The sequence below is a fragment of the Vigna umbellata genome, chromosome 1 (genome assembly GCF_029865625.1).
Source record: "Vigna umbellata cultivar VRB3 chromosome 1, Vumbellata_1.0, whole genome shotgun sequence".
Taxonomy (NCBI): domain Eukaryota; kingdom Viridiplantae; phylum Streptophyta; class Magnoliopsida; order Fabales; family Fabaceae; genus Vigna; species Vigna umbellata.
The window spans coordinates 107,753,656-107,864,381 of NC_142165.1; the positions used below are offsets into that span (position 1 = coordinate 107,753,656).

The window sequence follows — 110,726 nt, forward strand, 5'->3', positions numbered from 1 at the left end:
GATCTAACATGTTTCGGCCACGTGGAGCCAATGACATCTACTCATGTTTCTTTTTTTCCTCAGCGACAACGCCTGCCCACAACCATGAACAAGATTAACTAATTAATTATCTCACTAAATTTATTTTTTATTTTTTCTGTTTAATATAAATAGGACAAATGCATAGTCTCCACCACACAATGTCTTCACTATCTTCTATCACTTTTCTTACCACCACTTATGCAATCTGCACTGACATAAGCACGTTTAAAAAATCCTTCATTTACCCTTGTTTAATCTAATATTGTATAATTTACAACATTGTTTAATAGATTTTGTATTAATTTATGATAATAATTTTGTTTATATTGTGGGTGCTGGGACTGTTTTCTATTTTCTCAAAGAATAATAATATTAGAATATTGGTTACTAAAAAAGTAATTTTCAAATGTTAATAGTTAATAATGTTACAGTTTTTATATTTGGGTAATTTTATGGCATGTTTGGCGGGTACACAGATAATAAGCCAACCCACCCTTTCTCTTACCAATGAGAAGAGTCTCCCAAAGGGAAAAAAATCAAAATAAATAAGAAAAGAAGCTTAGAAACTGAAAGAGAGAGAAAATAGAGAGAGAAAGAGAGCAACTAATACTGTGGAAGAAACATAGAGGCAGTGTATGAGTGAGTGACTGAGAGAGAAAGAGAGAGAAAATCCAAACCAGTTTCTCACTCTTTTGATCGGAACCTCTCATTCCTGCCTTCAGGTTGAGACCCTTTTTTCTTCTCTTTGGTCCGTACAATGGAGCGGTACGGCCGGGCCAGCGAAGGGTCGCAGTCTGATCCGTCGCCGGAATGGACCGTGGCCGGCGCCGACGCCGGCATCGAAGGTGACTCTATCTACATTATCTGTTATTCCTTTCACGATTCTCGATTTGCGCTGAATAATGCAGAGTGTGGTAATAATGGAAGTAGGTTTGATCTTGATTTCGCTAATAATGCAGAGTCCTCGTGGCAACACGGATTGGCAGCTGCCGAATCGTACCCTCTGCGACCCGATGAGGCTGATTGTATCTATTATCTGAGGACGGGATTTTGCGGTTACGGCACACGGTGTCGTTTCAACCATCCCCGTGACCGTGCTGCGGTAATAAATAAATCTGCTTCTTCTTTTTCTTTCTAGTTTCTCAGGGTTTCTGGTTCGTTGCTTACTCCTGTGTAAGTGTGTGTCTCCAATTTCGCCTTTGATCTTGGCTTTGTGCAGTTCGGTTTGTTGAATTTTACTTGTGTTGTGGGTTAATCGAACTCGGTTGGGCGAGATTTAGATGTCTGCATTGGACACTGTGATCGAATGATGTTTCCTAAGTTGAAAATACTTCTGCATGTTTTGTTGCTTAGGTCATTGGAGCTGCGGCGAGGACTGGAGGGGAGTTTCCGGAGCGCGTGGGGCAGCCTGTGTGCCAGGTTTTTTAATATGGCTTTCATTCATAGATTCTTTGCTGCACCTGTATTAAATGGTTACATTTGATTGGTGATACTGTAAATGCAATCACTTTATGTTTTACAAAATGACGTGTTCTGGTGTTTCTTATAATAAATGTCGAGGTTTGGGTGAAAATTGAGATTGACTTCTATTTTTGTTCTGGTTGTCTTCAATGCTGGTGGCCTTCCTTATGTGTTGGTTGTATTGCATATGCTCGTGGTTGAACTGCAGTACTATATGAGGACGGGATCATGCAAGTTTGGTGCATCCTGCAAGTACCACCATCCTAGGCAGGCGGCAGGCAATGCTACCCCTGTGCCACTAAATTATTATGGATATCCGTTGCGAGTGGTCTGTATCGGTCTATGTTTATTGCGTAATATTATGTGATCTTTGTGAATGTTGGGATCATATTTTCTTAATGAGGATGGAAGTTTGATTCAAACTATTTTTCATGATTAATAACAGGGTGAGAAAGAGTGTTCCTATTATGTGAAAACTGGACAGTGCAAATTTGGTGCAACTTGTAAATTCCACCATCCCCAACCTGCAGGTGTCCAAGTTATTGCACCATCACCGGTTCCCGCAGTTTCACATCTGCCTGTTCCGGTACCTTCACCGGTATATCCAACTGTACAGCCCCAATCTGGTCCTTCGCAACAACAATATGGTGTACTTGTTGCAAGGCCTCCTATGCTGCCTGGCTCAGTAGTTCAGGGTCCGTATGGGCCTATGGTGGTGTCTCCTGCCATGGTCCCTTTTTCAGGCTGGGGTCCTTATCAGGTAGGTCCACTATGCGCTGCTTACTCAAGTTATGTGCACATTTACTAAATCTCTTAAGCACTTGGTGCAGGCTCCTGCAACAACCCCTGTAATGCCATCTAGCTCTGCGTCTAATGTTGGTTCAACACAGCTTTATGGGATAACCCCACTACCTTCGTCGGCAGCTACTTTTACTGGACCTTATCAGCCTTCTGGTCCCTCAGTTGGTCCTTCAGGTGCTATTCAGAAGGAGCATCCATTTCCAGAAAGACCTGATCAACCAGAATGTCATTATTACATGAAAACAGGGGAGTGCAAATTTGGTCCATCTTGCAGATATCATCATCCACCAGACAAGGGAGCACCTAAAGCAAATGTAATCCTTAGTCCTGTGGGTCTTCCTTTGCGTCCGGTAATTTCAAGTTCTTTGTTCTTTGGTGCTTTATACTGGGTTGTCATAAAAATGGGATCACAGTAGGAACCGTTTTTTCGTTCTTATTTTATGCTAGCTCTTTTTTAGGACACCTTTCTATTTTAATGTATTATGCATATTATGCATTCATGTTGGACTACACATTCTGCTGATATTTAGAATCGCATTAATGTTGGACTACACATTATGCATTCATGTTGGACTACACATTATACATTCATGTTGGACTACTCTGTACAACATCCATTACAAGTGTGCTTCTGGATCCTTCTTTAGGTTTAGGTTTTGTTAAATTGTAGTGTATCGCCGTAATACACTTATATCTGTATGTTAACTCCTTTTTCAATTCTCGTTCTAGGGATATGATCTTTGACTGGCCAAGGAATATTTTCTTATACAAACTCTTGAATGATTGAAACTTTTGTTCTCATCTTTAAAATTGTATGTACTAAAACATAACACTTATAATTGAGATAATGTAATACTTCTCTGATTAGTCTCTCTTGATGAGTTACTTGTCCTTGAAGAATGGACGAACCAAAAGCCTACTGACACCTAGCGCTAAAATTTTATTTCATCAAAAGAGAGTGGGCAGGGAAGCAAGGATCAATAACCAGATAATCCCTAGTCTCATATTAATATATATGCCAAAATTATTTCTTATTAATAGGTTCGATTATTTTGTTTATAGTTTTATTGAATTTTAAATATAGTCCTTGTACTTAAAATTTCAGAATAGATTATTGGTTTTCCGCTAGTTGCCAGCATTTAGACTCTGTTTGTGGATCTTTTCGGTCATGTGCAAGCCATTTTGCCGTTACAACTTATACAGGTTTCAGGGACACCAAGTACAAAATTTTATAATTAGGAGGGATTCAATTAAAAACTAAAAAAGTTTTTGGAACTTATAATGTATTAGAACTCAATGAACATTATCATTTTACACCTTTTTTTTTTTACTTAGTTTAAATATAGAATCAAGTTCTTTTCAGTTACATGTTCGACATGGTGTTTCTAAATGCAGAATAATTTATTAAACCTTATACACCGCCATGACATCAATGTTTTCATTGTGTGATTTATATGTCACGTGCTATTTCTTACTTATTTTGATTCTTATTGGATGTTTATTATATACATTCTCTGAAGCTATTTTTCGGTCTATTGGAGTATTCCGTGTTATTTTCTTGGTTTGTATGCTTGAAATTTATCTATATTATGAAATGTGTTTCTAATATTAAGTTGTGATTCAAGAACCATAAGAGTATTGTGTGGGCTTTGGCTTTGTGTGGAATTGGTTGACGTTGTTTGTATTTTCCTTTAACCTTTGTCGATGCCACAAATTTCTGGTTATGTGCTCTGTTATCTGTGGTTCTCCTCCTTAGAGCTATGTTCTCATGCTAGCTTGAGGTGTTCCAACCTTATTTCTATTGGTAATTTCATATTTCATTCTTGTGATTTTGGATTAGGGGCGATCTCTATTTTCCATGCACAAAACAGATGTTGATGTTTGATGGCATGCTTCCTCGTGTTATTTTACGAGAACATATTCCGGTCTTCGTAGGCTAGACGTTAATGATCTTTTTGGCTATTATTTTTCAGTCCGAAGTGCTGTGGCATTTTATTTTGTTTTCTGGACCGGTTGAAGAATATACAAGTATTTGTTTGTACTCATTATGAATTTATTTGTTTAAAGGACTGTTGATGCAATGATAAATCTGCCTATTCTGTTTTAATTTTAAATTGTCTGACTTTCCTGAATTCTTAATTGTTAATTGTTCGACTTTGTGTTTGATAATCAGGGGGCACCGCCTTGCACTCATTATACACAGCGTGGAGTTTGCAAATTTGGTTCTGCATGCAAATTTGATCATCCTATGGGATCACTTAGCTACAGTCCATCTGCCTCTTCCCTGGCTGACATGCCAGTTGCACCCTATCCTGTGGGTTCCTCAATCGGTACTCTTGCTCCGTCATCTTCATCCTCAGAGTTGCGGCCTGAACTTGGTGCAGGAGTCAGTAAGGAGTCTGTTTCGTCCAGAATGTCTTCAATGAGCACATCAACCGGATCAGTTGGTTTGACCTTGTCAAGCGTTGGACCCATTTCTCATTCAAGCACTCAACCATCTGCTCAGAGTTCCAGTTCTTCAGCAACTACCAGTGCTACCACAAGTAGCACTGTCTCTCACACCTCAAGCTAAGCAATGTGAATGAATTCCTCATTATCACTCCTTTTTATCTCAATTTTTCAACCGGCCATCATCACTCAAGGAGGTTCTCAAAATAGGTTTTATTTTTCAATTAATCCAGTTCCACATTCAGGTCTAGCACACACTTTCCCACCAATTGTCTGTGTCCATATAATCTTTCTGTGGCCATCCTTTTTATCTTGAATAAACCATGGCCAACCTTGAGAGTTTTAGCAACCCATACACGCACCTTGCTTTTGGATAACTTCAAAAGTATCTGCAACTCCATCATGCACATGTCCATTCACATCTCCAATTTTAGTAGTTTCTGGTGCTTATTTATGCTTCAATCTTTTTTGATGAGAAAAATTCTGCTCGGAGTTTCATTGACCATGTGTAATCCCTCTTCACATGAACCCCTTTTGCATTTGGGAATATATCCAAATCCTTTCCTGGAAGGTCCTGTTTGCCACCGTTCCCAAGTTATCCAAGGTTTGACGTGAAGAGTAGTAATCAGGAGACTACAATGAGGCTTCACATTGCTATCTTTTATGAATTTAGATACACGGTGATGTTGTGACAAGTAAAATGCTTGACTTGGTACTTAAGTTTATTACAGAATACATATATGAAGAAAGACATTTAAATTAACACATTTCAAAGTCCAATAATCTTTTTTTCACTGTCATTTTACCTGGTCGAGCTTTCCTGGGGGATCAGGTATCTTTCTGGCGGATTTCCTTTTGATCACCCCTCCCCCATTAGATTCGGATATGTTTATTGTAAGATGATTGTAGTTATCAATAGAATACACTTTAGTCGAGCTAACGAGCGCAGCGCAGCGTGGCACTTGACAGAACAACGCAGTTCAGAGTCCGATATAAGGTACACGTGTTCTTATTTCTTGGCCGCTTCAAAGTTGAAGGACAGGTGTACTGCACCTTCCCTGACCAACCGAACCGCCGTAACATTGAAAAAAACCTCAATTAATCAAATATGAAACTGGTCTCTTCAGAGTTTATTATCCTGTCTAAAGGGTGTTTTTTTGGGTGGTTCTGTTGGTAAAAGCTAGGTCAGCCTTTGAACTAGAATTAATGTCGTCCAATTATTTGTTTTAGAAAACTATGTTGTTTTTCCAATTTTTTAATCAAACTTGGTTTTTCCTTATTCTATTACGAAGGTATCTACTTGTACTCAGTATCTCTGTAATTGGATGGCAGGATTTTTATCAACGATACTGGACAACTAACAAGATGAAAAAAATTAATCAGATGGGAGTAGTTTTGATGGGGACTTCAAAGTATTTCTAATGGTCCCCTTTAGGGTTCTTATTAACAAAATATTATACGTATTCTGGGTTCTTCGAACATGAGTCCATTAAAATTGAGAAAACATATATTAAATAAACTTTTTAACTTTACAGAAAAATGTTTTCATTTTTTTATTAAATGTATTAAATAATGTTTTCATTAGTAAAAAAGTATTCGAAAAGAAAATAATGAAAAATACTGAGTGGGATAAGTATTTTTAATATGAGGACCAAATTGTCATAGCTCAATTGAAGCTCAATATTGAAGCCTTTTTCTTTCCTCAGTATCGAGTCATCCTTGTGTAGTTGTGCTTCCATTCTATTTTTCATTATGTTAAATGGTGCCTTTTTGGTATTATATTATGCACACAAAAATTCCATCCTTCTCTCTTTCTTATGGATTCAATTTGTGTTGTTTTTATAGATGTAATGATAAATATAAATGTACATTGACCCGTATTTTGTTTAAGTTTGTTTTTCTTGTATTTCTAAAGTTTTTTGTCATAGTATCAAAGCTTCCACAAGTGTTTTGAACTTCAAGAAGAGGTTTAACATAGTCAACAGGTAGTTTACAAGTTCAAATCAATGTGGGAGGAACTTGATCAGTTATCTCCATATTCATGTTGAATTAAGAGGTATCATCGACATGATCTCGTAATTCTCATTTTCGAAGGGTTTGATTTTTCTTTGTAGTTTGTTCTCAAATCCTACTCATGGATCTTCATGTTCAACTAAGAAGTATTATCAACGTGATTTAACAATTCGCCTCTTCAAAAGGCTTGATGTATGCTTATATGTTGTAATATATTTATAAAGGTAGTTGCCACTTACTTAAATACATGTATAAAATAATATTTAAACTTGAATTGATAATTATGATATGAAGGTTTAACACAACAAGAAAAATATATATTTTGTTAAGATGTGAAGGAAATCTTGTCAAAACGTAAAAGAAGATGTAAATATAAGAGATACAAACATAAGTTATAATTTACTATGAATGAAACAATAAAAATGTAAATATTAATTTAAATTATCCAACGAAGAAGAATAGATTGTGAAGGTAATATGTAACAATTATAATATTAATACGTGATTCATACACTTGTAAGAACCTAGGAAATATGGTAATAGAGTATAGAGAAGTATTAAAATAAAGAAAATGAGTTTTTTGGTGTTAAAATACATCAACAGTGTAAATAGGAATTTTTAAACACTCAGTTCATTATCTTAAAACTGTCTATTTCTCTAGAACCATTTTCTCTACTCTTCCTCTCTCTTTTCTCTAGATTTCTTCCATCTCACTCCAATTGTTCAACAATTAGATTGTGCTTAAACAATCCTAGTGTCAAGAGCTTCCATTACACCGATCAATTTCTTGTTTTAGAGCCGGTAAGTTGTCTCTCTTTGATTCTTGAAATTTCTACAATTTCTGGTGCATGCAAACACTGTTCGGTTTTCATGTGTTCATCGACTCTTCATCTTGGTTTTGATTTTTGTTTCTGGTTCGGTGGTTGGTTTCCTTTCACTGATCCAAAGTCTGTAGGCTGTCTTAGGATCACTGGTGGTTTAACAGAACTGTGAAGAAGTTGAAAATTTGTGAAGTTGCTTTGAGGTAAGGGAAGCTAGTTAATCTAATTATTTGGTTGATAATGTATGAAAATGATGTTTGATGGCTTTGCATGTGTGTGAAACTGAATGATTGTGTGTTCGGTATTATTATTGAAGACTATTAAGTGTTGTATTCATGTTGATTGTGATTCTGCATAATTCTGGTTCAGTGGCCGAGTGATATTGGGAGGAAGTGTGGTAGTAAAGATGGATAAATTGTGTTCGGTGTGAGTTTGGTCTGTATAATATAAATTGGGAGGATTAGAAGTTGGGAAGAATGAAGGAAATTGGTAAAGAGTAGTGTTGATCATAATTCTGCAGTCATTCTGCAGAATTATGCAGTTCGCTGAGGGTCCTTCGTTGACCGTTCGACTTTCTTCTTGTGTTTAACTAAGTTCTGCTTAGGTGGGACTTCAATTAATGATCGATCGGTCTTGTACTGGTAGTTGATTTAAAAGGCGTTCGGTCTAGTATTTGTATTGGTATTCGTTCTTAACTATGTTCGACCTCTCATGGATCTTACCTTTTAATGACCTTTCGGTTACTTTAGTGATCGGTCCTACCTGAGTATTTTGTCTAAGTCCAGAGTGTTAGGTCTTAGTGGGGTGTGTGGCCTCTTAGTAGCGATCGGTCTTAGTGGGGTGTGTGGCTTCTTAGTAGCGATCAGTCTTAGTGAGGTGTGTGGCCTCTTAGTAGCGATCGGTCTTGGTGGGGTGTGTGGTCTCTTAATATTATTAAGTCTTATACTAGTGCTAGGTCTTGTACTAGTGCTCGGTCTCATAAGAGTAATCGGTCTTATATTAGTATTCGGTATCAACTCTAAGCGTTCGGCCTAAGCTATAGGTGCTTGACCCTCTCTTCAGCTGTACCTAGTATTGAATGATCGGTCTCCAACATTCACAAGGTATTCGGTCTTATATTTATTCCAGTGTGCTATTTTAACTAATTGTTCTAATTGCTTTGATGACTTATGTAAGCATTATTATAATGGTGTAAAAATGAAAGTATGGTATGATAATTGTAATATGGATGTGAAAGAGGATTCCAAGGAGGAATGTCTCAGTGATTTGGTATCAAGGCGGTGGTAAAGTATGAATATGGATAGCGAAATCCACGACGTTCATCCTGATATTCTAATGATTACCAAGTCTCAAGTAGATATGAGTAAATCATGTCGTGAAAATAACAGGAGATTCTAGTCTATAGGGTATCACATGTAAGTTATAACGAACTAACTCCGGATGACAGATGAGGGTGTACACAAAATATTATAACTCGTAACACAGGTGAGTATAATTTGCTTTACCATATTAATCCCCTTGCTACTTTTCTTTTTAAATTTTATTGTTAGTGCAACGTGTTAGTACATTTATATATTAGAAAGACAAATAAAAAGAATTAATATATTTACATCATTATAAATAATAGTGGAAACTTATTTCGTAAAGTTAATGATTTAACTTTAAATACTATGATATATTTAAATAATGTATGAAAGAAATAATTATTTTTTAAATACAAACGTGAAACCTTATCTACTTTGTCATCTCCACACAAAAATACGCAATAGTTTATAATATAGTGTGTTATTGAAAGATATGATTGTTTTATAATTTATTTAATTAAAATGAACCTGCAATTACTTTTAATATTTAAACATTTTTCCATAATGGTAAAATATAATTTAAAATAAAATATAAATATAAATTCTATATAAAAAATGGGTACTTCTTTAATATATTGTTATAAATCACTTAATATCAATGATCTACAGTTCAGCATCAAATTTTGTAATTTTTTTTCCATAAAACTAATTTATATCAATCCAAGTTAAATTTTTTGATAAAGTATATGGGTTTTTTTAAAAAAGTATAAGCTAAAAAGTTAATAAAAAATGTCATCATACTATACCTTACTGTAGTGTTATTTAAAATATAAATAAATATCTGTTACTAAGTATTATATGTTTCTATGTTTTCTAAAAAATATACATGATTATTATCAAAATATCATGTTTTAAAATTTGACTAACATGAAAATTGCATATGATCAATAAAACTAATGATTTAGGTTCTTTTTATGTGGTTATTAAAAAACATCTAAAGAAAGTTGCCCCATTGCATAGATAATGTTTAGAGGTGTACATGTTTGCTGTGGTATTTCAAGTAGAGAACGTGAAACTCAACCCAAACACATTACTTTTGGATAAATGTATGCAAAATAAATTTCGGGATTAAAAATAAATTTAATTTATAAAACTTCTTTTACACAACTTTTTAAGATTTGTGTTTTTTGATTTATATATAAATAAATTTCTGCTCATGAAGAACAGTATACTTTTAGTTTTTTAGAGAAATTGATCCTAATAAAATGTCTACAATTTATTTGGTAAGTATTTTGTTATAATTTGATCGAAAAAGAAAATGGAAGTGATAAGATTTATTTGGGATCCTGGGTGTCCTGCTTGCCATGTTCCCATACCTAACGATGATATTGGTTAATAAAGCAGAGAAGTTTGATTTATGGTTTGAAAGTTAAACCTGTTTTAGAAGGTGATGAAAGAAAAGAGAAAAAGGAAGAGGAAAAGAAGGAAAAACAACTCATTATCTAATCAATCAATAGTCAGAAAAAGGGAATGTACTGCAAGCAATAGATTAGAATCGCGGGTTATTGGCTTCACAATATGTCTTTCTGTGAAGCTATATATGCTGTTTGATGGATATGCTTGTGCCATCACCACCTTTATTGTACGCAAAAGTTTAGGCAACTAGCCCAAAAGAAGGATAAAATCATGCCATCAATATGCATCAATATAAATAATCACTTTTCTTGTACTTTTCTTCTTTACATTCTTTTTCTCAAACTTTATTTTGAATCGTTGCTCCCCTTTCATTTTGAATGACAAGCTTGCTATTGCTATTGCTATTGCTATTACATTAACATGTCGAAAGAAAAATCTGCCATTTATAAGAGGAAAGGGTTTGCATTGATTTGAAAGTGAGAGGTGGTAGTGGAGCTCAAAAGCCAAAGAGCTCAATCACTCACCCCGTCATCATCATCATGTGTGCAATTTAGTAATTACATTAGAAGAAGGAAAAAGGGTTGCTAGACCCAAGTTACAAGGAAAATTAAAAAGAAAAACGTACAAGTGCATGCAATGCAAGTACAGAAGAGGCTAACTAAGACACTCCTTGATAAATGCACCTCAGTCTGAGACTCAGAAGAGTGGGTATCCCAAGTCTACGTCCCCAAAGGGTGGAAGTGATGGAGAACAGGTAGTAGAAGAAGCACACTCATTCATTACTCCATAGCTTGGACTTGGACTCTGATCATCACTCATCGGGTACAATGCATCCATGCACCCATTTTCCACCCTTAATGGGTTCTTAAATATGGCTGAAAGTTCACTGCAGTTCCAATCCCATGACTGTTGATCATCCCATGATCCTTGACTCATGACTTCACTTGGATAACAAAACTCTGAAAAGTTAGAGGCCATTCCTGCCATTTCTTGAGAGTAGTAGTACTGTTCATGATGATTAGTACTCTCACTGGAATTTGTGTTAGCCTTTTGATCGCTCACATTGCTCTTTCTGGAGTTTGAACTGTTTGTTTTGGAGGAAGCAGGTCTGAAACAGTTATCAGGAACTATGCATTCAAGGTAGCCTGAGTTGGAATCACTGGAAAAGAAGAAACTATCATCCTGATCAGCAGACCCATACGTGGTTTCAATTTCAACAAAGGCGTCATTGTTCAATGGGGAGGGGTTTCCAGTGTTTGAAGTGTGGACAACCTTGGGGAGGCTATTCTGGTTGTTTGGCTGTTTGGTGTGAGTGGTGTTAGAGAGGAACTGTGAAGGTGGGAGGAGAGGTTGAAGTTGAAGTTGGACTTGAACATCGGCAGGAGAAAGTATAGTGTGGAAGTTGATGTTGTCGGAGTAAACAAAGTTGGTTCTTGCCTGGTTTCCTTTCATGGAGAGAGCAGCTCTGTCATAAGCAAGAGCTGCTTCCTGAGCAGTGTCGAAAGTGCCAAGCCAATGCCTTTCTTTGGTTGTGGGGTCTCTGATTTCAGCAGCATATCGACCCCAAGGACGCCTCCTGACCCCGAGGAACCTTCCTGGCTCAGCTTGCTTCCTTCTGCCTCTTCTCTCACCAGAAGGAGATGTGTTGCGTTGGAGAAGAGAGAGACACATTTGAGTTTGGTTGGGATCATATCCTTTGAAGGGTGTATCTGAGGTTCTAGAGGTTGACATGGGTAGGGAAATGGCAAAGAAAATTTGGGGTGAAATGAGGTGAGGAAATGTGAGTGGGCTAGGGGGAGTTAAATAGTGTGCCAAATGAAGAGAGGACAGAAGAGAATGGGGACTAGGACTTAGGAGCAGTGCAGTGCAGTGCAGTGAAGGTTATGTTATGTTATGTTATGTTATGATATGATCTGATGAATGGTGAAGTCTTTTAAAGACTGTGACTTGATCATGGAAGGAAGAAAAAAGGACATTTTGCAGATGTCATTCTTTGGAGACCATCCTCCCCTTTCCACCTACTTTTTAAAGTCTTTCTTTTTCTTATTTCTATTAAACCTCTACTTCTCCATCCCATTTAGTTAAGACTCTCAACTAAACAGTGAAAATAAAGATTCCCTTCACTTGTCAAGTACCTTAAATGGGGCTCTACACACTGCACTTTTGAGATCTTATTTCTTTGCAACAGTCACTTTCTTTCTAGTTCCAACGACAGCATAAAATGTGTTTTCTGTTTCTTAGCAATAACAAGCACAGACACATACAGTGAGTTTGAAAAAATACACAATTTACATTGGAGTTGAATAATGTAAAAGTTAGTGAGGTAATTATTACATCAGGGCCATGCAAGCTATTGGGATTTGATAAGAATTGACAAAAATTAAATCTCTATTCATATCAGTTCACGTGTAAAGGCCCAGCTAATCAACTAACTACCTGGAATTGACCTGCTAAGCTCTATTGTGCTATTTCCAACACAGGGAAAAAGATAATGAAAAAAGAGGCATGTTTAAGCACCAAAAAGTAAAGCTTTCCCAGTAAATTACTATTTTTACTTTTTAATTTCAGTACAGAGAGATCTAACATAAAACCTCTCTCTCAGTTTTTGCTCTAGACTTGATAGATATTGACCTATAAGGTTACGTTTTTGAGATAATACATAAGCTGCTGTTTTTAGAGAACTTTCCTGGGTGATTGAATGATTGGTGTAAATGAAATCTGAAATTTTATTATGGTGGAATCAGTCCCTGACAAAAACCAGAAAGGGAAAAACAACTGCGTGGTTTTGTCTACGTACACACTCCTTGAGAGTCTCAAACATTTGAATTTGGAGGTACTAATCTTAGCATGACATTCACTAGCTGCATGTATTATTATGCACATGTGAATCCGCGTTTTATGCAAAATAACCAACCAATTACATCGGAGGTTCTTGTTTGCTTCATGATTTTCAAAGGGAGCAGTTAAAATCATCTCTAACTACACACAAAATTATCAAACAATTTTATATTGTCTGAGCCTTCCCTGTCTTGTGTCATGGAAACAACCCCACACTCGATTACAAAATTAAAAAGTTCCCTTTTCAATGGCCCACAAGACAAACTCTTAACTTTGTTTGTTCTATATTTATATATGCACATCATGTTTCACATCCAAATAGTAGATTTTCCCATTTTCTTTTTGGCAGTTCAACTGTACAATTTCTAATTCCAGTACAAGAGTTTATTTGGGCCAAACTGATCATAGCTGTTGACCATGGTCTTAGCTTAGTGCCCTGTTATGATTATGTGACTCAGTCAGGTAAGCTAAACCTCTTAGATAAAACTGTAGATCAGTTCTTTTATTACTGAACTAGAATTTGGAAATCCGAGGGTTTTGGATGGGGAATTAATTACAACTTCACTTAACTTACACTGTTCAGTTTTCACATCCTTGAACAACATTCCAGAAGATTTCGGTTTATTATGAAACTGCATTATTATGCTTGTATTTTGACCTTTTTCAGGGATACTTACAACTGTGTATTACACAGATCATAACAATTTTTGGTGGTAGTCGTGTTTATGCTGAGATGAACTTAACTTATGAATCTACACTGCAGAGTTTTAAGGCTAGTGGAGGAAATGACTAATGGCATAAAATTGAAAAAGATAACAAAAAAAATGCCTTTTTGTTAATCACCTTTACTATCTCTGATCTCCAAAAGCCAATATTAAAAGGGTGTAGTCAAAAGGGTAATGAAAAGTTTAAAGGAGATTAGCAAGTTGGGTTGGATTAAACAGCCCCCACAAAGCTAAAGCTAGTGGGCACATTTTTATTAGTTCACAGTTCCTACCAGGAAAATGTAATTTAGTACTGCCTTAAATAAGTCTGCAATCACATGCCTATAAGCATTGGAAATAGCACAATGCTAATCATACAAACGGGTCAAGCCGTTTTGTTGTTCTCAGCACATTATTTCCTAGTGCCAATTCTCTTTTTTGACTATCATCTTACTGGTTAAGAAATCCAAAACAAAAGCATTTCATTGAAAAAACATCACTAATATATCTCTGCAATGATTTTCAATGCAGTTTCTAATATGAACTTCAACTGAAAAATCCCGTTTAAAATTTCTTAACCAGTAGGATACTGATTAACAGTGCCAAAAAAATTTGCAACCATGTAGGCTCATAAAAAGATAGAGATGTCACACGGACTCAACAAACATTTGTTTAAGATTGATTAGTCGTTTGTGTTTGTTAATTGATTGGGGTTTGAATCCAATAAGCTTGACTCATCCACTAAAGATTCCAAGAGGCAGAAAGATAGTATGTTAGCTCCATTTGGGCCCCAGAGAGAAAGAGCAAAATATTAGCATGGTATCATAGTGCTCTCGTGCATCAAGACCACTTAATGACTACTAATATGAAAGAAAATAACACACACCAATAGAAAATTCAGAAAATGGACATGGAGTTTTCTCTTGTCTTAGTTTTTTTCACGAGGAAGAGTGCTATAAGCCAAGTGAATAATATCTGATAAAAAGGAAAGAAAAAAAAGCCTCATTGGAAAAGTATACATAGATTATTACAGTGGTGGGTAATTAAGGAAAGAAGTTGATTTGAAGAGAGGAAGAAGAATGAAATGCAATGGAAGATTTTGGAAGTTACCATTAAGAAAGAAAAAAGGTTAGTCAATGGGTGTCTCAAAAGATGTGACTTTGAAGTTGGGTTGGCAAAGGGTACATATTGACAAGGTGCTTTAGACATCCCTAAAATAGATGTTTTTCTTCCATAATGACCAAACAAGACCGCAAAGAAAGGTAGCTCTGATTGTTTATTATGCCTTGTTTTTTATTTTGTCTGAGATGGTTTTTAGCACGTAACTTTTTATGGTCAGAATGGAATTGTGCACATTCTCCAAAAGTGGCACACACTTTTTTGCTAATGTTAAAGGTCGTCCGGGATTTAGGGAAAAAGATAAACATGTTTTTTAGGACTTGGATTTTGACGGAAGAAGAAACTAAGTAATGATGTTTAATTAAGTGACAAGTGTTCTTGGAAGCACTTTTGGTTCAAAGCTGTCCCATGTTAGCTTTTGATGCTTCGGCTTCTTTCTGCTCAAAAACAACCACACTCGTGTCCTTCCACAAACTAATGTTTTTTTCGAATTTTAAACCCTCTTCTTTCGCAACCTTGCCATCCAATTATGCATTATTGTTGCTTTAGTCAAAGTGACATGATAACATGCAAGCCTCTCACGTGATTGGAGACAACAATCATACTTTTCAAATCAAAACTTAGGTTTAAAGTAATCAAATTCTACGTTACACCCTTCGGTAAGCTCACATAACAACTTTTAAGTGATAAGTTATAACGAGGTTAATATTATTGAAAATTCTATATCACTGTAGATAAGATCAATTTATAATATATAAGTGAAATAAAATCCAGTTTTATAGATTGAATTAAACTTAAAATTCACCTATTTATTTTTTAAAAAATAATAAAATTATGAGTAATAAACTTGTTTAACGTTGTAGTAAGTATAAGGACGTGCATATATTATTGTTTCTGTTGAAGAATAGAGACAAAGTGTATGATTGGTTGTATTAAATATTTTGATATTGGTCTTAGCCCTTCGGAATAGCACAAAGTTTAAGCATATAATGAGAAAGGGAAAACCTATGAAGATGAAGCCCCTTTTTCTTCTCTCTGTTTAATCATTTTCTTAATGAAAAGATAAAAATTACAAGTGTTATTATAGTGTTTCTTTTTCTAATTAGAATGAAAAATTGAAAACCTTTTAATTAAAAAATATAAATACAAATATTGCCACTATATAATGGTACGTAGGAGTCTCTTAATACGTTTTTTTAAACATCGTGTTTTATACTTTTTAATTCTTTAAAAATATCTGTGGGGGATTGGTTAGCTGCGTTTGTCATTGTTTATTAGGGTCTACCAAAGTCACATGCCTTCATAAACCAATTAGTGTCTTTATTAATGATACTTATTTCAGTTGTATAAATTTATTTGTGTGGCCCTCACAAGTTACATCACCTCTTTTTACTTTATATAACTCCAATAATTTTCTTTTGTGTTTTTCCTTATTAGGTGATATAGAAAATAAGAGTAAATATACAGAAAGAGAAAAAAGAGAAAAAATAAGGGAAAAATGAAATTTTAAATCAAATATAAAACATTAAAACGATGAAAAGTGAGATTAATATTTTTATCGTTAACAATTTAATTTTATTTATTATTTAATATTTAAATTATTAATTGTAGTAAACAAAAATATAAATATTAATAAAAGATTTATGACACTAACATATATATATATATATATATATATATATATATATATATATATATATATATATATATATATATATATATATTATTAAAATGTTATGATAGTAATTAATTTGAACTTATTTCTTATTATATATGTGTAGAAAAACATGAGATATTTTTCTTTTTCAATTTTCGCATTTTCCTCACATAACAGAAGATGATAGCTTTTTTCTCCGCTTTTCAACTTCTTTATTTCGATAATTTATATTTTTATTTCGCATTTATAGAAAATAATCTTTATTATATTTCGCATTTATAGAAAATAATCTTTATTATATTTCGCATTTATATTCCACAACTTCCTTAAAACAAAGTCTTAGCTACGAAGTATACTTAACCCTTTCGATAGTTAATTTAAAGTGAGATGTAAATTCGAAAATAAATTAACCAAATATATATTTTTGTCTTTTTTTTTCTTCTCCACGCCTATAATTTCTTCATGCATTCCTAAACTTAAAAAAAAAACTATTTTTGAAAAAGTGACTTTTAGATTACTTGTTTCATAAAATTTTCTTAAATAAGTTTTTTAGAATAAGATTTTTTTAAATATAATTTTCATATTACATGAAATATATCATAGAATAAGTTTTTTAGAATAGAATTTTAAACTTATATATAATACCTTTTGAAACGAGCTTTCCAAAATAAGTTTTGTAAAACAAGGTTTTGGAACACATTAAAGTATATTTTGAAATAAGTTTTTTTTCTCTCTCTTCTTTCTCCATCTTACTCTTTAGTGTGGCGATGGTGGAAGTAATTACGACAATGGTAGTCATAGCAACTGTGTGATGTAAAGAAAAACAGGTATTTTAGTCTATGGGGGTGCAGAAAGCAATAGCCGAACTCTAAAGCAAGTGGACTGTTTGCTGATTGGGAGCCCATTGAGGGAAACACACTTTAACCAAATTTATGGGAGTATTGCTCTCGTCACCACCAAATGTTCCTTCCACTACTCCCATATTCAATTTAGACTTGCTATAAAACGGAGGTCAATATCGGTTTCACCTACAACGGTTGTTGACATCCTTAAACGGATGTTGACATCCGTTTACATATTTTAACTTTTTTAATATTTTAGTTTATTGTTTTTATTTTAGATTTTATTTTAATAATATTTTTTATTTACATAATATATTATAAAAAATAAAAAATTAGATATTTCATAAATTAATTTAAAATACAATAAACTAATAAACTAAAAACTAAAAACTAAAAAAATAAATAAAGAAAGCCTTAACGGATGGCACATCAGTTTAAGTAATTATATAAGAAATATTTAAATAATTAATTAAATAATAATACATAAATTAAATTAATGATAATTATTTTATTAAATAAAATTAATTTATATATAATTACGTAATAAATAAATTTATTTTATTTAATTAAATAATAATTATTAATTTAATTAAATTATAAAAGTTTTTAATTAATTATAATCAACCTATGTGCCACATTTTTAGTTTATTTAAATATTATATTTTAATTAATTTATAGATTATCGTAATATATTACGTAAGTTAATTTAATTTTGTTTATATAAATAATTATTATTAATACAATAAATTAATTAATTAAAAACTAAAAAAAGATAAATCTTAAACGGATGTGATTGAAGAAAAGAAGTGGGTGTGTAGGATTTTTTAAAATATAAAGGTTAGTTTTAAAATTTAAAAAAAAAAATGTGGTGGTACAGAAAGCTGAGGTGGTGTAGGGAGGTGCTGTGTCATCTAATCAAATTTTAATAAGATTATTGTTCTTTAAACCCCCTTTTCTTTATTATTATACCTCACTTTTTATGACTCCGTGAAATTTCCAGAATTACCCTCTCTCTGAACTAATTTCAAGATTTGTGTACCCTATTTTTGAAGTTACAACTGTGGATGTGACTTCAATCTCGCAATTTCCTCCTCCACGTCCATGCCTTCTTTATGCACTCCATATTTACTAAAATTCCTTCACTTTCTTTCAATCTTCTCTAAATGTGTTCAACCACATTCATTAGATCTTTGTACGAATCCTATCAGCGGTATTTAATACGTCGGCCATTGCATTTTATTTCTGATCAGTTGAAAAAGTATTGTGGAAAATTATAAATTTCAATATTCTCTGTGCTTTATTATAAATATGACATTGACAATTTTATACATCTTTATTTCTCACCAATGACAATTATTCTTCTATTCGTCATATCATAAATAAATGCAAAGGTATCATCTTTTAAGCTAATTCTATTCTTGTCTCCTTTGTTTCCGTAACTTGTGAGAATGCAAACATCATTCATATTACTTTTCCAAATTTATTTTATGTTTTCCAAATTTATTTAATTCTAAATATGTGAAAAATAAATATCTTATGTCAATTCAAAATGTATTATTATTTATCTTTATTTAGTATACATTAGTAGTATTGTATTTTAGAACATCTCTCTCTATATATAAAATTAAAAAATTATAAAAACATACACTTAAAAAATTAAATGTAGAATTTGAGAGATATTGGTACATGTAACATGAACATATATATTTTTTCCTTCTTCATAGCATTCTCAGACCCAAATTTATCGAATTTTTTTTTATCTAAGAAAAATTGAATTCTTCCACTTAACTAAATTTGATTCATTTGCTTATTTTCATCACGTAAGTTTTTTTTTCATATTTATTCTAAACAAGTTTATTTAAGTTTTTTATTTATTATTTTCTTATTGAACTAATTTATTAAATAATTTAAGCATCGCGCTATGTTGTTATTATTTTTATCGATAAGTTTTTTATATTTCTTTTTGTCGGTAGAAATGAAATGGAATTACTGGTTTACCAGGTTGATGAGAAATTTTGTGAATTCAGTGATGTGATTGTTTTACTTAAAACTATTTTTGTATTTTCATATGATTATTCCTGCATGCAATTTGCCCATATAAAATACTTAAAAAAAATGTAACACTGAAATTTAAATTTGTAACTGTATATTTTTTAAAAAAAATTTTAATTGTAGATTAATTTTCTCCTAATCTGAAAATGAAAGTAAAAAGTAGAAGAATTAGTTTGGTTAGGGATGAAAAGAAGAGGAAGATGAAAAGTGTGTGTGTGAGTGAGATGATTATGTTATGGTGAATTCAAAAGCTGAATCTGAAAGAGAACAAACTTCACTGAGTTTCGTTCAGATCCTTTCTCTAACGAATTAGTTATTTACGAGTTACGACTTCACTTCGCTATGTACAGCGGCTCCAGCGACGGCGAAACCCATGACGCCCCTCATCGAAAAATTCCTCCGGCGTCCTCCATGCTATGGGTCCGCAATCTTCGCCGTTTCATCGGATCCGGCGCCGGTCTCGGATCCGAAGCCTTGATGGGTCAGTATTCGCCCCATTTCTTGGTTACATTTCGTTATTGTTGATGAATTGTGTCGGCGTCGTCAGGATCAGGAATCCGTTAATTGAGTACCGTTTTTTTTTTTCAAACCCTAATGATTGCTCAATGTATTCCCCCTTTCGCAGAACTTGAAACGAAGAGAATTCTGCTCGACATTTTTAAAGAAAAGCAGAAGAAAAGCGCCGAAGCTGGTACAATTCCAAGTTTCTACAAGCAGGCACGTGAAATAAAGCATCGCTTCATCATATTCATTTTTCTTGTATATTTTATGCACGAATTGCCTGCACTAAGTACACTTATTACATTCTTATACTTTATTACCGATGGTGGATTCATGAAGACATCGCTGTGCTTTGTTTTTTTAAGGATGGGCACCTTTACGGTTGCCTTTTCATTTTTTCTCACAGTATTTCCGTATGAATATGTTTGTATAGTCACAAAAATAACAACATGTAGATTGACTAGTTTATGGAACGAGTTCAAATCGATAAGATAACTGTCATTTACTAGTGCCCTGATGTTTAGAACAGACAGAACACACCCTTGTGTGTTGTGTTGCATCCCTTTATGGGTCATTTTGTTTATCATTACAGGTTATATAGGATGGTTTGTGGATTTTTGAACTTTAGATTTGGATTTCTTTGGCATTCATGTGATCCAAACATTGATACGCTCTCATCTTCATTCAGAAACCTGAAGATGGATCAATCAGTCATAGAGTCCAGAGATTGGCAAAGTATCGGTTTCTGAGGGTATCATGTTCTGTCTTACCACTTTCTTGGTCATACTTGCTTAAACAGTTGGTTTATTCTTAATTTTTGACATTCCCAGTGTGTGTTGCACAGAAACAATCGGATCTTTTGCTGAATGCTGATGATTTGGATGCTATGTGGGTGTGCTTAAGAGAGAATTGTGTGATTGATGATGCTACTGGTGCAGAAAAGGTTTGACATTTTCACATTTTTGTTTTGCTTCTCCATATTTCCCAACTTTACGGCATATTAAACCAGATTCGCCTTATAATAAATCTTTTAAATCTACCACAAAACCCTTAATGGAATTTTGTTGGCACAATCGTATATGTTTCAGTGATGAGTTAAATTTGCTCTACTTCCAAAGATGCCTATTTGTCTATCTAAATTATTTCTTTTCCTGTTAAATGGGTGATATAAGTTGCTTTTATTCACCTAATTTATAATTTAGCCAAGATTTTATCCTTGATAATCTCAAAGTTACTGTAACGTTGTTTATATGGATATTCTTTAGCTTTATACGCTATTTTCATAGCAATCCTAATGCAGACTTCAATTCGTTTCTTATAGATGAACTATGAAGACTTTTGCCACATTGCTTCTGTATGTACAGAACAAATAGGTCCTAAATGCCGAAGATTTTTCAGTCCTTCAAACTTTATGAAGTTTGAGAAAGATGAACTGGGAAGAATTGCTATTCTACCTTTTTACCTTTATGTGATGCGAACGGTATGTCACCTGCCAATGTGCTATTTCAGTGGCATTGCTGTTTAATTCTTCTGAATACTTCAGCATAAATGCCGCTATATTATTGTTTCTTCATTAAAACTTTTTGTGTTGTTTGCATGTACCTGAACATGATGAATTTATCTAATGTTTGTGAAAGCTACTGAGTACTGGTTATGGTTATGCAGGTTTCACTTACACAGGCAAGAATTGACATGAGTGAGCTTGATGAGGATTCTGATGGTTTTCTTCAGCCACATGTATGAATTCTTATTGCTCTTAGGCTTTCGATCATTTTAAATTGAACCATAAATTCACTATTTCATTTATTCATTTTTTACTTTTATGTATATGAAGCTTGAAAGCAAATTGTATTTGAACAATTTCTTACATTCTTATTATGTTAACCTTCATGATTATTATTGTTATTATTTACTTTGCTCTTCAGGAAATGGAGGCCTATATCCGAGGTCTGATACCCAACTTGGCGCAGTTACGTGACATGCCAGCTGCCTTTGTTCAGATGTATTGTCGTATTGCCGCACACAAATTCTTCTTCTTTTGTGATCCTCATAGACGAGGTTTGCATGGCTGAAATCTTTTTGTTTTTAAGTTTAGATGTTGCTTCATAGTTGTATTCCCTCTGTTTTGAATTTCGGTATTGATACAAAAGACATTCTTTTTAGAATATAGAATAATAAATAGAAATATATTGAGGCAAATCCGGAGGGGCAAAACTCATAGCAGCTTTCAGTATGCTCTTTAAATAAGAGAAGAAAAAGACTGAAATTGGAGTACTGAATATAAAAAGTAGATCTCGTCAATGTTTTCGTTTTGGTTTGCAAATTGTTACAACTTTCAATCTTATCATTTTCAATATTCATCTTGTAATCAATTATCCAGATACGGAGATGCTGTTTAGCAATTGTCGTTGAAGTGAACCGTTGACCCCAGAAAGCTATCAATAAATCATTAAACTCATTTACACGGAGAAACTCCCAATATTTAAACCTATTGTTTGAGATTCATAGAGCATCTAATCTGCATTTAATCAACACCTTGCTTGTCATATCTAGCACTCAAGCTAGCATATGTTGCCATTCTCCATCCGAGTTTTTCTATTTTCAGAATCTGACGTGTGGTACTACTGATGACAAAATGACACACCTTGATGAAACATAATCTTCCCAAATATGTTCCCACTGAATGTCCAGTCTCTATACAGGGTTTTATCAAATAAAAGCAGTTGATGCTTATATTCTAACCTCAACTCAATTGCCACTAAAGTTGATTGCCATGTTATAAACTTTTGGACCATAAAACATGTTGAACTAGCGTTGGCTGGTTTATTGAGGAATCTAGTTAATAACTAATATTGGTGCTGTCATCTTGTCTGTTGCCTGTTTCTTATTTGTTTGTTATTCCGGAGACAACGTTGAATTTTACATCTTAGTTTCTTGAATACCACTAAAAATTACTGCTCATTCAAGCACCTAAAGGATATAATTTGATCAGTTTCTTTCATGAATGTTCAGTTAGATACTATGTTGCAAATAATTTACTACTAATAAGGCATTGAGCACAGGGTGGGGTGCATTAACGTACCTTGTTCATGTTATAATGTAGAAATGAAAAATTGTTCCAATTGGTGGTTTTGGTTTACAAGTTAAGTAGTTAGGGTCAGTAAATAATTAGTTAGCGCTCAATAAAATGTTGATTTAGTCATATCTTAATTATATTTATCTTTTAAGTGCTTCTGCTCAACCATTTTTGCTTGTTTGAATTTCAGCTAATGCAGATTACTTTTATCCAGTATTATTGAAGTTTTTTTTTCTTGTACAGGAAAAGCTTGCATCAAGAAAGTGTTGCTTAGTAACTGTCTCCAGGAACTCATGGAGCTTCACCAGGTAGGTTGTTTAAAATGTTCTCTTAATATCTTTGGAACTAAACGTCTCTACCTCTCTGCTGGTTGATATTGTCATGGGAACTTCTGGTGTTTAAAAGCATTGCCTCACATGATTAATTTACTTTGTTTATAGGAACAGTGAACTGTATTTTGTTCTAACTCTGCATAATCTTGAATAATTACTTTTTGTTATAATGTTGTGTATTTCAGGAAAGTGAAGAAGAAGTCACAGACACAGAGCAAGCCGAAAACTGGTTCTCTTTGACTTCTGCTCAACGCATATGTGGTGTGTTTTTTGTATAGTTTTAGGATTCAGACTCATTTACCCAATTCTTCTGCTCCATTCTTGTCTGTCAATCCATCTTTGCTTGTTTATATACGATTTTCAATGCAACATTCTTATCAAGTTATACCGAGTTTCTTATTAAACTCATACATTGAATGGCCTGAATTTCATTTTTCATGATGAATAGAAATCATGAATACAAGTAGGGTTAAAATTATTTCCTGTTGATTTGTGATTTTGTTCGTTCTGAATTTTTCTGCAGACATGTTTCTTGCTCTTGATAAAGATACAAATGGTACATTAAGCAAGCAAGAGCTGCGAGAGTATGCAGACGGGACTCTGACTGATATTTTTATCGAGAGAGGTAAATTTTACTATGGCAATACCCTTGTCAGATATGGTGTAATTTTTGGCACATATTTACCGTTGGTACTGACAACTATTTACATATTCTGAACTCCAAAATGCTGGTTTCCTCCAATTTCCTATTTATAATAACAATTGTGGTTGATGGCCTTATATGTTCCCTATTGTGCGTGTTTCTAATTTTTAGTGCTGAATTGGAACATAATCTTGGTTTAGTTTAGCAATGTTTAACGTGATTATGTGATTCATAGTTTGATACTCATTTGTAAATGAACTAAAACAAATGCACTTCTTGCAGTATATGATGAACATATTCGTCATGGAAAGAGTGGTGGTGGGAATGCTCGAGAGATGGATTTTGAGAGTTTCCTGGACTTTGTTCTGGCTTTAGAAAACAAAGATACTCCAGAAGGCTTGACATACTTGTTTCGTTGCCTTGATCTTCAAGGGAGGGGTTACCTCACTACAGCTGACATTCACTCCCTTTTCAGGTAAACTGTCATTCCGTTGGTATACCAGTATTTATGAACTATTTTCCTCGTCTTTTTGCTAGTATTCGTTTTCTTTACTATATTTCTTGGGCTTTTTTATTTCCATTTGTGGTGATAATATTAGTTTCTTGCACAATAAGTTAACAAACTTTTTTAAACCAGAAATGATTATTTAATGCTATTATTGGAAGAATAGAAGGGGAGCATCTAGATGGTCAGATGTTGCCTGATACAATCTTCCTATAAAGAAGAGCTGTTTTTTCCTGCTTGCAGTGCTTGAGCAAGTGCTGTAAGTCTCAAATAGACAGTCACATATTAGTTATTAATTGTAAGATGGAACCCACGGAGATCGTTGGCCTCCCTTAACTGGCAATTAGATGTAATACTCATAATCTGACATTGTTATTTCAACTTTTCACTGACTAGCCCTTTTTTTGTGAAAAAAACAGAGATGTACACCATAAATGGATTGAGGGTGGCAACTATGAACTTTGTATTGAAGATGTGAGGGATGAAATCTGGGATATGGTTAAGCCAGTTGATCCTCTCAAGATAACATTGGCAGACCTACTGGCCTGCAAACAGGGTGGAACTGTAGCCAGCATGCTCATAGATGTGCGTGGTTTCTGGGCTCATGACAATAGAGAGAATCTTCTCCAGGAGGAAGAAGAACCTGAAGAAGAATAACTCTGATCAGGGCCTTGCTAACATAAAACTTCTGCCTCGGGTACATTTCAACTTAGGATTCCTCACAATCACAAGATGTAAAACACTGCTCATGTTTGAATTATTAAATGTTGAATTAGTTGTGTTTCTGGACATCTTAACTGTAAAAACATCATAAATTAGTGTGTATGTAGTATAGCCATGGGTTCAAAGTTCGGTCCTAAACTTTAGCCAAATTCTTGTGATGATTTGATATAAAAAGTAATGATATTGCTTTGTTATCTATGATAAAAGATGTCTGATACTATTAAGAGGATTCTTAAAGTAAATTGAAATGTTACATTTCACACCCCACGACAAAAAATTCGTTGTGATTACAATAAATCAAAATTATTTGGGTAAATTTTCTTTTCCTTCAATTGCGCATTCAATTGGAGCATGCATAGGCTTTTTTCTGTTTGTTTGATTAAATTAATCTTCATTGAAAAGTTGTAAACAGGTTATATTAAATTAATCTTTACTGAGAATTTTTAATGGTAAAATTTTTTATTTAACATTGTAAAAGTTTGTAATTGAATTCATAAACAATTTAATCGAGTTTTTATCCACATTTTTGTTAGATCATTACGTCACAAATAGATATTAAATTACAATTAAGGAGATAATTAAACTGAAGTTCTAATTCATGAATTGTTTGAAAATTTTACATGTTGTAATTTAAGAAACATTTATGAGCGCTTAGGTTTGGAAATCTTTACCACATGTAAATTATTACACTTTTAAAATTTAATTAAATTTTGATTAGTGTGTTAAATGTGTGTAATCAACATATTGGTAATATCGCATTTTATATATGATCAATTTGAACAAAAGGTAAATTCCTATGTATTCAGGGTATGCTGCTCTGTATCTGATCTTTCTATCCTTTCATGTTATTGAAGCGAGTAAAGTAAAATAGGTGCCCAAGTGAATACAATTAATAGATGAAGGTACGATAGTTTCTACAAGTCCTGCTTACCAATTGGATAGTGTGGTTGTCAAAAGGATGAAATATTAAGCTGTTTCCTCTTTATCTTTAAGCAGATAATGCAAATGTTTAGCCATGATTTGGTAAAGTCTTCTTCTGTCAAGAGTAGAGCAGACTTCAGCAAGATAAAATTGAAGTACTACCAGGTTCAAAATACTAAGCCAACTTTTACATTGCAAGAAACGACCGCTCAAAGTTCTTTTCTTTCCCACTTTTAGCAGCATCAAGTACACATTCTATTCCTCGTTCCTTTCATGCAGACTAGGTGTTCCTCTGCTGAATACTGACTTAAACATTCAAAAGAAAAAAACCTATCAATAGATGTTAAAGCGTTTTTACCTCAATAAAAATATCAGTCAGAATCCCATCTGCATATTTCGCAGGTTCTGCTTGCTTAACACTACTCATTGCATTTAGAATCGTATATATAAACAAGCAAAGATGGACTTATGGATAAGAATGGACCAGAAGCATTGGATAAATGACTCTGAATCCTAAAACCATACAGAAAACCCACCCACCACATGCGTTCAGCAACTTTCGGCTTGCTCTGTGTCTGACTTCATTTTCCTGAAATACACACCATTATAATAAAAAATAAGTATTCAAGCTTATGAAGAGTTAGAACAAAATACAGTTCACAGTTATTATAAACAAAGCACCGGAAGTTCCATGACAATATCAACACGCAGAGAGGTAGAGAAAAGGATAACATGGTGTTTAGTTCCAAAGACATTAAGAGAACGTTTTAAACAATCTACTTGGTGAATCTCAATGAGTTTCTCGAGACATTACTAAACAACACTTTCTTGATGCAAGCTTTTCCTATATGAAAAACACTACATTTTTTCTGACGTCAACAGTTAACTTCAATGACAATTGCTTAACAGCATCCCATATTTGAATAATTGATTACAAGATGAATATTGAAAATGATAGGATTGAAAGTTGTAACAATTTGCAAACTACCATGAAAAAATGAAGAGGATTATTTTATATATTCCGTATCTGTTTTTTCTGTTATTAAAGAACATACTGAAAGCTGCTGTATGAGTTATGCACAATTGGATTTCCCTCAATATATTATTATTTATTATTCTAAAACTTTAAAAGAATATCTTTTGTACCAATACAGAAATTCAAATAGAGGAAATACAACTAAGAGTCAACATCTAAACTAAAAACTAAAAGATATCACCCATGTAAACCTCGTCTAGGAGGATCAAAGAAGAAGAATAATTTGTGTGCAGCAATACAACTATACATCTGAACAAAGGAAGCCGCCATGTTGTTTCTCAAACTTCATAAAGTTTTAAGGAAAAAAACCGTTGGCCTTTAGGACCTATTTGTTCTGTACATTCAGAAGCAATGTGGCATAAGTTTGGGAAATTTATCTGTTCCGATTTCAAATCGCATGATAGAAACATAAGCTTGTAGTCAATGTCTAAGGAGAATAACTGGTGATACCAATAAAGACTTAAGGGAAGGTTCCGTTGTCGGCCTCAGTAAATGTCATTGTTCCGATCCCAAGTTCGTGGTTAATCACCGTATATTCGAGATGTTATCAGCCACGGATACTGTTTGGTCCTTAAGGCGCCTCAGAGTATTTAAACTCTCTTAATCCTTTGACTCCTAAGCAATATGAGACTATTTAACATGATAAGAACATAAAGGTCTAATGACTTATCATCTCCAATAAAAGACTTAAGAGGCTGAGGGTTTAAGACACGGGAAAGGTTAATAATTAAGAAAATATCAACTGTTGAATCAAGTATAACTAAGAAAGGGGTAAGACAGAACATGATACCCTCAAAAACTGATACTTGCCAATCTCTGGACTCTATAACCGATTGATCCATCTTCATGTTTCTGATGATGATGAGAGTCTATCAATGTTTGGATCACATTAGGGGTCTCACATGAATGCCAAAGAAATCCAAATATAGAGTCCAAAAATCCATAAACTGTCTTATACAATCTGCAATTATAGACAAAATGACCTATAAAGAGATTCAATACGATTCAATATATTAAATCTAAACTAAAGGGTGTTTCTAAAATAATTTAAAATAAATTATATTCCAAAATATCTCTGAAGAAGAAACCCGAGATTATAAATTTAAAAACCAGAACAAACAAAAATGTTCAACAACGTCTATATACAATAAAGAATCTAAAATAGCCTATAGCTAAACACCACAAGCCTGTTCTATCCCACATGAGAGGTGAAGGCAAATTTTCCCCCTAAAACTTAAAAATTCAACACCAACCATGGGCAGTTAGGCATCAAATAACAGCGTGTATCTCAAACCATCAAGTTCACAGCTGTTGCATCCCGGCGCACAACACCTACGGTTTCAACCCTTTACTAACAAAAAAAAGTTGTATATGTTCATAGTTTTAAGGTTTTTTCACCAAAACCAAGGAAATCATTTAATTTTTTATTTTTAACGCAATTTAAATTTGTTACCTATTATACTCTTTCAGTTTTCTTATTTTAAAGTACATTTATGTGTCATTACATTTTGTCTTTCTGTAATCATAAGTAATTTATCTCTCTCCATATTAATTAAATTAAGGGTATAATTGAAAAAAATTATTATCTTAAAATTTAAAAAAATGACAAATAAAAATGAACCAGTTTTTGTCAAAAAAATGATAACTAGAGGACAGTGGGGAATATTAGCCAAATCACAACATTGATAGTCAATAATTGATGACAATTGCACAAAAACAAGCAAGCGTGTCAATTGTTTTACCAGTATGTCATTCAAGTTTCCTGTATGTTGAGTTATAAGTCTAGGCCGAACGCATTCTAGATTGCCAATGAAGGGGAGCAAAAGGTTAAGGGAAGGCTATAGACCATGAGCTTCAAATTCCTCAAACATAATGGATAAATTATGACATTGAGTCAGTAACCAAATCACGTTCCTCGTCACCTCCCGTCACTGCTTCATTGCTACTATTCAATCCCTCAAAGACTGCCAATCATGGAGCAGTTAAGTTGCTTGTCCAACTACATCCAGGTATCCTGATGATTTCCTTTGCTTCCACACCCTTTCTCATCTTCTTGGAATCATCCCATTTTCCAACAGAAGCATATATGCTAGAAAGAAGAGAACAATAACCAGTTGTATCACTCTCCAGTTTAATGCAATGCTGAACAGCTATTTCCCCAAGATCCACATTATTGTGTAATCTGCAAGCAAGAAGCAAAGCTCCCCAAACACCAGCATTGGGTTGCATTGGCATATTTATTATAAGCTTATATGCTTCATCCAAATATCCTGCCCTCCCTAAGAGATCAACCATGACTCCATAATGATCAATTGAAGGCACGAGTCCATAGTTCTTCATGGAGTTAAAGCACTGGTAACCTTTTTCAACCAATCCAGCATGATTATAGGCAGTTAGGAGTCCAGTGTAGGTGACTATATTAGGAATAATACATTCAGCAAGCATCTGTTCAAATAACTTGATTGCATCAGAGGCCTTTCCATTTATTCCACATCCGTATATCATTGCAGAGTATGCAACCAAATCCCTCTTTCTCAGGCCATGGAATAGCTCGTATGCCATGCCAATGCTTCCACACTTTGCGTACAAATCAATTAAAGCAGTAGCCAAATGATCATCCAAAACAATTCCAAAGTCATTCATACGTGACTCAATCCAGGACCAATGTTCCAGATCCCCCAATTGAGAACAAGCTGATATAACACTAGCAAAAGTCATTTTATCTGGATGTATGTAGATGTTGGGTTTAACCATATCATTAAATAGTTCAAGGGCTTCCTTGGGTTTGCTATTTTGAGCATAACAAGATATCATAGCATTATACGAGAGCAAATCTTTGTGATCCATCTGGTCAAAGAGGTTACGAGCAGAATCAACATCCCCACCCTTCGAATATCCAGCAATCATTGTTATCCAAGATACACAGTTTCGCCTGGGCATTGCATCAAAAAGTTCTCTTGCTGACACTATGCTTCCACAATCAATCAAACCAGTGATCATTGCATTCCAAGAGGCCAGGTTTCTCTCTGGCATTATTTGAAACAAAGTACACGCCTGATCCATATTTCCTGCCTTAACATACCCAGATATCATAGAGTTCCAAGATATAACATCTTTCTTGGGAATCTGATAAAAAAAATCTTGGGCCTCATCCAAGTTACCTGCTTTTAGATAGCCAGATAACAAAGAATTCCAAGAAACCACATTTCGCTCAGCCATTTCATCAAACACGTGTGTAGCAGTCACCATGTCACCCATTTTCGAGTACAAATCAAGAAGGGCTGTTTGTACATAAACACAAGTATGAAATCCAAACACATGAACTTGCCCATGAATTGATACACCTCCCAACAAGTTCTGAATCCTAGCACATGACTTGAGTGCGGAGGAGATAGCATGTGAAGTTGGATACAATCTCATCCTACACATTTCAACATACAGAGAAACAGCTTCGGTAAATAGACCCTTTTGAGAGAAGAACCGAATAACACAACCCCACGAGAAGGAATCTGGATTGTGCAAATGGTGAAGCATTGAGTAGGCATAGTGTGCCACAGTTCTATAGTTAGGGACATCCCAAAGAAGCATGTGATGAATTAAAAGGGGTTGAAGAAAAGTAAAACCATTGATCAATATGTGGGCATGAATTTGCTTTGCCTGCTTCACAGTTGAACATTGTTTCATCAAGGTTACCAATTTGGTAACTACCATTTAAGCTTTCTTGGATTTGCTTTAAAGAAGAAACATCGATCACTCAGTCCAAGCACAAACCTTACTGACAGTTGCCAACATTAATAATGTTCAATTAAATTACAAAATATAATTACATATGTTTTATTTCTTTTTTATCTTTTATTGAATCAATCAAATTACAAAACTTTCATAACATTTTATTTTGTTTTATATATTATTCTTAATTTATTATTCTTCAATTTTCATCTTCTTTACTTTTGTGATCAATCATGGCCTGAGTAGTTGTTTTCTTTATTTTCCCATGTGTCAGTTATTTTCAGTGTTAGAAACAGGTGTTAGGGTTAGGGATTCAGTCTTCAAAAACAAATGCAATTGAAAACAATAATGGATTTTGTCTTTACTGCATGTGTGGTGGGTCCAAAATCACAAACACTAACTTGTGATATGGTCTATGCTTCTCATATAAAATTACTAACCTATCAACCTAACAACATCAACTTTTCAAGAGAAATACAAATCCTAGAAATATTATTAAAAAATATAATAATATTACTTATTGTGAATGTAAAATGTTTATATCATGAATAAATTAGAAATCATCATTGTTATGTTTTTGAAGATAATTGTCATAAAATTATTAAATTTATTAAATAGTGGAAAGATGTGTTTTCAATTTTTTATGATAATAAAAGTAAAATATAATTAAAAAAATAAAATTATAAAAAAAGTTAATTAAAAATAAGACTAACATTTATATTAAAATTATGACAATTATATATATATATATATATATATATATATATTTATGTATACGAATTTGTTTTATAATCTTATAGTTATATAATAATTTCCATAAAAGAATGTACAATTATAAATTTGAAGTTTTGTTTGAAAATTATGATTATAGTTATAAGCTAAATATACTTTCAATTTTTACAGGTAGTATTTTAGGATGATAGAAATAAACAATAAATTAAATAATGTAAGATAAAAAAAAATACTAGATTAATTAAGTATTCAACAAAGAGAAAAATACTACTAACTCAAAACTTGGTAAACTATCAATTCTATTTACTCCTTTTGTTAACTAAACTATACATCTAACTACTTGTATTCTTGCTATTCTTTTTATATCCCATATTCTATAAAATTCACAATTTTTTTATAATTTGTATATTTATTTTTTTAACAAACACATCTTACAATTAAACACAGGTTTAATTATTTCAGATATTAAAAAAACATAAACAAAATTAATGAAATTTAAATTTGTTATATTAAAATAAAAATATTTTTATTATAGTAAAAATAAAAGAAACCCTAGAAAGTTAGAATAATTACATATTATTATTGTTATACAGGGAATTGGAGGAACATAAAGAATGAAAAGAATACCAATTATTTGGAAGAATAAAATTGGTGTAGAAATAAAATAATTTTTAGTATATTTTTATTTTCTTACATATATATATATATATATATATATCTTTTAATTTTTTTATGTAATTTTCTTTTACTTTTATTCATTTTCTTCAATTAAATAGTTTTAATTTGCTGTCTCATGAAAGGTAAGTTGTAAAGCATATGCATGCATAATTAATTATTAATAAAGCAGGAAAGTAGCCAGCCAAATCCCTCTTTTGCGGACCTCACACTGACACTGCACTATTTAGCATGCTAACGTGCGCATCCTCTGTCTCTGTCTCTTTCATTGTCATCAATGCTATGTTCTGTCTGCACTCCATCACTCCCAACCCAACTTCTTTCCTTCTCTCTTCTTCCAAACACAACCACAGCACAATCTATTATAAAAAACTGCACTATCTTCTTACCCTTTTCTTTTTCCCCTTTCTCTCTCATTATTGTCAATCTGATTACTATTATTACCCACTTTTTTCTGGGCACAAACACTGGTAAAGCAAAGCAAAGAAACTCTTTCAGAGACTCATATCAAACAATGTGTCTTCCTTTTCTGCCTTTTTAGGGTTACTTGCTCACTCATTCAATCTTCATCCTTCTCTGCTTCACCTTTTCTTCTTCTTTCCTTTCTTTTTCTCTCGTCCTTTTATCATCATGTTTGGCTTCTCTCGTCGTCGCATGAAACTTGGCAGGTACATCAACACTTTCTTTCTTCAGTCACTTGATTTGCTAACCTGAGTTGCATTTTGAGAGTGTGTTTTTGGTGATGTAATAGTGTGACATTTGTGTTGTGGCAGATTGAAGGTGCAGCTTTCTGAGGCCAACCAGGGAACCAGAACTCCTGTCAGGCATCCCAAAAGAAATGGAAACTCCAATGTAAGAATTTTTTTTCCAGCTAACTCAATTTCACTTATATACACTATTTTAGTCATAGTCAATATCGGTGGGGTTTCCAACATATTTTCATCTCCACACAAAATATGAGTTTGGACAGTGGGATGTTTCCTAAGTTTTAAGGTTGTTCCAGGGAGAAGGAGATGCAGGGTCCAGTGGCCATTCTGATGAAGTTGATTGCCTGCCTTCAGCTGAGATAAGTAGTTGTGCATCAGGTAGCTCAGAGAACTGGATGGTGTTATCTATTGCTGGGGATAAGCCCACTCCTAGATCCAATGTCTGTAATCTTACCATTCTTTTACTTCTCATCTTTTCTGGACTGCAAGTTTTATTATTCCACTAGTAGTAGTATACAGGGATTTGGCTCCTCTAAACTAAACAATGGTAAAGTGAGTATCAACTAATGATATTGTAATACATTCATGATTTGTTTTAAATGTGCACCTAAAATCAGTCTTTGATGATAAACATCAAAGACTCACATTACTTACTTTATTCACTTACTCACTGAAGTGAATTGATCATTTTTAAGTAGCTGAATCCTCATATATAGTGGCAGTGAAGGGGAAAGGACTGAACCGTCATTTTCATTGTGAAATATGTGCAGCATGCAGCAGCAGTCATTGGGAATAAGATGGTAGTGGTAGGCGGTGAATCTGGGACTGGCTTGTTGGATGATGTCCAGGTATAAGTGGGAGATTGTGAGCAGAAACATGAACATTATTTACTACTTACTAGCTTGTTTGTTGGCCATCTCAACTGGTGCTATACTTTTTTATTTTCAGGTGCTGAATTTTGATAGATTTTCATGGACGAAGGCATCGTCAAAGCTTTACTTATCACCAAGCAGTCTGCCACTGAAGATTCCAGCATGCAAGGGCCATAGTTTGGTACTTATGTCCTATTAGCAACATATTCTTATCGACCTTGCTTCATTGTGCAAGACATGGGATAACATGTCTCTCAATGTGTGTAAAGGTCATAAAATTGAATTTCTCAAACAAGTTGACAAAGCAAATAAGGGGCCCGCTGAGTGTCCATATACACACTATTCGTCAGCAAATTTTGTCTGCAACAAATGAATGTTCTACTTAATAATGATAATCAATCATATCTAGTTGCATGACCCCTTGGCATGATGAAGCAATTCAAGGAATCATTAATTATACACTATATAGAAAGTCTGGGCCCTCCAACTTACGATGTTCATAGAAAGAGAAATTTGGGAGAAGATTTTAGAATGGAAAAGACAGTATTTTCAATTTTAAAAACTAAAGGAAAATCCATCAAGAATATGTTTCACGGTAGTAAGTTGTAGCTTGATGTGGGCACAAGAGAAGTACCATAGCTAGTTGACTACTTCAGTGTACTCTTATACTTGAGCTTTGTATCAATTGTATAAATTACTGTAATAATCGATATGATTTGTGTCTGTTTTCGAGTCTCTTACACTTGATGATAAACTGACAAGGTATCCTGGGGGAAAAAGGCTCTTCTAATTGGAGGGAAAACAGACCCGGGGAGTGACAGAATTTCAGGTTGAATTTCATGTTATCTACCTGTAACGGTTCTTTGCTGTTTAATGTTGTGAAATGATTCTGATTGTAATTATTTGTATTTTTATAGTATGGGCATTTGATACAGAGACAGAGTGCTGGTCACTGATGGAGGCGAAGGGAGACATACCAGTAGGGATATCCCTTTCATAACTGCAAATGCTGCAGTGATATAAATTGCTCTTGGGCATTGTCTTTATTGATATGTTGAACCAAATGCTAGTAGCAGTGATATTATGTTACATATATTGCTCCATCATATTATTAAATCTTGATCATTAGAACGTAAAAAAAAAAAATTGAACCAGATCATAAATTATGATTTCCCAGTGGATGGAAAAGCTTTGTTTTGCAATCAAATTGATATTTTTCACACTCAACAAGCATGTAATGTTCATGTCATATTGCATTTCAATGCTGTTTAGTTACAGTAACAACCTGTAATTGCACATTTACTAGAACTGATGTATCATCATTTTCCTTGAATTAAAATCTATATATGGACTCTGACACTTCGAGTTTGTTCTTGGTAGGTTGCTCGCAGTGGTCACAGTGTTGTTAGAGCGGGCACTGTTTTAATATTGTTTGGTGGTGAGGATGCAAAAAGGAGGAAACTGAATGATCTGCACATGTTCGATCTCAAGTCCTTTACATGGCTTCCACTTCACTACACGTAAGTGATTGAAAGAAAAAGGAACTTTTGAAAGAAAAAAGTTGGACTTAGTTGTGATTATGTAATCATAATAATCACCCAATATTCTGATTTATTTTGCTTTGCAATTATATGAATTGTAGGGGAACAGCGCCTTCTCCCAGATTTAACCATGTAGCTGCTCTTTATGATGATAAAATTCTTTATATATTTGGAGGATCATCAAAGTCCAGGACCTTGAATGATTTATATTCACTTGACTTCGAAACGGTGAGTAAGTTCGGTAGGTCCATATATGTGTCTGTATTCTATACTGAAATACCATGCGGATGAATTCTTCGTCGACCATTTAACCTGATCAAAGTATATATTTCTTCAGATGGCATGGTCACGAGTAAAGATACGAGGTTTTCATCCATCACCAAGAGCTGGTTGCTGTGGTGTCCTATGTGGCACTAAATGGTTTATTACAGGGGGTGGAAGCAGGAAAAAAAGTATGTTTTGCAATGGAAGAAGCATTTGTTCATGATATTAAACCCTACTATTTGTTTGTGTGTTTTGAAGTTCTGCTATCTTATAACTGTAGAGTAATAATTTATACACTGGCCTGAAGTGTTTCATTCTGCTTACCGGGTCATAATTGTTACTCTTGCCTTTCTTGTCTGGTGTCATTTCTGTTGATTGTCTAAACTTTGTCAGCATTTCACTTTATTCTTCAAGCTTGTTGGGCTATTTAACCGGAAACAATATTTTTATATAAACGGTTTTTGTTTATCCATGGGGCAATGAGTTTTGATGTATTAGGGGTATCTGAAAAGCATCTTATTGTGTAGTGAATTCTGACTATAAAGGAAGCATTGCAAGTTTTTACCCTTGGCTCAAGCGACCTAGCTGAAGTTATATGCAATATATTATGTAGCAAGCAAATATTGTTAAAGTAGTTTTAATTATATTTAATATTGCCTTCTATATGCGTTTTACTGCGTCCTGTACATTATTTCACAATCTATAAACTTGCCTTATTCTATTCTTTTTTTTCTTCAATATTCCTTTCTTCCTATTCCAGGACATGGAGAGACTGTAATATTTGATATCGTAAAAAATGAATGGTCTGTTGCAATCACTTCGCCTCCATCTTCTATCTCTACAAACAAGGCATGGCTCTCATTCATCTGCTGTCACATACTGGCCTCACTTTTTTCAACTTTTATTTCTTTTATTATTTAATTAAAAGCTTATTAAATGAATAATACCTAATTAAGTTATTATGATATGCTGATTATATTTCATTGCCAAAGGTTCTTGGGCATTCAAATGAGTCAATATATTTCTCGTTTCATGGTTAGCTTTGATATGGTAACATTTTCTTCATAGAATCAGTTAGTTATACCTCCACGTTGCGAGGTGGTTAAGTGTGAATTCAATATCTATCAAATATTATATTTTCATCGATTGTTCCAGCCAATGACTTTTTGAATTAAATCATTTCATTCCTTTATTAAGAACTACCTTAATAATATAATTATTATTTCTAGATGTCTTATATTTCATATGCACGACCATCCTTTCTTCCTGATAAATTGAACAAGATCTCTATTGAATTACCAGGGTTTCAGCATGGTACTTGTGCAGCACAAAGAAAAGGATTTTCTTGTTGCATTTGGGGGTTCCAAGAAAGAGCCATCAAATCAGGTTTGACAGGAAATATGAAGCTAATATTTGAGTTCATTCTTATTTGAATTTAACATGTTTTTTTTCTTGACTTAACAGGTGGAAGTGTTGATTATGGAAAAGAACGATTCAGCAGTAGGGAGACAATCAGCCCCCAGTAAATGTTCAGCGTCTGTACTACTTGAAAAGCATTCATCATCTGCTAGATTTGCCTCCCAACTTAAAGATTGCTCCCAGCATTTAGTTGACTCAGTTGCTAGACAAAATCTAGCTTCTGCAATTGAACATGGTTCTGGCAGGAGATCTCTGTCAGAATCCCTGGTTGTTGACCCAAATTTCCCCCCCACCAACACCTCCCTCCGTAAACAATTTGATCACGATGAAGAATACAATACTGATCTCAAGATGGACAAGAACTCAGATGGAAGTTCTTTCCCTCGGGTAAAACATTTTTCTTTCATTAGCCTTGTGTTCTAATATATAAAATCTTGGTGGACATCTCGAAAAAATGTTGAACCCACCTTGGGCATTTACCTGAAACATCTAAAGAGCTTTATGCATCTTGTTTCAACATGCATACAAATAATATTAATGTAAATGAGATTTGTTTATATCATGTATTTGGTATGCAGATTATATGATTTTGTGAACCCTCCATTGTCAAAATGTATGTAACACCCAAACACATTTATGTAATAGGGTTCTTTTCGGATTATGTCATGAAATTTGGTTTTGGCCATAACATATGAACTATGCTCTCAGATGTTAAATCGTAATTTAAGCGTTCAGATGTCAGAACTGTCTTTGTGATGTGCAAATTGTAATAAACATTTTATCATTGCAGTTCCATTTTATATTTTCATGAATTGCACAGAACGTTGGTAGTGGTCTGTTTATGGTGTAAGGTTTCCTCTAAGGCCATATCTCTACTGGTATTTTGCCCAATTTTTTCATCTTTAACCCTCCTCACCCTTCACTGCATGTAGATCAAATGTTATTTATTTGAGAGTCCATTGTAAAAATCAGATATTCTAGTGTTAAAACATCTAAACTCATGCTAATTTTAGCAATAATTCCTATTCCTATCCTGGTGCTAATATCTCTGACAAACAAAAATCGAACACGGTGTTTTTATTTGACACATTTCAGGCTGGTGATCACAGAACAAACGAAAATGACCATGGCAAACAGATGAACACTGGTGGAACCAAGACCATTATAGAGGAACAGGCCATGTTATCCGGGATTTCAAACCAACAAAACCTAGTATTTGAAAATGACATGCCGCCAGATAGTGATAATTTGTCATTTTCTGAAAACAATAAATCAGCATCAATGTCTACTTCAAATGTCTATCATTACTATGAAAGTAAAGTGGCTTCCCTGATAAGGAAAAATGGAATTCTGGAAGGACAACTTGCAGCTTCCCTAGCAAGCAAAGAAGCCGCAGAGAAAAGCTTGACGTCTGTTCTTAAAAGTAAGCAGGAAATGGAGAGGAAATTGGCAGATGCACAGAAAGAGATGGAATTGATGAGAGAGAAGCTGGCCAGTCTAGAGTTGGCCCAGGAAGAGGCCAACAACCTATCAAACATTGTGCATTCTGACAATGTACGGCTTGAGCATGATGTGGCCTTCCTTAAGGCTGTATTAGATGATACTCAGAAGGTAGTACATACATGACACATTTGATTGGAGCTTCTGCATATATGTTTATTATTATTATTATTATTATAGACCAATTAAAATTTGCTGTAGGAGCTGCATTCTACAAGAGGAGTCATTGCAGGAGAAAGAGCAAGGGCATTTCAACTACAGGTACATCTTTGGATCGATTAGTTTAAGATAAGGCCTTTTTTTGTCCCAATTAATGTTTCCATTCATCTGTATCTGGTTCGTGTTGCTACAATGTTTATCTTTGTTCCGTGTTGTACAGTATGAAGTTTTTCATCTCAAACAGAGATTGCAAACAATGGAAAACCGAGCATCTACTACACCCAGGAAACCGTTTCATGTCCAGTGATGTGAATGTTCGAAGTAGCTCATTCCACTTTAAAATTTCATGTGTATATATATTCGAACCAGTGAATCACACCATACAAGTGCTGTTTTTTTGCCATTGTTATATCAAGAAGCATCGTGTATGTAAATATATTATTTTAATTTAATAATTCTATCTATATTTGAGGTAAATAATTCCTTGGGTGAAGTTCAATAGAATACATTAATAGTAGTAGTTTTGAAATTACTGTCTGTGAAATAAAGAAAGTAATGGTGGCCAAAGATTTGCTGCACAATGATTCCTAGATATGAAATTAATTGCATGAGGTTGAAGAAAGAGGTGCAATGAGAGAGAAAGAGACATAATGCATAGGGAAGAGACAGAGAGGATGCGCACGTTAGCAGCGTGGATGTCAGTGTCAAGTCATTGTTTGGGTTCCGTATAACAAGGATTTTGGTTGGGAAGTCCTACCCTACCACTACTTTTTTATTTTTCTTCTAATTTTAAAATTATTATCTTTTAAAATCAAATATATTTTACCATTTTAAATTAGACCAAGCTAATCTAATGTGGACCACTTATACCCTTACCCTCACCCTCACCCTCGTAAGACTTTTCACGTGATCAGAAAATCTTAAGGATCACACAACAGACCTAAAACCCAATTAACCTTTGATGCATGAAGACCAAGTTTAATGATTAATGGGTTGATTGATGTTAATTACTCACAAACGAGACCAAGCTCAAATTAATGTGCTAGTATTAAATTTACTTTTAATTGACACATCAAGTTTAAAAGCAATCAATCATCTTTATTTTGTTATTTTAAATATAAAACAAATGAATTAATATTTTTAATATATTAACCATTTGTTCTATACTATTTCTTAATATTTTTAAAATATTAAAAAATAGTATTACAGTATTAATTATTTTCTACATTTTTTTTCATTTTTATTTTTATGATTTCTATTTACTTGGTTGGTCCTTTAATAAAATAAAATTTAGAAAAATATATTTTATTTTTATTTTTAAAAATAATATAATACAAATTGTTTGTATTGCCATATAAAAAATGATCTTCCATATGATTTTTTTTCTTAATCAATTTAAATCATGACAGCCATTCCTAAAAATTATTTTAAAAATTAGTTAATTTTAAAAATAAATAAATAATTACTTTTTTTTAATTTTTAATTTTATATACATTTTAGTCATAATTAAAAGCTTTTATCTAATATATCACTTATTATTAAAGAATAGCTTATATTTAAAATATTAATTTTTTTCTATGCTATTTCTTTCATTCTTGATTTTATCCTCTCCTAATTTTTAATTAGTTGATCTTTTAACACGTTATTAATGATTAAGTTATATTTACAGTTTTAATTCTTTTTTCATATTAGTTTTTAATTTTTAATTTTATCCGTTTATGATTTTTAATTACTTTGTCATATATTAAAATTAAATTTAAAAATATATATTTTAGTTCTAAGTCTTAAAATAATATTATTTAAAAAATAATATATGTTTATTAATAATACAAAGTTTTACATTGTCATATAAAAAATTGTTATGTAATACTTCCATCTATAAAATAAAAACTAAAAATAAATTTATCATTATTATATTAAATATTTTTATTATTAAATATTCTTCATATTTTTATTAAATAAAAATTAAATTAATATTATTTAATAAAAAGATACATTTATAATGAGACAAGTATAACAAAAATCATTAGACAAGTCTAAAAATATTTAATAAATGAGTATAACCATACATTAATTATATGAGTATAACAGAAAATATTATAAGAGATATTTCATTCAATTATTAGACTAGTATAAAAAAATATTAAATGATTTTGTCAATCCATTGTTTAGACAAGTTTAATAATATATTAGATGAAATCTGTTCACAGAGTTACATCATATACATTGTACAAGTTTGTTTCTCAATATGCAACAGGACTTTATTAATGGGCATTAAATGTGTTTGTCCATTCATTGTTTAAACAAGTCTTAACACAATTAAATGAGTCTATAAATACATTGATTGGACGATTGTGTTAATATATTAATTAAACAATTTCAGGAACAAACACTAGACCGGTATATGTTTATACACTTATTAGACAAATCTAGTAGTATACATTAGACAAGTTTGTTTATACATAAATTAGACGTGTTTATTAATACACATTAGACAAGTTTGGTCACTCACTAATTAAACGAGTCTTGTAATACATATTACATGAATTTGAATATACATATCAATAAACATTATATGAGCATGTTTGTATATTGGTTAAACAAGTCTAACAATATATATTAGGTGAATTTATTGATGTAGATTACACGAGCCTAATAATATACATCAAACGGGTCTTTCCATACACTGATTAAAAGAATATAGCAAAAAAAAGTACATGAGATTATCTATACAATAATTAGATAAGTATAATAAAAAATACTAGACAAGTCATTTTATACGTTGATTAGACGAGTATAACAAAAAGTAGACAAGTTTAGGAATATATTGATTAGATAAGCAAAGCAAAGCAAAAAACATTAGAGGAGATTGTCGATGTATTGATTAAATCAGTTTAACAATATACATTAGACGAGTCATTCATATATTTATTAAATTACTCTAGCAATCTACATTAGACAAGTCTTTCAACACATAAATTAGACGAGTCTATTAATAAACATATTATACAAGTATGATCATTTACTTCTTAGATGAGTCATTTTATACACTGATTAAATGAGTATAAGAATACATATTAGACGAGTATGTCCACACGCTGATGAGACACATCTTGTAACGCACATTAGACGAGTTTGTCCACACACTAATTATTACACTAGTCTAACAATATTAGACAAGTCTATTCATACACATATTAGATGGTGATTAGATGAGTCTAACAAGATATATTGAATGAGTTTGTTAATACATTAATTAGACAACTCTAACAGATCACAACTCTATTCATACACTAATTTATATTTTATATTTTTAACTAGTCAACTATAGATATTTCTGCATATCTTTTATAAATTTAGAAAGTATACTCCATTTTTACATATATTTTATCCTTTATATTTTTACAAAGTCTACTATTTATATTTTTATAAGTATATTAACTTTTTAAATCTATAAATTATTTTTAAAATTAATTCTATTCAAACTTTAATTATAAACTTAAAAATATTTATTATTTTTTTCTCGATACGTAATTCTCTTCTAATAAACACACAAACCAACATTAACCCGTAAATAAATACATGTTTAATTCTAGTTTTGTAAATAAAATAACATAACTAAAAGTATCACCCACATGACCTAGTTAATAACATCTCTATCCTTTTTCTGTATACTTGATGATGTTCACGAGGGTATTACAATTTCTTTCATGTTATTTTTCTGAACACAAATGGAGGAAACAGACAGTGTTGCAGGTGTTCCAACAGTCTCCATCATGTCCTCTCTCAAACTGCATTCTTCTCCATGAGGCCATGCTAACTTTTCTCCTACTCAGAAAAAAAAACATCATCATATATAATTATGCTCCACTTTTGTGTTTTTGTCTCTTTGTTCAAGATTTAACTATTTGATGATGTTAGCAAAAGGGAGAGGTCAAATTTACTTGTATTATAATTTGTGCATATGCATGCATGTGTCCCTTTTCAGCTAGGATAATGCTATTACATGCTAACTTTCAAATAATTTCTACACTTTTTTTTTTCTTTCTTCCACATCCATTGTTTTCTCTCTTGTTTTTCCTTTTCCATATCCATTATTATAAAAACTGGAACTCACTCTTTTAGTTTCCAAAATATCATATCTACTCTCCAGTTTTATTTTTCTTATTTCACTAATTACCAATTATTTAAATATTTTCTTAATTTTTTTTCATTATATTAAAAATTTAAGTGAATCTAAATCTTATATTAAATAACAAAATATCATTTTTTTACATATTTTCGTTTAAAAAATCTATTTTTTTTATTATATTAGAAATTTAAATGAAGTTAAATTTTATATTAAATAAAAATTAGAAAATTGAGTATGAGAGAAAACTTATAAATTCATTAATTTTATGTTTTAAATTAAAAATAATATATACTTTTTTTTTATGAGTTTGACTTCGTTGTTGTGTCTTGTCAGCTAATTCCTTCTAGAAAACCCATCACATTGCAAATTTTGTTTCATATGGTTACCAATTTTTCTTTTCTAATAATTAATGTCTCTAATTATAATTTGGCTATACATATCAAAATAATTTGTTTGTGGTTACTCCCAAATGTCAACAACCCTCTTCCATTTTCAACGGGAATAGTTCTTTTGGATAAAAATATTTGTAGATTATATTTGTGTACAATTTCAATTACACATTACTTTAAGCAATGCAATTTTGTTTGTTTTCAATATTCAGCAAGAGTAAGTTGTTAATTATGGGAGAAACTACAACACTACAATTTCAAATTGAATTACTAGCTGAGAATCAAAGAGACTAAGATAGAAAAAGGAACTGAAGTTTAAAAATATAATGAATTTGAAGAAAACAATTAAAATATCAGAATATTTTGTTGTTAAGATTTTTTTTATCAGCAAAAAATTTTAATTAAAACATTTGGGATGCTCCAGACCATATATGTATTAAGAAGTAATACCCAAAGCTCAATATTTTGCATTGCATCCCTATGTATTTAAAAGACTTTACACAATAGCTTAAACACACAAAAATAAATTTAAAATTATTGTTAGATAATCACTTATTGCTACACTTCCAAAGTTACTTCAAAGCATAAATAATTTCGAGTTGTTTGCAGCAATAGAAAGTTTATAGTTTTTCAAACTTTAGAATTTAGAAAACAATGGCTAAAAGTATCTATAAAAAGTTATTTCATCTTTTAATAATAACTTGAACATCACGTACTCTTTCAAGTAATTAAGTGCTGGAAGAAGACGCAGCTTGTAGCCGAATCACACGTCATAAATACTCCACCTTTTACTGGTATAAGATTCTGTTCTCGTTTAATCTTTTATGCAATTATTGTTCTTCAAACAAATACTGTCATATTTCCTTCTTCAACACTGAAAAAATAGCTACCTTAAACGGTTCAAAATACATTCTAAGAGCAATTAATTATCTTTCTCAGGTTAGACTGATATATATGTTATAGTCCGCAACTCCATGTAATTTATAAGAACAATATATATAAATATATATCAAAAAGATAAGATTACATCTAAGCCATCAAAAAAAGGCTAAACCAGAGCTGCATGAGTTAAGTTAGCCTTATTATTACATAGCTGGTGCGATAACTCTATACTAATTAATAATAGCAGATGCATGCATGGATATATAGCTTGTTGATTACATATATATCCTGCCCCTACCTATGTAATGGCATGATTAGATACATATATATATAGTTATATATAATAGCGAAAAGATGTTTATTAGAGTGTGCATGATGACGAGTGATGAGTAGGGTGAAGATCAAATGCATAATATCGTTGATCAAACCCAAAGAGCTCCTGCTTTTTTGAGCATTGGAATCAAGGAGCGATCAAGGTGAAGACTCATGACTTCATTGGCTCCACCAACAAGCTCACCACCAATGAACACAGCAGGCACAGAGGGACTGCAACCTAGCCTTGAAAGAGCTTGCTCAATGTCTCTGCCTCTTGGTATCTCATCAAGCTCGTGAACCAATGGATTCACTCCAAAGTCACAGAAGAGGGTCTTGATGGTGTGGCTCATGCAGCAAGAGCTCTTGCTGAAGATCACCACTGGTCTTTCTGAAACCATCTTGTTCACCCTATCCATTACGAGACAATGCCAAATGGGTTGAAATCTGAAGGGAAAAGAAAGCAAAGGATGTGGTATTGATGAGGTTTTTGATGTGGTTTTTGATGTGAGATTGAGCCAAACGTGGCATTCTTATATAGTGGTTTGAAGGCTTTTAGGTGGTGGTGTGGTGGATTGGCATCGCTAAGCAAAGAAAAAGATAGGGTGACAATGGAGAAAAAGTGGAGAATCATCGATCAGATATTTGGGTCGGTTTCGAAATTTTCTTTGATCATTTGTTGAAAGTGATTGATCCAACTCTTCCTTTTACTACAGACGAATCTCTCTATCCATGCATGCATACGGAAAAACAAGGACGAGTCCTTGGCATGCCTTCAAAAGAAAATTATGCTTATATCACTTCTTTCACAATTCTATTTCTATGTTTCATGCACACAGTTTTTTGATTCTTGGGACATAATCTACAGTTTTCGTGTTTTGTTTTTTCACGATTGCATATATACGTACGACTCCTGTTTCTGGAATTAAGAATAGTATATATATGTTCTGTGCATGGAATTTGTTAATTAATTAATTTTCCAATCATGGTAAAAATCTATTTTTTCTTTTAAGTACTTATTATTTAAGTTTGTGATGCTAATGGTGAAGTTTCTGCCTTATCTATCTTTGAGGCATCTGCTGCGTTGGAAGAAAAGTTGAATTTATCCAATTGGGACCTCTTTTTGTGCTATTTAGATTCGCATCCAATTCTAGAAAGGGAAAGATCATTCAAGCTGTATTGGAGTTATTGGAAAATAAATATTTCTGACATAATATTATTTATGACCTTTTGCTGTTCTTGTTTTTTTTTTTTTTCATTTTATTTGTTTTCAAAATACTTTTTATGATAATTTTTGCGATTATTTTTACACATGTTTTTTGTTGCCATGAACCATTATTAAAACTGTTTCGCCGTAAAGCAATTTATACTGTGATTGTCAAGCCTCTCATATTTTCGGGATTAATTAATATGCAAAATTTATGGGGCAAGTAAAACTATAAATAATATTCAATTTTATCGGAGAACTAGATATAAAATAATAATAATTTTTAAATCGAATCGAATATTTATAATTCAACTAGAAGGCTATGGAGACAGAGATCATTCAAGGATTGAGGTTCTGGGCCATTTATTTATATTAATTAGATAGCTTCAAAATTACATTTGCTTGAATAAGAAGGGATTTTCATAGTGGTTTATTTTGTTTTGTCAGCTATAATTTTCAATCATTGAAATTAGTTCTTCAATAAGAAGGGACTTGCAATGACTTAAATTTTTTAACTGAAGCAATTAATTTTAAAATTAACTTATATAAAACATTTTCATTTTTTTTAAAAAAATACTTTACCATTTGAAGCAAATAATTATCATAAAACTGACAGACATATATATAGTTTTTAAACAATTAATGATGAGTAAACTCTTTGAACTTAACTTTACTTATATTTGTTTAAATATGCATTATTGTAAATTGTTTATCAAGTCATGTTTAAAAACCGGGTGGTAATTGCAAATTTTCAAAATAAATCATAGAAATATAATTATTTTAAAAATAATTTAAAAATAATTATAAAAAATATTTTGCGTATTTGCAAATATTGAAAGTTTCAACTAGAGATAAGGTTAAATTATAATATATAAATGGAATGCAATCCTCGTTTTACATGAGGTCAGGTTTAAAGCTCATTTTTTATTAGCAAATGCGTGTTTGAATACATAATCCATGTTCAATAAATTAAATAATTTCTATTCAACATTATCTTTATCATTTTTTTTACATTCTCGTTAATGCAGAAAATATTTCAGAATAATGTATCGCTTTATTCCTTGCAATAACGTGTCAACTTTCTTTTTCTACGTTTTTAATCTTTTAAAACTTTTATCCCAATTTTTTTTTCTTATTTGAAACATTATGGGAAGATTTTTTTTCTTCTCAGAAAAAAAAAAAATATCACTTACAACTTCATACATGTTGACGTAGTTAGATACAAAATATGATAACGCAGTTAGGTACAATATCCAATTCATTTAAAGTCTATATAAGAAGCATTTTAACATCTTTTTGAACTTTTCAACGATATATTTGGTAAATTAACAAACATAGTCTTAAACTTTACAAATGATAGACAAATAAAATATCGACAGTTAATTAAAAAGGAAACAAGAAATATTAATTTTGCCCAAACACATTCATACAATATTTCCATTGAATGAGAGATGCTAAATCAATGTAGAAACATATATCCTTTTATAACATGTTTTGGAGGATATATATTTCATCAAACATTTGCTCAATTAACTTGTAGAATGATATTAGCAATCAAGAACAAGAAAAGTGATAGTCATATACTTTTTTTTTTTCATGTATAATTTCTCTTACTTTATATATACATCTTTTAGCATTTGAGATTACATTAAAAAATAATAATAATTGAATAATGGTTTGTAGTTGCATACATGCATGGTAATGTTAGAACCACAAAGATTTGAGATGATTGTGAATCACAATTATTGGTGGCAGTGACGTAGATTTACAACGACCTTACAGTATGGGAAAGAAAATTGCAATAAATAAAAGAAATTCTTTTTGCAGCAATTCGATACAGAACTATTTTTGAAGTTTGTTCGTGGTACATAATAAGGACGAAAAATATTCTGGGAAATTTCTAGATAATGCATGCATGCAACATGCTTGGTTGTGACTAAAGGAATCTTGGTGTGGTGCAAGGTGTTAGGGTTTTTCTCTCTTTTACATATACCCTTCTCTGCTTCTCTAATCTAACATGGCGCCACGTTTTCTTTTGATACCAACTTCATCCAACACTAAAAAACAAAATAATATATATATATGTTAGGGGCACGCTTTAGGGTTCCTCCCTACGATTTAAGGTACTTTAGTCTCTCCATATTGCCTCTACTAAGAACCCAAAGGCCATTTCTTCTTGCCCGTAGTTCATTTCACCGTACGTCACCTGAATATGCTCATGTACTTATATATATTATACATTAAAAAGTAAGAGTTAAATTTCAAATACACTTTATACTGCTATGAGTCGAAAAAAGAATAGTTTTCCATCTCTATTTTTAAAAAAAAAAGTCAAAAAACTATTATCTATTCATTTTATCTTTAAAAAACATTATGTAACTTAAGAAATATTATATAATAATATACGTATATATATAATTAAATAGAGATGGACATATACGACGAAAGATATCGAACAGAAAAAAGAAGAAAGAATGTTGACTTTATAGTTGGAAAAGGATTGATAGAGAAAATGTAGTGACACAAAATTGTGATTTTGAGAGTTGAAGTACACAACTGTACATATTGCTATTTTATTAATATAATCGTGCATATAAGATATACATTCTGAACAGAGGAAAAAGAGAAGGATCAAATCAAGAGCCATGTTACAAAAAATAAATAAAAAATGAAAGAGCCATGTTTAAGTGATATAATATATATAAATATATATACCTTTTTGGCTTGGCTATTGCTTTATAAGATACGAGACAAAGAGAATTGAATAGCTTAGCCTCTCGCGAAGCATCGAAAATCCCTCCAAAAAGCACAATCCAAAAGGAAAATTCTCTTGTTTCTCTCTTTTTTTCGCATGCCGAATAAAATAATTCAAAAGTATATATATATATTTACACACAGAAATACTCATATGGGTGATGAACTTTTGCAATTTATAACACTTATTTATTCCATAGTTATAAGAAAAAAATATTCGGAGATTTTAACAAGATTGTCTGACTATGATTCCCACGAGCATTACGATTTGTCTTTGATTGCGGCAGAGCATCTATCTTAATCCACAACAAATGCAATTGCAATGTTTTAACACATGCAAAATTATCTTACGATTTCTTTTTAATCTATAATTAATCTAAAATCTCAAGGTAATAAATTTGTAAATTTGTTTAATTTTAATTTAATGTGAGATTTAAATTTATAATTGGATTCCTAATACGATATTTATGTATTTTTGTTTTGCTTAGATAAAAAAAGTAACATATTTACCATTACAAATGTTATTCAACCTTTAAACCTTAGATTACTGGTAAAGTATATGTTGAGAGAAAAAGAAAAAGCATAGTATAGCTATCCTTTGGAGCAGTCAATTTGGTTTTTATATGCGCATCAAGAAATTGATTTAGTGAGCCACTTGGGAAGAAAAAGGTTGCAGTTTAGGGATGAATAATTGACTTTAAGTATTGCAGAATAATGAAATTAAATTTGGTAACAGTGACATTTTTGCTGTTTGTTAAGAACACGGACTCCACACAAGATCATGTAGTAATAATATATTCTGATTTTGTGAGCGTGGACATGCTGTGCTATGCTAACTGATAAGATAGGGTTTTGATTGCAAACTCTCAGACCAATTGAAATGCTTCAAGAACATAGTTGGTGATCTTTAAAATTGGATGTGATATATGATATGATACTAATATATTATATGATTTCAATTTCATACATCTTATTACCTTTTTCTTCTCTTTTTCCAGTACAACCTTCATGTTTTTCTTCACAGAAACGTGTGTGCTATAATTTCATTCTATTCCCTTGTAACCACAAAAAATTTCCTGGTTTTGCTTTAAATATTTCTGCAAAATAAAACCTCGAGTATTGAATTAACTTTCAAGAGCAAATTTAACTTATCTAAATTTTTTAATAGTACTGTTAAAATGGATCATTCGGTTCAATCCGACCAGACTTATCACGGGTTAGTCACATAGTGAGCCAACCAGTTTATTTATTAGCGAGTCAAAAAAAATAGGACTCAACCCGATCCATCACGAATTAGTGGGTTAAACAGGGAGTGTTAGTCCCTTCACCACCACGCCTCCTTACACTTCTCCAATTTTTTTTTAATTCCAAAAATATCCTTATTTACTTTTACCTTTTACCTTTTTTAACTTTTTCTTAAAATCTTAATTTTTTACTCTCTTATTCACTCAGCCGCACACCACACCCTCATCCCCACACTCTTAGACTTTGTTTGCTTGAATGGATTTGTGGGAGAGTGATTGAGGGGATTTGGAGGTAAATTTTTTTGTTATTTATTTGAGTGGATTTGGAGGTAAGTGAAAGTGAATTTGGAAGTAAAGTTTGTGAGAATTAGTGTAGAATTTGATTTATATGACAAATTAAAAAAAAAATACTTCTAAATTCATTCTCATTTATCTTCAAATTCACTCAAATAAACAACAAAAAAATTTACTTTCAAATCCCCTCAATCAGTCTCCCCCAAATCCATTCAAGTGAACAATTTACTCTTCTCTTTCTCTTTCCCCAATTTCTCATCTTCTTCTTTCTCCAATTTACCATTTTCGTCAAGGTTCTCTTCTCCTTTGCTTGGTTGGTGGTGGGTTCATGCTTTACAGTTTGGTGCTTCCTTTGTTGTTGTCTCCGATCCATTTTAGTAATTTTATATGCACATCTTTTCCGTGTTAAACGAAGAAGAAGAGAAACGCTAAAGGCTGCAACGAATATTGGACATCCATTGATCCTTCAATGGATCTCAATATCCGTGGACGGATCTCGAGACCCGTTGAAGGCTCAACGGATGTCCCATATCCATTGAAACCTTTCAACGTTTTCGGTGTTTTCCTTTGTTAAAGGTCCAACGGATCTCCCATATCCGTTGAGGCCTTAGCGTTTCGTTTTCTTGTTTTTTTTAGGTTACTAATTTAATTTTATTTAGGTTGTTAATTTTTGTACATTTATTTTAATTTAATATTTTCTGTAGTATTATTTATTTATAAATGAAGTGTTTGTAAAAAAAATAAAAGAAAGCATGGAAAGCTGAACGGATTCTTTAATTTTATTTTTTACTTTTTAGTTTATTAATTTATTGATTTGTAAATTAATTTTTAGATACTTTTAAAGTAATTATATTTTAATTATAATTATATTTAAGTAAATTATGTATTTATAAATAAATAAATTTTGTTTTATTTAACGAATTAATTATTATTAATTTAATTAAACTTAATTGATTTTGTTTTTAATTGTTTTATTTGTAAAGTAGGACACTGATAGGGAGAAGGAAAAGAAGAGAAATTTGATTTAGTGAAAGTAGTGGAGTGTGGGGTGCATTCATATATAGGTGGGAACCTGTGAACCATTAATGAAGTGGTTGGAAGTTGGAGAAAGTTAAAATTTTTAACAGCCACATTAAATATTATGAAAGGATAAAAGAGGAATGAGGAGGTGCAGGAGACCCTGTGTGGTGGTGGAGGGAGTAACACTCTTAAACGAGTTGACACTGACTCACTTAATTACAATTTTTCTTTTTAAATAAAAAAATACAATTTTTTTGTAATTCAAATTTAAATAATTTCACTCTAGATGTTAAACTCAATTCAAAATAAAAAGTTAACATAAACTCAAATAAACAAGTTTATAATATTGATAATTTTTGTGTCACTTATCCATTTATAAGATCAGAGTCTTCAATGGATAAATTTATAATATTTTTGTTTTTTGGAAACATCTTTTTCTTTATTCTCATTTACAATACAATAAAAAAATGTTAACTAATAATATTAAAACACAAAATAATAAATAATTAAATTAAACTAGGTGGATTGGTGAGTCAATCTGGCTCACAACGGGTTCAACTCGGGTGAACCGTGTATCAAAAAAAATTAGGGTGTTACTCCCTCCACCCCCACACGTCTCTTCCTCCACCTCCCCAATTTTCTAAAATGCCAATTATATCCTTCTAAAATGACAATTATATCCTCAAAAGTTAAAATTTTTTATTTTTATTATTTTAATATTTTAATTTATTTAAAACTTCTGATTTACTTCCCTCTGCACCTCTTCCTCTCTTCCATTTTCGTTTACCTTTCTCTCTTCCGTTAAGCTTCTTCTCCACCTATAACAAATTCATATTTTAACAAATTCATATTTTAACAAAATTATTACGTTTAAAAACTAACCATATATAACATTTAAAATTATAAATTTAAATATAAATTACTGTAAATAAAATAAACAAATAAAATAAAAACGAAACGTAAAAGGAACACTGCCTCTGGACGGATGACATCCTTCAACGGATGTCAACATCCGTTGAAGGCAAAACGGATGTCGACATCCGTTTTGCCTTCAACGGATGTCGACATCCGTTTTGCCTTAAACGGATGTTGACATCCGTTGAAGGATGTCATCCGTCCATAGGCAGTGTTCCTTTTACGTTTAGGGTTTAGGGTTTAGGGTTTAGGATTATTGGAAGGATTATGACTACGTACCTGGAGAGGAACCACGACAAGGACACTACACCATAAACGCACTGCACCACGTACTGCACCGAGAACAAGAAGAAGATTGTTTGATAATTCTTTTCACGATCACCAAGCTTTGTAGAAAAATATTTTACTCATACAAGAAACTACGTAGGTTATCAGTGAAATATGTTATAAATGAATAAAATTAAAAAACAACAATTTTAAAAATAAAATTTTACTGAGGGGCAAAATAGTAAAGGAAAGGTGGAGGAAGGGGCAAAATAGTAAAGGGGAGGTGGAGGAAGAGATGTGTGGGGGTGGAGGGAGCAACACCCAAAAAATTATTTTTTTCGAACACAACCCAGTCCGAATATGTGGTGGGCTTGGTTGGCCCACAGATTTAAACTCATTTGGACAACACTACTTTTTACTAATACAATATTAGGTTTGGAGAGAACTCTTATTAAAGTAGATTAAAATAAAGTGGGTGTTACTCCTCCACTACCACAATTTGCTTCCTCCACCACCCCATTCCCCTTTTACCCTTTTCTTTATTTTTTCATTCCTATTTTACCCTTATTAAAATTTTAGGGTTAATATTATTTAAAATCTCACGTGGACATTCATTCTCTTTATCCTTCTTCCTTCTTTCTCTTTATTATTTTTCTCAAGTTGTCTCTTACGTTCCACTATCCTTGGGTTGTCTCTCATGTTTCACTTCTTCTTCTCTTTTATAGAATTGTGACGTGAGAGTGTGGTGGATTTTGTGTTTAGTAAGATTGAAAGTGGGGAAAGCAATTCATCTTCAGCTGTGAGTGTGGTGGTGCTTCAAGGTGCTGGTTCAGAAGCGTGAGAGTTTCAGAGACGTGAAGGTGCATAATAAAACCCTAAAATATAAACCATATAATCTTTAAACGGATGTGAGCATCCGTCATCGGATGTGAGCATCCGTCAACGGATGTCAACATCCGTTTAAAGATTACAGTTTATATTTTGCAGTTTTTTTATATTAATTTTGAAGATATTTAAATTATATAATTTATATTTTTTGATATATTATTTATATTTACACCGCCCCCACCGCCGAACCGCTGAAGGAGAAAGAAAACTGATATGGAGGAAAAATGGAAGATGAGAAACGGATATGATCACTAGTACAGATAAAAGAAATGGCACCGGTTATTTTCACTAATAGACACCGGTTCATGAACCGAGGCATATTCAGGCGAGGTAAAAGGTGATACACTTTATGCCTCGGTTAACAGGACCGAGATTGTTCTCTCCCTCTGCTGCCTCGGTTGGAGGCTGAACCGAGGCAGTAGGGTCTTTTTTTTTTTCGTTATAATTTTCCTAGTATTCTGGCAGTGGCAAGCAAACGTTATGCTCAAACAAATTACACACAAACTTGCCCAGAAAACAGAGAACAGAGAACAGAGAACATGCACACAAATAATCTAGTTAATTTTCATTAACAAATTACACACAAACTTGCCCAGAGAATTTACAGTTGCAAATTACACAAATCAGAGAAGAATTTACAGTTGCAAATTACACAAATCAGAGAATTTACAGTTGCAAATTACACAAATCAGAGAATCAAGGAGACAGACAAATAAAAAACAGAGAACTGGATTCAGCAAAACCATGGAGTTCTTCATTTTTCTCCACAACCTTCACCCCTTTTGCAGATCTGAGCACATTAGCCTGCTTAGAAAATGATGGCAAATTAACACAGGAATTTAATTTTGGTGCCTCGGGCAAATTAACACAAGCAAATTAACACATTTACCTTTTGCAGGCAAAACCCTAATCTGACCCTAATCTCAGATTCGCACCACCACCACCACCACTATCACCGCCGCCACCATTGACGCACCACCACCGCATGCTCTTCCCTCCAGAGGCGACGCACTCGCAGGAGAGAGCGAGACCGAGAGAGCGACGGAGCGAGACCGAGAGAGGGGAGGCGAGAGCGAAGGGAGGCGACAGCGAGGGGAGGCGACATCGAAGGGGAGGGAGGCGAGAGCGAGGGGCGAGACCGAGACCGAGACCGAGGGAGGCGAGACCGAGACCGAGGGAGGCGAGACCGAGACTGAGGGAGGCGAGACCGAGGGAGGCGAGACCGAGGGGAGGGAGGCGAGACCGAGGGGAGGGAGGCCAGATCGAGGGAGGCGAGACTGAGAGCGAGGGAGGGCGAGAGGGGAGGGAGGGGAGCGAGGCGAGCGAGGCGCGCGAGGGGTGAAGGGCTAGGTCTTCGCGTGTTTGGGGAAAATCTGGGGAGAAATAAGAGGCTTATATGCCTCGGTCCTTTTGGGCCTGAGGTAGTAGAGGCTTATACGCCTCGGTTCTTCTTATCAACCGGTGCAGTATACTCCTTTTACCTCGGGTTTCTCTTAACCGCGTCAGAAATTGTGTCAGAAACCACTCATTAGGCACCGGTTGCTTTTACAACCGAAGTGGTAACCCTTTTTGGCACCGGTCAAGTCTGAACCGAGGCCTATAAGGTCTCGTTAATTACAAAACTGCCACCGTGTCTGAATAGACAGCGGTTTGGTATAAACCGAGATCTATTGTGCGAGTTTAAAAGCACATTTTGTACTAGTGGATGGAGTTTGGGTGAGAATCTGAGAAGGTTGGAAGGTGGGTGAGAAGGGGTAGAAAGATAGATTTTAGGGTTAAAGTAAATAATTAGGATTAAAAAGTATAAAGGTTATTTTTGTAATTATAAAAGGTTAATTTTGTAATTCAAAAAATATGTAATAGAATTGGGGAGGTGGAGGAAGAAAATGTGGTGGTGGAGGGAGTAACACCCAGATAAAGTGTGTGCTTAATTTCTAAAAAAAATTGATACTTCTTATATATATATATATAATATTAATATTAATTAAAGAAAATAACATACATACTAAATGTGTACATTGAATACTAAAATAACATTTATATCGTATATTAAAGTGTTTGATGTAAATTTTGAAGTTATTTTTTGCACGTAGTTTCTTCTTTCTTGTTTTTCTTTGCGAATTCAGAACTTTTAATTTTTTTTTTTCTGATAACGACTGCGACGACCTTGTTTGCCACTACATTGGTGATCCAAAACTCTTGTTCTTTCGTCTGTGTATTGTGTGGTGCAACGTTTGAGCTCTTTGTTTGATTAAATTGTTCTTTTCAAATTGATAGCATATTTGCATTTCGGGATCTCAATCACGATAATTTATGAATTTTATTGATTGTTGTTGTTTATTTACACACTATATCCCTTTTATTTAGATGTTTAAATTCAATTAAATGTTTGAAATTAAAGTTTAAAATATAGGAATAGTAAAAAATATAGGGAGTAATTGATTATTTTAATTTCCAAGTGACTTAATAAGAGACTTCAACACTTTCTTGACATGAAAATATTCTTAACACTTAGGTGATAAGAAAATCTTTGATCTAAAATTGTTATCAGATGAAGAGACTTCAACACTTTCTTGACATGAAAATATTTGTTTTGAAAATATAATATGATAGTCCTCATGTACCAAATCAGTGAGGAGGATTAGATTCAATTTTGTGTCCATCAGTTGGAAAATTCTTGACATGTCAATTTTTGAGAATTTTTATAATGACACAAATTAGTATTTAGAATATTTTATTGTCTTATTTTTATAATAAGACACTAATTTTTTGGAAAATTTTTATTATTGATGATGATAATAACATGACAAAAGTGGAGAATGATCTCATATGAATTTTTTTTACCATATTATTCAGGCGGAGAAGGAAACCCATGTAACTACGGTGGGACTTTAAAGAATTTGGAATCTATAGTACTAATATCCCATTATAAATTTTTTTATCTTATACATTGGTGGTTGTGAAAGAACTTCCATGTTAAATATTTTAGTCATTCAGCTAAGTCATGTTATATGTTATATATTTACTACATTCATTTAACTTATAATTATTGCGTTGAGTACATGAATAAATTGAGTTTGGAGCAAATCAAATTCAAAATATATAGATTTGTTAAGCCTCAATCCATGTTGAAGTCTGAAAATACAAAAGTTTTAATCAAACAATATTTACAAATATGGGTGAATGACTTTCATAAAAATATTTATATGATTTCATAGATTGAATAATTGATTTTAATGATTATATATGTTACTATGGACTCATAGCCGACTGAATAGTAAAGGTGCAAGAGAGTCTCTAAGTTATTTTGGACTCATGGCCGATGGATGATACTTCCCAGGCAAATGAACTGAGTGAACAAACAGTTAACCAATCGATAAAAATAACCATTAAGGTAATCAATAGTAATAAGTGTCGGGAGTTAATGAAAATAATTGTTATTTATTGACAATTAATAATATTATTTATTGGTGATTAATGAGTCAGACTTAAGAGTAAATTCATTATAATTTATAAATATTTATCTAACAAAGAGAACAAGGAACTTTGGAACCCTGATAACTAATCTTTATTACAAGATTATGATGAAAAGTCACTGAAAGTGTCTTTTACACGCACTCTCGTCGAAGTGTCTTTTACACGCACCCTCGTCGAAGTGTCTTTTACACGCACCATTCTCGGAGCTTGGACAAAGAGAAGAAAGAAGACATTATAACTAAATGATAGAATGAATAATTTGAATGTTTTGGATTAAGATTCTAAATCCTACTGAAACAATGTATATCTTTTAAGTACGGTAATTATTCAATCAAAAATTTCTCAAAGATTATATTATAGTGTGATTTTATCAGCTTCACCAAAAACCCAACAAAAAATAAAACTTTATTATAAAAAATAGTTACATTTTTTAAATACATTAGACAAGTATAATAATTATTCCTAACATACTTCTTTGGTTTAATTAGAATTGTGTGGGTGATGAGTAGGATTAAGATCAATTGCATAGTATTATTGATCAAACCGAAAAAGCTCGTGGGTTCTTGAGCATTGGGATCAAGATGCCACGTTGGGGAAGACTCATCAATTCATTGACTCCACCAACATAGTTACCAGCAACGAACACAGCAGCAAAGAACAAGGTCTTAATAATGGCGTTGCACAGGCAGCAAGAGCTCTTGCCGAAGATCACCGCTGGACTCTCTAAAACCATCTTTTGTGTTGAGTGCAGAAATGTAAAAGAAAGTTTGAGAATGAGCTACCACTTAAACAGAACAACCAAAGATGAGGTTTTTTATGCGAGATTCAGCCAAATATGGCATTCTTATATAGTGGCAATGGAGAAAAGTGGAGAATCATCGATCAGATATTTGGGTCGGTTTCTTTCTTCGTATGGTTTCAAAAGTAATACTTATATCACTTCATTCACAACTATATTTCAATGTTTAATGTTTAATGCACACACCATTTGATTCTTGCCACATAATCAACAGTTTTCGTGTTTTGTTTTACATGATTGCGTACAACGTACGACTCCTGTTTGGGGAATGAGGACCAGTGTATTTATGTAATTGTTGTTAATTTAGAGCCATTAGATTAGTTAATTACTTAATAAAGCTATTTGAATGATTAAATTAATTTCCTAATCATGGTAAGTGTTGCTAATTGTGAAGTTTCTGCCTTATCTCGATCTTTGAGGCATCTGCTCCGTTTATCCAATTGGGACCTCTTTTTTTGCTGTTTTAGATTCGCATCCAATTCCAGAAAGGGAAAGATCACTGGAAATTAAATATTTTTTACATAATATCCATGATCTTCTGCAGTGACAAAATATTGTGATTTTGAGAGTTGAAATACACAACTGTACATATTGCTATTTTATTAAGAAAAAAAAAGGATCAAATCAAAGAGCCATGTTTAAATGATATAATATATATATACCCTTTTGCCTTGGTTATTGCTTTTTAAGATACGAGACACACAGAATTGAATAGCTTAGCCTCTCGCCAAGTATCCAAAAAGCACAATTCAAAAGAAAAATTCTCTTGTTTTTCTCTTTTTTTTCGCATGCCGAATAAAATATATCGAAGAGTATATATGTATATATATTTACATACTCATATGGATGATGAACTTTTGCAATTTATATAACACTTATTTATTCCATAGTTATAAGATAAAATATATTCGAAGATTTAACAAGATTGTCTGACTATGATTCCCACGAGCATTATGATTTGCCTTTGATTGCGGCAGAGCATCTATCTTAATCAACAACCGTATGCAATTGCAATGTTTTATCACATGCAAAATTATATATTATGATTTCTTTTTATTTTAATCTACAATTATAACCTAAAATCTTCATACGATAAATTTGTAAATGGTTTTTTACTATACATGGGTAGCCGACCGTCCTAGAAGAGGACCATCTATACCGACCGATAATTCAATGATTTTGAACAAGGTAAGATGGATGTCGTTAATGACCAATTAATACACTTGTTGACCATATCAGTGAGAAATATACGATATTTATGAGTGGTTAGCAGGTATATTATTAAATATTAATAGTTTGATTGTCGTATCAAATATGAATATACAACATTATTGCTATATCCAATATGAATTAATTAGCTTGAGTGTCATAAGCCCTATAAATATAGGGTTAATGTCCAGGTAAAGACATCTTAATCTATTACAATAAAATATAAACTTCTTTATGAAACATATCTGACTTGAGTGTCTTAACAACTCATCAAAATGGATTGCATTCTCGGAGAGGATTGAAGATCAAAAGAGAACAGAGTAAGAAAGGACGACCGACCTTCGGACCAATTCTATCGAAACAGTTTTATTCAGTTTAATTTAATCAGGGATTTAAATTTATAATTCCTCGTATATTTATATATTTTTGTTTTGTTTAGTTTAGATAATAAAAATAACATTTTAACTATTAATAGAATCCATATATTCCTGACGCTTTTTGAGAGTGGACATGCTCTGCTAAGCTAATCATCCGTTTCAGCTTGACACTAACACTAATTATCTAATTTTTTTAGTGATTAAGTTATTATTTTTTAAATAACATTATAATTAATACTTAAATACACCAAATAACTATAGTTTTTTAAACAACTAAAAGTATTTTACATTACTCATTCACAAACCAGCATGGTTAACTTTGTAAGAAAAAATATCATATTAAAAATTACTTTAAAGATTCAGCCACTGGTCATAGCAATAGTTTGTCCGAATGTGACAAGTAGAAAAAGTAATATATAGTTGAACAATACCGGGTAACCTTCGTACTGTTGGAAATCCAAGTGTAAGTTTTAAATTGAATAAAAAGAAAAAAATAGAATATTATATAAAGATAAAAAACACATTAATTCATTGTTTTAAGGTTTTTAATAATAATGGTGTCAATCTCTTATATAATTTTTGAGTTAATATCTCAATGGTGTGTGTGAATCCCTCTTTGATAGACCCAACACATCAAATCTTCATATAAGAGAAAAACATTTATTCTCTAATTAATTATTAATCAATTTAGATATTTGTTTATTTATTTTAGTCAAAATCTTAATAGATAATGTTTGTGATTAATTTAAAATTTAATTCAAAAATTAATTATAATTTTTTATTCATAATAGAAATTATTTTACATATCAATCATTTTTACATATAAATTAGTATCTCAAAACTAGTTATTATAGCAATTAATTATTTTGTTTTTAAATTTGATTATTATTTAAAAATTAGTGGATGTATAAAAACTTAAAAACTATTAAAAATATATAAAAAAGAGTTATAGAAACCTACAAATATCTCGAATGTATAACTATCAATATGTTTAAAACACTCCAAGCAAGCATGTTATAATACACTACAAGATTAAAAAGATATAACCTTTTATTCAGAGATTCAATTTAAGTAAATAAAATGTTTGTTTTAAATAATTTTAGGTGTGGCAAATTTCAGTTGGAGATTCGGTTCAATAATTTTCTCAAAATTAACTTTTAAAGAAGGTAAACATCAACTAATTAATTTGTGAGATGGTAACTTTTTTTTACTCCATTTAACATTAAAATTATTTAGTTGGAAATTACCAGAGTGACAATTTATTAAAATACACAACACTAGAATCATTTTCATTAAATATTCATGAACAACAAATTTATATTTATTTTTATGTTGAGAATTAAAGTGTGAGTTTAAATTTTATATTGAATAGAGATAAGAAAGTTAAACTAATGAGTAAATTTTTTATGGGTTTGTTTTGGTGATGTTGTGGTGTTATCTCTTTTGTGATTGAGATGAAAGTTGCAATAAAAGAAAAGAAAGAAATATGCACAACAACATAGAGACTTTTATTAGTAAGTAATTATTTGTAGCCAATTGCAAACTATGACCTTTAATAAATTTTCAAATCACACTCCCTTTTCCGTCAATGTATCCTATATATTATTCTCTTAATTTTTTGTTTTTTTATTCAAAAGGTTTGAATTTAAGACTTATATACTTATAGAAATTGAATTATATGTTTTTGCTGGTTAGGATGTATTATTTGAGTTGTATGTTTTTTATTGTTAGTTCAAGTGAAAAATATATTTAAAATACGTGAGATTTAAAACAAAATTGAGTAAATTGCGTAATTTAAGAAAAGAAAGAATGAAGTTGAAGATAGAAGATTGCGTAATTAAAGTCACAATTTGAAGAATGTGACAGAATGGTTAAAGGTAATATTTACAAAAGTTATATAATGCTTTTATTTCTACTTTTCTAATTATAATACATATTTATATTATAGATTTTTTTTTATCAAGAAAGCTTGCCAATGTATAGAACAAGTTACGGACAAAAAGAGTAACATGTGATAGTTGAAAAATATAATATAACTAATCAATAAGCAAGTTATCTCCTCCATCTTACAAATTAAGTTTTAATTAGATTTTGTTTACGTTTTGTTTTAAGTTTTAGATTATCAATTTTAAGTTATGCATCTTACTATTTATTTTTATTTCAGAACTATTTATTATGTATTGGAAATGAATAATTTAAAATATATATTTTATTTCGGAAATTTTTTTTGTATTACAGGATTTTGTTTCCTACCAACACAAAAAATTTAAGTCCGTCGTAACATACTTAAATTTACTGTTTTTTTATTTAAAAATTTACTTAAATTTAAATATGTTAATTATCAACCGAATTAAAATTTAATTCTATCAAATTTAAATCTATTTTAAAACAGGCTTAAAAATCCAAAATAACAGTAAGTCTTTTTTGTAAATTTTGTTTGAAAAATATATTGATCCCTAATACGCACAGAAAAAACTTAATTGCTTGGCAAGTGTATTCTCATTTTTTTAACTTTTAAATAATTTATGAGGTTGATATCTATTGAAAATCATGTTTAAAACGTGATAATAAGATGTCCTTACAACCCAATTTTATAAATTGAATAACATTAAATTTAACTTTTTAATACTTTTAAGTAAATCGTATTATAAATATTAGTAAGAAGTGAAATTCGAGCGTGAGAGTAGAATTAATGGGTGGTCTGATAGTAGTCCGACAACGAGTGGATCCAACCATAGTTCTGATATCATGTTAAAGAAGTGAATTTTAAATGTAACTCAATCTCACAAAATCGGTTTGTATGATAAGATTTGTGTCACACTTATATATTATAATTTGACCTTATATCTAGTTAACGTGAAACTTTTAACAAGTATTATTTTTATGTGTTTGTGAGTAGATGTCCTTACAAGGGAAGGTTCTAGATGTTGTCTTAATGATTATTAGGACGAATTAAACACCACTATAAAGTAAGTAATGGTTAGGCTTATATTTTTGCTTTTGTTTTTTATTTTCACTCATAACCTCTCTTTTTTATATTCTTCTATTTTTATTTTATTCTTTGTTTTCCAATAATTGTAAAGAAAACAGTGAAATAAATTTTACTATTTATTTAAAAATAATATGTTACTATATCTTAAGATATGAATACAAGTGTTAAGAATCGTTTAAGTGTAATCTTAATTACTATTTATTTAAAAATATTAAGAATATTATGTTACCTCTATTCTGCACTCCACCTCTTTCCTTCCTTTAAAAGGCAATTGAAATTATTAGAATTGTATGAATGACGATTAATATATATATATTATTGGATTAATTTACTTCCTTAATTCAAAGTCAATTTGAACAATGCAAATTATTAATATTGATTTACTTTTAAAAATAAAGATATTACGTATATATTTGACTAAAAATATTACACTATATTAAAATATTATCTTTTTAAAATACATGATTTAAAATTACTTTTGGCATTTTATATTTTAGATGTCATTTTTTAAACAAAAATTACTCAAATTTTGTTTAGAATTACCTATATATATATATATATATATATATATATATATATATAGAAACATATTTACATATTAAAAATGACTTAATAAAAATACTTAATTAATTGTAAACTTCAATAAACAATTTTATAATTGACAAATAATCATTTAATATTTAAACATTAAAATTCATAAAAAAATTAGAACTGTCATGATCAATTGTATACAGATAGTAATTGTACTCCATGCAGACATTAAAGTATTTAGATAAATATTGTTTATGAAGATTGGTATTTGATGTCATGCGGCCATCCCATGAAAAGGCATAAATGCATCGACACGATAAATATATGATAGATAAGGTTAAAACATGTAGTGAAACTCATATACATCAAACCAAGCTTAATAATATTATATAGTTTCTTACATTCGTATATATTAAATAGAATTATTTATAACTTAACTCTTTAAACTTAAAAATATATTCTCTTAATAATAAATTGATGTAATAAAATGATTAAATATTTTTAGATGAAAATTGTCGTAATAATTTGACAAAGAATATTTTTGCAATCGATATAGTATGGGATGCGACTATTCGTATCCGCCACGTTGTGTGTTCCCATCCATAGTTGACATTCCCTGAAGCACCTCAAAGGACATTTTCGTCTCCATCTTTCGGCAGCGTTTGGCTTATCTTTATGCCCTAATTGATTCTCTCTCCATTCTCACACAACTAGCTATGCTTAGCAACTAACACACCACAAAAGTCCCTATCAAATCAATGGTATTCCCATGCCAAACACTGCACAACAACAACTCCTCCACCCTATATATAAATACTGAACTCCTTCAACCCTAATCACATCACAGACTATAACTGTTAGATGGATCGTGTGGCAAAGTTGGCATCACAGAAGGCGGTGGTGATCTTCAGCAAGAGTTCGTGCGGGATGTGCCATGCAATAAAGCGACTTTTCTACGAGCTTGGGGTGGCTCCGGCAATATACGAGGTGGACGAGGTTTCAAGAGGGAAGGAAATAGAATGGTGTCTGATGAAACTAGGATGCAACCCTTCTGTGCCTGCAGTCTTCATTGGAGGCAACTTTGTCGGTGCTGCTAACACTGTCATGACCCTTCATCTCAATGGCTCACTGAAGAAAATGCTCAGAGATGCTGGAGCATTGTGGCTCTAGAAAAACTAACTCCACATCATCATATCATCTCATCATCTCATGTCATATCATGCATGCATGCATATGCATGCATGCAAACCAAACAGCAACAGCAAAAAGCATGCGTTTTCAGAACCTGATTTAGATGCATGTATTATAATATAGCTTTTTGGGGTGGCAAAGATATTTGCATGTATGTCCTTCTTTTGTTATCTTTGAGGAAAAGATAAAGGTATTAAGTACTAAAGATTGTGCTTAAATCACTTTCTTTTTCTCATGCACACTGCTGCTTTTAGAATATACCTACTTAATACTGGTTATTTTAATTAATCAAAAAATAAATATTTTTAATTAATCAAATAACTAAGTCAGATTAAATTTAAAATAACAACCGTAGTATAATCCAAAAATCTATATGCGAGGGAATTACTTAATATAATGTAAACCTTGTAAATAAGTTCTAAAATTGTTTAGAAAGTTACATTCTAGGGTTGTGTAAAGAACCTGTTTTCTACATTAATTAAAAGTAATATAAGTACTTTAATTAATTTTTAAAAATTATCAACTGCGTTATACCATTTGCAATACACTCTAAACCGGAATTGGTATTTGTAAATCTTGATTTCCAGTTCTTTTGTTTGCAAATTAACATAGATAATACATGAAATAAATAAAGAAGGATAAATGAAACAATGATAAAGTTAAAAATTATTTTTCAAAATTATAAAAAATAATTTGAGAAAAAATTGAGATTTGAACAGTAAAAAAATACATGAAAAATAATTGAAAGTACAAATAATATTTAAAAAGGTTTGTGCAAATGTGGATGGCAATACGTCATTCTACTGGACTTCCTGGATCATCGGTTAATTTGATAAAATTCGTCACCATTACTTTTTTTATTTTATTTTCTCTGTAGCTTGACAAATATGCATACGTATGTATTGGTCAAACTTAAGTTCTACTTTGATCTCTGCAGCATTTCAGAATAGTAATTTACTACACAACTAATTCTACTTTTTTATGGATGTTGACATACAAAGAAGATTAATTGTTTGATACACAAGCATCAACACCTAAATTTTCTCGAATAATTAAACTGTTTTGAAAAATAATAAAATTCAAAAGACACTAAAATAGACAAAATTTTATTTTGTTTTATTTTTTTGAAAAGTAACTTTTATAACCAAAATAAGTTTTTATTTAAATAAACTACAAAACACAAAATAGTTTTTATAAAATTAATGTTTTAACTAATTTAATAATGTTAAATATTAAAAACATTATAAACTAATAAAAATAAGAAAATGAATTTCATAATAAAATAGGTTTTTATTTAAAATTCAAATATATATAATGTTATGTTATAATTCTATTGCTGGTTTGCTGGTTGTTATGTTATGTTAACACTTCAAGCAAGAGGTTTGCTGGTTGTTAATGCATATAATGTTATAATTCTATTGAAATTAGTTTTTATTTATTTTAAAAATAATTTTTTCATTAAAAAATAGTTAAATTTTTTTTCTCTAAATAAATCTTATAATTATAATGTTAGATATTTTACCACGACAACTCCTTAAATTTGAAGAACTATATCTTGAAGAAGAGAAAACATCATTAAAACATTATCAGTTAACATTATGATTATTATTATGTAAATATTTTTATATGGATAACTATAATAAAAATCATCTTTGCCGTAACTATTAAAGTAACTTTAATAAAAATTAATAAATTTAATATATCTAACTAGTAATTACTAATATTTAAAAAATTAGTAATATTTTTTGTTGTTGTGATAATAAATATAGTTCAATCAAGTCAAGCCTCTCAAATTTAAAAGTATCATGTTTTTCATCTTGATTGGTAAGTGCTTTTATGTTTATGGTATGATAAGATTGTATTGCCTATGATTGTATTATAAAACCTTTTGACATGATTGGTGAGATATATATGATCATAATAATGTAAGGTTTTGTGAGATAATTGAAAATTGTGATATTAATTATTAGTATATAGAGAGAGAAACTAAAGGTGATGATGAGATAAAGGAGAATAAAGAGAAGTTTTGTGTTAGAAAAGCTAATAAGATTGAGTGATGGAATAAATTCCAAATTATCTAATAATAATAGCAATATCCGAAAAGTTAATTATACCATTCATGCACACTGTTACATATTTATTATTGTGCCTTCATCCTCGAATTTTAATTCATCATCTTCATAAAATTCATCAATGTTGGGTCAACATCTCATTCCTTTTATATTATTCGACCATAATTATAACAAATAACATTGTTCAATCAATCTTATAGTGAGGATGTTTGAGCTTAACATTTTTTTTTCTCAACAAGGAAAAAAAAGTATATATTAAAAAAGAAAATTCTGTCTTTTGGTAACTATCTTTTTAAAAACTATATAACTACTCATAAAAAAAATAACTAGACAAAGTATTTATAATAAAAATATAAAAATTAATTATTGTTATAATTATTTTTTATAAAAATCAATTTAATAACATTTTTATTTTAATAATTATTATAATAATATACTCTTTTTTTTTGCTGTAATGAAGTAAAATGGTAAAGTAATTTATTTTACTTTAGAAATTGGTTAACTTTAAATAAACAGTACCTTAAATGTAATAATAATGGTAAAAATTTGTATACACAAAAAAAATAACCATCTTTTATTAATTTATAACTATTAATAAAGGGAATTCACTCTTATATTTGTTTAGTTACCCACCATAAGCAATTGTCATACTACCAAAAGAATTTTACAAACCAAAAAATTAATGCGTCATAAAATAAAATTTATCAACAAATTATAAAATTTTAATTACCACCATAAAGATTTGTTATAATAATAAACCTATCAATAAAATATGTAAAAAATTTAGTTGGTAATTTAAAATTTTCATAATCGAGTCAAAACAGTGTTATCATACACACACACACATATATATATATATTAGTAATGTATGATATAAAAAAATTAGTAATTTACTATTTTCTAAAGTTATAATTATTAATTACAAAATTCATGGTTAATTAAGTATTTCTGAAACACTATTATTTAATTTTTTGTAATTATTAAGTAAATTTGGTTTTGTATAAACATGTGTTAATGTCTTCACCCGTAACTCTAGTTTCAAAGTTCATTAGAAATCATAAAACAATGACAAAACATGACAAAAGCAACAAAATGGTGCAATTTTTACTTCAAAGTTATTAAAATGATGTAGTTTGAAAATTATATCAATTTAGTAAAATTTTAATTTAGTACGATTTTAATTTAGTAAGATTTTATTTTAGTATGATTTTATTTTGAAGAAATAATGTTAACTTAGTAAAGTTTGAATTAAAAATAAAATTACAATGAGTTGAAATCGTATCAACTTAACATAACTTTCATTTATATAATTGAAGTTGTGTCAATTTATATCATAATACATTAAAGTTACATCAATCTGACATAATTTCAATTAAAATTAAAATAAAAAATTACAACAAACTAAAATGGATCAAGATTTTTTTAAAAATGAAATCATAACAAGTTTACACAATTTCAAAATTACACAATTTTAGTAATTTAGCCGACAAAACATACTAGACTACGATAAAACAAAAGAGAAAGAAATGTACTTATATTTATACTAAAATAACTTTTCAAAGGTAAAGAACAATTGAAGTTGAACAATTGTTCACTATGTATGATGAGAAATGACCTTGTATTTACACGGCTACTTAACAATTATAAGGTAATAAATAATAAAGAGTAAACAAAAATATTTATATTACATATATAAATACTCACATGTAAAATATAAAAAAGTATATAATAAAATTATTAAAATAGTTTTTTATTCTAAAATATTGAATCGCGTTTTTAATTCATGAATATGTTACCCACCCAATTTTAATTGGGCCAAATAATAAAATTCAAACCAGCTTAATAGTTTACCCCAACTCCATATAGTGCAATTTGGTTTTGTTAAGTTGACCCATTTACGTTCCTGTATTAAATTTATTTTTAAAAACGAAAATGATTTTTTAAAATATTTCTGTTGAAATAAATTTTCAACTAAATAAATAAACTGGAAAGAACACCCAATTAATTTTTTTTTTGTAACGTATAGTGAAAGTACTGTGAGTTAAAATTTAGAGGCAAATAAAAGTACTATAATTTGAAAAAATTAAGCCTTGAAAATAATAAAATATAAGTAATTTAAAAAAAAAATCTTCAAAGTAAACATTGGTAATTTACATATGTATATACATTAAGTATATTGGACGTAATTTTTTGATATTTTTTATGTCTTTAATTTTAATAATGTTAATTTTAGTTACATTTTGTATAAGTTCTTTGAATTTAAATCTAATCTTTAGTATCTTACATATTTTATTATTTATATAAGTTTATTACTAGCAAGAAATACAAATTTTGAGACATTATTAAAAATCCATTTTTTTCCGATTCCCCATTGATTCTCTAGAGTCATGCTTGTAGATTCTTTTATTGGTTATGGATTTTGATCATGTTTCGAGAAGAACTTAAATTAGAGGTGATAATGCTTATTAATTCATCTCGTTTTGATTTATTTTGTATTTGATCCACAAAAAATGTATTGTATTGACTCATTCTGCATAAGAAATATAAACTAATTTCTAATTTTATTATTTTGAATTAACAAGTATAATACATTATGTTCAAAGAATAACAAAACCGTAGTTTAAATGTAACTAATAAAATATTAATTTAAAATAAAATAACAATTATACTTTTTAAATGAATCTTAAATTTTTCTCCTTGTAACTATTAATTTTTTTTAATAAAATTAAGAGTACTATTAATTATAAAGGTTAAGTTCAAAAATTTACCTAAATACTTAATAAATAACCTTTCTTGCAAATCACCGTGTTGTATCATGGAATATTTGTCTTTTCAATAATATTAAAATATATAATTCCTTTACAGATTAAATTTATATAAACAAGGTGCAAGTTATACAAAGTACACTTCTCACGTCATCATATCTAACTTTGTAATTAGTTATGGATGCATAGCTAACTTCTTGAATTAGTAAGATTTAATATCATGTAATGATTAAATATATTATTTTTTCTTTATAATTATGCAAATGTGTAATTTGAGTTTTATAAAGAAATCAATTATATATGACATTTCTACTTCATTGATATTAATATTACAAATCAATAATGAAAATTTATTAATAAACATATTTTAATAATTTTGAAACTAATATCAATAAATTAACAATATATACTAATGAATTAATAAATATAAATATATTTAAATTAAAATCCTGAGACTGAAATTATACAATTTTAAATGTCTAAGAAAAAAAAAATACTAATAGTATTAACTCACGTATATATACTGTCATTACATTGTATTTTATACTTCGTTTTCAGTTTCTTAGTCTCTTGAAAGAGCGTTAAAGATCTTCTTCAGAGAGTGAAAGGAAGAAGGTGAAGACAGAGTGTGATTGGTTTTCTTCCATTTGGATATGGGTTGTGTTCTCTCTTGCCTTAATGGATCAACAACCATGGAGGAATCTGAGGAAAGAACACTTATTGCTCTTGCCTCTACCACAGGTCACAACAAATTTTCTATCTTTCTTCCATAAACTGCTTCTTCCTTCTATTTCCTGCACACTTTGCTTTCAGGGTTGCATTAAATTTTCCTCTTTTTTGCGTTTTCTTTCTTTTTTCTTGAATCTTGACCATGCTTTTCTTGGAAACTATTGGTTTCTTTCATCTTATATATTAGTCATCAGTTAGATGAAATTCCATCTTGAGGCACAAGAAATAAGAATGACACAAGTTAAATGTTAAGTTTGCTGAGATGAAACTAAATAATTTACAATCCAAGCAAGATAATCAAACTGCTGAAATCGCACTTTAACTGATTGTGGTGCAATATGCACACCCTTGTCTTGGTTTTCCTTATAAAAGATGATTGTCAATGCATTTTACACCTTCTGGCTGCATAATCTTTTGCAGTATCAACATAATGGCACAGCCTGTCTACAAGCTTTGAATTCAATACTTTCTATTGGCGCCTACTTATACCGTATTATTTAATCAGATAGAAGAGCAAGATCAGAGAGTCCAATTACCATTAAACGTGCGAAAGTATTTTCATTCAGAGAGCTTGCAGAAGCTACAAAGAATTTCAGGTCAAGACTTCTGTTAGGTAGAGGAGGCTTTGGGAGTGTGTACAAAGGTCAACTCAAAAACGGCCAAGTAATAATTAAGATCTTCGAAGACTAATTATCAATGTATATGCTGTGAGTTCCCATTTATCCATGCATTGCATTGCAGGATGTTGCTGTGAAAGTGCTTGAAAAAATTTCCCAACAAGAAGACCGAGAGTTTGTCACCGGGGTTGAGATGCTGTCTCTCTTGTATCACCCAAATCTTGTGACACTGATTGGTTACTGTTGCGAACGTGACCAGCGGCTACTTGTTTACGAGTATATGCCGTTGGGGTCCTTGGAGAATCATTTATTCGGTAAGAGATATATATTCTATGCATATTCATTTTACTTTTCCGTAAGGTTTGATTAGTGATGATTGTGTTCGTGCAGATCGTCGTCTTGGCAGGGAACCACTTGACTGGAATACAAGGATGAAGATAGCAAGCGGTGTGGCAAAGGGATTGGAGTATTTGGAGATTTGGAGAGACCTTCCTGTGATGTTTGGAGAGCTCAGATCATCGAACATCCTCCTGGACGAGGGTTATCATCCCAAGTTGTCTTATTTTGGGATACCGAAATTTGGTCCCCTTGGTAATAGCAGTCATGTTTCAACAGGATCAGTGGGAAAATATGGTTACTGTGCCCCAGAATATGCAGTCACCGGCAACCTAACTCCGGAATGTAAGGTCTACGGTTTGGGAGTGGTCCTTCTGGAACTCATTTCGGGGCGTAAGGCCATTGATAAGAGTCGTTCCCCTGAAACGTGCCATCTTGTTAAGTGGGTGAGTTATTCACCTTGTCAAAACTTGATTTTTTTTTTTTTTTGAGATGTTTGATCTAACTCTGCTGGTGGTGTTTTGGAAGGCACAACCTATTTTGAAGGACATTAGCGAGTATCATAGATTGGTGGATCCTCTACTTCACGGGTCTTATCAAGTGGAATGGCTTAATCAGGCGATTGTTATTGCAGCTATGTGTTTGCATGAAAAAGCTGATAGAAGGCCTACGATACGGGAAGTGGTGTCTGCTCTAACGTACATTGAATCACAGCAAAAACAGTGTAACAGAAGGGGTCGACATCTATGCTCTTTCTTCTACCCATCTCTTGTCAGAAAAGAAAGTGGATTGGAAAAAGAACGGAAGAAAGGGGAATTTGAGAGAGGCAGTACCGGTTATGGTGCAGATAGTGGAAAGCAAGTAGTTGGGTACATAGATATGCTAGAGATATGACTAAACATACCGATTCATTTGTTCTGCTAGAGTTTGCAAAAAGGTCATATCTTTACAAAACTAAATTTCCATGCATAGTATCAAGAACAGAAATGAGGCCCTTTTAATGTAATCATCATACAGAATGTCGGATTTAATTTTTGAAAATATGGTTTCAAAGTCATGTTTTCGAAAGATAACTTTTGCATTTAATCAGAAATTGTGTTTTCACACGAATTTCGTTTTTATTTTTTTTTAATTTTTTTATTCTTCTCTTAACAAAGTCGCATCCAAAATGATTTCACTTTTTTATGTTTTATATTTTTTTTTCCAGATAAACTTCTTTTTATTTCAAAAGTTACTTTAATTGTTCGATTAATAAATTAAAATCTAAATATTCAAATATTATCCTACATTTTTAAAAATATTATTAGAATTTTTAATTTATTAATCAAACCACTCGAAATAAAAAATATTGACATTTTTTTTAAAATTTTGCATATATAATTTTAATAATGCAATTATCCAAAAAATTTAAAATAAATATATTTTTTATAGAATAAAAGAAACCATAAATTTTAAAGAGTAAAAGAAAATTAAAATATTATTTTTAATTCATTATTAAATAAAAAATTATGAAAACATGAAGAAAAAGATAGACGAAAGCAGAAAAGTTAGAAGTCGTTAACATGAAGTATGACTTCTGAAAAAAAAACTAAAAGATAGAAATAGAAATATTTTGATGTTAATCCATCAATCTCACAATTAAAAATGTATAGTTTACACGGTTTCTGATAGATGTGAATTAGATTTAAATTATTATTTTCTAATTAATGATTATTTTTTACTATCAATTTTATTTTTTATCAATAGTTAAAATTATTTTCAAATGCTCGTTGAGAAAACGTACAAACAATAATTATTTTCTTGCATGTCAACTGGAAAAGAATTAAGTCAACATGAACAGGAAAACGTAAAAAACAAACAAATTCATAAAAATAATAATCAATCTTAATGGCTTTAAAATTAGTAACAATTGTTTGATATTTAAATAATTTTTTCATTCAGTAAAATAATTAAAATATTTTATTTAATGAGAAAACATATAACTTCTAATGTATAAGACAATTATTATAGGAAAAAAAATAATGTTAATTAATAAAAAGGATTTATATGTAAATAAATACCACACAAATTTGAAAGGTACATACTGATTTATTATAGGTGATAGAAACTCAATTGACTAACTAGGATTCCGAAATAATTACAAAATGTTTCAGCTTCTAATACAAATGAAGGAGAAAGCAAACTGAAGTGGACTGGACTGTATAACTAAAGCGATAAAATGATTAATGCCGCATTCGATTTCCAAATCTAGTAGAACAGTTACTGAAACACAAGCAAAAGTACAGCTCAAGTAATTTCAAGTTCAGGACTCGTATGTTGAACTTGATGCAATAAAATAAAACGGGCATCTAATCTATCGGTTGGTGTTAGTAAATTTACAAGGGGTTGGGAAGCACACCAGCCAATCACCTAAAATATCAACTAGGCCACATCATATATCATTCCCCTTCACCTATTTATTTTTTCTTCTTTCCCTGTCACAATACCATACGGTCAGCATCTGGAAAATCCCAATGATGAAATATAAAACGAAAGAAATAGGAATATACCGAGCTTAAATAGTCATCCATGGTTAACTGCTTCCGCTTCTTCACCGAGGGACTATCGTTCTGTCTAGACATGGAACGCTTCGACGGGGTCATGCTCTGCAATGTTCGCCAAACTTGGTTACAACAACACTTGAGATAAACGTAATTTAAGTATCTCGAATAAGTTCAAAATACAAACCTTAGCCGCAAGTTTCTTCTCTTTACGAGCTTGCCTCTCCCTCTCATCATATTCTTGATTTTCCTTCTCCACCAGCCGAATGAGAGTGTCACACCTCCTAGTAAGTTCTTGTGTTGTGCGAGACTTGACAAACCAATCAAAACGAAATAAGGGAGACATACGAAAAGCTGCCTTCAACTCATCCCAATTACCATAGCCAAGTTTGTGAATCATGCATATCTGCGATTTTTTATAGTCAGATAACGCACTATTATGTTAGGTGAACACCTGATAAGGATATGAACAGAAACGAAAGAAAAAAAAACTTGGGGGATAAAGCAAAAACTTGGTACCATGAATCGATCACATTCTTCGTTGTATAACTTCCCTTTGTTTTGTCCATATTGTATCTTCAATTCTAGCCAAGGATTCTTATAGCGGTCCAACTTCTTCCCGATGGCTTTCATGATTTCATCTTTCCGGGTTATTCTCGCTTCACCTCTTTCAATGTTTTTAATAATTCTATCATAATCTACATACAGTGGGTAAATAACAAATCAGGACCCCTGACATTTTAATGGGAAACTAAATTCAAGCTTCACTTGGCAATTTAACATGCATAAGACACTTCATATTTTAGTAGGAAACCATACGGCCCATATAACAAACCCGTAGTCATTCCGTGAGAAACTTGAATGTAACTTGTTATAATTCTCATTAGATTCTGCTAAGTACCTTTTAGCTTTTATGATGTTCTATGATAGATAACTGTCGCATTGGATAAACTTACCATTTAATTCCCTGTATCTTTCTCTGAAAACTTTTGCATATCTTTCAACCTCCTCCTGCGTTTTTCCTTCCATCTCAGAAGCAATACTTTTTATATCATTTCGACCATACTTCTCACAGGCCCTAATGAAAGCATTAAAATCCTTCCGGCTCCATGACGAAAATCCCTTTAATCATCGAATACCAAAATAAAAAAAGTTTAGCAATGAACAGAATTGTATCAAATCCTAGTTTATGTATGAATAATAATGCAAATTTGCTCACCTCTTCAAGCAACTGCTCCTTCTCTTCTAACTCTTCAGCAGTTAATGGATCTCCAACCTCTAAAAAGTGAACACGCATGGCATCATTGAAGTGACAAGGTTAAATTACGTTTCCATCTTAGGGATGTTTAAATTATACTCTACCCTCTATATTTAAAAATTACAATTACCTTTTTCCAAAGGATGCCATACAAATTTAATGTAAAACAACCACTTTCTTTTAGGGTGATAAACAATTACACGTGAGCCTCCTAGAAACATCTTTCATCCATTAACTTTCTGATACCTATTGTAAACTAATTTTGCACATCATTTATCAATTTTAAGATTTTAAAAGACAAAAACATGTCCTAAACATAAAAAAAATGCATTTCAGCTTCACCCAAAACGTTTAGTCTATTTTGCTGGTAAGCTAATGCTTCTGTCATGTCTAATGACAGCAAAGAAACAATAGAATTCTATCCACAAATAATTATCGCTTCACAAATGCTACAAATTTGAATGCCCCTTTCCCAAAAATCATTCTTAACTATTTTCATATTCCTGTTTTCTTCTAAGAAAAATTACTCTTTACCCTCTGTCCTGGGACAGACTGTAATGTAGCTACCTAATTAATTATACACAGATCGTAATATGGGAGGAGACAACATTCTGTTGAGTAATTTACATACCTTCTGGTTCATCAACATCTATGGAGTCTTTTAACTGATTCTTCTGATGTGTTTGCTGAAATTTTTTAAGCAATGTAAGCACCAGTTATACACACGTTGAAAGAGCTAAACTTAGACTTGTCTAATCAGTAAGGTTAGGTTAGTTAGGTTACAGACCATGAGGTAACGAACTTCCTTTTCATACAGCTCACTCAGCCTTTGTGTGTTGAAAAACTGGAAATCATGCCTGAAGAAAACAGAATTGAGAACTCGGTTCAAATAAAAGCACTATAGCTAAAAAATATAGGAAAGGCTTTTGTGAGAAGCTTACAATTGAGGCATCCTAGGTATGCGTGGCTCTTTAGGTTTAGTTGGAGCACCTTGGCGCATTGTTTGCTTGAAATAATCAGACTCTGAATAACTGAAGTCATATCCCCAAATAAATAAATTTATAAATTAGTGACAACAAAAAATCACTGACTCGATATAAAGAAAGGGTAATATTTACTTGCGCTTCCGTTCTCTTCTTGGCGGCTCAACCCAGTTTTCACTCACAATTTTTTTAAAATCAAATTTGTTTTCATCCTGCATTTAAAGAAAAAAGTACATCCGGAGGTTGGTTAAAATAACATGATAAATGCAACGTGGTTGATGTCAAAAAACATGGTTCATATTGAGCAAAGATAAAATGTCAATTTACCTTCTCATCATCAAAATCATACAACTCAGCAGCTACAAAATGAAAATATAAAACATCAGTAACTTTAAACTTCGTAAAGTTTAAAAAGCAATATTAACTACCTAAACAGGAGTAAAAAAACTGCATCGATGAACATTGTGACTGTGTTGTATCTTTTATGCATCTACAACAGGAACTAACATACAAAACAAAGAACATTAAATTAACTACTTCATTATTCAATCACAAGGATGACATTTCAGAGGGATAAACCACACAATGAAAATGATGCAAAGCATTTATTTTTTCGCTTAAATGATGGCTACAAAAGTGCAGAACAAAACACCAAACCAATTGGTAAACAGGAATTCAGAAAAGAAAACATCTTAAATTTGATAGGTAGAAATGTTACATACTGTCATCCATCTTAAATTTGATAGCATCTTCCGTAAATTTTTTCATCTTAGCATCAAGCTCAGCAGTTGCTTCCTCTCCTTTAGCAATAATTCTGTCGATATCTTCATCTGTAATAGTACTGTCCTTGGAACTAAAAACCATTTCAGCACCAAATCTAACCATTTGAAGCAACTCGTCTTTATTTACAGCTGCACACAAACAGATTGTACCATTTTATATAGTCCATAAATCTTGGAACAAAAAATAAAACAATTCCCGAAAACCCTTACTCTTCTGTTCAGCTAATCGGCCTTGCTGAATAACCAGAGCATCAAGTGCAAGCTTTTTGTAAGCTCTTTCAATGACTTTTTCCTCAATCGTATACTGCATGCAATGCAATTAACATGATATAAGGAGACATCGACATATAGATAGTAAAAACAATGAAACACCTTGACACGAAAATGGCTGTTATACCAGCAGCATCAACCACATCTTGAATATCTTCATAATTTCTAGGCACATATTTTTTTAATAACTTTTACACTTTATCTGCCAATATAACATTATTCAATGATTGGTAGTATTTTATTGTATCTATCTACAGTTGCTTAGTTATGAAGCTTGGTGTCTTTATTCTAATTTAGCACTTCTAATTTATGTTGAAAATAGATATCAATTTTATCCCTTGAAGTAGTAACTTAAGAGCAAGAAACTAACAACTTTTAGAATTATTTTGTACCCACAGCCAATTGAAGTCTCATTTCTGTATCTAGTGCTAGTATCAGTGATTTCAAGACAAATTTAACTAATGAACAGGATAATAAAGTAAAAAATTAAAAACCTCAGTGCAAAATCGAAAAACTTGAACTTCTTTTTTCTGGCCAATTCTATGAGCACGATCCTGAGCTTGCAGATCAACTTGAGGATTCCTGTTATGAAACCAACAATCATTTAGACTTTAACTAATGGTACTATCACAAATCAAAAGGCTGCTGACAATCAATTAGAATACTCACCAGTCGCTGTCATAAAGAATGACAACATCAGCAGTAGCAAGATTAATGCCAAGGCCTCCTGCCCGAGTAGATAACAGGAAGACAAACTTTTCACTTCCTGGTTTGTTGAAATTCTCAATGGAAGCATCCCGATCCTCTCCACCAGTATTACCATCTATGCGACAATATTGGTATCCACAAAACATAAGATAATCTTCAAGTATGTCTAGCAGCCTAGTCATCTGGAGAAGTGCCAGGAATTAGGAAAACATGGAACAAATTCACCAGGTTGAATGAAGTAACAGTCATACTAAGTAATTACAAGAATCTTTTTCTTACAAAAAACTGACCTGTGAAAATATAAGGACCCTGGAATCACGCTCTTTTAGTTTTGGAAGTAACTTATCCAGAAGAACCATCTTGCCTGCAAGTGAAATAATATTGTAAACTGTCATTATCTCAGATCTAATTGATCAGCCAAAGAGAGACTTTAAAGTACTCTTAAAGAAAACAAGGTATACCAGCATTTGTAATTAGATGGTCTCCTGTTGTAAAGGGTGGACCAGGTTCAGCGCCTTGAAAGAGATATGGGTGATTACAACATTTTCGTAGTTGCATAGCTATATTTAGGAGACGTTTCCGTTCTCCACCAGCATTGACCACCTCCAGATCCTTCTGAAGTAATGCCTTATAATACTGTTTCTGCATTTGTGACATGCCCACCTTGAGAATTGTTTCCTTTTTTGGTGGTAAACCTTTCTCAACATCTGACTTCAACCTTCGAAGGAGAAATGGACGGAGCACCTTAACCATACACAACAAAAAACATCATTATTATTATGTTATCACAATAGCCCCTTAAAGATAGATGAAGATTAAAGACTTACCTTGTGCAGTTGTTGAACAACTTCTTGTTCGTCATTTTCACCAGAGATTTGAAACCATTCATCAAAAGTTTCAGCAGAACTAAATATTTCAGGTAAAAGAAAGTTGAGAAGAGCCCAGAGTTCATGAAGATTATTCTGGAACATCAAAAGAAATGAACCGCATTAATTTCCATCATTAACGGTAAACAGCGAAAGAAAATTAAGATTCAGATTTTAAATAAGCCAGACCTCAAAACCAAAATTTATAAGATATAAAGGATCTGTCTGGTCAAACTTCTTCAAAAGGACTTCCAGAAGAAAAAAATGAAATGAATTTTCTCATAACTAAAATTTACTTATGCACAAATTAAATTAAGGTTTTAGAGGGTATATGAAAGAGCTTCTATAAAATTAACTTACGCATAAGCTAATGAATAAGCTTACTTCATGCTTTCTTCTAATTTTTTTTCTCCTATAAATCCTATTGGAAAAGTTAATCTAAAGAAGGCCAATGTGTGGCTTGAAACATAAAGCATTAAAATAAAACAAAATAGCAATTAAAAGACTACCAATTTAACCAAAGTTATAATTACTCGGCGCTTTAATTTACACAACAATAATATGAACATAGATAAAAAAACTACCAATGCACGTGAGTTACAAAATTTGCAAATAGACCATATACTAAGCAGCAGTACAGACAATTCTTGCATATTCTAACAAAAGCATTGTTTCCCAAAAAAAGGGTCTGAAATCTAAAAATAATAGGAAGAAATAACAAATATATATTGGGGGGAAATTCAGCTCTTTCCATTAAACCAAAAAAATCGATGAAAATAAAAGACTGACATCAGAAACTAAACAACTCAGCCCACCATCTATTAGAAAACAGATAGAACGGTCTCCTTTAATTGAGGATTCGTTAGCCTCATACCTATAGATAATAGTACTTAGATTGGCATGGTGACATTTCTATTCCAAGAAATCAATAAATTAAATACAAAGTGCTATAACAATAATAAAGATAACAAAAGAGTGCATTTCATTCTTTTAGCACTAGCCACATGGTTCAAATGAGGTCACTATATTGTCATAAATTATGTCTAGACTGTTCTTAATGGCTTCACATCTCATTTTTTCACCAGTCTCTCTCTCAGCCTACAGAGATTAGGCTATCCTCCATCTGGTCCAATTTCGTTATTGGGGCTACTGCAGATATTTTCCAACATGGTAACACCACCCAAGGTAATTTTGAACTATCTTTTCTACGAAGGGGTGCACTTCCAGCTGTTATCTCAGACGTATTCATTCCTAATCCTATCTAAACTGGCATATCTACTCACCCAACACAATTTTCATCTCTTCTAAAACAAGTTTGAATTATAACCACAGCAACCTATACCTGTAATGGTGTGCCAGTAATGAGAAGACGATAGTTCGTGTTGTATAGTCTCATTGTTTTCGATAGGAGAGAATTTTCGTTCTTGATTCGATGTGCCTCATCAATAATAATGTAGCGCCAACTAAATCGCCGTAAAGCAGACTTCTCCTTGATTACCATTTCAAAACTTGTAACACACACATCAAACTTACCAGCAACAAGTAACTCTTCTCTTATGTGCTTCTGCAATTATTTAAACCATTAAACCAAAGTGTCAGAAGCAAACATGATTGTATTTTTAAACAAATAATTTGGTCCAGCAAAGCTGGTCTCACCCTTTCATCAGGGTTGCCAAGAAACTTTATAGCACGTAAAACAGGGCAGAAGCGACGAATTTCGTTCATCCAATTTCCAAGAGTAGATTTTGGAGCAACTACCATATGAGGACCTGTTATACCTCTAAACTCGTGTAAGTAGCCTAACAAAGATATAGTTTGCAAGGTTTTTCCAAGCCCCTGCAAAACAATATATTTATTCATATATCATCATAGCTTTTATTAAACCTTGTTATCTCATCAAAGTACACATCACAAGGCAGCTATTTAAAAGAGATTTATGAGACAATCGTATGCTACTTACCATTTCATCTGCTAGAATTCCATTTATACCATTCTCATACAATCGTATTAGCCAGTTTAACCCTGCAAGTTGGTAATCCCTCATCTTCCCTTGGATACCTGTTGAACAAATAAGCCATGTCAAATTCAAGAGACAAAAAGCTTCAAGAACATTCGATATGAATACAAAGAATCAACACACTAGACAAACAAAACCATGGGTAGTATATCATTATACCAGACAGCCACACACAAGAATCCAATCATATGTAAGAAAATACACATAAAGTTTAAACAAAATAAAAAAATATTAGTTTGTTGGCTGTGTTCAATTTAGAACTCATGCAGCCATGAGGATAAAAACCAGCTAACCAGAAAGTATGTCTTCAACCACTAGAAAGAACTTGCATAAATTATTTTGTCAACCAATGCATCCTAACAAGTATTATTTATCACAGAAGCCACATCCCAATGTTCTTCCCCACGATCAAAGGATATATGTAGACAGAAAGAGGAAAGAAGGGGAGCAGGCACAAGCATAACAGCAAATGCTAATACCTAAAATAGAATGGTGTGCCCATGCAAGTATGGGCGTCAAGTAAAAGAGTGCTTACATGAAGGTTGAGACACCAGCCGTGTGTTTGCTAAACCATCTTCCTCCCCTTTTAGGTATTCTTCATCTTCCTCTTCTTCAGTGACCTTCGATGCATGGCGACCCCTAAAATAGACAGTGATTTAATGCAGCGTAAGTTCTTTTAAATACAGAGTCAGCATCAGATTAATCACAATTAGAAATTGAGACGCAAAAGTCATCATTCATCTATTATTGTGATTACTTACTGTCACTTGGTAACATTTTTCAACAATTTAGATAACATTTTGAGGCATAAAATACAATTCCTCTATCAAAGTATAGGATATTCAGGGCATTTCAGAAAGTACCTTCCTTTTGTCTTCTTTTGAGAAGATTGATCACCCTTGGCAAAATGGGCAAACAGCTCAGTTTGCTGGAGGAGATACTTCAATCGGCCCTTTCCTCTATTATTCTACATCAAACATGACAGTATATGACAATAGTTCACTTATAAAGCAAATTAACTACATAATATAAAATTAAATAAATAGCATCTCAGTAGTTTACAGTGAATAAGCAATACACACCATATCAGCATCAATGGTCGCGTTTTGAGCATCCAATATCTCCTGAATCTTCTGTTTCTTCAACGTTTGCATTTCTTTCAATCTGGCCTTCTCACGCTTGCTAACTTCAGGATCAACATTACTCTCATCCTACAAGCACCAAACAGTTAAAGAAAACAAAACACAACATGAAAACCCCATTTCAAGGAACAGACACACAGTGAAAGAGACAAAATTCAGGTTACAAACAAAAACAACAAATGCAGCTCAGGAAGCGAAATCCAAAGGAGTAGGAAACGAAAAATATAAGAAGGCAGTGAAGAAATTTAGCGCAAAAGTAAACACGAAAATGCAGTACACAAGACGAAATCGGTGAACGCCGCAGACGAAAACACAGACATCAGGATTAAAAATTACCTGTTTATTATCGTCGTCGTCATCGGCGGCCTCGTCCGGAGAGTTATCGTCGTCGTCGGAGCTTGCGGATTGCGCCACCGCTTGAAGCTCCTCCTCGTCGTCTTCGATCTGGTGGTTGTCGGCGGCGACGTCCTCCTCCTCCTCGTCGGAGGTTGTGTCGTTGGAAACCTGCGTCTTGGAGGGCCTCCCCATTGGTACCTTTGTAGAGATCAAGGGTTTCAAGAAGAGTGTCGTGAGTAGAGAGAGAAAGCGAGGCAATACTTATTTTAAAGCGTGTTGAGAAAAATTGTGGGTTAGGTGATTAAAGGCCTTGTGACCGTAAGATTTCAATAGTGGGATCTGCGGCTCCAAGAAAGTGGAAGCGAACCGAATATTTCGCGCCAATAATGGGATTCGGGAAACGTAATTTTCCCGCTTGCATACATGGAATTGGGCCGGCTTGGGCCACACTCTTTCTAGGCTTTGCTCGGCCCAACTTTAAAACTATATTGTGATTCTTGTTCTTTCATACTGAATTATAAATTACGCATTAAATTATAATCTTGTTTTTTACTATTTTATATGTGATTATTTTTCTTTTCCCCGTGCTCGTACTTCATAAGCCAATACTTTATTTCAAATTTTTATTTCAAAAATGCTTCCTTTTTTATATAACAGTAACTTAAAATAATAATTTAGGTTTATGGTTCAGAATAACAGAAATAATGTATGTAATTTAGAAAAGTCATAAAAAATTTATCATTTTTACAATATAAATACTAAAGTCACAAAAAAAATATTTTTTAACATTCTTAGGTTTGTTTACTTAAGAAGTCATTAATCTTTTCCAAATTTTTCAATTTATTATCAGGGCAAATAAAAAAAAAACACTGCCTTTACATGAGCATATATAATTTTTTTATGGTAATGAAATCTGGTTTGCTTCAAATTTTATGATAATAAATTGACCGACGAACAACCTATAAAAGATCATGTACAAAATCGATTTAACCTGGTGATACCAAGATTTTAGCTTTTTATTTTTCAGTTTAATCTAAAATAGTTTTAAAGCGAAAAATATTTTGAATAGAATTTATAAATTGACGTCAACCATTACTTTGTAATAAAGCATGAAATTCAGCTATTTATACCAGATTATATATTTTTTATCTTATTTTCATGTAATGTTATATTATATTAATTTATTTTGTATATGTGAACCTGTTATCGTAATGGAAATTATTATATTTTATTAATTCAATATAAATATAAGTATATATTTAATTTAAATATTTATAGTTATTTTGATCGTTTTAAGGCTTCAATTTTAACTTTAGGTGGAATAAAATTACCATATTATATTCGTTTAAAATTTGAAAATATTTATACACTGTGTCGTTGTTAATATTTAATCAAAACCAGTGATTTTATGTAATAATTATATATAAAGTTATAAAGTGAAGGGAAGATGAAATGGTGGAAGATGTAGGAAATAGTAACTCTTTTGGAGTGTATTATATTATAATAGTATAATGTTGGGAGAGGACAGAGGAAAGGAAAATCCAATGCAAGACGAACACAAAATGAACAAAAGCTAATCACCATAGACATCAATGAACACTGGGCACTGTATTGAAGCTATTTCCATCTTAATCATCTTTAGAAAATGACTAACATAGAACCGGAAACACCCTGCACTTGCAATGCAACCAGAATAATCAATTCAGGTGATGTAACTCTCGTCCAATTTCATCCTTTTCTGTTTGGCTCGTTCGTGCCTGCAACACAAGCATGTTTCGATCAAATTCAAGTTGTCATTTCACTGATTAATATTCTAATTCTTGTTAACTACCTGCTCAAAACTTCAAATCTTTCTGTTCACTTAGGAGGTTGTGGTTGAAACATTTGCAACTTCAGGCTCTTCCTCCTTAGCCAAATTCTTCTCCTCGTCTTTTGTTTCCTTAACTTCCTCTTCCTTGACCGAGGTTTCTTCTTTTGTGTCTTTGCTTTGTTCTTCCTTCACCAAATCATCTCCCTTGACATCCTCTGCCAGGTACAATATTGTAAACAAGAATGATCAGAATCGAAGAGGTCATGCATCATCAGAATCAAAAAACTTAGGAATAAACAGAATAACGATAAATTATAAAATTATATTTTTTTACAATAACATGATGTGTAAGATTCATCCTCTAACCTTTCTCATTTTCATCTCCCTTTTGTTCCTTTGGTTGTTGTTCCTCTGGTTGTTGCTCCTCTGGTTGTTGTTCCTCTGGTTGTTGTTCTTCTGGCTGTTGTTTCTCTGGCTGTTGTTCCTCTTCTACAACAGCAACAGCAGCATCCTTCACTTCTTGCTCTTCCTCCTCCTTCACAGGCTCTTTTGGTTCTTCGGCAACCAACGTTTCCTGTGTCTTGTTTTCTTCAGCTTCATGGCTCTTCTCCAATGCCTTATCTTCTTGAACCTCTGCTATCGCAGAATCTTTGTTGGACTCACCAACATCCTTATCTTCGACATTTTCCTTGTTCTTCTCTTCAACTTCCAAATTTACATTTTCAACTTTAACATCGTTGCTTTTGTCCACTGATTTTGCATCGGTTTCCTTGATATTAACGCTAGATTTCTTGCTGAGGAGGGAGGAGGTGGCAACAGCATTGAGTTTAGATTTTCCACAACCCATTTTCTTTTTTTGGTGATTAATTGGTTGTGGAAAAAAGGACAAGTACAGAGAGAGGAAAATAGAGAAGATTGATGTGAAGATGAATCTGTGCTGAGAGTGATTATTATAGGGAGATGGTGTTTGTGTTGGTTATGGTTTAGCGGTGGAGCAATGGCCTGCATGGATGAATAGATGTAAATGGGAGATAAAGCGTTTTTCTCGCTGTCATCTATAGACAACTTTAGTTGTTATCATCGAAGAAAGCTGAGAATGACAATTGTTTTGGACCAATGCCATTGATGCTTTTAATAATTAATATAATGATAATCACTAGGGAACATGCAACCCTACAACATTTCCAATGTTCTTTGTTTCTTGGTTCGGTTCCACTCCCCTCAATGCATGCATGGATCTCAATATTTGATAAGCAGAAGTAATTATTTCTTAAGTTTTATCAAAATATTTATTTAGGTCCAATAACATATTCATCTTAGGTATACATATTTTCATTCATATAGAAAAAATCAGGACTTCTTAACTATTTGGTCAAAACATAATATGTTTGTTTACTTTTTATTATGATAATTATAAAATTAAATTAAATAATTTTTATAATTAAATTTTGGCTAAGTATGAAAATGATAAAATGATAAAATTAACTTAAATAAACTTTATAATTAAATAAAAATTCTGTGTGCAATATTTCTCATATGTGTAAAAAAAGGAATGATAAGTATTATCCTAAAAATGTATATTAAAATAAAGTCAAATTAGATGTAAATAATAAACATCTCATAAGGTTGGAAAAATAAATGAAAAGGATGTTCACCCAATACCAGATTAAACAAGAATAGAAAATAATATTTTAAGTACAAGAAAAACTAAAATTAAAAGTTTATAGAAATTATTATTATCTTGAAATTGCACTTTACAACTTGGAAACATTAATTTATATTTCCATTCTAAAGTTTAGATGAATGTTTTTTATATAGCATGACTCATGGAAAAAGATATAGCCTGACTATACAAGGAGATAAACAATTCTAACTAATGAATGTCTTTTTCTAAGTTTATTTGCTCTCACTTCTGTCACAAGCAAGTCTTGAAAAAAATTATGAGATCTGAAATTTCCTTTATTATAATTTTAAGTATAAAACTTTGCATTAAAAGTTTGCATTAATAATAACCTATACTATGAATAAGTGAGGAAATAATAATCTATACTATAAATATGAATTTCAATGATTTGGAATTGCCCTCGAAACTCACAAGTGGAAATACTTTGCATTAAAAGTTAGGTGGTATTACATTAACCCCCATCAAATAAAAACATACATTTCACAACCCAAAATCAATAATATTTTAATTATATTTCGTTTTACTTTCAACTTAAAATCTAAATAGATATTATTATATTATTAAAGTAAGTTGTAAAGTGCCAGTAATTTTTTTCTGTCAAAATACTTATTTCCTTAACAGTTATAGTTAGATTAGTCGCAAGAGAAGGTTTTTAGGTTTAAGATGTAGATTTTTAAATAGATTTTTTTCTCTTTTATTTTTCCGAATTTGTCCCCGTCTATTCTCTCTCCTTCAGGTGCGTATTTTACGCTATCGCCGCCAAGCTGCCAGACAGTCCCACCAGATCTGTAACTACCACAACACGGTGATGCCTCCGCTGTAACCACAACAATCCACTACCGGAATCAGAAAAAGATCATCAGAAACGGAAACAACCGCTGGCCTTCAATTCCCCGTTGCAATTTAAAGAAATAGGAAATACTCGTCGTTTGGGGACAGACACTCCATTTAAGTCAAAATCAAACAACAAATAAACAACCATTCGTCGTTGAAATCAATTTAAGTCATTCTAATTCTAATGGAATTTTGGAGTTGGCTGGGAATGCTGGACGCGATAACACGAAGAACATGATTAACCCTAGCACGTCACGTGTTGATTCTGGTGAGAGAGGAGGATGAGGCCAGAGGGCAAATAGGGAATAAGAAAAAAAAACCTTGATCTTTGATCGGGAAAGAGTAAATCTAAACCCTAGAATCTGTGACGATTGGGTTGGTTTTCTGGAATCCTCTCTTGTTGAAGCCACCCTTGTTGTCTGCCCTCTCCCCCTCCCTCTCTCTCTCTCTCTCATCCCAGGTGGCCACAATCTATTACTGCTCAAAACCGAAGCAGAGAAAATATTTGTTTCATATTATTATATTGCATTTAAAAAATGAAAATGGTGTCGTGTTTGTGAAAGAGACTACTCCATTTTTAACCCTTTCACTTTTGGGAATCACGGCACGGCGTAATCTAATAAATTCCCAACCAAGAAACTCTCATCTTCCCTTTCTCTGTCTCGCGCAGAGGAAACACCAACTCATGGAAAGTTCTGTCAACGAACGTCTTGATTTTGGGAAGATGGAATACGGGTATTTTTTTTTTTCCTGCTATTACTATTGCCTATTGAATCTCTTTTATTTCCATATTTTTAACATATTCATAACTTTTTTTGTTTCAACCGTGGTGATAATAGGTGCAAGCATTACAGGAGAAGATGCAGGATTCGTGCCCCCTGCTGCAACGAGATCCATTCATGCCGTCACTGTCACAACGAGGAAGCGGTATTTCGCCTTCGTTTTCTTCTACTTTTGCTCAAAGGTTTTTCCTTTATACGCTTATATAAACTGGGTTTTGACTCTTTTTTTTTTCCAATCAGAGTTTGTCGAAGAATTCATTTGATCGCCACGAACTCGTTCGCCAAGATGTTAAACAAGTACGATGACACTGCATTTCATATTGCACTGTGTTTTCTATTTGTTTTCTTTATTTCTTAGCGATGAATACGGGATGATGAAACTAATGCGCTTTTTACACCTTTTTGTTGTTGTTTCAGGTTGTTTGTTCAGTTTGTGACACTGAGCAATCTGTATGTATTTAAATCAAATTTCGGTTTAAAACTTCAATTGCTTATTTTCTTGATTTTTTTTTTGCAGAAGGGTGGTTGTGATAAGCTCCTGACTTTATTTACCCCCTTTTCACACTTTTTTAACCTCTTCTTTTTCTTCTGAAGGTCGCTCAAGTTTGCACTAACTGTGGCGTCAAAATGGGAGAATATTTCTGCAACATATGTAAATTCTTCGATGATGATGTAATGCTTTGCCGAACTTAATAAATGGCAGTATTGGATTGTTTTTTAGTTTTTGAATGTGATTGATGTACTTCTACTTTGGACTGATCTTGCTGTACGGTCCTGGATTTTGGATTCTGACGATGATAATAAGTGTTTAATCAATTTGCATTTGCAGACAGAGAAACAGCAGTTTCATTGTGATGATTGCGGGATCTGCAGGTGTGTTTGAGTATATCCTTCTGTCATGTCATATTCACAATTAAGTTTTCCTAAATTGTGCCTTATGAACTAAGTAGTGGAAATTTGAAACAGGGTTGGTGGTCGGGAAAATTTTTTCCACTGCAAGAAGTGCGGTATGCATTTGTCACCAAGTCTGCCTTTGTACCTTATTTACTTTGCTTTTGAATTCCTCCCCCCACCCGAGTTTGGTCATTTTTAAAATGGATATATTAATACCAGTCTCAATTCATTTTAGAGCCTGTCACTGTTTTATGTAATATATAAGTTGATGATACTGGATCAGATTTAACTCATTCAAGTAATTGTAATTAGTAAAGTTTAATCTTGACACCTTTGGTTTATCAATATCAAAGGAACATTTTATATTCAACCCTTTGGGTGTATAATATATATATATATATATATATATATATATATATATATATATATATATTTTAAATATGTGATTAGTCAGTTTTAAACGTGCTGTAGAACTAACTAAATTTTGTTTTGGTGATGGTGTGCTTGATCTTACGTCTTGTTGGTTCATACTAGAGTAGAGTTTGAAGAGAGCGCCCTCTCTTATAAAGACTTGTCCTGCATTCTTCAACGGTTGATTATTCTATATGTATGAATTTGGCTGCTGATCCTATAACATGTCACATTAGTTATTGAATGGAATTATTTTTTTCTTCCTTTGTTAGCTAAAGGAAATACATTGCTCAATGCTCTTTTTGTTGTGTAAGGACTTCTGTAGTAATGAACTATGCTCTACAGGGTCTTGTTATTCAATTGGTCTGCGTGATAATCATTTATGCGTGGAGAACTCAATGAGGCATCACTGCCCCATTTGTTATGAGGTGCTTGCTTTATTTCCCTCCTTTTTACCTGGATTTGGTGTATCTGCCAAACAGAGGATTTCATTTTCCATTGAAAACCTTAGATTACTTTGTTAATGTTGGGACTTTATTATTTTTGTGTAGTATCTATTTGATTCATTGAAAGACACGGTTGTTATGAAATGTGGTCATACAATGCACCAAGAATGTTACCACGAGATGGTAAATCGTGATAGGTGAGTTCCTTATCCTTAAGTCTTTGAAAAATTCTTTAGTCTATGAGCATGACATATGCTTAACAAGGAACTTGCTTTTTTTACATGGCTTAGGTATTGCTGTCCCATATGCTCCAAGTCGGTGGTGGACATGTCCAGGACGTGGAAGAGAATTGATGAAGAGGTAGCTGATTAAATCACAGCACATGGATGTTTCTCTTTAAATGATTTATAGATTTTACATCGTGCACTTGTCTAGTCAAAAATATTATTATGCTTCCGTTCACTTAAGATGTCTTTCTGATGTTTTTATCGTCATATGATATTAGATTGAAGCATCTATCATGCCTGAAGATTATCGATACAGGAAGGTAAGGTTTCATCCTCTGAATTGCTTCTAATAATAATTACCTATTTCTATCTTCAGCTTTGAGTAACCTACTTGATTTAACCTTTCCCTTAATGCACTGATTAGCCATGAGGGTGCTTTTGAGTATGAATGTGCATTTTTTGTCCTTTATGCCTGTGGAGCGAAATCTCTAAGCAAAACTATCGAAAAAAAAAGAATGAAGTTGATGTTTATGAGAAAACTTACCCGTATGATATTCGTGATATATGGCATTTTAACATGTAATTATGTCATGTGTTAAAATGATAACACAAAATCCTCATATGCAAATCAATTATACGTGTATATCTCGATATAACTAAGCATCTACCTTCCAAAAGGCTAAGAAGGCTTCCCTGCAGGTCTGGATACTATGTAACGACTGCAATGACACAACAGAAGTTAACTTCCATATTCTTGGCCATAAATGCGGTCATTGCAATTCATATAATACTCGCTCAATTGCGCCTCCAGTTCTTCCTCAATGATTGGATTCTTGTGATTCAACTTGAACAGTACGAGGGGGAAAAAAATTAAAGTTAGCACATTGGTTTATTTCAGAGGATTATTGGATTAAATTCAGCATCAACAATAATTATTGTGTTGTGTCCTAGATAGTTTCTTCAGGTTATTTTTCGACCTCCAACATGTGGAGTGGTATTGGTTGTCTCTTGGTTTTTGGACAGACATAAATATCTTCATGCTATACTGTTATGGGGGGGGGGGGGGGGGGGGAACTTTTTTCTCCCTCTAAATTGCAGGTAACAGTAGTGATGATGTATTGATACTTGATGATTGATTGCATTGTCTGCCGCAGTGCTTTTTTTTAATTTGGTTGATGCTATTTGATCATTTTTTAGGTCTGTCTCGCAGATTGGTAGACAGTGATTGTTATTAGTTTTGATTACTCTATTCCCAGCCATGATTTCATAAAAAGCAGAAATAGTCGTCTTTTTGCGATTGACTTCACCGTCTCATTTCTACATTGTGGAATGGTATTACTATTTTTTTCAGATGCATTCCTCTGACTTTTTATTCTTGCTAATTCGAACATCAATTTCATAGAAGAAACCATTGTGTAACATTCAGAGTTTAATTGGATTATTTTTAAATCAATTTTGATCCCATTTTTCTTTATTTAGATTCGATTGGTTTATTTGATTTTATATTTTCATTTAGAATTAACACATCAGGAGTGTTAGAAACAAGTCGAAAGGTTAGATAATTTTAATGATCGATTGATATCACGGATTATTATCACGGATTGTTATCGTAATTAGTTTTGGTACGGTAAATTTGAAAACAAATTATTTTAAGATAGTTAATGTATGTGAAAAATTAGTTTATATATTTATAAAAGTAGGGTGAGTGAAGCTCAAAGGAAAAGAATAAATAAAGCAATTTTCAAAATTTACAATAACAGATCGTTCAAAATTTACGCCAATTTCTGGATGCTGCACCTGGAATTCGTATGACAACAATACGTTATGCTTGAGTACTTACCATGCATAATATGGGGAAGAAAGTTGAATACAGATTGAGCTTTTTGTATCAGAATGGTATTATTCTACACTATCATAAATACATTCTTCTCTTTTTCAACAGTTATATACTATAAAAAGTGCGTTATCAACTATTCATTACACGTAGTTCCTCTTAGAGCAAATAATAAAAATAAAATAAATACAAAAGATAAACAATGTGTAAAAAAAATAATATTCATAGTTATTATAAGTTTTATTTTATTTACTTTTGGATGCAAGCAAGCGGGTTAAAAGAAATAAAATTAAAATATTTAATTGATTTGTGTATTTGTTAGAAAATTTCAATTAGATTTTTATATTTTAATAGGTCCGAGTTAGGTTCTATTTTTTAAAATATGTAATAATTAAGTTCTTTCTTTATATTAATAATATTAAATATATGTCTCGTATTAGTTCTAACTTTTTTTTTTAATTTTCAGGTCTCTTTTTATTTAAATCTCAATTTGGGCTATTTGTTATATTTAATTAAATTAAATTTAAATTTTATTTTTAAATAAAATAATTTAATTCTTTTCAAATTAAATAACATTCAAATTGTATATGAATATTATACTGTTATTTTTATTAAAATTGAAATTTTTTAAAATAATTTAAAAAAAATTAAGTTTATTTAAATTTATATTAAACTTTATTTAAAATTTATTTTAAAATTTTAAATATATTTGTATTAATATTTTATTACATTAAACTTTAATATTGTTATTTTGTTTGAATTTATATTTTAAGTAATTGTATATAAATTTATATAGATTTATAAATTTATATTTCAAATTTTTGTATAACATTATATATTAATAATTTCTATATAAATGTTAAAATTAGTTTAAAAATAACAACTTTATAAACTTAAATATAAAATTTTAAAAACAATTTTATAACAATTTAAAATAAATATATTTAAAATTTTAAAATAATATTTAAATAAATTTTAATATAAAATATAAATTTAAATAAATTTAATATTTTCAAAAAAATTAATAAAAGTATTATTATAAGTTTAATTTCGATTTTAAAAAGGACGAAATTATTAAATTTTAAGAGAATAAGATTAAATGGAATAAAATAATAAATAAAAAAAAGCAAATTTATCGGACAATAATTTAACAAGTCATTTGAAAAAATATATTAAAAAAATTACCAAGTTATAAACACATCTAACATTGTAAATATATTAATAACAGTGACCTAATTAACCAATAAAAGAATACAGAGATTTTCGAAAAAATATGATGATGAACGTTATATTTTAATAAGGAAAAAAATGAAAGCACCATGTAATTATCTGCGAGTCCATGTTAACAAAGGTGTAGACCGTTCCACCAAAGTGGTTTCTCTCCTTGTCTCGTAAACCCTGAACCCACAGCGATCGTTGCAGCATCTTCCTCCCTAAACCTACTGAGTTCGCCACGCAGAACCGACAACTAGGTCGTGACTCAGTTGTTTCACATTGAACTATGCAAGTCATCTCCAACGCTCGCCGAGTCTCTCGGTTCTTCCTTTCGCCTCATCTTCGAACCTCTGAAGCCCCTCACTCCACCGCGCTCTCTTCTTTCTCAGGTCATTAACGGAAATGTTTATTCAAATCCGTGTTTGAATCGAACGATTTAATGACACGTAGTTGTTGAATTAGACAGGGCTCGCGCAACACGATTACCGGCGAGTGACAACTGATCCGAGAAACTGGTTCTTGTCGAAGGAATTTTTCTCTTCAGGAGTGGATACCGTTGAAGGAGCTCCCTCAGGTTCTTCCTTCATTTAGCTGCTCTTTCAGATTTCTTTTTCTTATGTATTGTTTAAATTATTGAATTTTGAATGCAGGGGATGTGAAGGAATTATATGATAAAATGCTTGACTCTGTAAAAGTTAAACGATCAATGCCTCCAAATGCTTGGTTGTGGTCAATGATTGCAAATTGCAAACACCAGCACGATATTAAGCTTCTGTTCGACATTCTGCAGAACCTCCGCATATTTGTGAGCTTCTTTTCTGTCGCAATTTATTATTATTATTATTACTATTGTTATTTATGGTGATGATTCTTAATCTAATTTGTAAACAGAGGTTGTCAAATCTTCGAATTCATGACGACTTTAATTGCAATCTCTGTCGTGAAGTTACCAAGGCGTGTGTTCATGCAGGAGCTCTTGATTTTGGTATGTGGAATTTACTGGTGCCTCAACTTGTGTTTTTTCGTTTATGGAACTTTGAAGATATGATATTGAGGCAACGCGGCTAAAATTCGTGTACAGGAAAGAAGACTCTGTGGAAGCATAATGTCTATGGATTGACCCCGCATATTGCATCTGCTCACTCTTTACTGGTATTGTTGGCATATTACTGTTCGAAATTCTCCGATTATGTTTCCGGTTCGCAGTTTGTAAGTTAGTTTCAATTTGCTTTAGCTGTATGCCAAGGACCACAATGATACTAAACTGTTGGTGGAAGTAATGAAACTTCTGAAGAAGAATGATTTACCATTGCAACCAGGGACAGCAGATATAGTTTTCAGGTATATTGAAATTCTTAAACAAATTTCTCACTTTCGTTTTTGTGGTGTAGAGTAGTCTTTTAAATTTGGATTTGGATTTTACCTCCAAAACCAGTAACTAGCATTTAGTACAAATATAATTATTCTCTTAGTTGCTGGCATACTTCTTTCAAACCCATTCCTGTTGTTAGTCGGGCAAACCAGTATATTGGTTGTATGAAGTCAACTAATCCCTGTTTATGTGTTGGAGACAACAAGTCTGAAAATACAGTTGTTTTGTATAAATTTCTAAGAAAACAAATGGAGGGTGCATTATAACTAGTATTTGGTACCCCAAACTTTTCTTTGAAGCAAAAAGTGACGCAATTTAGGACAAGAAGGGAGAACACAGCCTCTTTTCAAACTATCAACGTTGTCTTTAGTATTTTGATATGACATTAAATCATATAACTAAAAAAAACTTATATTGCCCCCAATTGAGTTAAGCCCTCTTGTTATGATGCTTTCATTCTCTTGCACATATGCCTCTAACCTGTTACCTGGGTTGATCATTTGCAGCATTTGTTACAATACAGATGACTGGGTGTTGATTAGTAAGTATGCACAAAGGTTTGTCAAGGCTGGTGTAAAACTAAGACAAACCTCATTTGAAACATGGATGAAATTTGCTGCCAAAAGAGGTATGAATATTTTGAATTCTTTTTTTCACACTTTTTTTAGCTTTATTCAATAGCAGTTTGTCAATGTGGATTTCTTTATTAAACATTTGTTAACAAATATACAAATTTATGGAGATTTATAAATTGGCTAGTTTCTTAGCTTTCATGTTCTCTTATGGTGGCAAAACTGTTTTTTCTTAGTCCCAAAAAATTGGAAAGAAGCCCAAAAGATAGACTGCATAGACTAGGTTGCGAATGTTATTTCATCAAATGAGAAAATTAATGTTACAAGCTGGGACTACATAGACTAGGTTGTTGCACTTGAATTGGTCTTGCACATAAGCGCCCTCTGGTTAGTGTTGTAAAACCTATGCCTTATATCACAAAAGGCTGTTTCTGAAGATTACGAAAGAACGTTGCTTTCTGAATGTTAATCCATCCCGAGTCAAATCCTTGTCTGCAAGGATCGGATGTGGATTCTGTGTAAACGTTTTTTACCAACACCACAAGGTGCAGATGCAAACTGCAAGGTTCTTCCGCAAGTCAAGGAGTTTGCTCCCAGCGCTCTGTTTTTTTTTTTTATTTGTTGAAACCGTTTTTGACCAGCTCCTCATATGGGATTCTTCCTCTAATCATGGGTTGTGGGATGGTTCACAAACTCTATAAATAGAGGCTTGTGCTCACCTCTAATAGACACATTTTTCTCTCATTCTCCTTTTTCTCTAAATTTCTTCTTTCTCTCTTTTCTTTCTTATAATATCCTGTGTTTCTTATTTTACTCATTGAGAGTTCCTTACTAATTCTGATATCCTCGGAAATTTTTGGAAAGTTCCTGTTGTATCCTGGGAGGCTTGCTCAACACACTACGGATAAGTCCTTAAGGATATTGTATCTACACGCCTCGGGAAATCTTTGTTCATAGTTTTTTTTTTGTCAACATTTTTTAAGGCATAGGTTTTACAACAATAACTTGATAGGTTTATCGAGGAGGAGATCCACTGGAGAGACACAACACCAATGAGACCTGAGTCCAACCACATGAGGCATAGGTTTTAAGGCAATGGGTTTATGGGTCTTCACCTTTATATGGTGTTTCACTTTCTCATTTCTACCTAATGTGAAACTTAAACTCACTTGGATTCCCAACCACGAGTATCCCTTCATACCATCGTTCATCTTTAATGGGACACGTTTACCTAGAACTCTTACTTGGAAAACTTTCGATACAGGGATTATCGTACTCGTTGAGTTAGTCACCAAGACTAACTATCGGCTTTGATATCACTTGACATCATATGAAATAGCACGACAATAGATATAACACCACAACTTCATAGAAAAACACCATGACCTCATAAAACAACACGACATCATATAACACCATGACATCGTATAAAAATACTACGACTTCATATGCAACATAACAACATCTTATAAAAATGCTATGACTTCCTATAAATCACCACGACAACATATAAAAATGCCACAGTTTCATATACAATATCACAACATCATATAAAAATATTACGACTTCCTATAAAATACCAATACAACATATAAAAATACCTCAGCACTCATTCAAAACAACCCTCTCAATCACACTCAACAGCTCGGTACATGTAAAGCACATCATGACAATTCCATACAACTCGGTCATAACCAAAAATAGTCATGACAACACACCCAATAACATAGCAATAATCCGAAATCACACTCAAACTGAGCTTTATATGCTTTGAGCGTTATAATCAACTGAGTGTGTTTATATGCTTGGGTCTTCTTGGAGACACTAAGACTTTTAGAATGGTCCAAATAGAATAGTCCAAAATAAAATTATGCTAAGGGAAAATTATTTTGTCTCGACTGTGTCTATATCTTTTTCAAAACTCCTAGGTTCATTTGTATTAATGACCTCTTCAAGTACGTAAAGTAGTATTATGATATTTCAATATATATTAGCTTTCTAAAATCATTTCTGCCCATACCAATTCAGTCATATATTTATTTCATTTACATTGAAGGGGACACCAAGTCATTGTGGACAATAGAAAAGTTGAGATCTGAAACAATGAAGCAGCACACATTGGCGACTGGGTTTTCTTGTGCCAAGGTAGCAAATCTATCTACACTATTGTCTTATTTGACAATTAATTTTGATTGTATTGCAGTGACTGAGTTTATTGTGCTCTGCAAAACCATACCATATTGCACAAAAGCTATTTTATATTTTTGGCATGTTTTTTGTATATCAGTGTAAGTCTGTTTATTTATACTTCTACAGGGTCTTCTATTGGAACGTAAACCCAGTGATGCAGTTGCTGTCATTCAAGTTCTAAATCAGGTATGGACTCTATGATATTAACATAAATTGTTGCTAAAATTATAGCTTTTCAGAAAGGAACTTTAGAATCAAATTAGTCCCAATAACACGGCAGTGAAGAAACTATATCCGATTATATTTGGTTAAATGTTTTTTGTTGCTTGATTTTTGTGTGACATAACGCTTCAATATTGTTGACGATTAACTTCATGATTGAATTGAGTCGGTATGACCTGGATGTGAGGCATTAAATTACTTTTTATGATGTTAATCCTTCACAGTTCACCTTGTGTTTGTTTTGGTGACGGATGTATTGATTAGAATGACTGTTGGCATGCTGAGTGGACGTTCATATTTGTCTTTGCTTTGTTCTGCATTAAAATAACTCGTTCTTTTGACTCAACTATTGCTAGACCTTGTCTGATAAAGGAAAGTCAGGCATCAAGGATGAACTTCAGAAGCTTGTATCTGAGTGGCCTTTAGAAGTTATTAAGCACCAAAAAGATGAGGACAGAAAGGTATTATAGCAAAACACTATTGTTGACATTTTGGTTCACTTGCGTTGCTACTATTCTGAAATTTGTTTTATTCTCTTGTTGGCTTTTCTGACAGGCATTAGCAGCCTCTTTGAAGTCTGATATCCTTATCATGGTTAGTGAGTTGCTGAGCATGGGTGTTAAGGCAAATGTAAGTTTGGAAGACCTAGACAGGAAGGAAGATATTCCACAATAGCATTTAGTTCAGAATTTGATGACATTGTATTTCAGAATGTGCTTATTCGTGGAGTATCTCCTTCCGAGGATGCTTCCTAGCACAGCATATAGATAAGGAGTCTGCAATCATAGGAAATGTTGATTATTAAATTAAAATTATTACTTTGCTTCCGTTGTTACCATTTCTTATTTTACGTCTCGGAGTACTTGAGTTTTTGGTAGCATATTAGTGGGATTTTGTTATTGTCCGATAACCGAAATTTGGATATCAGAAGATTATGTCGAAACAAAAATAATGTGGCATGTGTCCTCTACTCCATGAACGGCAAGCAATTGGTTTGTTTTTACCTTGAGTGACAGTCTCCCATTTTAAATAAAATTCTGTGTACGAACATAAAGTAAACAAACAATTTACTCGCATGCGATCAAGTAGGCAATAGAGGTGACCACGAGCTTGTATTCACGTTTCATTTGGTTGATAATTTGGGTTAAATAATTCCTGAAAAGAAAGAAAAGAAAATTATGTAGGTGCGTGTGCAATTGGTTCAAAAGAAATCAGGAGACATTTTTTTTTTGTAAAAAAAGTTGTGATATTCCATTAAATTTTATTATATTCAATTCACATTTTTTTTGAATTTTTTAGAAGACAATGAAATCTGGTCATATTTAATTCATATTTTAAAACTCTACATATTTCATTTTTATTTAAAATTGTCTCACTTTTCTACAATAAACTTTTTGTTATTGTTTATTATGTTGGATTATTATTACTATTATTATTATTTAGCCTTTTTATCCTTTTTATAATTTGACTTTTTACATGATTATACTTTTAGGCCTATCGAGTTTTTAAATGTTTTTCATAAATCATGATTGTAACATGATCCAGATTCAATGGTTAAAAAATACAGTTACTATAAATTTTATTAAACAACAAACAAGAAAAAAATAGTAATGACGTAATATTCATTTTCTTATAAATTACATAGAAAATGCTTACATGGATTATATCATTTTAATAATATTGTATAATTAAGAACGTAAAATTGTACATGTCTATTCAATTTGTATTTCATTTCACTTTTTTTTTATTATTGAATTAACAGGTACAACAATATTAATACAAAAAAATCTCGTTATTTTTTTATTATAATGTAGGTTGGTTGATAAAAATAGAAGGGTTAAATATGTTTTTAGTCCCTCAACTGTTAAAAAGTTTTTGGGTTTAATTCCTCTTCCAAAGTTTGCTTCATTTTCATCCTTCTCCTCAATGAAACTATAACTTTTAGTCTTCCATAACCAACGACGTTAATTTTTTTTCTGACGTGGCTAACAATATGCCAAGGCCTATTCTAATTTTGTTTCTGACTATAATTAAAATAAAAAGAAAAAACATTAAATTGAAGGGTCAAAATTGGAATCCCTTTTCTTCTTCCTTCAAGGGTTTATCTTTTGTGAGCACTCTTTTCTTCTCCGTCTTCAACCAGTCATGGCTTCACCTGTTTGGAAAAAAAAGAAGAATCGAAGAAAATTACGTTGTGCGAACGAATCAATGAAAAGAGGAAATTAAAAGAGGAAGAAAGAGATGAATTGTGTGTAAAGAAGATAAACCTGAAGAAGCTGAAGAAGATAAATTGTTTGACAGACTATGATTTTTTCAAGTTCCTATAAATAAGAATAGGTGTAACTGCTTAGAAACTAAATATTTTTTGTTGGGTATGGTCACCAGGTTTTAACAAAAACTGATGTGTTTGCTGCAAAATCATGCACCCTCCATGACAACAATCACAAGGAGGTGAAGGACTACGAATTTATTTGTCTCTAGTTTCTTTAGATCCCGCCTTTCCCTTGAGGAGCCTAGATCAAGCATTGGCAATCTCCATGAATCTCCAACTGAAAGTGCCAGTTCTCGGAAAATTTGTCCTACTGCTGCAGTAATAAAAAGGGAGAGTGATTGCACACAATTTTTCAAGTTCAAATTCAGGTTCAACTTCTCTACACACAATTCATCTCTCTCTTTCTCTTTTAATTTCTCCTTTTCAATGATTCGCTCACACAACGTAGTTTCCTTCAATTCTTCTTTGTTTCCCAAACACGTTAAACGTTGCACATATGACGCCATGGCTAGTTGAAGATGGAGAAGAAAAGAATGTCCGCAGAAGATAAACCCTTACACGAAGAACAAAATTAATTCCAATTTTGACCCTCCAATTTAATGTTTTTTCTTTTAATTTTAATTATATTCAAAAATAAAATTAGAATAGACCTTTCGCGTACACCATTAGTCATCATGTAAAAAAAAATTAACGCCTTAGTTATGAAGGACTAAAAATTATAATTTCATTAAGAAAAATAATGAAAAATGAAGCCAAACTTTGAAAAGGGACTAAACCCAAAAACGCTTTATAGTTGAGGGACTAAAAACATATTTAACCAAAATAAAAAAAAATACAAATAATAAAAGGTAAAAAGACGTGTATATAAAAAAGCCAAATAACGGTTAACAAACTAATCTCACTATTCATTAGTTCTACTATATTTTATTTTTTTAACAGGAGAATTAAATCTACAACATTTTTTACTTTTTTGTTATATAATTTTTTAAATCAATCTTATATCTTTTAAATGTTAATAAAAAAAGTTGAATTTATATATATAATTTTTTTCTATATCATGAAAACAAAAAATTGAGTTAATGAAGATAAAAATACAAACGGTAAAAGAGATAAAAGAAATATACAGAAAAACTAGGCACAAAAACTCATCATCATTATTAATTCATAAGTATAGTATTATTATATTACTGTCCGATCTATTAGACTTTTTAGAAAATATAAACATATCCTTCTTCACTTAATGTTTTCTATGTGTATAACCTCTTAAAAAATCTGGCTAATTGCAGAGAATATGGTTTATGTAAAAAAAAAATTAATACTTCAGAAAAACATAATAATCCATGTGACACATCAATATTTGTTTAAAATCTGTTGTAAAAAATTTTTTGTGTCCACATGTGTCAAAGAACTATTCAAATAAGCTTTAAAAGAATATTATAAATAAAAAAATAAACAAAATTACTTTGTAGCCTTTGAATAAATAAGCATTGTAAATATCTGTATATATTTAAACATTATTTAAAAAAAAACAATTTAGTTTTTTACTCAAATAAAGTGACTTTTATAAAAAATATTTTCAAATAATAACAAAATATTCATATTTTAACTTTTTAAAATGGATTTATTTAACCTACTAGTTGTCCTGAAATAGCAAAACTTGCTATAGTATTGAATCATGCTTCTGTTTCACTTCCCAAAACAAAATCTTCCACAATTGCTTCATTTTCTGCTACAAATTTCTAATGCTCCACCTTATAAGAAAGATAACACAAAGCAAAACATATTAAATGTCTGTGTGTCCATCACATGCTTTGCAATGCTTTGAGACAACGAATCACTTTTCTTCTTTATCTAACACCCTTATGCCTTCCTTCTTAGGCCAAAAGTAACTTAAATTGTTCTCCAATTTCTTCACCAAGAATAAAAATAAAAAATAAAATCAAACACCATAGTAATTGTTTTTTGGTGGTGATGTTCATCACAATCACACTAATCATGATCTATATCAGGTTAGCTCCTTCTGTGACAAGGTACAAAAATCAAACACCATGTGATCTAACGCAATTGTTTTGATCCTACAAATCCATAATTTCTCTTTTAATCTTTTCAACCACACAGTTTCCATTGTTTTGCACCAAAGCTGTGATTGCCAATATCAATTTCCCATTATTAACAGTCACATTTGCAGCCAAAATCTCTGCTTGGTGATTGCAAAACACCTTCAAAATTTGTGTCACCAAACCTGGTCGAGGCATCCATTGAATACCAAAGAATGCAACATTATCAGAAACAGTAACCACGAGTGAAGAATTTCTATTATTGTTACCACATTCAACCGTTGATCCTTCCACACCTTTCATGGTCTCCTTCAACTTCTTCAACTCCTCCAATCTCTGCTTCTTCTTCTCAAGCTCCTTTATGTACCCAATTGTCTCGTTTATTATCACTTCTCTTGTAGCCTATGATTCCCGCATAACAAAGAAAAGGGTCATTCAAAAAACTCACTGACATTAAAATAAACGGGTGGAACAAAAAACATGAAATGTGGACACATAATGTAGAAACCCCATTTTACCAAAACCCCCAAAAACCATGAAATCGACAAGACATGGAATTTTGGATGATGATTGATGAACCTGAGGTAAGAGACCAGGGACAGAGGTTTGAAGCTGAGTGAACATTTGAGTCATCTTGGACCTTCTTTCACGTTCCATGTTAACGCTCCCACAATTGGAGTGACTCGGTCTCTTAACACGCTTTCTGCTGGTGGTGTTAGCAGTTGCTTCGGCAATGGTCGAAGGGTGAAGAAAAGAAGAAGAAGAAGGTGGGATTTGAGAGAATGGTGGCATGGTAGAGTGAGTTTCGGTTTCCTTTTTCGTAGTGTGACCTTGCATCTTGGTCAATAATATACATCATATACTTTATTTAATTATCTCTCTTCTAGCTATATACCAAGCAGTTTTGATTTGTTCTGTTTTGTTTTGTATCGTATCGTATTGTATTTCTCGAGTGAAATTGAGAAAAAGAAAAAGCTGGGGTGGTTAAGATCAATCATTGGTTTGATTTGAATCGATCTGCTAGTACGTACCTGCTTGCAGAAAAAGAAAAGGCTTCATCTTGAAAGATATATAATATATGCACTATGATTTTGTGTATTTTCAGCCTTATCTAATTTCTATTATATTGTTTATTGTCTTTATCTATGGCCACTCTAGAAGGAATTTTGGTGAAATGAAGTAAACTAATTGAGGAAAGGGGATTGACGGTGGCATCCTATGATTGTAAAAGTGTTGGAATTTGTGTAGTTGGTAACAGAAATGGTAACATTTGGAAGAAAAATAGGTAGCGGTAATTGATTAGATTCCCGCGGGCATGTGTGATCGTGACACCTTTCTGTATCATGATCATGCAGAGTAACCGTATGAGTGGAAAAAAGCAGCAGAGAGAGACTGAAATAACAGACTTATTGGTGTGCAGAGGTTGGACCCCACAAAGTGATGAACAATAAAAGAGAAAAGAGAAGTTGTTTTGGAGTGGGAGTCAAGAAAACAGAGAAGAACAGTCATGATTTATTATTCATTTGTTCGATAAACTAGTGTCTCGTACATTATTATTCAACACATATTACAATAATAACTTAATATATTCTGATAAACATGAACTAGGATAATGAATAAGACTTGGTTTAATTGTTGATTGACAAAGTTCTTCGATGAAGTCTCACCACAGGAATAACCACAAGCAAGAGAAATGCCAACGATCCGATCAACGACACACCGATTGAAACAGCCATTTGACCACAGAATTTATCAAACACATTGCACACTTTTTTCCAATTCACATGGGAGTTTCCTTTGTAGCCAAGGACACCCACCGCCGCCGCGGCACCATTGCCGGAAAATAGCAAAGCCACCACGAATGCGTCTAGAACAGCAATCACTGTCCACAAGCCTTTACTTTTACCTCTGTTCACTACGGCAACAACCAGAGTCAAAGCTCCATACGTGCATGCTATTGCATTGGTCACCAGAAAATACCTAGGACATGTTGTAAATTAATTAAGATGTTTGAAAATCACGTTAAACACCAAAGTTTTACACTTTTTAATATATAAATATAAAAAAGCCATAAATAATTCTATTTTTAGAGATAAATTTTATTTATTATTTTATCATTTAAGTGAGTTCCATTTCACTTTTATTATTTAAAAATATGCTTTAATACATATAAATATTGGAAATTATTTTATGCATAATGGTGTTCTTTTTCATATTTCGTTTAGCTGATTTAAAAGAATGTTTAGCCTATATTTTTGTTAAACTAAATTGAATGCTAATTCCACCTAGAAGCGGTGACATTAAAGAAAAAGTAGCCCCACTATGATTCATTTTTCAAAATATGATATCGGCCACCTTAGTACTACAACTGCAACCATAAATGGCAGCATTAAAATGGCACATGGGAAAATGTCCAGTATATCATAAATGACTTTTAAAAGTATAATAACTATTTATTAATAAACTCTAGTGCTGTGAAAATAGATTAAAATCTGTGAATTAAATTAATTCAGTTCATCACAAGTTTAGATTGAAAAAAAAATTAATACAAGTTAATTTTAAATTTAACCTATTAAAAATTTGGATTTAACTTGTGGTAAGTTAGGTTAGTTAACCCATTTAATTTTATATTTTGTTTTTATTTTTGAATTAAATTTGAAGTTCAAGATGATTTTGGATTCTATTTCAATTGTGTTATTTTATTTTATTTTGAATTGTTTTTTAAATTTAATATTATTTTAGATTAAAATTTGTTTAAATTTGAATTAAAAAAAATGTAATTTTTTAATTAAAAACAAAATATACCATTAATTGAATAGTGAGTCAATAAGTAACTGAACATGTTTAATCCATAACATTATAAGTTGAAATTAGATTTGAATTTTTTCGACTTATTAAGTAAATTAGATTATATTGATTTACAAAGTGACTAATTTAAGATGGATTGAATTGAGGACGAAGTGTTTTATTTATTAAGAAAACCTTTATGAACATAAATTTTTACTTTACCAATCTTTCATTTGTTCCTGTGCTTAAAAGCACTAACATTTGAAGCTACCATATTGCTAATTACAGTGAGGAATACAACGCTGTAGCTATATTTCAACTGTAAAATAATTAAAGAAGTTCAAAATTAAACACACACATGTGTGTGTATATATATATATATATGTAGACACTAGTGATTGATTATGTGGTAATAACAGTGATACAAAGTGATAGATTCTCAGCAGCAGAAGCATCTATGATTAGAAAAAAATGAAGAGCGTGCATGAAATGAAAGAGAGAGCTTACAGAATAGCAGACATCTGATCCCATTTAGCAGTAAGAGGAAGATGAAAAGGTGGTAAGGAATCTGAGATCTGAATGGGAACAACCTTAGTCTGTTTATCTGTTGCAATAACTATGGCAGCAGCAAGAGTGAGAACGAAGGCCAAAAGCCTCATAAGCAAATCAGAAGCACTCAGAGTAACTGCTTTTCCCATTTCTTTGCTCTCTGCTTTCCACACCATACCTGCTTCTCTTATAAACACCTCCATCTCCTAATTCCTAACACCAACACAAAATACTATTAATTTCTCTGATTTAAGAGAGCAAATACAACACCATTAAATGCTGATGTGAGTACAGCTACCTGACTCAAATGGACACTTTCATTTTCCAAGTCAATAAACTCTAAGCAACTGTGGAAAATAAAACTTAGCAGTCAATTTCACGTACTACAGAGTAGTGTATTTTATTTTCGAATATATCATAACACACTTTTACATTCATTTAAAAAAAGTTATAAGGATAAAATGGTAAAAAAGTGTAAACTTTTATATTATTTAAAAAAAAATAATAAAAAATGAGTAAGAGTAGTCTCGTATGAATATAAAATATTTATGTATTTTAAAAAATCTTTACTCTTTATTTTCACAGTTAGGCTTTCAAAGTTTAAATATTTTAAAATTGTTAATTTTGACTTTACATTCTTTATTATTAATCTCTTTTTATTGAACAATATTAAATAAATTTTTTAATAAGATTTGTAAGATACAAAAATTCTCGATTCTTATTATACTTCAATGAATCAAATATTATGGTTATGAGAACTTAATTTAATGTAGAGATAAAATTTTAAATGAGTAAAAAAAAAACTTATAAGTGTAATATAAATGTTCCTTTTCTATCTCACTAAAAGTGTTATCGAAGTTATGCTCTCTCTCTAAGTATATAGATTTTGTTGTGCTCTTGGATTATACAATTGAGGAGGTCATTAATAAGTTGATAATCGAATTAGGTGATAAAAGTTATGATCTTGAGTTTGACATTTGAAGAATTGCTTGGAGTTCCATTAAATTTTTGGAATACAAGATAAAGATTTTTTTTAGTTACGTTATATGATAATTTAATGTTAACATCTAATCAATAACTTGATTATTTAAATATGTCAAAAATGTGGTAATTAATTTAATAGGTATACCTTCGTGTATAGTTTTGAGTGTAAAGTGTATGTGTGTGTGATGTTAGTGAATTATTTGGAGATTGTTAATCAGTGTTTTGAAGAATTTGTAAGTAATTTGTTTTTTATATTTCTTGTTGAATTCTCTCTTTAGTTGAATTTTTTTTTTCTCAAACTACGTACAAACATTGTGTAATTATTATATTTATTATTTGCTATGCTTCAACTACAACATGTCATTCAAATAATAAGGAGTACAACTCAAGTAAAAATCTATAATTTGGGTGAGAGAGAAATCAAAAGAACTGTATCCTTTAAGAAGGAAGTGATATTTTTAAGCATGAAAGTCAGTAAAAAAAAATATATTGATGATATAAACATGTAAATAAGACTTAAAAGTGGTGACAAGTTAATACAAAAAGTTATTGTATTATTGCTTTCTATTTTATAATAGATGCAAATGATCTACAATTTATAAAAAACCTTTTATGTTAAAAAAGTTTAATACAAATCTTTTGACTGAACAAAGTATGACAAATTAGCTAGTTGATTTAGATGTAATTGAGAATTCATTCTTATTAAATATAAGTGATTTAATTATATACATTAAATAAAAATAATTAATTATAATTTAATATAAATGTGATAAATGATACAATGTGATATTTTATATAGATATAAATGCCATATGCTTCTTATATACCTACTAATACAATTAAAATTAGTAGAAAGTTACAATGATTTTTATTTAATATACAGCTCTGCAATTCCTACAAAAGTGTCTCAGTGATTATACCGCCTTAATTATTCAGTATTTAACTATATTTAACGAATATTTATTACTATATATTACTTATAACGATGACATTCTTTTATAATAAAATTGATTAAGTGCATAATAATCATCTAAAAATACATCTTAAATCATTTTTATTATTTTAAGTTTTATACTGTAAATATACAATAAATAAACAAATAAGTTATAGGTGACGCCTTTAATTTGTATTAAAATTTTGTATAATTATATTCGAACTGACCAAAAAAAGTGGGAAGGGAGATGGAAAAAGAGAAGATTTTGACCTAATGAAGAAAAACATTTAAGAAGAAAAGAAAGTATAGAACTTGTGATGTAGACAAAACATTTCCAACTTCCCAACTACAACCTACCATGCTAATATATATTTATTTTATTTTAATTTATAAATCTTATATATAAAGTTAAACTACTTTTTGTATAAACTTTTATAAAATTATGATAGCCTAACCTATGAGTTAGAATTTAGAGGGATATTAATTTATAAATATAAACTATTTTTCTTACAATATTATATTCTTAATTTCACTCATCATAGTACTTTTGGGGCCTATATAATGTCTCACATGTTCACTTCAATGAGTTGGTTCCACCTCAATTCCGTGTTCTCAAGTTCAATCAATCAATAAAATATATTATTATGAAAATTAGTGTTTCAATGATCAAACTCTAATGGTTGATGGAGTTATTTCAATAATTAAAATCATGTTTAGAACATTAATTAAAATATTTTCTGTCAATACCGACCAATAAATGTTCTCAAAGCTACAGTAAAACAAAAAATAGGGATTTGTTCATAAGAGATTTTCTATCCGTACTGTTTAATAATATATTAATACATCTTAAATAGAAGTTACAAAAAATATAAGTTAAATAGTTTAAAAAATATTAAGAACAATGAATTAAAATACATTTTAAATATGAATAGAATTAGAACTTTAATTTATATCACATATAAATTATATTATTTTAAATACCTTATTTAACAGATACTCATTTAAATATAAATATAAATATATATATATATATATATATATATATATATATATATATAGACATTTAAAACATATATAATGAAATATATATTTAAAAAAAAAATTAATATATATATATATATATATATATAGATAGATATTATGTTTTTTAAAATATGAATAGCTTATTCGTTAAACAATGAAATAATATAAAATATAAATATTAATCTATATTTATAAATAAAGAGAATTTTTTTGTGTGTTGATATTTATTTTCTAATTTTGTTCTTTAAATAAAAAATAATTTAAATTAAAATGATAATTTTATGAATTTTATCGTGATTGTTTTTTATATTTAATAATTTTTTATTTGATTATTTTTTTAAAATTTAACCATTTTTCTTAAAAAAAATACATAAGAAATAAATGAAAACCAATAATAATAAAATTAAAAAAATGTTTATTTTTAGTTTAATAATTATAATTATAATATTAATAATAATTTTATTGTTTTTTATTATTATAAAGAAAAGTGAACATGTTCACTAGTATAAATTAAATCTAATTTTTTTCATATTTAAATTTAAATGTATTTTAATTCATATTTTTCAATATATATATATATATAAACCAATGTATGGATATAGATGTACAGATAGATAGTAGTTGTATATTATTAAGAGAAGAGGATTAGTATACATCCTTTTCAAATTTGACTTTTCTTTCATAAAAAACAACATTTAAATATTATTTATATTATTAAATAAAAATAACATGATAATCAAGAAAAAAAAATATGACATATATATACATATATATATATATATATATATATATATATATATATATAATTCTACCCTAATCTATACCTAATTTTCGTTCAAAATAGTTTTAGTTGGATCTTTAATTAATTTAAAAATTTTAAGTTACACACATATTATGTGTCAACACCACCACTTAAGTGGGCACTTCCTGGAACTTGCTGAAAAAATAAACTTGTAGAAATCTAACATAAAATTACATTTTTGTGCTAAAATGATTCAAATTTTTTTTTCACAAACACACAATCTATTTGTGATAATAAATGTTGATGAACTCGATAAATGATTTAACCAAGCTCATCCATTACAAAAATATAGTAAATTAACAGGGGTTTGTTTTATGGGGTTTTAGAAACCTCACCTAACCTACAAAACTGCAGTCATTTTTTTTTTATTTTTAATCGTAATTTTTCGACAATTTAAAAAAAGAATTGTAGTTAAATTAAATTTATTTGTTTTTTAAAATATATTTCAAAGGTTTCTTTACACCAAAGTGGCGTATTTGGGCACCCTAAGCTGCTTTGTTTTCCACCTTCATCAGAGTTTCTTCACTGTGCCGTTTTCTTCTTCACCTTTATCACTTTGCAATCCCTGATTTTTTTGTGTTCTTTTTTTCCAAATCTCTAATTCTGAAAATCCAAGCATAAGGAGCTCACCGATCACGAATGACTTTTTGAAGAGCTCTCCGATGGTGTTTATTTTGAAGAGATTGTGATTCTCAGAACCTTCGTGTCTCGCCATTTCCATCTCCCAAAACCTTCATGTCTCGCCATTTCCATCTTGCTATGTGCGCCCCTGCTGCTGCCAGCTATGTCTGCGCAACCGTCGACCGTGCCTTCGCCGTCACGGCTAAAGGCCGAACTCGCTAGTGTAGTGCGATTCTCGCAAGTCTGTTTGGCCCGTAGAAGCTGGGGCACCACATGAAGGTCAGGAAGTCCCACGTGGATTGATGAAGAAGAGGATGCCGAAGATTGAAAGAACGGCATCGTCGCTGCAGAAGAAAGCGTGCTCTCTCGGACTATTAATCCCCGGTTGCCAGAAGGTATAGTTCCCGAAACTTCTAGAAGAAGCCGGTGACTATATAAACAGTCTACCTAGTTGGACAAAGCTGATTCTTCTCGTTGTTGAAACTTTACATGACTTAGCCATTTTATTGTATGTCAGTTTTTCTTTTGTTTATTCGTCTTAGTATTTTTAACAGTGCTTATATGAATATTTTTTTATGCTTAGAGATGATCATCCGGAAAGTGTTCTGTCTTCCATGCAAACTATAATGGTGGTTCTCTTAGAAGAGAGTAAGGATTTGCTGAAGATCCTTTTATCTATTCTGCTATCTAAATTAGGCCATGAAATAAAAGTACGTATTTCTTTCATAAACCAATTTACTGTTAAAGGAAGATAGTTGATTCTCGTACTGCTCTAATATTATTAAAAAACTTGATGATTTCAATATATAATTCCAGGCCGTTAATATGGCTGCAAGGAATATATATATTGATAGGAAGTCTTCATCCATGCATGACATATATAAACACGAAAATAAAAATTTTGATTGGCTGAATATGACTTTTGATTGTTTCCTGCATCAAATTGTCTACTATACATAAAAATCATGATCCAGTTTCAAGAAATGGACTTTTTGAAATGGGATAGTGTGCTGGGTCCACACTTACAAATAAAGAATATGTTTAATTATGTATTCCTTGAAACACTACAATGCACTCCACTGCCTCATCCTCAGATGATACTGGTCCCGTGAGTTTTTACCTAGCTCCCTCTCTTTAACCTCCCCTCCTATAAAGGTAGATAATTACATGGGTCAAAGGAATGACTTTTCAGAATTGTGTATAGTGAACAAACACGACATTTTTTTAACTTTGCAAATAACTTCACTAGCATCACAATTTTTCTGTCAATTGAGATATCTCTTGGATGTCCATTTTCTTTTCACTTGCATGTGTTATGTATTAATGCCTTCCTTCTATATATCATAATTCTGAGATGCACAAACTGCAAAGGATGAACAAAGGGAGCAACTTGCAAAGGAAATTTCAAAGGATTGGAGTTCTGGTATTTATTTAGAATCCTCTGTTTTCAGCTTGATTGTTGTTCTTTATGACTTTCTCCATAATGTATAACTAATTCATTGCTGGTGTTCTGGATGATAGTTTTTGAACATCAACACTCTTTTTCTCACTGAAATGGTTCGAGGTCTAATGCTTACTCTGAAATACTTCTTTGAAACAAAAATTACAGCAAGTGTCTTTTGAAATTGTTTTTCTCAGCATTCAAAATATTGTCAAATATGACAGTATAAGAATATTTTTTATTGTCTTTGTTCAAAGGTAATATTGTTATTCAAGGACAACAATAGTCAAATGTTCCTTTTTTTATTGACATTGCTATCCTCTTTTCTGAATGTCCTCCAGATGCATGTCTGCAGAACCTGATCCTCGTCTGGCTTGAATCTAACGTTGAGGCATACTCTGGTGAAAGAAACCACTTCATTTTATACTTTGATTTAATTTTAATTTTGGTGTTTTTGTTTTCTGTGATTGTTACTTTTAATTTTAATTGGTCAATTAGTCATATTTATTATTTATAGTTTTTGATTGTTCGAATTAAGTTTCTTTAAATTTCATTTAATAATTAATAAAATTATAATGGGAGTATAATATATTACGATATGTATAGTTTAGAAGAAAATCCGTAAAGCATTAAAATAATAATAAAACCTATATTTTATTATTTTTATTTAAACATTATTTATGTTTTCAAATGCATCATGGAATTTTAGATGAAAGATGGAAATCTATAAGAATTCTGTTTAGACTAGACAATTAAAAATAAAGAATCAAAATTAAACACTGATTTCATACATTTTTGTTAAAATCTTTTATTTTTTTTCTGAAGTTGGGAAATGTTAAAATGAAATCTATCACTCTATCATCTGAAAAGTATAGTTAAACATTAATGTATAGAGTAGTTGACCTTAATTTTAAAATCTATGTATATAGTCCATCTGGATCTCGAGATTAGTCTTAAATTTCACAGAGAAAGGTTCTTGAAGTTAGAGAGCAACTCAAAAGAATTGCAAAGAGGATAGGATTAGTCTTAAAATCTTGTGAGAGTGATATGCAGGTTGGTTTTTATCTTTTATACTTATGGTTTCAATTATTTTTTAAAAAGACTGGATTCAATATTTTCTTGATTTATGATCTGGTGGGTGGTCAAATAGTCAAATTTAATGAAATCTCTACCCTAGTGTAATCATTATTTTACTCATCCTGTTTCATTCTTTGGTTTTCCACCCTATTACATCAAGGACTTGTTAAACAATTGTTTATGTATAAGTTGTTTTAATAATTGGAAGAAAAATAAGAGTAAACTTTTAATTAATTGATCATGTATAAGTTGTTTTAATTAATTGTCACTAGGTGTGTTCAAATTTTAGAGTGGCAGCTAAATTTGACTTGAGCTATAATAACAAAGTTTCTAAATTAAGATAGATAATCGAAATGTATATAGATGATACAAAACATAAACATGTTTGTTTCATTCTGTATTGGATTGGCTTTCAAATCTAAAACCGGTAAACAATTCAACTTAATAATTTAATTTTAGTTTTAGTTGGATTGATTGGTTTAGTGTTATGAAGTGATTCTGTTTTTTTTTTATATTTTCAACAGACTTATACCACTACAAAAAATATTAATATT

The 110,726-nt window shown here is 31.4% G+C and overlaps 13 protein-coding genes, 2 long non-coding RNA genes, 1 other non-coding gene and 1 pseudogene across 26 annotated transcripts; 9 read left to right on the plus strand and 8 right to left on the minus strand.

Annotated features, from left to right (window-relative positions):
- The first annotated feature begins 544 nt into the window (after positions 1-544).
- Positions 545-5,498, plus strand: LOC124825206 (Zinc finger C-x8-C-x5-C-x3-H type family protein). Its single transcript, XM_047297769.2, has 7 exons — positions 545-866; positions 981-1,123; positions 1,375-1,440; positions 1,691-1,810; positions 1,928-2,242; positions 2,313-2,633; positions 4,457-5,498. The coding sequence occupies exons 1-7, from the start codon at positions 779-781 to the stop codon at positions 4,853-4,855; spliced, it is 1,452 nt and encodes a 483-aa protein (XP_047153725.1). The 5' UTR covers positions 545-778; the 3' UTR covers positions 4,856-5,498.
- Positions 5,499-10,726: 5,228 nt separating this feature from the next.
- Positions 10,727-12,224, minus strand: LOC124824919 (ethylene-responsive transcription factor ERF086). Its single transcript, XM_047297439.2, has one exon. It carries the CDS (start codon positions 12,013-12,015, stop codon positions 10,981-10,983), a length of 1,035 nt encoding a protein of 344 aa, XP_047153395.1. The 5' UTR covers positions 12,016-12,224; the 3' UTR covers positions 10,727-10,980.
- Positions 12,225-19,671: 7,447 nt separating this feature from the next.
- Positions 19,672-25,482, plus strand: FASS (tonneau 2 (TON2)). Its single transcript, XM_047297756.2, has 12 exons — positions 19,672-19,977; positions 20,122-20,213; positions 20,686-20,748; positions 20,842-20,940; positions 21,319-21,477; positions 21,663-21,734; positions 21,923-22,055; positions 23,317-23,381; positions 23,591-23,666; positions 23,929-24,030; positions 24,331-24,523; positions 24,973-25,482. The coding sequence occupies exons 1-12, from the start codon at positions 19,839-19,841 to the stop codon at positions 25,208-25,210; spliced, it is 1,431 nt and encodes a 476-aa protein (XP_047153712.1). The 5' UTR covers positions 19,672-19,838; the 3' UTR covers positions 25,211-25,482.
- LOC124825430 (small nucleolar RNA snoR104) lies at positions 24,722-24,839 on the plus strand. The gene has a single exon (XR_007027783.1). It is a non-coding gene; the product is annotated as a small nucleolar RNA snoR104 (small nucleolar RNA).
- A 694-nt stretch (positions 25,483-26,176) lies between the features above and the next one.
- LOC124825188 (Tetratricopeptide repeat (TPR)-like superfamily protein) lies at positions 26,177-31,023 on the minus strand. Of its 11 annotated transcripts, none has more exons than XM_088105486.1 (5): positions 28,976-31,023; positions 28,024-28,194; positions 26,738-26,786; positions 26,389-26,499; positions 26,177-26,312 (listed from the first exon to the last, which is right to left on the minus strand). In XM_088105486.1, the coding sequence occupies exon 1, from the start codon at positions 30,942-30,944 to the stop codon at positions 29,205-29,207; it is 1,740 nt and encodes a 579-aa protein (XP_087961612.1). In that variant the 5' UTR covers positions 30,945-31,023; the 3' UTR covers positions 26,177-26,312; positions 26,389-26,499; positions 26,738-26,786; positions 28,024-28,194; positions 28,976-29,204. The 11 variants fall into 11 exon arrangements, with proteins under 11 accessions (XP_087961612.1, XP_087961613.1, XP_087961614.1 ...); XM_088105487.1 differs by having other exon boundaries at positions 26,389-26,503; XM_088105488.1 differs by having other exon boundaries at positions 26,734-26,786.
- A 1,607-nt stretch (positions 31,024-32,630) lies between these two features.
- On the plus strand, positions 32,631-39,324 carry LOC124825180 (Galactose oxidase/kelch repeat superfamily protein). Its single transcript, XM_047297732.2, has 16 exons — positions 32,631-33,037; positions 33,143-33,221; positions 33,373-33,516; positions 33,847-33,924; positions 34,025-34,129; positions 34,711-34,777; positions 34,866-34,927; positions 35,329-35,468; positions 35,591-35,717; positions 35,827-35,941; positions 36,514-36,602; positions 37,056-37,139; positions 37,218-37,559; positions 38,268-38,783; positions 38,874-38,933; positions 39,052-39,324. The coding sequence occupies exons 1-16, from the start codon at positions 33,000-33,002 to the stop codon at positions 39,136-39,138; spliced, it is 2,133 nt and encodes a 710-aa protein (XP_047153688.2). The 5' UTR covers positions 32,631-32,999; the 3' UTR covers positions 39,139-39,324.
- A 5,005-nt stretch (positions 39,325-44,329) lies between these two features.
- Positions 44,330-45,061, minus strand: LOC124824910 (monothiol glutaredoxin-S2-like). Its single transcript, XM_047297427.2, has one exon. The coding sequence runs from the start codon at positions 44,963-44,965 to the stop codon at positions 44,657-44,659; it is 309 nt and encodes a 102-aa protein (XP_047153383.1). The 5' UTR covers positions 44,966-45,061; the 3' UTR covers positions 44,330-44,656.
- Positions 45,062-56,617: 11,556 nt separating this feature from the next.
- On the minus strand, positions 56,618-57,517 carry LOC148207078 (uncharacterized). The gene is made up of 2 exons (XR_015786824.1): positions 57,157-57,517; positions 56,618-56,818 (listed from the first exon to the last, which is right to left on the minus strand). It is a non-coding gene; the product is annotated as an uncharacterized LOC148207078 (long non-coding RNA).
- Positions 57,518-63,352: 5,835 nt separating this feature from the next.
- Positions 63,353-63,950, plus strand: LOC124824901 (monothiol glutaredoxin-S10 pseudogene; annotated as a pseudogene).
- Positions 63,951-70,018: 6,068 nt separating this feature from the next.
- On the plus strand, positions 70,019-71,433 carry LOC124825170 (putative serine/threonine-protein kinase PBL7). Its single transcript, XM_047297720.2, has 3 exons — positions 70,019-70,208; positions 70,285-70,676; positions 70,759-71,433. Exons 1-3 carry the CDS (start codon positions 70,088-70,090, stop codon positions 71,122-71,124), a joined length of 879 nt encoding a protein of 292 aa, XP_047153676.1. The 5' UTR covers positions 70,019-70,087; the 3' UTR covers positions 71,125-71,433.
- A 997-nt stretch (positions 71,434-72,430) lies between these two features.
- On the minus strand, positions 72,431-81,427 carry LOC124825160 (putative chromatin-remodeling complex ATPase chain). The gene is made up of 25 exons (XM_047297709.2): positions 81,133-81,427; positions 80,737-80,865; positions 80,518-80,621; positions 80,190-80,293; positions 79,598-79,695; positions 79,294-79,473; positions 78,980-79,201; positions 77,599-77,733; positions 77,233-77,515; positions 77,062-77,135; positions 76,733-76,953; positions 76,558-76,645; positions 76,004-76,097; positions 75,734-75,922; positions 75,339-75,370; positions 75,147-75,223; positions 74,970-75,059; positions 74,816-74,885; positions 74,660-74,714; positions 73,990-74,048; positions 73,727-73,892; positions 73,290-73,468; positions 72,958-73,176; positions 72,780-72,875; positions 72,431-72,704 (listed from the first exon to the last, which is right to left on the minus strand). The coding sequence occupies exons 1-25, from the start codon at positions 81,322-81,324 to the stop codon at positions 72,687-72,689; spliced, it is 3,174 nt and encodes a 1,057-aa protein (XP_047153665.2). The 5' UTR covers positions 81,325-81,427; the 3' UTR covers positions 72,431-72,686.
- Positions 81,428-82,595: 1,168 nt separating this feature from the next.
- On the minus strand, positions 82,596-83,917 carry LOC124824892 (uncharacterized). Its single transcript, XM_047297404.2, has 3 exons — positions 83,309-83,917; positions 82,964-83,157; positions 82,596-82,889 (listed from the first exon to the last, which is right to left on the minus strand). Exons 1-2 carry the CDS (start codon positions 83,787-83,789, stop codon positions 82,994-82,996), a joined length of 645 nt encoding a protein of 214 aa, XP_047153360.1. The 5' UTR covers positions 83,790-83,917; the 3' UTR covers positions 82,596-82,889; positions 82,964-82,993.
- Positions 83,918-85,297: 1,380 nt separating this feature from the next.
- On the plus strand, positions 85,298-89,416 carry LOC124825149 (E3 ubiquitin-protein ligase MIEL1-like). The gene is made up of 12 exons (XM_047297698.2): positions 85,298-86,195; positions 86,300-86,387; positions 86,483-86,539; positions 86,660-86,692; positions 86,837-86,914; positions 87,072-87,115; positions 87,209-87,249; positions 87,893-87,975; positions 88,099-88,190; positions 88,284-88,353; positions 88,499-88,540; positions 88,920-89,416. The coding sequence occupies exons 1-12, from the start codon at positions 86,146-86,148 to the stop codon at positions 89,043-89,045; spliced, it is 804 nt and encodes a 267-aa protein (XP_047153654.1). The 5' UTR covers positions 85,298-86,145; the 3' UTR covers positions 89,046-89,416.
- Positions 89,417-91,392: 1,976 nt separating this feature from the next.
- On the plus strand, positions 91,393-96,634 carry LOC124825143 (adenylyl cyclase). The gene is made up of 11 exons (XM_047297689.2): positions 91,393-91,658; positions 91,736-91,843; positions 91,920-92,074; positions 92,161-92,254; positions 92,351-92,421; positions 92,504-92,610; positions 93,148-93,269; positions 95,270-95,358; positions 95,530-95,589; positions 95,982-96,086; positions 96,181-96,634. Exons 1-11 carry the CDS (start codon positions 91,556-91,558, stop codon positions 96,298-96,300), a joined length of 1,134 nt encoding a protein of 377 aa, XP_047153645.1. The 5' UTR covers positions 91,393-91,555; the 3' UTR covers positions 96,301-96,634.
- A 2,957-nt stretch (positions 96,635-99,591) lies between these two features.
- Positions 99,592-101,044, minus strand: LOC124824882 (basic helix-loop-helix protein A-like). The gene is made up of 2 exons (XM_047297393.2): positions 100,534-101,044; positions 99,592-100,356 (listed from the first exon to the last, which is right to left on the minus strand). The coding sequence occupies exons 1-2, from the start codon at positions 100,789-100,791 to the stop codon at positions 99,973-99,975; spliced, it is 642 nt and encodes a 213-aa protein (XP_047153349.1). The 5' UTR covers positions 100,792-101,044; the 3' UTR covers positions 99,592-99,972.
- A 393-nt stretch (positions 101,045-101,437) lies between these two features.
- Positions 101,438-103,510, minus strand: LOC124824874 (CASP-like protein 1E2). The gene is made up of 2 exons (XM_047297382.2): positions 103,249-103,510; positions 101,438-101,934 (listed from the first exon to the last, which is right to left on the minus strand). The coding sequence occupies exons 1-2, from the start codon at positions 103,491-103,493 to the stop codon at positions 101,583-101,585; spliced, it is 597 nt and encodes a 198-aa protein (XP_047153338.1). The 5' UTR covers positions 103,494-103,510; the 3' UTR covers positions 101,438-101,582.
- A 3,906-nt stretch (positions 103,511-107,416) lies between these two features.
- Positions 107,417-109,684, plus strand: LOC148207079 (uncharacterized). Its single transcript, XR_015786825.1, has 3 exons — positions 107,417-108,049; positions 108,238-109,077; positions 109,437-109,684. It is a non-coding gene; the product is annotated as an uncharacterized LOC148207079 (long non-coding RNA).
- Positions 109,685-110,726: the final 1,042 nt, after the last annotated feature.

Coding starts and splice junctions, on each gene's coding strand:
- FASS (XM_047297756.2), top strand. CDS start 19,839: ATGTACAGCGGCTCCAGCGACGGCGAAACCCATGACGCCCCTCATCGA. Junction 20,749..20,841: donor CAAAGTATCGGTTTCTGAGG/GTATCATGTTCT, acceptor TGTGTTGCACAG/AAACAATCGGATCTTTTGCT. Junction 24,031..24,330: donor TGATATTTTTATCGAGAGAG/GTAAATTTTACT, acceptor CACTTCTTGCAG/TATATGATGAACATATTCGT.
- LOC124824874 (XM_047297382.2), bottom strand. CDS start 103,493: ATGGAGGTGTTTATAAGAGAAGCAGGTATGGTGTGGAAAGCAGAGAGC. Junction 101,935..103,248: donor GATCAGATGTCTGCTATTCT/GTAAGCTCTCTC, acceptor AACATGTCCTAG/GTATTTTCTGGTGACCAATG.
- LOC124825149 (XM_047297698.2), top strand. CDS start 86,146: ATGGAAAGTTCTGTCAACGAACGTCTTGATTTTGGGAAGATGGAATAC. Junction 86,540..86,659: donor TTCGCCAAGATGTTAAACAA/GTACGATGACAC, acceptor TTGTTGTTTCAG/GTTGTTTGTTCAGTTTGTGA. Junction 87,116..87,208: donor GATGATTGCGGGATCTGCAG/GTGTGTTTGAGT, acceptor AATTTGAAACAG/GGTTGGTGGTCGGGAAAATT.
- LOC124825160 (XM_047297709.2), bottom strand. CDS start 81,324: ATGGGGAGGCCCTCCAAGACGCAGGTTTCCAACGACACAACCTCCGAC. Junction 79,696..80,189: donor GCTGGTGTCTCAACCTTCAT/GTAAGCACTCTT, acceptor TTTGTTCAACAG/GTATCCAAGGGAAGATGAGG. Junction 74,886..74,969: donor ATACCTAGGATGCCTCAATT/GTAAGCTTCTCA, acceptor TGTTTTCTTCAG/GCATGATTTCCAGTTTTTCA.
- LOC124824919 (XM_047297439.2), bottom strand. CDS start 12,015: ATGTCAACCTCTAGAACCTCAGATACACCCTTCAAAGGATATGATCCC.
- LOC124825180 (XM_047297732.2), top strand. CDS start 33,000: ATGTTTGGCTTCTCTCGTCGTCGCATGAAACTTGGCAG. Junction 34,778..34,865: donor GGGGAGTGACAGAATTTCAG/GTTGAATTTCAT, acceptor GTATTTTTATAG/TATGGGCATTTGATACAGAG. Junction 37,560..38,267: donor ATGGAAGTTCTTTCCCTCGG/GTAAAACATTTT, acceptor GACACATTTCAG/GCTGGTGATCACAGAACAAA.
- LOC124824892 (XM_047297404.2), bottom strand. CDS start 83,789: ATGGGTTGTGGAAAATCTAAACTCAATGCTGTTGCCACCTCCTCCCTC. Junction 83,158..83,308: donor GGGAGATGAAAATGAGAAAG/GTTAGAGGATGA, acceptor TGTACCTGGCAG/AGGATGTCAAGGGAGATGAT.
- LOC124824882 (XM_047297393.2), bottom strand. CDS start 100,791: ATGCAAGGTCACACTACGAAAAAGGAAACCGAAACTCACTCTACCATG. Junction 100,357..100,533: donor TCCCTGGTCTCTTACCTCAG/GTTCATCAATCA, acceptor CGGGAATCATAG/GCTACAAGAGAAGTGATAAT.
- LOC124824910 (XM_047297427.2), bottom strand. CDS start 44,965: ATGGATAGGGTGAACAAGATGGTTTCAGAAAGACCAGTGGTGATCTTC.
- LOC124825206 (XM_047297769.2), top strand. CDS start 779: ATGGAGCGGTACGGCCGGGCCAGCGAAGGGTCGCAGTCTGATCCGTCG. Junction 1,441..1,690: donor TGGGGCAGCCTGTGTGCCAG/GTTTTTTAATAT, acceptor GTTGAACTGCAG/TACTATATGAGGACGGGATC. Junction 2,634..4,456: donor TGGGTCTTCCTTTGCGTCCG/GTAATTTCAAGT, acceptor TTTGATAATCAG/GGGGCACCGCCTTGCACTCA.
- LOC124825143 (XM_047297689.2), top strand. CDS start 91,556: ATGCAAGTCATCTCCAACGCTCGCCGAGTCTCTCGGTTCTTCCTTTCG. Junction 92,255..92,350: donor TGCAGGAGCTCTTGATTTTG/GTATGTGGAATT, acceptor ATTCGTGTACAG/GAAAGAAGACTCTGTGGAAG. Junction 92,611..93,147: donor ACAGCAGATATAGTTTTCAG/GTATATTGAAAT, acceptor GATCATTTGCAG/CATTTGTTACAATACAGATG.
- LOC124825170 (XM_047297720.2), top strand. CDS start 70,088: ATGCTGTCTCTCTTGTATCACCCAAATCTTGTGACACTGATTGGTTAC. Junction 70,209..70,284: donor CTTGGAGAATCATTTATTCG/GTAAGAGATATA, acceptor GTGTTCGTGCAG/ATCGTCGTCTTGGCAGGGAA. Junction 70,677..70,758: donor CGTGCCATCTTGTTAAGTGG/GTGAGTTATTCA, acceptor GTGTTTTGGAAG/GCACAACCTATTTTGAAGGA.
- LOC124825188 (XM_088105480.1), bottom strand. CDS start 30,944: ATGGTAGTTACCAAATTGGTAACCTTGATGAAACAATGTTCAACTGTG.